Here is a 121896-nt window from a genome sequence, read left to right on the forward strand (position 1 = left end):
TTCCATAATGACAGCAATATCCCTGCCTCCCGTGCAGCCCAGGAAGGTGCCAAGCACCATTAACGTGCTGGTACACATTGCTATTGCATAATCAGCTGGATCTTCCTGGGGGAAAATGAGCTGAATTATTATATTCCTTTTGCTGGAATAGCAGGGACCAATGGGGATTTCCACGAGAGAGAGATGGTTATAAAAGGAAAATCCATATGACACTGTCAGGAACAGCCTTGAAAAACTGCTGTTGTCTGGCAAACGCCAAAAAGGAGCCTGTATCTCTATCTGACACACATTCTTGGGGCTGTGAAAGCAAAGGGGCTCCTTTTCTTCAGTCCTCCCATGCTCCATACGCTGCTGCTCTCACAGGCTGAGTAGGTCTGTTCATTTCTTCACTCCAGGACTGAACCGACTGTAAAGGTTGCAGAAGGGTTTCTTCGACAGCACTTGAGCTGAACTGAGTTGACATGTGCCCCATGTATCTGTTCCTCAACCTTGGATTCTAAAGGAAAGCCTGGGCAGCCTTGGGACCACATCTAGAGAGGCTGAGCACAGCCCCCAGACTCCTAGTGAGATCCCAGCACAATGCTCTGCCCCTTGGACATCCCCAGTGGTGATGTGATGTGGTGTGTGGCATGTGGCTGTCACATACCAAAGGAAAGGACTGGAATAAGTGTCTGTCCAATTATCTCAGAGTGATTTTGGACAAGTAACTGGGTTAAGAACTGAATTAATTATTCTGTTTTGGCAAGGAAGACGCAACACATGAAGCCTCATTACTGATGCATTGCCACGGAAATGTGTGGCAGGAGGGAGGAAATCTCACCTGCAGTATTTCCAACATTATTCCCTCCTTTCTGCCCGAAATTAAAAGCCAATGACTGGAAATGCAGCCGAGAAAGGCTTTAACTTCCAGCCTTTAAGTGTTGAAAACTGACACACCTGATGATGGATAGCAAAACATCTCTTTAATTTCATTACAGTTGCCAGCAATAACAGCCTTTGTTGGCTCTGATTTCTGGGCTGGCTCTCCCGAATCAGGGGCAGGCAATTCCCCATGCCCTCCTCCAGAGATTCATTCCTCTGGGTACAGCCCTACTCCAATATTCCTCTGTACTCCTGCACTCCCTCTTCGCTCATCTGCAAGACTTCCCTGACTTGGGAGCACTAACCCCCACGCAGGTTGCAGGAATGTTCCAGGCGACTCTGTTTATTATTAATAAGTTTCTATACGTGTGTAAAAGTCCCTGCAGCTCCCTGCAAAACGAACCTCCAGAGGCAGATTTTGTACTGCTTCCCTTGGCTGCCTTTCCCCTCCCTGCAGAGCACAACAGAAATGGGTTTCCAGCAGCACGTAGAGGCCGACGAGCCAAGAGGGGTCAGATCAGCGCTTAGGGCCGTTCTTTGCTTGTGACCAGAGGTGTTTTCTAAGTGATGGCTGAGCAGTGCTTTGGAAGTGTTACGTGGATTAATTCCCACCCACCGCAGCTCATTTATAGCCTGAAGAATGGTTTTCTCGCCTCAGATTTGTTTTTGGGAGATGGATGTTGGTTAGGACATCATCCAAGTCAATCCAACACTCACATTTAGTAAGAGCATTCCGTCTTTGCCAAATGCTTGTTGAAGAACCCTGCAATGTTTTGTAAGGGTGATTCATAGAGTCATAGAATTGTGGAATGGTTTGGGTTGGAAGGAACCTTAAAGACCATCTTGTTCCAACCCCCCTGCCATGGGCCAGGACACCTTTCACTATCCCAGGCTGCTCCAAGCCCTGTCCAATCTGGCCTTGAACACTTCCAGGGATGGGGTGTCAACAACTTCTGTGGGCAACCTGTGCCAGGGCCTCACCACCCTCACAGGGAAGAATTTCTTCCTCATATCCAATTTAAATCTACCCTCTTTCAGCTTAAAACCCTTAATGATTCTCTCCATCTTACAGAGAGGAGACAGTGAAATACAGAAACGGGCAGACCGAGTGCAGAGCTGGAACCAGTGCTGAAATCACGGCTCCCAGCACAGTGCCTTTCCTGGTGATTCATCTAGGAAATGGGAGGACGAGAAGGTTTTTAGCTGAATCTTCTTTCTTCCTTTCCTGGGGAAACAACAGCCTTCCCAGTTTACCACCAAAGCTTTCATTTTTTATTATTTTTCAGCTCAGCCAGGCTGGATGGATTGTCCTCCAGTGTAAGCACCAGCACTGCCTGTGACGCTGTGCTGTCAGGCAGCTTTGATCTACAGCACAGAGTTACCCAGGGTTCTTCCTTGCAGTAACTGAGTGAAGAGCTCTTAGTTTCCTCTCCCATAAAGAAATTTTCCCCAGGTTCTGGTGTGCACACATCCAGATGGCCATCAAAGTGCAGGGGACACAAGCTCTGCCCCGTGCTCCCGAAATCCACAGCTCCTGCACTTGACTGGCACTGAGGATGTAAAATCCCAGTGGGGTGTGGACAGGCAGGTTTTACACTCTCACATGTTGAAAGAGGAGAGGATGGTTAATACAGTGGTTGCCTGGACAATGTCAGGTGGTTCACACGCAGACATACCCCTTCCTTCTCACATATGGCCCATCAAAGGAAATCCTATTGGCCTCCTCGTTATTTATCATTACTGTCACTTGCTCTCCCTTGTCAGAGCCTGGTGACTGTTCCCAGTATTTGCCACCCCCCCAGACTTCAAGGAATGCTATAAGGCCCTGCTGTCTCTTTGCAGAGATGCAGTCCCAGAGCTGTGGGCAATTGGCCAGATTAATTCCTGATTACAGTGTAGAATATATGGCCAGTGATTTCTCAAATCCCACAATCAGCTGTTTTAGGCAGCCATAAAATATAATACTGCTCATATAATGACTAAAATCCATCTACAACACCAGGAGGATTTAGTTCCTTCTCCTGAGTTTGAGTCTCCATTCCTCTGACCTTCCTCACAGATATTTTCTTCACACTCCTTTGAGCTGAAATCCCCCTTTTTGTAACCAGAGGACCCACATGCAGCATTCAGGATGAAAACTTCCAAGCTCTCCATAAACATGTTGGAAACACTCTCCTGATTTTGAAAGCCAGGGTAAATCTCTCTTTTTTTCTGGCACATTTTTTCATCGTCTCTTGCTGACTTTGTCACACTTCGTGGACATGCTTAGATGAGGAATTAATTGGTTGAGGCAGAATTGCCTGGGAAAAGTCAAGTGAGAAATGCCTTTCATAGAACATCAAGCTGGACCCAGTATTCAAAATCACGGGAGAAGTGCTGTCACAGGACATATTTGCATAGTAAGCCAAAGTTTAAAAAGTGAGGAGGATGAGCACTTGGGTGAACTGGTCTATACTGGCGAGTTCTGATGGTGGGAAATCCCTGCCAGAACCCGAAATGTCAATGCTACGGCCACCTCTGCAACCCACTCTGTGCTGCTGGCCCCCTCAGAGTCCTGAAGGAGTTAAAGCCCTTAAATCTCCCTTGGTGCCTTCTCCTAGGGGCTGCCTCTGGCAGGTAGACCTGCTCCCAAAGGATTATATCCCATATCTTTCCCCCCTGCTCCAAGCAGTGCCCTGACCCAGCAGCTCCACAGCGCAGGAGCTGTTATTGCCCTGAGCAGCCCATGGTCCTCTCACAGGAGGGACAGTCTCCCCCAAATTGTGGCCATCTGAAGCCCCCCTCAGCACCCTGGCACTGCCCACTCCCTATCCCCACCCCAGCCATCTGGCTGGGTGGCACCTTGCCCACTCACAGCCACGGTGCCAGTGTCCCCAGACCCTGCTGCCAGCCCGTTTTATGTCAGGTTTATATCAGGGGTCCCTTTGCTCAGTCACCAAAATCTGATCCAGCCCAGCTCCACGGGGTTTGCATTCCCCCGTGAGAACAATGCCAGTGGCAAGAGAGGCTTTCCGAGGTCTCTCCTTCCCTCTCAGCCCTTCTCTCAGCACGAAGGATTCTCACGCAGAGGAGGAAACGTATGCGTGGTTTTCCAAGGAAGCAGAGATATGTGGCACTTTTGGACACCTCCCTCACCAGAGACTTTTCCTATCCTTTTATTCCTGTCTGTGATGTAGAGCAAAACCGCCCTGCAAGCCTGGGTTATTTTTAGAAGGCTGCACAGCCAGAGACACATGTCACTAGCCAAAGTAAGAGGACACCAAATGGTCCTGACCTTTCTCTCCAAGGCCCCATGTCGGGCCCATGCATTGAGCAGAGTGGAGGGTGGAAGGAGGGAAGGAAGGAGTCTGTGTATGTTTTCTTGGCCGACTGCCCTTGCCTGGGGCTTGAGTTTATATGAAGGAGATGAGGATACCACACAGGGATGAAGGTTTGTTGACCATCACAGGGTTCAGAAGCTCAACTGACAAGGTCAAGGGCTTGAAAACACTTTCGAAAACCTCCCCAGCAGATCTCTTGGAAATGCTTCTCTTCATCTCACCCAGGTGCAAACCTGCACATGCACAGTGGCTCTACCTCTGTGATTTTTTTTCTGTGTTCTTATGACACCCCAGTGCTGCAGCAGGAGCTCCAATGTGGCTCTGCATGCATCTGAGCAAGTATTAAAAAAAAAAAAAATAGCAAAATAGCGAGTGGTTGATCCCTGCTTGCAGATAGGAGCCCTGAAAGGCAGAGAAAAGGCATCACAGATTTGCTTTGCCTTTCACAGATTTGCTTTGCCTTGTGCAGACCTTGGATGTCCTTCCCTTTATTTAAATCCATTCTCACTGTGTCAAGGGGCCAATGTTTGTTTCATCACTGTTTGAAGTCACCACTCCTGAAGTCTCACCCTCTGTGACCAGCTCTGCCTGGAGAACGTCCTGGATGCTGTTTGTGGGGTGGTGGTTCAGCAACTGGGGTGGTTCTGCCCCATCAGCCCCCCCTTCCTCACTCCCTCCCATTTCTACCCCTCTAGGGGCAACTGCACAAGGCTGGGAGCCACAGCCAGGGGGGTGGACCCAGACCTAAACTATCCAGGTCATAGAATCACAGCATATCCTGAGCTGGAAGGGATCCACAGGGATCATCCAGTCCAACTCCTGGCCTTGCACAGGACCATCCCCAAGAATCCCACCATGTGCCTGTGAGTGTTGTACAAACACTTCTTGAGCTCTGTCAGGCTTGGTGCCCTAACTAATTCCCTGGGGAGCCTGTTCCAGTGCCCGACCACCCTCTGGGTGAAGACCCTTTGCCTAACATCCAACCTAAACCTCCCCTGATACAGCTCCATGCCATTCCCTCAGGTCCTATTACTGGTCAGCAGAGAGAAGAAATCAGTGCCTACCCCTCCACTTCCCCTTGTGAGGAAGCTGTGGCTGCTTTTCCAATGGATTTAGGAAACAAACCGCCTGCCATTCTCTTTCCTTCAGATTCACAGCTGCACAGTGGCAGAGTTCCAGTTAAAGTGATGCTCCCTGGGCACGGAGCAAGGTCATGCGGTGCCACACAAACATAAGAAAGGGAAACTCTGGCTCCTACAAACTTGCAAGATCATTTGAAGACGGGAGCAAGCAACAGGGTGACGAGATACCTGCTGTACCTTTTTCCCTGGCTTTATAACCTCTTCACCCATCCACACCAGAGAACACAAAGACCACGGGAGCAGCAAAGGACTCAGAGGCAATTTGCCTTTTGGATAATTAATATCAACATCCCTCTCTCAGCCCTGGTCCTGGCTTGGATGTGAGAGCCACACCAAGGAAGCCTTTAGAGTGCCTGGAGCTGCTGCAGACAATGGGAAGGCGGGATCCCTGGGAGGGCAGCAGGAGGAGAGGAGGAGTTGCCGCTCCACAACCTATCAGTTCTTCAGAGCATAAGGACGCCTTTGTTTGCTTCTCCTTCAGCCTCCTGTTACCCAGAGGGGGAGAGGCAGGAGACGGCACAAACCTGGGATTTTCAAACATTTTCTGAGTCAGATGCAGTGGGAGGGGAGGAGGAAAGCATTCCCACAGCCTGCCAGGCTGGAACAAACAGGCTGGAGAGTGTGCAGCACTTGGCTTGGCCCAGAGCAGACATCTCAACCTGATAAACACAAGTGGCCGTGCAAACCCTTAGGGATTTGGGGGTCTGCTTGGTTATCTCCCACAAGATCCATCGGGCAGCACCTTGCCTGGAGGCAGCATCACCCACAGCCTCGTGTTAGTGCAGAACAGTGATGGGGGCTGGAGGTTTTCCTGCTCACAGCCAGAGATGTGCAAACCAGTCGTATTCCTGCTGACCCAGGCACAGCCTGCCCCAAACCACCCCAACCTCAGGGTGTCTCCCTGTTGTGCTGTCCCTTCCCCAGCTCCAGCCTGTGTCGAGGCTGGAGCACGCGGAAAAGTTTTCCAGACCCTGGGTCTGCTCTGAAAAGTAGCATCCCCAGTAAGTTTACTCAGAGGTTTGTCGATCTGGGGATTTTTTTTCTCCCCAGGTTGTTTCAGACAGCAGTTTTAAATTACAGCAAGTGTCTCCCCCCAACCTCTTCCTTTTCCTCCTGTGCAGTTGTTGTATGGGACTGGAGTTACCTGAATGTTGGGATTTCATCCAAATGTCAGGAGGAAGAAGGCAAAAATGCCATTAATTATCTCCAATTGCTTTTATTTATCAGGAATAAAGGAGCAACTGAAAGCTAAACAGACCTGTGGGCAAGTATGTTCAAAGGGGCTGCTATCATTTAATGGGTGAAGTGATAAGGAGCTTTAGCATGAGGTTGAATTTAAGGTGAAGCTGGCAGAGAGCTCCAGGACTCTTTTCCCAGGTCAGAAGGAAAAGCTGAAGACAACTGAGCTACTTTGGCTAAACTCCATCAAATATTGCAATGACTGTTTTTAACTTGCAGGCAGCTTGAAGGCAGAAAAGCAGCTCCAAACCTGAAGGAAAGGATCTCGTGCCTGAAATCTTGCCTGATTTTTTCCAACTATATCATCTAGTCTAATAAAAGACAATAACTCCTCCTCCCAACCTTGTCTTGCTCAGAGCCTGAAAACACCAGAGCTTCAACAATGCTCCTGTAACAAAGGGAATGAGTCATTCATCAAAGCATGCATTTGAAAAAAAAATCTGCATATTCATTTATTCTGGTATTTAGCTAAAAAGATCTGGATTACCTGTACAAAATTATATTAAAAAAAATAAATTAAAAATGTAAAAAAAAACAAAAACCCAACCCATGACTTCTTGAAATTCAAAGTCTGGGTGAAAAGGACTAAAAGATATATTTGGGCATGAATAACATAATTTTCCAGCCATAAGCAGAATAGTGGAAACAAAGGACCTGCTGAAGGATTACAGCTAGAGCAAGCTCTGGGGAAATCATTTCAACAGACAGATGGATGTAAGGACACCCAAATGTCAGGAAATGGCACCCGAAAACCGACAGTATCCAGATTTCCTGAGCATGCCGGGCAATGAGGAACCTGCTGCAATTTCATACCACAAATACGGATCATCTGCATGTAAAAAAAAAAGAAAGCCAAGTGTCTTGAGACATTTTGTGGAGTGACAGAGACGTGCTGACCACAAGGTGGGCATGCTGTCAGCTGCAGAAGTTTAGCAACACTCCAAAACCCCTTTTAAAAATGGTTTTAGTAGACATGGCCTCTATTCTGCAAGGAAAGCAGAATCTGTGGCTTCAAAGACATTTCCCTGGATCTTCATGAAGCTTTTTTTTTTAAAGTGGGATCCGTGCTGATTTGTACCTCGACACTGTGGGGATGCTCCCAGGACAAGCAGAGCCTGGAATTGCAGCAGTGCAGAAAGTTCCTACTCTGGGATAAGGCTGCTGCTGCTTGAACAAGGTGTCTTTGCCCCAGCACCTGAAGAATAGTGGGGGTTTGGTAGCTTCAGTGAATCTTAATTGCACCCGTCCAAAAGCAGTGACCTCAGCTCTGCTAACCATAAAACACCGCTTGCTGCTTGGGCTTAATGGTGTGTGGCCTGCCAAGGAATCCTTTCTCTCCCTTTCAGAGACAATCTGTGGGAATTTATTGGCTTTTTAAAGCTGTCTGATCCTTCACTGAAGGAAACTAATGGAATATCAATGACACCAGGTATTTGTCACAAGTATCATTTATGGAGGAAATATGGGTCTGGCTCAGGAGGGCTCTCCTGCACACGGTTAACCGATTCCACGCTCAGGTCCAGGCAGCAGCTGGGATCAAACCCAGGCTTCTCTGCAGCTGCAGGCTTATCAGCCACTACCAAACAGAGAAAAGCAAAAAGCATTCCTAATTCAGTTAACTAATTCAATTTAAAACCCCAATGAGGACAAGGCAGCTTGAATTTTCATGGGAGGTTGAATTTAGGACAACACCTTCGCAGCAGGAAGGAAGAGTCTTTGGTTGATTTTAAGCACCTTTTCAAAATAACAGGCAAAAAAAAAGTAATTTTAAAAAGATAAAAATAATACTTTTCCCCTTTTTTATTGGCATCTCCAATTTTTTTCAGCTCTCACTTTTCACTCAACTACACCCTGTTTGGCGAAAGGTCTGCTCTTTCTTTGTCTTTTTATTCTGACAGGTTGAGTCACCTAAGAGAAAATGCTGTCTCAGAAGTGCTGTGATAGATTTGAGGCTTCAGGTTTTAAGAGAAAAAAAAAGCTTTATACACACACCATGTCTTTATGGGGTCATCTAACCCCTGTGGAGGACTTGAGCCTGCTGTGTCAAGGTCTCACCCCACAGGGCAGCATCAGTGATCAGGTCCCCAGTGCTGAGATGTGCAAACATCCAACACTCAAACTCTGGGCTTTCGGGCACAAATCTGCTTTCAGGTTTTCTCACCAGCCTTAAATCCAGCCTGGGTTCTCAAAAGCATGCCCTGTGATGAGTCTTTCTGCGACATAGGGGAAAAACTGCTCTTAAAAACGTGAAATGTGCCAGAAAGGAATAAGCAACATGGCTCATTCCTCAAATTTTTTGGAGCGGGGTTTAAATAACAGAAGGTATGGTGGCAAAGGGAAAAAAAGGGCCACTTTTGTACTCAAAGACTGCAGAAATGTTTAAGTACCCGAAGCTTCGTGTTAAATTAGTGCAAAACATGGTGATTTGCTGCAGGGTTTGAATTTCAGCTACTGCAAACCTCTCTCAGGGGAGAAGTGAAAGGGAAAGCGCAGGTCCTGAGTCTGAAAATAGTGAATAAATTAAGCCCGGGATCCTTTAACCCCAGGAGTGTGTCAGGAGAAGCCTCCATAGGAAGGCAGCGGGAATTTCCCGCAGAGCTTTGACAGCACAATTAACAGCGGGGCTTGATCGGGCAGGGAACGGGAGCGGGAGCGAACGTAGCCGGGGGGGAGATTATTTGTTGGCTCATGTGCCACTGAGCTGCAAAAGCCTCTGGCACTTATATTCTCTTAGACCTCACTTAAACCATGGTGCTCTGTCCCCCGAATTCAACGCCCGGGTTGGTGCATCTCTGCCACCGCTCACATCCATCCCCCAGCCCACGGGGAACTGCTCCTCCCGGTGAGCTCCCGGTGCTTGTCCGGTGCTGTGGTGGGAGCAGGGATGGCCCGACATCTCCGACTCCCTTAATTCCTCCGTTCCTTTAAAAGTTCCCAGAAATGAGCCATAGACCCCAAATTACGGCAAAAAGAGGGTTCAAAATGTAATTTACTTTTTTTTCTGGGGTCAAATGCTGTGACTGGGGATTTTACGGAGTGATCCCTAGATCCAAGCCCAGCAGTGCTGCAGGTTCACATGTGAGCTGTCACCGGGTCTGCCTGCAGTACGTGCTGGCAGCTCCTGGAACAGAGAGCAAGAGAGAGGGAGGGAGAGAGCGAGCAGGAGGGAGACGTGCTGCAGATACTTGCACATTAGAACATCACATGAACATGTTTAGTATTTTTCCAGAGGAAAATATCATCCAAGAGGCATAATTATATCTTAGGTTCCCCTTTTTTTTCTTTTTTTTCTTTTTTTTTTTCAGGGCTTTTTAAGCAGTTGTTTTGCTTCATTCTTCTCCTTTTTCTATTTTCGAAATACAGCGTTTGCAGAAACAGGAGGAGGAGGACAGTTAACACAAGAGAGAAGCCACGGGTGCTTGAGAGGGAGAGAGATTGCTGCTGTTTCTTGTCATTCCTGGAAGTGTTCAAGGCAAGGTTGGATGGGGATCTGAGAAACCTGGTCTAGTGGAAAGTGTCACTGCACATGGCAGGGGGGGTTTGAACTGGATGGTCTTTAAGGTCCCTTCCAACCCAAACTGTTCTAGGATTCTATAATTCAAAAGCAGATAAATTTAGGCCTTATTCTGCAAACTGAGACCCCCATGGTAACTCACAAAGGGGCTCTTGCTTGATGATCTGTCAAAACACGACCTTGGGAAGAGAGAACCTCTCTGCATTCCCACCATCCCAACGTGTCCACAGCTCAAAATTTCCCCGGGAACATCCACAAGAAGTTGATTATAGCAACTCAGAGAAATCCATCCTGACTGGTGAGATGTTCACCCACGGTCACCATCAGTGATGTTCACCCTCTTCCCAGCCACCACTCAGAATCATTTTGTCCTGCTCCACTGGCTCAGGGCCACAGCTGGATGGCAGCAGCCCATCCATCTGATGCCAGATGAGCTGGGAACACAGCGTGTTTTCACAAACAGAAGTGCCCAAAGGCATCTAAGATACCACACTCAATCCTTCTAGGCTGCCACCACAGTAACAGGGGGCTTCCCAAAAATAATCAACAATAGGATTATGAGCCACTCACTTGTCACACTGCAATTAGCAGCTACTCAACATTTTGGCCCATAAATTAAATACCCAGCAGGTACTGGTAGTGGGGGTTTAAAGGGGAGTTTTGCATGATGCACCTTGTCCTTGGTCACCTGTGGGGATCTGTGGCATGTGGAGGAGAGATTCCCTTCCCAATGTCAGGATGCTTTCTTTCCTGAAGCATGAGATCTCATTATAGCAGAGAACCATGAAAGCTATTATAGGTCATGAAGTCGTTGAGGTAGAAAAACCACTATTTACTGTTTGAGATCCTAGCTCTAGTCATTGCCTCCTGTGGCACAGACACCTTCCAAGCAGGGATTTCTCACTGTTTATTCTCCAGGCATGGAGGGGGTGATGTTTTCAGCGATGTTTTTGTTGCTCATCTGACAGTGTTAACCTCTTCAGTGAGGACATGCACCCATCTACCAATCCTAGAGGGATGTCATTGACTGAAATTAGCTTTGAACTTCAGGATTTGTCAAACTGCAATTTTACTAAATACTCTAGTGGTGACAAAGTGACAGTCCCAACATAGCTAATGCCGTGACCCACTGGCTTCAAAGCAGTGTGAGCAGAGCCCTTGGTCCCTTCATCTCCTCAGGATTTGCATCTACTGAGATATATGTCATAATCATTTTTTATTTTTTTAGCAGGATACTTCTTTTTTACATTTGCTGAGAATTTTAAGCTGAGCCTGGATCACATTTTCAAAATTTCTTCCATATTTACAAGGCTTGGAAGCCCTTTTTTATGTCTGCACTTACTTCACCAAGCGTCAGAGTCAGCACCAAGTTTGGGGATGGGGAACACAAGGACCAGGTGTTTCAGGTCTCACAATAAAATCAGGTGAGACAGCAGCACAAATAAGCTGCAGGGCTGCAGAAAGGACAGGCAGAAAGGTCTTCTCATGCTGTTCTGTAGAGGAGAAGGAGCCCAGTGAGTGCAGTGCTTTGGGGCCCCAACCTAGCTGGACCGAGGGCTGAAAGGGCACGATGCCAGTTGGTCCAGAAAATATTTAGTAGAATCAGATCTCCCGGTCCTTCCTGTACAGACACCTTGTGCCATCACACAGGACGGTGCTCAGAGCTTGGAGAAGCCACCAGAAGAAAATCCCACTGATCTTAGCTCATAAGGTGTTTAGTCCTACTCCTAAATCCACACGCCAGTGTCAGGCACTGTAAATTGCTGGAAGATCCCAGCCCAGATGCCCAGCAAAGAGATGCTGTTTCCTTGTACGACGACAGCCATTCTCAGAGTGTCACCACTGGGACGTGACACCACTGAAGCACACCTGGCTGATGAGCATTTGTGCTGAATTAAACCCCCACTGCCTTCCTGTTTTCTCTACAAATGTCCCATTAGGACCTAAGCCAACAGTCGCAGTCAAGAACGCAAAGACAATTATGCACTGGAATTTAAACAAACCATTAATTACCAAGATACTCTGGCAGATGATGGCTCCAACAATGCTTATTACAAGAACCTTCATCGAGTTATCTGCTCTTTCATGTAAGCAGAGGTAACGATCTCCACTGAGATGAGAAAAATAATTAAAAACCATATAATAAGATGTTTTATTAATGACACGCACGTCTCCATCGCTCTAAGGAAATTGGGCAATCCATTCCTACACCACAGCTCTCCATCAAGGGTTTATATTTACCATCACTTTAATAGGGACTTGCTAAAGTGCTCTCTCATTCCCTTGGGTTGGCTTGAAGGAGGAGGGGACAGAGGAAGGTTTTATTTATTAACGGCACCCATTGAGGACCAGTCCTGTGGCACAATGCAGGGTAAAAGAGGAATAGAAAAAAGCCTTGCAAAGAGAGTCCCTGCTTAGCTCATAAGTCTGTTTTAAAAGAAGGGCTTCAGCAATGTAATGACAAAATGCAAAGTACTTGAAAAAATTTTCTGTAGGAAAAATACTTCCTCCAAAAAAAAAAAAAAACAACCCAGGTTGGTTTCCCTCTACAACTCTAGGTCTGACCTCAGCTGAGCTGGTATCAAAGGTTTTCAGTGGGAGCAAGAGCAGATCCAACAGGGAATTTGCAAGGTTTGGTGAACCTGTGTTCAGTGACAGGCCTGCGCAGCACAGCCCTGGGACATGAGACTTATTTTCACTGCCCTTCATAGAAAGCACGAGGTTGACACGTCTGAAAACTGAGGTCCTGTCTCGATCTCTGACCAAACCCTCCACAAGACAAGCTTTTCTGGCCTGCTCTGTCAGCTCGCCTCGGTGCTGCCTCAAGGACAGGAGCACACAGGAGCATCCTCTCCTCCCGCCCTCAGGCTGGTATGGAAGGTGGAGCCACTGAGGACATGACTCACCAAGGTGCTGAGCACCTTCCCTCTTCCCACTGAGCTCTAATTTACTTAATCACCACATATTAAAGCCTGTCTAATTAAGGACAGGCGTTAGATCTGATGGGGACTCGGTTCCTGTGCTGTTCACACACTCTCTGGCTGGGCAAGCCCAATGTCCCTCACCTCGTTTCAGGTTTTAAAACGGAAATCTTTTCTTCCTTTCCCAACAGAAGTTCAAAGTGTGCATTTCACCTAAAAGAAGAGGGTATAAATTAACCTATACAAAGTACTTTAGGTACCAGAAATATTTTAGAGGAAACTTTTTCTCTGCCACAGGTGTTTACACCCATGGGCTGGGTTCCAGCAGGGATTCAGAAGCTTATGAGTGGACTGAAAAAAGAACTAAGTATTGGCATGAGGGATACAGAAGTAAGCTCACTTGTCACAGGTTCCAGCATGACCATAGCTCTGCATGGAGACCAGAGGGGACCAGGAGCCTTCTCTGTAAGGACTGCATTGCTCTGCTAAGCTAAGCTTTCCTGCAGGCACAGCCCCAAGTGATGTGGCACTGAAATCAGTCCTGCCTCTTCCACATATTGCTGCGCAGCCTTGAGTAAGTCACTTAACCTCCCTCAGATGCACACTGTACAGCTAAGAAGGTATGGATACTCCCTTTCTGACATCCTTTGGATGATGGGATTGCCAGGTGTGGACACATTTCTGACATTTGAATAAATAATAACAGCAATATTTGGTTTCTCTAAGGCACTTAGCACAAGCAGATCTTGAAGTGTTTTCTGAAAGATGTAAAATTTTATTATTCTTGATTGGTAAAAAGAGCCTTAACCCTGGTAGGAGTGTCTAGAGATGACCACAGCACCTTTCATTCATATTGTCTTTGAAATTCTGTCAGTAACTGAAGTGCCTCATAGGATCTGTGGTTCCTGAATCTCATTTATCAGTGCACATTCACAGCTCCCTGACCTCCAGGAGAGCTGTGTGCCTGCTTAGTTTACAAACAGGCTTCAGAAGGCATTTGCTGGGCTGGCTCACTGGAGAATCTCAAGTTTCACTTCCCAAAATCATGAAGCACTTGTTTAACAGTTGTTCAGTTGGACGGTGCCACGAAGTTATTTAACCCCGCCAAGGTTTCACTACGAGAAAAGACAAAAAAGACAAAGTAGTTAAGGACTAGTGTGATCAGGGCCTTTTTTTTTTGAATTATTATTATTGAAACGTGATTAATTCCAACAGAAGAAGCCTAAGACTGGGATAAACCAGGGGGTGTGCAGCACACTGAGCATCACAGCTGCCCACCCTGTCACTGTCATCGCACGGCCAACACGGCATTGAAGATGTGCAAAGGGTCTCCTGTTGTCATAGGTCACAACACGATGTGCCAAGGGCTTCCCACGGGTCTCACAGCTCCCTTCCAGCACAGGTTGGGTTTGTAGGAGGCAGAGCAACCAGCAGTGTCAGCTCTCTAGAGAGAGAGAGAAGAGACTCCTGCAAGGTCAGGCTGGGAAACAGGGTGCTGAGAGCACCGTCTGTGCTGCCAACACAGAGACGCCGAGGGAGAGAGAAGTGGTCTGTCAGCTGGGAAGAACACGAGCCCAAGGCCAAAAGCAGGGATATCTGCCCAAGAGGATGCAGGAACTCTCCCCCTCAGCAGACCCTGGAGGCTCACAGCCCCCAGCAGCTGGCGATTCGGGCGATGCACACACCCAGTACCAGCAGTGTCCTGAGCCCTCTGCAGGGAGCTGCACACAGAGGTGGCCACGGTGGCAGCAGGGACATTTGTTCCTCCCCAAAGGCCATCATCCTACATGTGCTACAGAGAGGCCCCAGACCTGTGGGTGCCTCATTGGGATGCCAGGTCATGCTAAACCCACATCCTTTCGAAGTAGGGAAGGGAACAGCAGGAAGTACATGTCTGCATGTGACCTGGGTGACACGAGGCTGCAGGCACAAATTACACACTTTACAAGTGACATTTGCTGTCATGGGGAGAGGTTGGAGTGAGGCTGCTTAAAATTCAACTGAACTCTGCCCGGAAAGAGAATTGCAAGTGCTCTTCTGTTCTTTTTCACTCCCCAGGGTAACACTACGGTGTTTCTAGGAAAGAAGTCCCCCTCCTGCTCCCAGATTTGGCAGTGGGTTTTGCCCCAGGGGTGGGATTCAGTGAGTAGTGGTGCCTTAGAACTCTTTTCTGGGGTGTAGTTCAAGTCTTTCTCTTGTTTCCAGCATCGAGAGACCTCTCTATCACTCATCCTCAAGTCCTACTGACCTCAGGTATCCCATATGACTACCTTTTAGCATCTCTCTGGTGGGATATGAGGCCAAGATCATGACCAGTGAGGTTAGTCATGGTGTCTGGACCTACTCTGAAGGAGATGAGGCCACCTGCTAGCCACACAATTACCTCTGGCCCTCCCTCTTCTGAACTCTTCCATCACCTATTCTAAGCCATTGAGCAGTTTCAACTGGGCAGACAGAGAAGACTCATTGTCCTACTCCAAAATCTGGGATAGAATAACACATTCTGAAGAAAGTAGTCAGAATGCTTCAAGAAAGGCATCTATTCAAGCAGTTGTCAAAATTCAGAGTTGCTTCTACCAGGAGACCTTGTTGTAGGATCAAGATATCTACAGTGCAATTCCGTCCACTGAGAAATCCTTTTCTATTTTTGTCTAGAAATGGTGAAAAAGAACTGAACTTTTTTTTCTGAATTCACAGCTCCAATCCATTTTCCAGATAACTCAAGACATGAAAGCCAAATGAATTATTGCTCTCCTCTCTGTTTCCTCAGAAAATGCTAACAGCATTCCCGTGACTACATCCATTGGATATTCTCTCTCCAGTTTTCTGGTCTTTCTGACTCTCTTTGTACACACACACTTTGATACACAGTTAAACTCTCCCATTCAGGAGTGGCTTGCACATCACTTTGCTGTGATTTGTTGTAGATGGCTGTGCCACGATGGTGTTATTAAGTCAGTTATCTCATAACACAAAATTACTTAATAATTTGCTCCATTTGTCCTCATTGACGGAAACAATGTGCTCAACCATGTGTTATCTCAGTTCTTAAGGATTTGAAGCAATCCGTCAAGGCCTTGAGCAGCTCCAGCTCTTTCTTTTATCAATGGGAAGATCAGGATATGTGACTCACTGCAGTGCTGAAGGATCCTTCAATTTACTGAAGAGAAGCAGGACATAAACTGAGCCAGGCAAATTCAGATGAGACTATTACCAGTCACAGGGAAAAATCTATCAGAGGAATTGGTGGACTGCCTATCTCCTGAAGATGCAATTCTTCTGATTAATGTCTGCATCTACAGGGAAAAGCCAACACTCGTTACTATCTTGCTGTGCTCCTTTTAGACCCTGTAGAGATCTAGTTTGTGTGGCCAGGAGAACCAAAGGGTAATTCTTGTCTTCCCAGAGGACACATCCAAAACTGGTCAGATGAATCATGCCTCTGGAGTGCACCTTTCCTACCACCTATGGTAAAGGGAGCTGGGAGTGGCCATGTTAGATATAACTATATTATAAATGTTGGTTAGGAGAGATGAACTCAAATTTTGGTGGTCAGCTCAGTTTCCAAACTCAGTGCCCAGTGCTCTTTGGATGTGTTGGGTATCTGCACACATATGTGCTGGCAGACATGATAAAAGTCCCATGGAGACCTTCATCTCTCCGGAATTTGATGTTATCCAGACTTGAGCCTCCTTTAAGTCCTTTGTTATGTCTGCCACTGCAGATGCCACAGGTATCCATGGTATATATGCTGGTCTGGGATAGGCTGGGGCACCTCACAAATTAGAAGATGACAATGCTTAGAAAACTGAGTCTCTCCTAATGCAGCCAACAGAGTTGTTCTTCTGGCCAAATGAATCCCTCCCTGAGGTCCCTTGACTGGATTGACAGGCACCCTTTGCTCATGTGGACACCACTCTGCAGACACTGGAATTCTCTGAGCTGAACTCTACCCTTCATATCATGCAGGGAGCTCAACTCCGTTGTCAACACATCTCTATCCCACACTTCTTGAGGATCCTGGGGGTATCTCGCCCAGCTTTCAGCAGCTGGTCCGAGAGGGAGGGAGCCTGTAGGCCTGCATCATTTCCTGCCAGATTTGTGGGGATGCCTCACACTCTCACAGCATCTCAGAAAAACCCACCCGCTACACCTCCATTTAGGCAACTGAACAGTGCCCTGTATGTTTCCCAGGAACAGATGCCTTGCTCAAGAATGCATTGCTGGACACATTGCAGGAATATGGGGGAGGATTTTTGTGGACTGTGTATAAAACTGCTCAGACTCAAAGAGTTTGTTTCTGGCCATAAAGTTTCTAAACGCTCCTTACCTATCGTCCAGTATGTTTGCTTTGCTCAGTTCATTGGTGTAGGCAAGACACTTTCCCGTGCTTTATCACAGGATCTAAAAGGGTGAATGATTTGTATGAATTATCAGTGTTTATTCTATCAATGGGAACACTCCGTGAAGTTAAAATATAGTCAAACAAGATGCACTAGGACAGAAAACCACAAGCTGCATTTCATGCATGGCCATAAACAAGCTCAGCTTATCAGAAAAACAGGTAAAAATGTGTCAGGGGCCAGAGCAAGCTCTTGATTACACAGCACTGAGCCCACAGCCAACGTGACTACTGGCCTCTTTTCTAAGGAGCAAGTTATAATACATGTTGGCATGTGTGAAACAAGGAATTTGAGGCCCTCATTAAGAAAGAAAAGAAACGGAAAACCATGAAAAGGAAAGTAGCCTTACTAGTATTTCCAGTGTTGAATCATTGGCATTCAGGGCTGTGGCCAGGTTAGGGCGAGATGACATCTAATTTGGGTGCCCAACACTGACAAATCCAACCAGGGAAAACTGCTAACCCTCTTCCCCTGGAAGCAGAGGGGGAGCAGGGTTAGAGCTCTGCTGCTGCAAGGGATTCCTTTTCTCCACCCTCCCCAGGAAATCCATTCCCCTTTCAAGCTCCCCACTTCACCCTGGTCAGATCCCAGCACTCTGCTCCCAGCCTCACAGCCTGCCTTCACCCCATAAAGGCTGCCCTTAAGATGTTCAACCCTTCCTTTCCCAGCAGAGAGAGAAAATCCTGGTTGTTTGGAAACCAATGACAATATTCTCAGAGAGTGCAGGGAAAGTAGAAGAGGGATTCAGCATTTTCACCATCTTCCTGTGTATGAGCCCTCACTGGTGCAGACTGGGAGCAAACTCTGGCCTCTCCCACCAGCAGTGCTTTCCCTATAAAAATAGGAGTTTCCAACAGAACAAGTTTTCCCTAAATGTTCCTGGCAGGCATTTCACCTCTCTGTGGGCAAACCTGCTACTGGTCCCTCCACCATAACCACAGCAAACGAGGTCTGGAGAACAAAACTCGAGATGACAGGGAGAGTCTCAAATAAAAAGGAAGGAAGGAACAACAAAACCCACAGCAGATGCATAATCAAGTGAACCAAAAAGCTTGTCCATGCTACCAACCACTGTGACAAATCTGCCTGTCTGGGATGCAAGAGCAGAGAAAGTGGCTCAGCAAACCATGCAGGGGCTGGAATTCAGCACCCTACAATGAGTCACTGGGGCCAGGACTTGAATTTGTGCTGTCTGGGAGTGGAGAGGACAATCCAGTGCTGCCTGAAGTGCTGTGTTCTCTGGGGAGATTCCTGTCACCTGGCTGGTCCAGCACTAGAGGGTAACAGTGAGTCAGTCGGGCTGCTGGGCCACATGGCTGGGACAGGTCTTGCTGGTGGAGATGGAGTGCTGGAAGTGGTGATCCCAGGGAGATCAGAGCAGGCAAGAGCAAATGAAGGGGCAGGTTGCACTCCCCTTGCTGGCCTTGCTATAGGGCTCTTGTGGGGCTGGGTTGCAGCAAGGACAGAGCAGTGGGTGTGCTGGGGGTGTCCCTGTGCCCTGATGGGAGAAGAAATGAGGTGGCATCGGAAATAGGTCACTGAGCATTGAGGGGGCACAGGGCTGTGGGGTGGGAGCCCAGGGAAGGGGATAAGGAGCCTGGTGGAAGGTGCTTTCTGCTCCATACAGGATGATTTTGAGCAAAGAGCCAACTCCCTGCTTTGGTTCTGGGTACAGAGCAGGAGGTGCATTCACAGAACTCCACGTGTTACTCTCAAAGCCCGGGTTGCTCGTCTTTAGCAGCCAAACTACACACTTTTGAACACATAATGCAACAGAAGCCCGGAGTAAAGTGTAAACCCACAGCTTGCTGCTGCTTCAGTTCAGCACCTCATCTTCTGCACACGGACAAGCAGAGCCCTGGCAGCCACCTGAGCTGCCCGTGATGGCAGGAGCCAGACCTGTGCCCGTGTCAGTTGGCATCGAGCCCGAGACCTGATGTGCATGCAGAGCACAGAGCAGAGCAGCTCTTCTTACACAGTGCCTGTATTCCCAGAGGGGCTGTGCCCAGTCACACGTCACCCGGTAAAGTTGTAGTGAATTATTTTTCTCTTAGAGCTCCAATATTGTTTGAATCTTTAATCACAATTGTAAAGCCTGGGAGAAGGTTCTCTAGCAATTGAAGTTGGGTATCTAGTGGCTAGAAAGCAAGAGCAGGTAGGACTCCTGGGTCCCATTTTCAAATCTCCCACTGACTCTTTAAGTGACCTTGAAGAAGTCAATTAATTTCTGTCATTTTCCAGACAGGTAAAAATGAGGAAATAATTCTTCCCTAGTTCGCTGGGGGATTGTGAGTGTTAATTGTTTGCAGGGTACTTTTCTCTCCCCAGATGGGAAGTAAAGGACTTTTTTTCGATAGCATGGCTGGAGGAAGGCTGAAGCTTGGCATGGAAAGCCACAAACACTTCAGGACCGAGGCTGCAGTGCTCAGAGGGCACATCTGTCTTTGCTGCAAGGGGCCAAAATTGCTTGATCCTGTATCTCATGTCCTGTACATACGGATAGAAACCTTCCAGCAGCACTCTACACCTGGGGGTCCAGTTCTCCCCACAGCTGACTCAAGGCCACCCTGCCCCAACCTTTCATCAGATCTGGAGGCTGATGTGTCCTTGCAGTTGTGTTGTGGAGACAGAGGCAATGAGCAGGAACCAGCTGCCTCCATCCAGAGCCACTCACACACGTCCATCTCACATCCCCCCAGGCTCCCAGCTTTGGCACGTTTGCTGATCCTCACCAGCAACGTGCTGATACCTCATGAACGGGGATGCATCACCAGCTGGCAGCCTCTCAGAATCCAGCCACAGCTATGAAGTCCCATCTGGGCTATCAGCTGTTTCATGGAGCCTACCAAAAAATCCTTTAGGGACTTAGCTTTGTTCTGAAAGTGGATATTCTCACAAGTAGAATGAGGCGATCCTTTTTCTGGGGTGCTCTGTTGAGGTCAGCTGTGTCAGGCCACGCCAGACTGCCCTGGTGGGCAAACGATTCCTGTAGGGACGGATCTCCGAGTTTATAAAAGTGTGTAAGTTTGTTTTTGCCTTGAAGGGAAGCTTGCCAGTGCCCTGCCTGCAGAGCTGATCACTGCACAGGTTTCCCTGGGCAGAAGAGAGGACGAGGAGCTGCCACCTGGGAAGCCCAACCAAATTAACCTACTTACCAGGCTGCTCTCCTCTCTGCTCTAGGAGAGTGGCTGTTTGTTTGCTCTAGGCCATTTCTGTGCAAGCAGTAACCAGAGATGAGCAAAACTCAGAAAATTTCTGCTCCCATGGGAAATTTCAGGTCGGTCTGCATCCCAAATCAGGCGAGTTCAGCAAAATGAAATTCTGGTTGAACTCACTTGAAGCAGTTGGTTTCTCCCTGGTGAAAAAGTAGAATCTGGAGAAAGAAGAGGGGGAGGGAAACGAGGGAGATTTTCTTTTACTTACAGTAAACTTCCTTTTATGAGAAATTTTATTTTTCACTTGTTCCAGTCCCAAACTGCTCCAGAACTAATGCCAGGAATTCCCTCATCTATTTATACTGTTTTGCTGTCTGGGTCTTATTGTACCTGGCATTTGCTGTGACATATGACCGTGTTGCAAATAATATCAGGAACATTTACCTTGTGGAAGTATCATGGAGGGAAGGTTTCCAAGGGCCTTTTGTCAACCTGCTGCCACCACCCTGCAGGAACCCCCAAACTCTGCCAGCAAGGGTCCGAAGCCCTGTGGCTTTTTGAATGCTGCAGCTGCAACAGCGTGGGCGTATTTTGGGGGGGATAAATGCTCTTTCTGGTGAAAAAAAAAGCAGCAACATTGTGAATTTATGTCAGTTTTGCCAAGTGAATTCATTTAGAATTAAAAAACATAAGTTGCTTGAGACGGATTTCACTATGAAATGTCTCTTTGTTCAGCGATTTCCTCTCACTGTGTTTTTCTTCTTAACATGAAAAATGCTTAAAAGTGAACTGAAATGTTTTCTCCGGGATGGAGAGAAACTTTTTCATTACATCAGGAACAATACAGACATGTGTAATTATCCTTCAGCATCACCAGTAAAACAAAACATCTCTTACTCACTTCCTCGTAATCGAAAGCGTCGGGGGACACCCTGTTAAAACTGAAGCCGTTTGCAACTGGCTTGAATCCAAACAAATAACTCTTAACTGAAACTCTTGTTTTTACACAAGGAGCCACGAAAACATTACCATAATGAAGATCTGTCAGAGCTTACTTTGGGGGACAACAGCCAAGCAGTGGTTCTGTATCTGAGCTCATCAACACCACTGCAATTGCAAGGAAAACCAGCCCCGTGGATTGCTGTTTCCTTGGTATTAAGTTAATGTCAGTGTGAGACAGACCAGATCCGGGATGAAGTTCGGCTGATTGCATGTAAATGTCTAAATTTGAGTTCCCTTTGCAGTCACAGGAATCTAGTTATGACAGCCTGTGGTGTCTGGGGAACAACTCACTGAAAGAGGTGTCAAAAACAGTTTGGCTAAACCACACCTCAAAAATACTTATGTCACTGCTGCAAAAACAGCCCAGCTCTGATGGAGACACTGAGGGTGTAGATGTGCAGGAAGGAATGCAGGTGCCTAGATACAGTAGTTATATCATACAGATGCCCTGGTGTATCTCACCTGGCTTCTAGCTGCCACTCTAGAAGGACTCAGGTCTTGTACAGGTCCCATCTCCTACCTGCCAGCCTCATGGTCCTGCTAACACGGGGCATCTAAAGCAGTACCTGATCACTGATTCATTCCCCTGAAGTCACACGAGGTGAAAGTCATTCCTAGAGTCCTCAGGTTGGCAGGACCTGGAAATACACGGTTTGGAAGCACTACTGATGGACCTGTATTTCCAAAGATTGATCATGTAGCAGCAACCTGCAGCATGACAGCCCTGCCCAGAATTTCGGGAGGTTGCCCAGATGAGTAAGTCAGACTCTTGTTACCTTACATAAGGCACATGGCAGAGGAGAAATTGCTGTGGAGACTGCATGGTGCTTTCCTGGAAAGCCCCTGCATTAACTTCCAACCTTGTGCCACCTTCTGTATAATCACTTCCATGATTTTCCTGCTGACAAGTCACACCTCTTGCTTTGGGGTGGGCAGGGCTATGCCAGACTGCGCCCGCTCTTTGCAGAGGCAGAGCTTGTTGCATCACTGTAGGAAGCAGGAGATTTACACCAGTGGGATTGCACAATCACCCCAGATAAGAGGAATATAACATGTCAGCAGAGCCCATGTCTTTATCACTGTAGGAAAGACACATAGGAACACTCAGATCTCTGTGGTGTTGAGAGAAAAAAACATCCTTCCCACAGTTTGTCTGAACATGAGCAGTGCAGAGTGGGCAGCACTATTTGACCAACACCCCAGTGCTGTTTATCTGTGATTAGACCAGAGCTGGCGCTGCTTTAAATCACACATTTCCCTTTCCCTGTCACTTATAATCAATGGAGATATTTTATGTTTATATAGCATCACGGTGTGTTATAAGGCGTGATCTGGATGCAGCCCTCCTGTTCTGCAAGTACATTGGCTCATGAGGACATCATAGAATCAGGGTGGTTTGCATTGGAAGGAACCTCAAAGATCATCTAGTTCCAGTCCCCTGCCATGGGCAGGGACATATTCCACTAGATCAGGTTACTCCAAGCCTTGTCCAACCTGGTCTTGGACACTTCCAGGGATGGGGCATCCACAGCTTCTCTGGGCAACCTGTGCCAGGGCCCCACCACGCTCACAGGGAACAATTTCTTCCTAATATCCAATCTAAACCTGCCCTCTTTCAGTTTAAAGACATTCCCCCTTGTCCTATTACTCCATGTCCATGTCAAAACTCCCTCTCCAGCTCTGTTGTACCCCTTTAGGTACTGGGAAAGGTCCTTAGGTACTGGGGAAGCCCATCTGGGCTTTCTGCCCTGGCAGCTTCTATGCTCATGGGCATTCTGGTCAATGGTGTCCAAAGCAGTAATGGAAAGAAGAACAACCATCCTGTTCATATTCCCCTGTTACAAAATACTTCCTAGAGGATGGTTGGAAAGGCAGGAATGCCCCAGGGCAAGAAAACTGTGAAAGCATGACTTCTGCAAAGGGCCATGTGTGCAGATCTTTTAGGGACCAAATTCACATCCCATCTTCGAAAGAAGGCAAATCCATCTCCAGAGGTGACTGACTGAAGGGAAAATAGACTGAACAAAGGCTTGATTTTAAAATCCTGAGGCCCATTGAAAACTAGACTGTGAATCTGAGTCTCTCTAATCAAATCTGGATGTCTCAGATGTAGATGTATATCTCTGAGCTGATTTGTTAGACCCCAGCAGAGTCCATGAAGGCAACCAGGGTCTTTAGGGTACATCTTGAAAATGTCTACTTTAGGATGAGGTACATTGCTGGACAGTAAAGGGGGTCCAGGATGACAACACAGAAATAAATATCCACATTGCAGATGTCTGAGCTTAAGAGAGATGAATCTTACCTTGTAGCAGCACCTGTGAGCCCAAAACAGAGAAGAGGATTTAAACAGATGACAAGAGTCCTTCTTTCATCTTGGTCAACACCTTTGTGTTCTCTGTCCTGTACCTTTCAGAGCAATGGAGGAGAGGTGGCAAACAGCACTGGGCTCTTCATTGCTTTGGATCCAGGTGACAAGGCAGTGAAACAAGACTTGCCAGAAAATCCTCTAAAAGTAGCCAAAAGGTTGCTTAGTTTAATTACCAAGGCCAGAAGGGGGTATGGAAATCAGCCAGGGCAGAACCAGGGATTCAAACCCAGAAATAACAAACTTGATATTTAGTCCACTGAAATAAACAGATTGGGCTGGATATGGGATGAGAAATAGTAACCTTTAAACCATTTTAATGTTTCTTTGGAGATTATAATGAGAATTATGGAATTACAGGATGAGATGAAAGTTTCTTATTTAGCAAATTAAAGAGAGGTTCTAAGGCTTTCCTGGAACTTCATGCAGCTTCAAAACACAGTAGTCCAAAACCGAGCATCACCCAGACTAACCACAACCTTGGTCAGAAGAACAGATCTAAGAGTACTCTCTCTGAGCACCGAGTCACAATTGGTGGGAATCTTTCCATTGACTTCTCTGGCTTCTGGACACGTGTGGAGCTTTTTCCCCTTAGACGCAGATGACCTTAGACCCCTGCCTACAGCTGCTAATAGAGGCAGTGTTTGCCTGTCTGCATTCCAGAGCTAATGCACATTCCAGCCCATGTGGAGGACTTTGCCTCACCTCCGATGCACGAGGTCACTTCACCTTTGATCCCCTGCGTTGGTGTAAGGCTATCTGAGGAGGAGGGCTGTGGAATGACTCAGCAGCTCCTGCCTGCTCTGTTTCTCCCTTTAAGCGGATTTTTTGCTCCAGTGGAGCTGTTCTCAGAGTGGCTGAAGCTCACATGCCCAATCCTGAAGGCAGCGAGAGCGCAATTATCCAGCAGGTGTAAAGCCAAGTAATGCCAGTTCGGCACAGCCTGGGCATGAGTCAGGCAGGGGGATGTGTGGAATCATTGCTGGCATTGCCACGGGAGAGGAGCATCATATAACAACAAACTGTCACATGTCAGCAGGGCATCCACCTCCGCCTGCTTCGCCTCAGCGGGAGAACGGGACTGTGATTTGGGAGGTTTGGTAGAAGTTTGACGAGTCCTATTCGTGCTGTTAAACACCAGCAGTGACTGATACTCCTGAGCTCGTGAGGCACGTACCAGAAATTTAAGATGGTCAAAAGCCACAAGATAAGTGACCAGTGGAATGACAAATGAGGGGAGGGTTTAGATGTAGCACATAGACCAGGTGTGTCAACTACTTCTTAGCTTCCCAGTGCCCCTTGTGGGAAGGGGTCTGTCCACCTGTTTTAGAATCATGGAATGGTTTGGGTTGGGAGGGGCCTTAAAGGTCATCTAATTCCAACCCCCCTGCCATGGACAGGGACACCTTCCACTATCCCAGGTTGCTCCAAGCCCCATCCAACCTGGCCACGAACACTTCGGGGATGAGGCATCCTCAGCTTCTCTGGGCAACCTGTGCCAGGGCCTCACCACCCTCCTACTGAAGAATTTCTTTGTAACATATTATATATATATATCTTTCTTGTTTCAGTTTAAAACATGTAAGAGTCAACATGAACCTTGACAGCCCTAGGTGGGCCGTGACAAAGACTTCAGTAGTCTTGCCTAGAGTCCTGCCTAGTTTCCCTTCACTCCGTATCCCTGGCACTCCCACAATCACTACCACTAGTAAAGTCCCACCAATCACTGGCCAACATACCACCACATGACACAGCTCAGTTCACACTCCTTTACGAAGACTTGGCTCTGGAGACACCACAAGTACCCCCAACACACCTGCTGCATTAGTTCTTCCTGACTTTCAGCCATCATTAATGTACACTAATTAGTACTGTTGGGAACCCTTGATAAAAGCATGGACAAACACTAAGAAACTACTTAATGCCCAAAAGCATAAAACATCTTGGCTTCAGCTAGTTTATGCTGTATCTCAATATCCAACTTACAGCACAGGGCACAAAAACAGCTTCCAAAAACATTATCACTTTGTTCTAATGGGCTAAATTCAGCCCTGAGGGGCTGTAGGAATTAATGGAGTTTGGCCCAACATGTGGTTAATGAGGATGGTCTATTTGAAGCCCATAAGGTACCACATTTCTGCCACTACAGATTGGCTGGGAATAATTCACCTCTTCAGAGACATTGTACTCACTTCCAGTCCTGGCTATGTTTGCTCTAAATACAGGCAGCAAAAATAGACATCAAAACCAAAAACATTTCTTTCAGACTCCAAATGCCTCTGGCTCTGATTTTGATCTCGCATGCAGTAGAAGCTCAAGTGAGTGGAGAGGTTTATTTCTCATTTGTGCCAGTAAAAATGAACTAGGCCCATTATGTTTAACACTGCTTTGGGATGCAGAACATTTAAGACAGTATTTAAATACTTAAAAATCATTAACCTTGATTAAACAAGGCTAACCTGTACTCCTGATCTCTTCCTATGGATAATCTCTTCTCATCTTTCGATGAAGTTTCTAACTTTCCTGCCCATACAGCCAAATCCACCTCCCCAGAAGTCCTCAGAAACTTCAGAATCAAACTCATCCAGCATCAGATTTGTAGCTCTGCATGACCTTGTCCTCATCTCTACAAAGCCTGTACACCCATGCTCACCTATCCAGACTAGTATGTGTTTACCTGTAAGAAGAGGTGCATAAGGATGTTTTCTTGGAGTCTGCACTGCTGCTCATCCCTTTTGCATCTTAGTCTTTGCCCCCAGTTTGAACTTGACCTTTATGTCTTTGCTGCTGTTTGTTTTGAAACAGGGCACAGCCACAGAGGCTCAAAATATACCTTCAATTCTTGTATCCAAACTCTCCATCGTGCCTTGTTATTTTCCACAAACACTAAAAAAAGCAGAATGCTCCGGAAAGTACTAAACTGCAATTCAAGTGGTGTCAGATCTTCCAAACGGTCTTGTCATTTCCAATGTGGATGATTGGTGTAAGAGATCTCTCATCTTCCCTCTCCCTCTCACAGCTTATCTGGGCTACTCATAGCTGGAGAGGTAACTGAGGAAGGATCTCCCCCAGAATGCCTGAATTCAGCTTCAAAAGTTTCAGCTACACCTCTTTGGGTGGACTAAATTGTGCCAGGGAGCATTTTATGGTCCAGAAGCCAACTACCACCATCTGGCTGTGTCCATACTATCAAAGTCCTTCGGCCTCCAGAAAAGAGTGGCTTCGTCCAAACTGCTTATGGGAAAAGATCCCCCACCCATGTGAACTTCCCAACAGTGACTGGAGACTGTTTGGGACAGCGCTGGGTGGCCTGGGCCACAAACTGTGCCACGGATCATTTAAACAACAGAAGGCAAATTCCAGAGGCTCAACACTGTTTCACTATTGTAGATGTATCCCTTAAAACCTTCCCATCATCACCAAAAAGAAAGGACTGGATTAATTTTTTTTTCTGGCTACTTGCTTTCAGCTTATGAGTTGTTCGCCTTCTCCTGGAAAGAAATCAGAATGTTCCCTGCTGATAAAAGCTGTGCTGAGGTAGAGCACGTCCACCTTTTCCCTTTGGGATAACCTCGTGATTTCATTCCTATGGCTCATAAACTTAACTCCTCTAACTTGTTGACTTCCAGCAAGACAGACAAAGGTGAGATTTGGGATTGTATGTATGGGCTCCTCTAGACCACAGCTGTGCAGAGGAGGTCTTTCCAAGGAGGCTGAGGAACTCAGTGCCCAGCTCCCTGGTCTTCACTGGTACAGACAGTACCTCCCATCAGCACCACTCCACGTTCCAGCAGAGACGAAGGGGAGGATAACCAAGTTATCATGTTTGGTCTTTTCCCACCTCCAAACACAGTCCATTAATTACTTGGATCACAAGAAATAAAGAGCGAATTTGAGATTCTCATCTACTTAGTCATCTGTTAACTTCTGATAAAACTGAGCTTTGTCTTCTTATCTCTCCTTGCCAAACAAAGAGGCCAAGGCCAGCCAAGTGAACCTCATCTTTCACACTACCCGCCTGATCCAATCAGTCACGTATTGTAGTTGATCATTACATTCTCTAGATAACTACTTGCCCTTTATTCTACAATGTAAAAAATGTTTGGTGCACTAACCAGCTAATGGGAAAGAGGAGAAAAGACAAAGTTCCACTGATATCACATCTTTGTTATCAGTTTCATTGGTGTAAAACTGGCAGCAATTTAGCAATTTGTTTGGTCCATAATCAGTTGGAATAACTTGTCTCTCTGGAATGAAAACAATCTTTATCCTCAATATACACCCATTATACACCGTTATACACATATTCTCCAGGGTTCATTGTAATACAAAAGTTTCCCAGTGAACAAACTTTACCATCTTGTTTTTTATCATTATGATTTCTGAATCCTCAAGATATGAAGCTAGCCTTCCTTCAGAGGGTTCTGACCCCACTTACTCCATTGCACAATTCAGGTTAATCCAGTCCTTACTCCTGGATGCTCTATGTTTCTTGGGAACAATCTGTCAAATACAAATGTTATCAGGTCAGTTTTTCTGGCCAATGTATCTGTTTGTTATCTATCAGGCCTCTCATTTAGAAGATATTGGGATTTTCTTGGGAACAGGCTGACATCTCTAGCCTACACTCTTTGGAGTCACAATTCCTAAGTGATCGCCAAATCTAAGGGAAAATGGAAATTTTGAAAATTTTGAAAATTGGCTTCAGAAACTTCACCATCGATTCTGAAAATCTCAGCTTCGGACTGATGCTCCCCTGCTGGAAAGGCCTGAGTTCATTTTGTAGTGGTGTTAAAATTTTGCTCTCATTTCTAAGAGTGCAATGCTGGAAGCAGAGTTAGTTAATCCCTTCAACCATTTCCTTTGGCTAAGGGTAGATTACACACATATAACAAAATACAACCTTCCTCCCACCTACCCCAGAGCTTTGCACCACGTGTATTTACAGCAAGCAATCACCCTGTAAGACAGGAAGGCAACTCCAGAGACTGAATGGTTGGCAAAGAACTGGTTAGTTAAAAGGGTGGTTGATGTTCTGAGATACTGAGTGGTTAACAACATGTCAAGTGGCTGGTTGAGAGGATGCTCATATTTACTCAGAGGTCAATTATTCACTCATAAATTTATTGGTTTAATTTCCTTGTAGTCTATTTCCCCTATTACATATTCATAATCATCTTCTCATAAGTTTTTCTCCTACAGCTACTAATTATTCTCTATGTTCACCACACACCTTTTGTGCCATATAGATGGGAATATTAATTTCCGTAGAGCAGAGACTTTTTTTTTAATTAAAGCAATGTGCTTTAGAAATAAATGCAACAACCATCAATTAAATTCAGCAAATAAGGAAAAGTCATTAAATAAGAATGCCAATCAAGATGCTGAAGCTCAAATTCAAATGACATCAATCATTCTTCTGTTGTTCCAAAACGCTGACTTAATCAATGCAAAGTCCACAGGGAACCAGTGAGGGAACCATTCACACACATTACTTTTTGTTTCTCTGGAAGATGAAGCTCTGTACCTGGGGCAATCAAACAGCACCTCAGCCACTCTGGGAAAAGGTGTGCAAAAGGTGTGTTCCATGCCACTGGCTTCTGAGAAATCAACAGAGGAGGTGTCTCAGACTCTGCATGGTGTCTTCACTCCTTCGCGTGAGCAAGAGCAGGTACAACAAATGGAAGCACTTGAAATATTTCATTGAAAATAAGGGTTATCAAATTCTCTGGGTACTCAAAACTATTTGTTTCTGAGGGAGACAGTCAAGTGTCATTCCTTTTTCAATGAGGATCTTCCAAGATGCACAAGCCTTTAAGGTCTGCAAGGGAGTGTTTCTGCATCAACACTTCCCTATTTTGTTCAATCAAAGCAGCAGAGAAGGAAGGACATGGTCACCAAGAAACGAGAACTAGATTAAGAAAAATCCCCTAGTGGACTTTATGAAATTCAGTAATTTGGATCTTGGCTTCGAGGGAATGGGGTAAGAAACTTGCAACTCTGGAACTGGATATCATCAAGTATTTATTTCATACAGCTACATGTTGCAGTTCATGCTGTAGTTACACATAACAACAAAAAAATCCCCATATAATGAGCTCCTTGCCGATTGTGTTTGGCCCTGAGCAAGAAAAACTTCTGCAGTAGAGCAGCCCCTTGGTCCAGAGGTTGGATTGTGTCCTAGAGCCATCTGATAGATCTGTTTTCCAGAACCGTGGCCAGATGCACACAACTCCCATTAAAGTAATTGATTGCCCTGTGAGCTTCATACTTCAATATCCCGGGATCTATAGATCACAGCACAATGCACTACATTGTAATATATGGCAAATTGCATTGAAGTCAGTTGGCACTGGCTAAGTAAGGACCAAAGAGAAGATGGATATTAGAGTCCAGGAAGAGGCACGAGGGATATGTTAGAAGGCAGTAGCCAGCTGTGCAGAGTTTAACCTGCCTATGATATTTCTGTGAGGGCTGCAAGCAGAAAATCCCATCCCATTATCTCCAGAGGAGGAAGAAGGATCGTGAAGAGAGAAGGGTGAATTATTAAAGGCTAGGCCAAGTATGACTGAGAGCTTATTAAAAAGGGAGGAGGATGGGTAAGCGGAGAAACAGCTTGCTAGGCTGGTTCTATTAAAATCTAAGGCCAGATCCTCTGTGTAAATTAGCATAGCTCCATTGGCTCGGGTCGACTGGTTGACTTCTCTGGCTTTATGGCAGTTTACCAGCTGACATTTTAGCCCATTAACTTGAAGCATTGCATGTTTTCCTGGGAGCATGGTCTTTGTTCTGTCCCCCACTCTTTTTTTTTTTTTTTCCTGCCAGAACTGACAAAATTCTTCAGCTGAAACATCCGAGGAACGACATCTCATCAAAGATGGACGTTTCCATGGAAATATCTGTTTCGGATGAAATTTTTTTGAGTCTTTCTCGGATAAAATATAAATAACTGGTTGGACAAGTTTTCAATAAATCAAAAAAGAAACTTCGCTGGAGAAGCTGTAATGTTGTTTGGGTTGCATTTTCCCTCTGTTTCCTCTAATAAAGAACATACAATGCCTGAAGAAATGACAAAAATGAAAATTTGCGGAAAACTTCCAAGAGGAGACAAAACTTTGTATCGAGTTATTCCCCCACAGATGTCCACATCTATACCCCTGAGGGCAGAAAGAGATGATGAAGAGCTGATGGCAGTGAATGTAAGTCAGAGGAGGGAGAGGGAGAGATAAGCACTCCTGGTTTCTCTCTGGTTGAGGGCCTTTACTTTTTTCTCCCTCTTTTCCCTGCTCCTCCCTTCCCACTCCTTGCAGCTTGTGCCTGAGACCGTAATCTGGTGGGAAAAAATCCCAGAGCAAGCTGTGCCTCCCCTGCACCAGACATTGCTGATAGAAAGATCCTGTGACATGGATCTAGAGGGTTTTTTCTTCCTCATTTTGAACCTTGATTTACCCACACAAAAGGACCGACATATGGGGAAACACATTCCAGGGGTGAAACTGCTGCAGCTGTTTCCCAAAATATGATCCCAAGGAAGAAGAACCGGTTATGGAAGATTATGCCCTGAAAAAAATTATTTAAAAAAATGAATATGTAAAATAAAATGCAGAGTTCTGTTCAAAGACAAGGAGGAGTCTGACCGCAATGGCAGCTGGTAACTACATCCCTGAGAGTCTCACTGGGAGTCTCATCCCAAGAATATTAGAGGAGTAGGAGGGCATTGAGGATCCTGGACATATCCTAACACCTCCACATCTGCTAGTAGTCCCATGCCCCAAAATAGCACTGGGCAACCACTCCTGGGGGTCTTACCTGGTGTATGCAATGGCAGCCAAGGCTGTGCTTTACAATTCCAAGATATTATTGAAGATAAAAGACTCAGTTGAGTATTTCTAGAGTTTTACCTTCCATTAACTACACAGAAAGCTCTCTGTTAATGAAATCATAGAGTCACAGATTCATATGAGTTTGAGTTGGAAAGGATCTTAAAGATCAACTAATTCCAACTCCCTGCCATGGGTAGGGACACCTTCTACTAGTCCAGGTTGCTCCAAGCCCCATCCAACTTGGCCTTGGACACTTCCAGGGTTGGGGCAGCCACAGCTTCTCTGGGCAACCTGTGCTAGTGCTTCACCAGCCTCACAAGGAAGCATTTCTTCCTAATATCTAATCGAAGCCTGCCCTGTTTCAGTTTAAAACCACTTCCCCTCACTCCATCACTATCTGCCCATGTAAAAAAAGTTCCAGCAACCAATCCCTTCTTCTGGGCATGCAGGACCAGCTTCCTTGGTGCAGTTCAGAATAGCAAAAAAATTAAGAAGCCTCCCACGAATGGGGAAGGGAGTTTGAGCTACCAGCTGCTTTGAACATTTGTAGAGGAATACTTGGGGACTGGGCTGCAAATACACCACCATATTCCACTTTCCAGGAGCCTGAAGTATGTTTGGGAATATACAGGAGAGACCTGCTGCTGGTGTTAAACACCAACCAGAGCAGGGCCTATTCCAACACAGGGATGAATAATGTCATGTCATTTTATTGCTGTGCATGAGGTCCCATAAAGAATATGTCACTTGACTTAATTTTCCCACATAAAGAATAAAAGATATGTTTAAATCATTGCTTAGCTTTAGGCAGCTCTTAGCTGCTGACCAGTGTGAAAATCCCATCTGGAAAAGACATGCAGACTGGTCATCACTGCCAAGGTGGTTTTCTACAGCAAGTGCTAATGCAGAATGAGACAAGAACTACTTATTTTGGTGCAGGCAAACTACAGATTTTCCATGAGCCTGTTAGTTGAGGTCAGCCAGATTAAAAAAAAAAAAAAATTAGTTTGTTAAACTATAAACGCAATTAAAATCAAAGAGGGCGCACTGGGAGTGGGTGTTATTCAGTGTGTATAAGGGGATGCCAGAATCTGGCTCTGAATAGTTTTGATTAACAAACCTGGGCCTGAATTGCTGGAGAACTGTTCATTTCGTTAAGCCATTATTCATGGCCTGTGACTGGTCATAAGTAATGTTCTGCATCCTGATGAGAGGATTGAAGCTTACGCTGGCATGATGAATGCCTGACAGCAGATAATGAATAGTGTACTTCCCTCACAATTCACAAATGCTCCAGGGTTTCTGAATTGTAAACTACCAGGCCAAACTCACTGAACAAGTACATTGAAATAACATTCCCAAAAGCAGCAGGATTTCAGCTCTTTCTCTTTGGGTTAGAGTTTAATTTCCTTAAATCAAAGCAGTACAGGTCAAGCAGGTGTCCTAGAGCTGCTTGTTGGTTTTGTCTCAGGCCCAGCCACTCTGCAAATACAACCCAACCCCTCAGCCACAAATCCCTCCTTAGGGACAGAGCTGGGGGTTCCCCACCAGGTCAAAACCCAGCTCTCCCAAAAAGTACTATTTCTCCATGACTCCACCATTTCCACTTGTAGCTGGAGCTGTATAAATACTTACAAGTATAAATACTTGCAAATAGCAACCCACACAGTCACATAAATAGCAGCCAATGGAAGCCCAAGTCATTCATTTATTAGTATATTGGCCAACGGACTGTCTTAATTATTTAACTATTCTGGTAAAAGCTAATGCATAAAGAACTTAAATGGTGCGTGGATCTTGCAGAGGGCCCTCAGCCAAGAGAAAATTCAGGCAGTTCAAAGTCTCCCCTGCATGCAAATGGGATGGAGTACGCTCCTGCTGCTCAGAGCTGGGGGATGACTGGCCAGGGGCAAAGCATTGCAAACGATGCTTGGACCAAGACACTGCCGTACAGTTTTCCAGCTTTATCACAGCCTCTAAATACCAGTTTGGCTTGTACCCAGTCATATACACGTCCCCTAGTGAACACAATGCCAGTATGCAAGGCAAATGTTTCATTTACCGACCCAAGGGAAAGTGAAATGTATAATAGCTGTGCAGTGAACCTCGGAGAAAACCACCTGAGAACATCGAGATGCAGGTACTGCAGCTGAGCATCTGACAGACAATCACGTGCAAGAACACTTCCCCCGTGGCAGACAAGGAAAAAATCACTGGGCTCCAGATATTTGTGCTTCATAGTCTGATCTCTCAACCAAGCTGAAGAAGCAATTAATTGAATTAACACGGCATCCCAGCCTCCGGAGCACTCCCCACTCTGCGGCTGTGGGAAGTCTGTTGCTGTGGCAGGCCTGCCCACACGTCTCCAGATAACAGTGCTGCAGCTATTTCTTCCTCTTGCAGCCCAGTCTGTGACAGCCATGGCACTCATTAAGTTGGTGGCTTGGGACAGGCTTTAAGTTGGGAATGGCTCAAGTGAGAGTCTCAGTTCAGCAGTATCCTGCTGGGATGGCATCTCCGAAAATAAACAAGTGGAAGTTTCCCACCGACCCGGCATCGGGTGTGTTTCCACACTTGGCACCTTTTTAACAAACTGTTGCACTGTGGTTCCATGAGGGGAAAGCACATGATCTGTGAGTCCTTTGAGTCTGAGCTCCCACATCCCACTGATCCACCCGGGGCTTCTGCTTCTGATAGGTGGGGGATAGGACCGGGAATTATGGACTTCGCCTGTCTTCTAGGAGTAGTACACAACTTATCACATCATATTCCTTCTTGTGTCTTTATTGGGTTGATTTTCAAGATCTTAAAGGATAGCTTCAACCTCAGACTGGGGAGGGAGTAGACTGGGTAGACCCAACTCTGCCAGAAATTGCCCGTGTAATTGCAGTTGAATTATTCTTTCTATGTTTCGGTTTTCCACAGGAAATTGTATTTCCTTTTACACTTAGAACTGTAGATCTTTATGCTGTGGGTCACTTCCCACTACTTTTTGTGCAGAATCCAGCGCAATGGGACTAATTTTGACAAGATTATTGAACTATCTTGATCTCATTATCAAATATTTTTATTAAGCTTAATTTCATCCTGATTGTCCTATATAAGGGTTTCTTGCTGATGCTTAGACCCTTCTGTTACTTGTAGATCTTTATCAGAGAACATTTTTCATGGATTCAATTCCTTTTACTGGAATATAAATTCTACAGTGAAAACTGAAGGATATTACTCCAAACTATTTGTGGGTGGCCAGAGTTGGGGAACCAACAGTTGGGGAACCAACAAGAACCACTCAGGTGTCTACTGGGCTCCCTCTCATTACACAGGCAGCAGAAGGGACAACTGGAGAAGAGAACAATACTATTCCCAAGCGCAGCCACATAAGTCCTTTAAATCATCCTTGCTTTTCCGACATCTAAGGCTCCTCTTCCCAGCAAACATCACCAAGCTTCTTCGCAGCTCTCCGGCAACCAGGTGCTGAAGACCACCCCATGTTTGAAATTCTCAGGGGAAAGCCACTAGGACTGAAATGCAGAGAGCTGTTAGGAGCTTTTCTTTAAGGATTTCCTAATCCCTACCCTTTCTTTGCTCCATTTTCCTTTCCTCTGCTTTACCACTCCCTTCTCCCTCATAGTTTGCACACAGAACTCACACATGCCTAAGGCTTCCTTTTGTAAATCTGTCCTGTTTCCCTCACTCAGACCTCCCCACTTTGACTCTAATTTCTTTACTCCCAGCCCCATGGACCATCCCACCACAAGAGAAATGCTCTTTCACATTCCTGACGCTCTCCTGTTCCACCAGCAGCCGCAAGAACGAAATTTCAATCTCACGGTCCAAGTGGAAGCACCATAGCTCCAAAGGCTTCAAAGGGAGCTTGTGGCTTCTATGCCAGCATTTTTTGTGGTAGTCCCTCACTGCTAGTTAGGTCTGGTATCAGCCTTAACCAACCATGCCACTTCACTTTCCAAAGCCAGCCCGTAATTAAAAGAAGGCCAATAGACTCTCAGTGATGATGCAATGATGTGTTCTCAGGTGCTCTCCTAGGCACGAGGCCAAAAGCCAAGTTACCATTTATGCAATTTGAAATGAAAGGCATAAAATTAGGCACTGACTAGAATTTCTCATTGCAATTCTTAACCGTTTTGACTTTGCTTTTCCAACAGTCAGCAGGTTTTTCTTCTGAGAAGTCCTTTCAAAAAATAAATTAGATGGCTACTTACCATGACTATCAGTTGACTCAGATGACAGGACATTGCACTTACAAGACCTTTCGTGTTCCTCACTCCTCCTTTTCTATTTCCCAATTAGGCCAGATTCTACTGCCTTTATTCATACTATTGCATTATTTCATAGCTCACACCAGTTGATTTCAGTAGTGACTCCCAGGATAAATTACAGTTTCCATGTGCCAAGATGACCTGAAGTCCTTGCCGAGGGCTGTTTCAGGCCTTTGTCATGACTTTCTTATCCTGTTTCATCCTCCACAAAGCCAGGACTTTCTCACAGCTCGTCACCTGGTTCCCCCAGAATGGGTAGACAAATACCTTCCCGTGTTTACTGTGCTTAATGGGAGACCATTAACTGCGTCACTAACGCGGCGTGTATCGACCATCGCTCTTATGAACTCAGCAACCCCACCACGTACCTATCAGTAAAAAGGTATTTGTTGTCCTGCTTTATATGTGACAGTGGTTGTGTGGGCCAACGCCTCACTGAAACAGGCATTGTGTTAACATTTCCCATATTTGGGGGATAAAACACACGCTTTCAAGAACGGGTACCAACAACTGAAATGAGAATTCTGAACGTTTATAAGCATTTAAAAGTATGAACCTCTAAGAGTCATGAGAACATCATGTGCTTATCCTATTTCCCTTCAATGAAAGTCCAGCCAATCACCTCTGAGTGCTGTGAAATCCTCACTGGAGCTGGTGCACAAGGTAGAGCTTAGTTATGGAGCCCCTTGTAAATCAGTGGGAATCTTTGTAAATATAAATCACAGAGCAAAATCAATTGTTTACTAATCATTGCTCAGGAAGAATATCAAGAGCACAAAGTCAAATTCCCAAAAAATAGGGAATGCCAGTGTTAAGATGATCATGACCTAGTCTGGAAAGGACAAGTTGCTACACTCGATGCTGCGTAGCCTCAGGGGAATGTGCAGTAACTGGTTACCCCAGTGCCCTATAAAATCTACTCCCAGGCTTTCCACATTTGATATTAATAGGAGTTATAAACAGGCACAGAACCATAACACGAGATTAGTTGTTGTTATATCTGTTTCAGAGATAAACTATCTGACAACCAGTGAAACTGAAATGGAAATCAAGCCTCTAGAGCCGCATTGGCAGGAACACTGCAGCGGGATACTGGAGAACAGAGTGCTCACAATGGGTAACCAGATAAGGGCAGAGCCAAGTTCTATCCTATTCCACTGCTGTCCTCAAGTGAAGCAGCAGAACAATCAAAAGTGAAGTCCTGCTACTGTTGTCATGTCTCCGCTGTGGTCCCTTGAGGACACAGAATTCCCACCTCTCACCTCTTACCAACAGCAAAAAGCTGTGGAATCATAGGATCATTTGGGTTGGAAGGGATCCTTCAAGGTCACCTAATCCAACCACCCTGCCACGGGCAGGGACATCTTCAACGAGATAAGGTTGCTCAGAGCCACACCCTGCCTGTCCTTGAATGTTTCCAGGGATGGGGCATCCATCATCATGGTTAGGCTTCCACCACCTTTCCACAGAACAGATACAGTCTAAGGCTGCAGACAAACAAGCAATTGCACTTCTTGAAGTTGCTGTTGCCTCCTAAATTGTTGTTTCTGGCCCTGTGGTGTTGCTTTTGGAGTTGGAAAGATTCAGAGTAGGCCCTGATCAGGTTTAGGACAAATTATTTAGGCTAAAGAATTTACCTGGTTGTCTGCAGTCAGCTGGTCTTGACTGAGTGGGAGCTTCGTTACAAATGTCTCTGCTGGCTGAATTCTAGTGGCAGCTCCTCTCCAGCTCTAAGATGTTGATGAGCACCTTGGGGCAGCAGGAGACTTTAAACTTGATCAGATGAAGCAGAAGATGCAACGAGTACATGAATGGGAGACTTTGCCAACCTTTGAAAAGGCTGGAACACGATTTGGTTGCTTGCTAAAAAGAGGGCAGGCTGTCTTGCAAAGGTGGAGCATTTGCAATTGGGAAGGACTGGATATCTCACTTGTAGGTCACCAGGTGATGAGCTCTCAGAGCCTTCTACCTGTGGGTCACCAGCTGAATTCAGCCCAGCACCAAAATTATGTCCAGGAATTTTAATTATACGTTTGCTTCACATTGGGTTGAATGCTTTTCAGGCATTATTTCTCATGTGTGTGTCTGATATCTGGCACAATCAGGCCTTATCTTAGTTGGCTTCCTTAATCAAAGTTTCTGGATTAGTAGTCTACCGGAATTTGGGGTTGAACATAAATTGTTAACGTTAGTAAAAATCACATTCAGTTTTTTTCAGTACTACTTTAAGCCAAGCTAAGGATCCACATTTTCTATCATATGCACGGTAAAAAGTCAAGGAGAATAAAATCCCCACATTTACCCATAATTTGCAATGCTATTTTTTCCCCAAAAGCCTTTATCGCGGAGCAAGAAGGAAGAGAATTTCTGTTACAGTATTTGAAAGCAGGTTTCATGAATGTTTCTCAGTCTGACAGTAATACTGGTTCCTCCCAAACAACTCAGCCTGAAACAGACAACTCATAATGTTAAAGTTCAGGACAGTTACAGTTGACTGGAAAAGGGACTCAGAATGGAAATTGTTGTGCAACTGCTACGTTATGACTTGCTGCCGGATCTGAAGACAATATTAAAAGTAGCCATTTTCTTCTGATTGATCTTGTACTCTCTTATCCTTCTGCAGAATGACAATGGTAACCTCTAAACGATAGCATTGCTTGGAGTTTTCTCATTTCTTTTTGCACAGAAATAAACACGTTGTATTCAAAGGCACAAAATTCTTGGAATTCACAGCACTTGGTGAAACCGAAGGTGATCAAACAAGCACTGGCTTAATAAATTCTGATATGCACATATATTCCAACAGGGAATACTCTGTGTTTTACTTTGGTGAAAGCAGAGTCCCGGCACACTTAATGCTCTACTGTTTTCTCATCCAAATCTCTTCTGCCATATCAAATAGGTCACTGTGTGGAAATCACAGCCATGTTTTAAGTAGATTGTGTTAACTTTATGAATGCGTCATAAAATGGGAACTCCATAACTCCGTATTGACACTGTTTTACTGTTGCAATTTACCATTCTAATGGCACTATTTAGGAAACAATGACTGAACTGCAATGAGATAATTAAGGAATAATCTCCATTACTTCAAAGTATACAAAGCAGTAAACAGCTGCCAAAAGTGATTAATAGCTGAGGTGAAGTTAAGACATCTAATCAATCTAATAAACCATTTATTGCAAGAATATAGCAGCTTACACTAAATGTGAGACATTTATCTTATTGATACAAACTGCAGTATTTGCCTTTCTTTAGGATGTAATATCACGAGACCTTGATTATTCTTCCATTAAAGTCAAGGATAAAACTCCCATTGTGATCCCAGGGTCAAGCCTTCACTGAGCTGATACCAATGAAAATAAATGCTTCCTTTTAATGTAGAACAGTTCTGCTAAAACATTTTTTTTCCCCCCTATTATAAAACATCCTGTGGCATTGAAAGGGGGATATGTTTTACTGGCAAGGACAAATGTCAGGAGTCATGATGAAAACCTGGATCTTCTTCTAAGATGGTACTGTAATTCCCTGCAAAGTATTGTTTTGTCTGTGCCTCCACCTCGGATCTGTGACAGGGAGATGAAACCATTCCTTGTTCCACAGGATTATTCGGGATTTAGTTCATGTAGCATACAAAGAAACACAGATAGAAGATACTGTACACACTTCACAGTGTTCCTAAAGTAAAACCAGAAAGGATACATGGATTGTAACAGCTATCTCATAACTGGCACAGGAATGGGAGTAGTGGGGGTGGAGAGGTTGAACCCATGCTCAGGGGAAGGGACCTGTTTCCAATGTTACAGCAGTGCTGCCAGTACAGCTGAGCTTCCTCAATTTCCATTTGGCTTCCCAATGCCCTGCAAGAGTGTGGACTTTCTACAGCTCCAAGTGTGTCATCAGTATCTTGCTTTTCTGCTCTCCACTTTAGTCTGGAGGGGTGAGGGAGCTGCATTGCAGCAGCAAAGGGACAAGCACAGGCAGAGACAGCCCCTTCTGGCACATTCTCCCACCCTACTTCCCCCCCAGACAGCAGTTCCCCCTCTAATCTGAAGTAAGCACCCAATTCCTTCATCAGCTGAACATACACAGTGAGCTGTTTGACTGGAATTTTATAAGATGAGTTGCAGAAACAATCTTACCAACATTAAAATCATACATACCACATTGGCTCAAGGTGAACATCGCATTTGTCAAGCCTTGCAAAACGTGCTTTTCATCAGACAAGACGTTTCTATCTCCTCATCCCTGCATAGAAAAGAGGCACTGGAGCACATGTTCTCCCACCACATGTTATAATTGTTCTTCCCCTGAGAAGAACTGGAAGATGTTCTTAGTGCTGGATGACTCTTGAACTTGCTCTGAAGCAATTCCTTTGTCTTAGTGCTAGCAGGAAGCTCCTTTGGTTTTCCCCAAATATAAATATTGATACAGAAACTCATACCAAATAATAACAGAGGTATGAATTTATTGTTTCAGCAAAAGCTCCCATGCAAATTAACCCTCGGATAATTAAAGATGCCTGCAGTGCCTGGGCGGGTAAAAGATCAAGCACTTGCTGGATTACAACATAAGCAGTGCTGTGATAAAGCTGCATAATAACTCAGGAGCAGGAGCTCCCAGCCTTCTCAGGTAGCAGGGCTAATTCCATCAGCCAACATGTACCAACTCCTGTTCATCTGTGCCCGATCCAACCTGCAAGGGACGGTTTGGAGCAGCAAGACTCTTGTCTGGAGGAGCCAAAGCCAAACAGCAGGTTGAAACTTGTACAACTGGATGCAATGCAAGCAGTGGCATCGCACTCGCTCCCTGTGCAAGTGTTTGTCATAGGAGTAGAACGGGCAAACCTAAAATACAAGTCCCAGAAACCTGCAATACTGGTATCTCTGCCTGTACTGAAGTTTAGGGAGTGTTAGTTTTGGAGAGGGAAAGCGCAGGTAGATTTTGAATCACTTTTTCTACACTGAAAAAAAACCACATCAATTTGAAGACTCACAGCAAAATGTTTAAATGTGTTAACTGTGGGAATGTAACAAGGCCCCAGAGATTTAAGTCATTTTCCCCAGGAACTGGCTGTGGCACTGCTGCTGAGCAGAAATTCCTCAAGGCTGGGCCTGTAGTCTTCCTTCACGGTAAAGCACTGCAACAAGAACAGCTGCTTAAATTGCTGGGATTAAACAAAGTGGTCATTTCTGCAACCCCGTTTGGCAGCTGAAATGAATCACAGAATCCCAGAATGGCCTGGGTTGGAAGGGACCTTAAAGACCAGCTAGTTCCAACTTCCCTGCTATGGGCAGGGACATCTTCCACTAGACAAGGCTCCTCCAAGCCCCATCCAACCTGGCCTTGAACACTTCCAGGGATGGAGAGCCAATGCCATGGGTTTGCTACTGTTAAGTAAAACTGTTCTGACATACATTTATGAGGGTTTTTTTAAATGCACGTGGGCAGTAGCTTTCCCTTTTTTAGGGCAAAAAGAAGATAGTCGTAACCAACATTACTAAAATTCATGTTGCCTGGGTCTGTGCCAGTAACGGAAGGATTTTCCCCATTTAGGTTATTAAATTTAAAATTACATTTGTCCTTTTCGTAGCAAGGTTGCAATAGAGGTTTGTATATGCATTAGAATTCATTTTTTCTAGGAGCAAAAGGAGGTTGCAATTCCTTATTTATGTTAAATATGCCACCATGTTTTCTCAAAGGTTTTCTCTTGGTTTTACACTATGACAGGCCCACAAAAGAGCCATTATTTGGAGTGGGCTCTGGGTTATGGCAGGTACTGAGGAGGGTGGGAGCAGGGCAGGCACACCACAGTTTATCTCCTCATGGACCAGCAAACAGCAGTGCTGGGAATTCCTAGAGAGCCAGACATGCCTTTTAGGAAAAAGACAGAGAGTACTTGCTCCGGGAGAAGCAGCCAAGCCTGTACCTTCTCAGTACCAGAGAGACATGGAATTCCTGGAACGAGTTCAGTGGAGGCTACAAAATTAAGGGACTGGAGTATCTCTTGTACAAGGAAAGGCTGAGGGAGCTGGGCCTGTTCAGCCTTGAGAAGAGATGGCTGAGAGGAGACATCATCAATATCTATCAGTATCTGCAAGGAATGTGTCAGAGAATGGACCAGGCCCTGCTTGGTGGTGCCCAGCAGTAGGACAAGAAGCAATAGGCAGACACTGATGCACAGGAAATTCCACCAGAACATGAGGAAGAACTTCTTTACTGTGCTGTGACCGCGCACTGGAACAGACTGTCCAGAGAGGTTGTGGAGTCTCCCTTACCGGAGACATTCCAGAACCATCTGGACACAATCCTGTGTCGTGTACTCTGGGATGACGCTGCTTGAGGAGTGAGGTTGGTCCAAGCGACCCTCTGTGTCCCTTCCAACCTGACCCATTCTGTGATTTGAGCTACACGCTTGCCTCTGAAAAACAAACTTCATGGCCACCTGTAAAAAACCACCTCACTCCCCACGTCTCCTAAGCAGATGATTTGTACCTGGTCCCGACGGGTACAGTATAAACATGTTAACATTTATTAACATCAAATAAACGTGAACATTTGTTAATATTTATTAACAAAAATATTAACATTTGGGTCCGGAGAAGGGCAACGGAGCTGGGGACGGGTCTGGAGCACCAGGAGCTGCTGAGGGAGCTGGGGGGGCTCAGCCTGGAGAAGAGGAGGCTCAGGGGAGACCTTGTTGCTCTCTACAGCTCCCTGAGAGGAGGTTGTAGCCAGGTGGGGGTCGGTCTCTTCTCCCCGGTAAAAAGTGACAGGATGAGAGGAAGCGGTCTCAGAGAAGGTTTAGCTTGGACATTTGGAAGAATTTCTTCCCCGAAAGGGTGACTGGACATCGGAACGGGCTGCCCAGCGAGGCGGTGGAGTCCCATCCCTGGAAGGCGTTTAAGGAAAGCCCGGACGTGGCACTGAGTTGACACGGTGGCGCTGAGCCCCAGGTCGCACCCGACGGTCCCGCAGCTCTTCCCCAGCCAAAACAACCCCGCGATTCCCCGATTTATCTTTTCCCGCGCACCCTCGGGCGGGAAATGGCGGCCGGGCCGAGCCGAGCCCAGCCCGGCCCACCCCGCGCCCTCACGGCCCCAAGCACCGCCCGCCCCCCGGGCACTCCCCTCCCCTTTGTACCGCCGTGTCCCCTCCCCCGGGCCCGCCCCGTTGTTTACCGCGCTCCGCGGGCGCTGCCGCTCCCGCCCCTCGCTCGGGACCCGGCGCGGGGCGGGCCGGGCGCGCTCACGGGGCTCCGGGCGCGGCGGCGGCGAAGGAGGAGGAGGAGGAGGCGGCGGCGGGTTGTGGCGCAGCGCGGGAGCGGCTCGGCCCCTTTCCCCTCCCTTCCTCCCCTCGCGCCGCGCTTCCCTCCTCGCCCGCCACCGGGAGAACGGGGGGAGGAGGAGGAGGAAGAGGAGGAGGAGGAGGAGGGGGCGGCCCGGCGAGCGGCGGGAGGAAGGGGGGCGCGGGGATGAGATAAGCGCGGGGGCGGGCGGCAGGGGGGGGTGATGTAGGGGCGGCTCAGGTGGATGCGGGGGGCGGCGTGAGGCCGCGGGGGGAGGCGCGGAGCGGAGCGCAGGGACGGGGGCTCTTCCCCCGCCTCGGGAGGCGGCGGCGGAGGGGGCTCGGAGGGGAGGGGGGGTGGGGTGGGGAAGCGCTCGGAGGGGCTTCCCGGAAGGGTGAATTGGGATTAATCCCGGTATTGGTTTTTTTTTTTATTATTATTTTTCTTTTTTAAGGGGGGGGTTGCGCTGCTTCCCCCCCCTCGCCGCCGCGGAGAATTGGCGCCGGGAGGAGGAGGAGGCGGCGGTGGCAGCGCGGTGCTCCCCCCTTCACCCCCACCCCCTTGGCTTCGCTCCTGGAGGAGTTAGTTGGGGTGGTTGTTGTTTTTTTTTTTTTTTTTTTTCCCTGCCTTTTTTTTTTTTTTTTTCCGTTTTTTTTTTTTTTTTTTTTTTTTTTTTTTGTTTAATTTTTATTTTTTAAATACAAACCCGCGTATTGATTTTTTTTTTTTTTTTGAAAAACAAAAAAAACCAACAAACAAACCAACCAACCCGCCCCCCCCTCCCGCCCCGTTCCCCACTCCCGCCCCGCACACACGCCTGCCTCTGGGAGGGAAATAGCCAGGTGGAATCTCACTCTGTTTCCATGGACAACCCGTCCATTATCACCCAGGTGACTAACCCCAAAGAGGAGGAGATCCTGTCCTGCACTCAGGATAAAGGTGAGCTACCTTCTCTCTTTTCTCTATGATTATTCCCCCCCCCCGCCCTCCGCTTAAAATCGCATTCTTCAGTGACCGTATAATCCTCTCCAGGCTACTGGGAATAGAGGAGGGCTTGTTGGGTTTGGGTTGGTTTTTTGCTTGTGGGGTGAAGGTATTTGCATGAATGTCTCTGAATTTGCTTACTGGATACAGCCGAGAACTTGTTAGAGTGTTTAAATGCCAAGTTTAATCGGTCATTTAAATAAAATGCTCTTGTTCCTCGAGGTTGGGGGAGGTAACTTTGTACGGTGGTCACTGTGCCGTTAGTGCCCCGTTTCAGGGGAGGGGTACCTGTGCTGGGTGTGTTGGAACGCTTTGAAATCTCAGCTGTTAAGATTTTAAATTTTTTTTCCCCTCCTTTTTTTTTTTTTTTAAAGCAAAATAAAAAATTCCAGGTTTCTTTCTGCTTTCCTGTGTTCTTTCCTGCCTCACATTTCAGAATGTGTGGCTTTCAGGTTTGTTGGAGGATATTTGTGCTTCTCAGGAGGAGATACGCGCTACTTTTAAAAGCGGCTCTGTTTGCTCGGTAGATAAATAGTTGTTGCCTGTGTAAGGCATCGTGCCTGGATTGTGTTTTGCTCCTAAATGAGATGAATCCAGCCTGGCCGAAGGAGGTGCTTCCGTCAAAAGTCTGGGTGTTGATGAAGTGCCCTTAACCTTGTTTCTTTTTGGAAGCTCGGAGCGGTCTTGGGGCTTTAAGTGGTTGTGTCCTTGCGTCTGGTGGTGGGCAAGGTACGGGGTGAGCAGCAGGGTTCAAGTTCTGGGGAGCTGTGTGTGGATTTGGGAAGTTACTTGGATGTCAAGTTTATGCTTTGTTGCAGGCAGTCCTGGTAAATAGGGGAGAAAGGACAGAAATTAGAAATAGTGTCCATGTTCCCTGGTAGGTACGGTAAAACCTTCGAGTGGTCTTCTAAAAATGGTAGATTGATATACCTTGCCCTAAAATGGATGGATTTCGTGTCCAAAAAGCTTCCATTTTTGTGTGGCTCGTCTTGTAAATAGGGAGGGGTCCCATATTGTTGAAGTTGCTCTGTTACCTTTGACTGAGAGGCCGTACCTGAAATATCTCTCTTCTCACTTCACCGGTGCTACCTGCAGAAGTGTGAAGGTATATTTATTAAAAAAAAAAAAAAAAAAAGCCACGAGGTTGGGGGTTGTTTGAACAAAAAATTATTTATTTGTTCAGCATAGGAGTGTTCATGGAACTCTCTTTAATTCCTGTCACTTGTGAGGTGATACTTCCACCACGAGGCCTGGTTTGTCTCAAGGGATTTGTCGTGTTTTCCTCTGTTTTGGCAATGTGGAGCGTGAGGTATCTACAGTAAGGTGCTCTGCTCTGCCTAAGACTTGGTTTGGGGTGGATGTGCGGGATACTTTGCTCGGATGTTGTCGTGGTCTTAATGGCCTGTGTTGTTGTAAGTAGTGGAAGGGCTTCATTAGTATCAGTAGCAGCTGCTTGAAGTTTGAGTGTAAAAAAAGCCAGTTGAGACAAGTAGGGGAAGATTTGACAGCTCAAAATAAGAGTAAGCATCCACATCAAACAAGTGGCTTCAGAGTCCTTGGTAGAGCGAGCAAAAATATGCATCTAACTTGCATAACTCTGCAGTAACTTGCATAATGTGCATTGTGTTCTTGCTATTGGTTTGTCTTTGGCAGAAAATGGTATTCATTGCAGAGTAGGGGCTTTTCAGGCTGTGCGTTAGCAAGGCTGGGTGGGGGGAGAGGGGAAGGAGGGGGAAGCTGGAGTTGGGAGACAAGGGAACTCCAGCGTCATCTTCATGCAGGAGGTGAATTACCTTTTTTTCTGGTTTTGGGGTGGTTTTTTTTTATTGTGGTTAAAGTGCGTGCACTGGTTTGACGATGTGCTCTGTGGTGAGACTGTCAGATCACTCCAGAGCAACTTTTGCAGGAAGAGAACAGCGGGTCTGTCCGTGCTGGGCTCTGGAAGGAGCGCGCTGCTTGCTCCAACCTCTTCCACTACAGGTTTTCCCAGTGCTCGAGGTACGGAGCTGGTGAAAACCCGTTGCTCTACCTGCCTTCCTGGCGTGGTTACAGATCACGTCACCCAGTTTTCCGTCGGATTTCTTCACACTTCTAGCAAAGCCTTTAGGTCCGTAGAGCTGCGAGAGCGCCCGGAGCAGAGATGGGAATACTGATAAGGTTCCTAACAAGAGACCGGTGTTGAGAGAGTCCTCCCTGCTAATTCCGAGTGAACTAAATGTACTGGTACAAAATGGCTAACAAATATGTTGAGGCATCATGAATTAACTCTTTGTTTAACGAAATCAAGGATCACCTGAGCCTAAAGTCTGAAATACAGCAGCTCTGTGCTGTGTGAGCCAGGGCTGTCCAGTTTAATGAAAACCTGTTTTTTCCTCCGACTTTAGTGTTTGGCTGCAGAAATAAATTCCAGGGTACTAAGTGGCATGTGGTGGCTTTGGGGAATCAGTGTTTTCTTAGGGTTTTTGAGACCTTCTGTTGCTGTTTCTTGAGGGGAAAAAATGAATTTATTTTCCTGTTGTTGAACTGGAGAGAAGCAGTTTTACAGTAGCTGAGCAGCTGCTAAATAATGCATGTGTCTACCTTCAAGGTTTTGATTTTTCTCCCAAGATTTTTTTGAAGCTTTTGATCAGATGTGAGTCCAGCATTTAGCCTGATTTATTTTTTAAAAATGCATTTATGTTTTAAAAGGAGGTCGATGTGCAGTACAGGCTTATGCCAAATTTCTCCTGTGCAAGGGAGCACCGTTGGCAAGAAACAGAGCTGGTTCTCTGGTCCTGGGGCAGTTCTGTTTTTAGGTAAATAACAAGCTTTATGAATAAAAATGCCCAAGTATTTTCTTGCTAGCCCAGATGTATTAAAAAGTAGCTCTTGAGATAAGTGAAGCTGTGACACCTTGTTAAAGGGGAACATTCTAAGATGGATTTGTTAATGTTTATTTTTTACCAAATTGCAGCAAATTTTTGAAGGTGGAAAAAAACAGATCTTGGTATGTGAACCATTCCCTAATATGTTGCCACACGGTGGTGCACTGGATTTAGTTGTCTGTCAAAATGAAAGCTGAGCATGGAAGGTTTGCTACAACCATATTTTTTTATTATTATTATTGTAATGTTCTCAAATGCCTGTGGTGTTCGTGCTGCTGGAGGATTTTGGTCCCTTCCTATGTTGTCAAATTAGTTCTGGGAAACAGAAACTTGGGTTCTCCCAACTAGCAGAGATTTGTAGGTGCTTGAAAATATTTTGAACACTGAATCCGTAGAGAATTTAATTCCCTGTTAGTTGTTTAAGTAACAAAAATAGTAGTTGTGATCATCTGGCACTTCTGGGAATTGGAAACATAACCAAGACTTGTAATTTGAAATTAAAATGGAGACATAAATACGTGAAAGGGGGTTTGTTATAAGAGAGATAAGTGTGAGCAACTAAGAAAAAATATAAATAAAAGCTACAAAGGAAAAATGAAAATCTGATGGTTTTCTATGTAATTAATTCTACAGATAAAATCAACTGTTTATTTTCTAAAGGAAAGCATTAATTCTTATTATTAGTTGAACAGAGACCTGTAATGCAAGATCTATATGGTTAAATGTATAGAAAACAGAGCAGTGCTGACAGGCCCTTGCATTGAGTGTAACATTGAGAGCGTGGTCACGGATGGGCAACAGACATCCAGCCCAAAGAAGGGAATTTCCCTTTTTTTGCCTAAATGCTTTAATTTGATCCTCATAAATGATGCAGATTCTTGGCTGTTTCCATGTGCCAAGTTAAATAGTGGTGTAATACTAGTCCAGTCCTTCAGGTACCTCCTTCAGGCTGTGGTGGTTTGTTTTCTTTCTTCAGGGAAAATTTTTCCTGACTTCTGTAAAAATTGTCAGCTGGGCATCTATTTTCAGTTGTTTAGAGTTTAAACTGAATGCTTTAGTGTCCCTAGAAATGTGTATTTTCTTATGCAATAAATTATATGAAAGAGGTTCACAGCGGAACCTAAACCATTGTAATTTTTTTTAATCACAGTGAGTCCCCGAGGATGTTTCCACAAACAAACTTTTTTGCCTTCTTTTCTTTCAAATAAAATTGGAATAACCACCAGCGAGACCAATATTCATTATGATTTTAAAGAAGAAGTTCTGAAGATCTCAATTTAGAAGCCAAAATAAGTGTCTTTAATCGTGTCTTCAATAAAAAAAAAAACATTTTGAAAATAGCTGAAAATATTTTGAATGTACTTTTTTTGCCATTACATCACCAGGATTCAGAGCACTCAAACATTTGAACATATGTTAATGATCCTGAGACATTGTCTCAACAGATTTTTATAATATTAACTTCAGAATTTTAGTGTTAAAGTAGCAATTTAGGGAGGGGGAAAAAAAAAAGTTGTGGAAACCACTCGGGCACTGCAGTGGAATGTGAATTACTCGCAGAGGGTAAAATTTTAAATCATTAACTAATGGCATAGCTGTTATATGAAACCAGAGTGACCATACAGTAGGTTTTATGTTCCAAGGAGACTGTAGTAACCTGTAGTAACCCAAGATTTGATTTAAGGTCGCATTTAACAGGCTGAAGTGCCCTGGCAGTAACAGGAATGATAATTTTCATGAATATTGAATTTTCGGTCGGTGTCTTTAAGCTGCGGCGCGATCATTTCTTCGTGGTGCCTCCTCAATTCATGCTGGTTTCAGTGCAGTGATTTAACTGATGTGTTCCAAAGTTTAAGTGCCTTTAAGAAAAAAAAAAACAAAAACACAAAACCCAAAGTTGACCTACATTTTGTTAATTCAGTATTCAGAAATGCAAATAGCATTTTCTGACATAATCAGTAAAATGCGGCGTGATCGATGCTACGCTTCAGCTTTCGGAGTTTAAGCTGAACATTACAAATAAGCCTCGGGATAACAGGTCCATGTTTGTTTCTTTAAAGGGACATTAAACTAAAATGCTGAGAAAGCAAAAGCCAAGAGAAATGAGACTCGCTTGCCAGTGTTGGTGAAGGACGTTCCCATTGGCCTGATAGAGAGGCTTAACTGTGGGAAGCTTATTTTTCCATCATGGAACACTGAATTTATGAGTTTTACTGTCTTGTAAAAGTCATCATTCCAACATGAATATGATGCAAATTAGATCTAGCCTGCAATTTTTATGTGTGTTGAATCTTAAATGTTCTCTCTCTAAGCAAGTGCGCTTTGGTTTTCTGCTAAATTTTGAGTTGGAAGAGTTGTTGGCAATTACCACCATGGCTGGGGTTCAGTGTTACATTTTCAATTAAGTTCTGAGTTTCAGGCGATCCTGGATATGGAAACAGGAACTTGAGGAGTGAATTTGCCCAGTACTCAAACCCAGCCAACGCAGAATTTTGGATGGATTACGTTGAATTGTATTTGAAGTGTTTCTGTCCACAAGAGTTAACACTTTCTTTAAAAAAAAAAAAAATTAGGAAAAGCAAAGACAGGTCTAATTACCTACATTCTTCCCTAGGTTTTGCCCACTGTGTGAATCAGAAAGGGAAAATGTGGCTCATCCCTCTTTCCCCTCCCTGCCTGGGGGATACATCTTGCTGGGAGAGCAGCTAGGAATGTGGATCTATGGGACCAGGGAGGAGGGGAGAGCTGCCAAAGTGCTCCAGCCTATCTGGAGGACAGAGCAGAGGGTATGAAGTCCTGGCTCTCGGGGGCTGTGGAGCCCAGACAGAGGCTGGTAGTGGAAATGGGTATAGTTTTAGTGTCTACAAGAGGCTCCCAAACTGCCCTGACCCCCTCCATCCTCCTGGGCACTGGGTGCTCCCATGATGAAGTCAGAGGGTCTCTGCCCACCCAGTTGGGTTGTGTGTGTTCCCTTGTCCCCTTTCAAAAGCGTATCCAGAAAGGGGAAGGAATCTTCCAAGCTGAAATAAGACAACAGCTGATCATTCTTCTATCAGCCAAGCCTATTTAGAGGTTTAAAGACCACATCTGGATTGCTGGTAAGGATTGTGAACCATCTGATTCTTCTCAGCAGTGGAAACCTGGCTGGAAAATCTCACAAAAACTTTCAGCAGCATCTCTGAAGTCTTCGTGTGTCTGTTCTAATGAATGATACTGATGTAAGCTGTATTTTTGGTGCTCATCTCAAGCAGGATGACATCTTCTCGTTGGATTTAAATTCTTTGCTGAACTTGCAGAGCTCCAGGAAGGCACAGAGGGAAATTTGCCTCCTGTGCTTTAGTGTCATCAGAGATGCTTTTAAGAGTTTCATGTTGGAAATGTTAATCTTCTGTAAATTCTGCTTTTGCTGGAATTTGATGGGAGCTCGCTTTATTTTTACTTGGGGAGGTTAAGGCATAAAATGGGCATAGATGTGACAAATATGGAAGCCATAAGTGGCATCTAAATAGATCAGAGTAAAAATACATTCCACGTGGTCTACTGTGGTATAATTTTGGCCCTCTTTTTGTATTTCTAGAATGTTTGCTGTAAGACAAAAAAAAAATCCAAGTGAGTCCTATACAGTCCAGTCCTTTCAGTACCAGCTGCTACTGTGAAAAATAGATATTAGCAGTAAAAATATCAATTTTAGCCAAAGGAGCTGAGAAAGTTCTGTGAGTGGTGTTGGGCCTACATAAAGATTGTAGGCTTTATTCAGTCTGTTATCAAAATGATCACTTGCATCAAAGTGCCACTTCTTGTTTTCTTTGTACAAGATAATAAAGTATGATTTGTAAAAAGAAGAACCCAATTACTAGAAGTGATTGGCTGCACTAGAGACTAGAATTCTATTATCTAGAAAATTTATTGCGAGTTAAATCTGAATAAATGTATGGTAGACTGGGATTCTGGGGATGTCAGGGGCTTTTTAAATGAGATTTTTTTCCTTATTTATTTTTGCAAGAAACTATTACTCTCCTCTGAATGCTTATGAATGTATTTAAAGCTTGACAAATGGGCAAGAAAGATACTGCAGAACCTGTTTTGTGCAGAGGAGCAGCCCCAAATGATGGATGCCTCATCTGTCAAAATCTACTGTGCATGTAACTCTTCAAAATGTTTCTAAAATTCCAGGACCAGTTTGGACAAAACAAGTGTTTTATGAACCCCAACCTGCAGTTACAGTTTGTATAATGATGATATTGTTTAACATCATCTTGTAACTGGTCAGCTGTTTCCTGCCACTGTTGCAAACCTTATTTTCTTGGTAGCAAGCGAAGTATTGATTTTTATTCACTGCTATGCTCTCCCCCACCCCCGCAGCTCTCTGCTTCCTGAGTTGTATTCCAGGATTCCCAGCGGAATTGGCAGTAAAACTAATCTTGCTGTTTCCCAGTTTGCTGTAATCAGCAGTAAAATTTGAAACTTTCTTGTTTATTTGATGATCTGCAAAGCTTGGTCATCCCCTTGGTCATCACCTCCTCTCTTGGCCTCTGGGAGTCAGAGGGAGGAAGAGGGAGAGGTGCCTCTCCAGGTCTTGGGGATGAACTCCTAATCTCAGAGAACACTTTGGGGTGGATGGCTGAGTTTCCACCTTCATAGCTGTCAGAAAGAGATTCTGCCACAACGTTGCTGTTACAATGGACACGTGGAGGAGAATCCAGGTGTTTCTTTGAAGTAACATTGGTAAAAGAATTTTTTTTTAAAGGCAGGAATTTTGCACAGAGTCGTTCTGAGCGCGTTTAACAATTTGCAGACAGTGCTGCCTCATTTCTGTCCACAAAAGCTGTTTCGTATTTTCATGCCTGAGTGTTTACATACTTGCATTGGTTACCCATGAATGCACATACATGTGGTTACCGGGGATCTAATTACAGGAAAGCTTTTGTAGAATCGTGGAACAGTCTGGGTTGGAAGGGACCTTAAAGATCATCTGGTTCCAACCCCCTGCCATGAGCAGGGACACTTTCCACTAGACCAGGTTGCTCAGAGTTCCATCCAGCCTGACCTTGAACATTTCCAGGGATGAGGCAGCCAAAACTTCTCTGGACAACTTGTTCCAATGCCTGATCACCCTCACAGGGAAGAATTTCTTCCTGATATCCAGTCTAAACTTACTCTCAGTTTGAAGCTGTTCCCTCTTGTCCCATCACTTCCCGCCTTTGTCCAAAGTCCCTCTGCAGCTGTCTTGTAGACCTTTAGGCACTGGAAGGGGCTGTAAGGTCTCCTGGAGCCTTCTCTTCTCCAGCTGAACACCCCCAACTCTCCCAGCCAGTCTCCACAGCAGAGGGACTCCAGCCCTCTCAGCATCTTCGTGGCCACCTCTGGATTCGCTCCAGTAGGTCCACTTTGGAAAAGTTCAAAATGCTGGGCATGGGTTTTGAAGTTTTGCAGCCTGAGATTTGCTTGAACTGTGAGGTTGGCAATTTTTTCCTAGTGATGATTAGACGGATAGAAGCATTCTGCAGAGGATTAGTCAATAGTGGCGTGTTCCTAGAAGATATTTAATTGTTTATACTTGCTTCAGCCAAGCACAAAGAAAGGTCTAATATTTACCATCTGGAGAGAAAGGAGCAATTATAAAGTATCTCACTAAACTTTCACAAAAGCTTAGAAATTTAACAAAATAGATGTGTGGGACTTCTCAACTAAAATTGGTCAAAGATATACATTAACAATTTGAGGAATGCAAAGCATTTCAGGAAAAGCGGTTCAAGCATATATTTTACAGGGATTTTTGGAGTGAAACTTTGACCTTTTGGATTTTTTTAAATTCTCTCTCTTGCTGTGTTTTGCTTTTCTTGCCTTTTTACGTTCTGATGAGAGGTTCTGGAGCAGCAGCTGCTCTTTGTGGTGTGTTTTTGTTGAAGTTCAAGGGGCTCAGAGGTATTTGGAACTGGTGGCTGTGTCCGGGGATAATTCTGGTGTGTCAGTGCTGGGTTAGTGGTTGGACTCGATCTTAGAGGTCTTTTCCAACCTTTGTGAGTCTGTGAGAAGCTGTAGTGGATGTTTGGGGGTGAGGTGGTGCAGTGATGAGGAACCCAGGACCGTAACTGCATGGACAGATTGTCTCCTGGCAAGTTGGCCAAGACGGTGTAGGAGCTGTCTTACAAAGAAAGATATTCTATGTGTTTCTTAACTCCCTATTGAAATTTAGGAAGATAAAGGTCTTTATCACTTCCAGTGATTGTTGTGCTGTATTTAAAGGGAGGAGATGCACAAAAAATAACCAGTAAAATAGAGTAAGTTTGGCAGGGCTCTTCCCACAGTACAGCGTGGCTTCAGAGGGAAAGGCAAAGTATCCCACTTGGGATAAAGGAAGTGTTTGCTCCTGCATCATACAGGTGACCTGCATAATCCTTGAAGAAATGGTTTCCAAAACAGTTTATCTGGGAATGCCTAAACAGGGTTAACTGGCAGCAGTTTGCATTTGTTACAACTAAAGTAATTTTATGAAGGTACTGAGAAATAATATTATGAAGGTACCAATTGTGTTTCAGCGTGTGAATTGTGTGTCATCAATCAGAGAATTAATCACAGGATGGTTTGGGTTGGAAGAGACCTTAAAGATCATGCAGTTCAACACCCGTGCCATGGGCAGGGACACCTTCCACTAGACCAGGTCATTCAAAAACCTCATCCAGGCTGCACTTGAAAACTACCAGGGATGGGGCAGTAGAAGAAGGAAGGGGAAGATTCCTTTACATAGTGACCAACTGAACGTGTCAGGTGTCTGTGCTTAAATTGATCCTGAACTCTCACCCACAGTTTTTCTGTGGTAGGTTATGGGTGCTGGAAGCTGCTTCCCTTTGCCAAGTCATTTGTTGGCCAGCTGCCAATTCTCATTACTTTTTATGATACGAAGCTGATTTTGTTGAGAATCAGTAAGTTGCAAGTGATTTGAGAGCTTTGGAAGTGGAGAGGGGGAAGGTTATGTTAGTTGGGGAATTATAAAAAAAGGAAAAGAATACTGAATGCAATCTGCAGTGCAATTCATTTGCTAATTACACATTGACATAAATTGGAAAGTCCCAGAAGGAGGGGGTTTGCAGCATAACTGGAAAACAATTTGCATCTGTGTAGAGGTCTGTGCTTATCCACAGAGGAATGAGATTTTAACTGGATTTGTTTAATCGGGTTTATCATGAGTACATAGTTGTGGGATTCCTTTTTCCTCACATTTCAAAATCTCCTGTCTTTCTGGAAGATTCCCTCTTGTGTTGAGATTAAATATGTCAAGGAAGGATGTATAGTTAAGTTTAATGGAGACTGAAAGTGAAACCTAAAAAAACCTCAGGAAATGTCCTTCTGAATTTTAGAGTGGATTGAATACTTGAATGTTTCTGGCTCCGGATTACCTTGATAAAACTGACAGCTTAATGCAAACTGTGCCCTGAAATTCAAATGCCTTTTTTCCTGCCCGATAAGAAATCTGAAACACTCCAGCAAATTCATTCTCTCTCTGTTGGAAAAGTTACTAAAAACTAGTTGTTCAGAGTAATTCCATGCTAACTAGTATTACTACAGAGAACATTTACTGTTAGTATTATGACAGTTTGGTCTGTTTTTTTCGCTACAAGTCCTTCAGCCTTGTTGGTGCCCATCATGTTACCCTACAGTTGCCTCCACTTCTCCTTGGGTAAACATATCATGATGGGAAAAAGGACAAAAATCTGAACAAAACTAGAAATCAAACCTGACAGTTTTGAAATAGGAATCCGTGCAGGTCTCATTCCTGTATTTCTTGTGCTGTTGCTGCTGCACATCATTATAAATTACCTGTTTAGCATCATTCTGGCAGCAAGTGAGGTCTGAGAGCAGGATGGCTTTAAAAATGCCACCACCTCAGCTGTTGTGGCAGTGATGGATTCTTTTCAATACCTTTCAGTCAATCAGTTGTTTATCTTAAACATGAGAACTAAATGCTATTAGTATCTGATGTTATAAAACTGTAATAATATTAAAAGGAGAAAAATGAGCTTTCAGACAAAGTCTGCCCCAAGAAACAACCTCAGTAGATTCCTAAGGACCAGGTGTCCCTGGATCCTTCAGGTGCTCTTCCTGTCGGATGCAGAGTCCCACTCAGTAACTACAAAAGTGGGATCAGAAGGAGGTTTGGCTTTATAATTTCTGTTCAAAGTATTCTTTCAGGAAAAGTCCTAAATGGAAAGGATGAAACTGTGCTATTCACGTTGCACCATGGAATATGTTGGATTAAGTGCAAAATTTAACATTGACCTTGTGCTGTTGTGGTTCTGTTCAAATGCAGTTTCCACAGAGGGTTCTGATCCTTCCCCTCGTGACCCAAAAGTATTTGTTTCACCACACGCTGTTCAAATAACACCTGCAATCTTCTTAAATTGTAAATCTAAAAATATTGATTGGAGCTCTGCGACATAAAAAATAATTCCCTGTGCTCCTAAGTCCAAGAAAAAACCAAACCCCAACACACTCAAAAATGAAATCAAGCGAAGCAAAGCAAACAAAAAAAATTCTCAGTAGCATTAACAGGGATATAAGCTGTGAATGTGCAACTGATAATGGAAATCTCAAAGGTGACCTCGTGGTGGTGACCAGGAGGACACAGCAGTGCAGTTTCTAGCAAGGTAACCTGGCACTCCGACTGTACAAATCACACTGGTGGACAAGGGTGTGTGTTTGTGTGAGTTGTGTTTGTACTAAAACGTAGAAGTAATCCTGGTTTTGTTTTGGAAATGTCTTCCATGGCCACTAAAGACACATGAGAGTAAAATTAAGTCTGCTCTGACTCATCGCAGAATAATCTGAGGTAGTCCTAAATTCAGCATGTTAAGGTTAATATCTGTTTAGTTTAGGCTTTTTTTATCCTTATGCTGTGGATGGGGGGGATGCTGGAATTCACTTGATATCATTTTAGAAATCCACAAGTAAAAATTCATTATTTTTCAACAGGCAGTAATGCACATAGTACTTACCTAACCAAAAAACACTTGATTTTTTTTTCCCTTTGCTAATGGTGCAAGGTTGAAATAAAATGGTTCTACTGGCCACATTAAATACTTGTTAAGAGTCAAGTGGGAAAACAAAAATTTATGGTAGGGTTTTTTAACTGTTTTCCAGTAATTGTCAGCCCAATACATGCTGCTCTTAAAAAAAAACCCAAAAAAACCAAAAAAAAACCCAAAAAAAACCAAACAAACAAACAAACAAAAAAAAACAAACTGCAATTTTTATTGTGAAGATGATTTCTTAAGTACCACTGTAGGTGGTCTTTGTATTAAAGCCTTCAGTAACAAATGGCTTTATCTTCTCTTCTGCTAATAAGGTCAGTAAAGGTTTCTCCCTTGGATAATAATAACGACACAGTTTTGAAGGCGTAAGAATCCCAAGTGAAAACAGGTTCACAGTTTTCACCTTTTTAATATCTGCTCAGGTGATGGGCAGCTGGCTCTGCTACAGAGTATTTTACAGGAGTAAACAGGCCTTCTTGCTTTAATTAAGAGTGTATATGTAGAGGAACTGTGATTGTCTGGGAAGCTGTATCCTGTATTTTCAGTTAAATAGCTGATAAAATGCTGCGGTTGTGGAAATGACTACCAAGTCCAGTAGACAGATGCCTTTGAAAACAGTGTTGGTTTTATTTTCTATTTAGTCATCAAAAGCAATCAAACATTTAGTGAAGTTTGATGGTCTTGTGCTGTAATGAAATAAGCCCTGAATTTTTCCTAAGGTGGTAAAGTAGCTGTTTGGACCCAGTATCCAGAAATACATTTAAAAATTTTTTTTTTCAAGTTTACTAAGCAACAAAACACATGTAAATTGTTTTCTTTGCAAAGTCTGGGTGGATTCACTTCTCTAGAATCAGTTGTCTTGCATGTTGAATAATAGCAGAAGTGTACTGAGAAGAGAATTGAGTATGAACATGTTAAATTCATGACTTGTGTGCTAGTGAAAGGCAGCAGCAAGTATTTACTAGAGAACTAACTTCTTAATTCTTCTAGAAAAAATTAAAACATTTCAGCTGGACGGAGAGCTCAAATGTTTAACCTGAAGATACTTCCATGGCAGTGTTTGGGTAAAACTGACCACTAACACCCTTCCCTCTGGAAAACATCCCATCTATTTATATCACTTCCCAGAGGCTAAATGCAGCCCTTGGAACAGTCACAGGAAATAATACCAGTGTGCTTCTAAACCATGACCTGCCTTTTGGTCCAAGTGGCCAAATAAGCCACTTTTCTTGATTACTGGGAGGACCACGTATCATTATTCCTGCCCTGTGTGGAGCCTGGAGGTGCCACATGTCCCACTGTCCATCACTAACTCCCCTCTCCACTGGCTGGTTGGTTTGTTTTGGGGGTTTTTTCCCTGTGTTTATTCACGAACACCACTGTGTATCCATTTCAGCCTTTTGGTCCTTTTTGAGGGAAAGCTGAGCCAGATGTTCTGTTGTCCCTCAGCTGTGGATGCAGGGCTGGAAGAGGCAGTGTCCTGCTCATCTCTGATCCTCTCAGTGTGACAATACTGTCTCCTAAACAAGGCTTTCTGCCTCCATTAGTGTTTTCAGTTCAGTCATTTGCCTTTCTTGGAGGAGCCCTAAGTACTTAAATACCTGGTAGGACTCTTTCAGTCAAGTAGTTGACTTGACTGATAAGTCAAGTACTGTTGCCAACAGTGCTGGAAATTCTTTCATGTGTGAGAAGAGGAAATGTTGCTGTGTCTTACCAGGTGGTCAGCACGGGAGACTTTTCCACGTGGCTTTGTCGTGTGTGCAGGTAAATAAAGCGGGTTTGTTTTAATAACTGGGGGAGGCAACACAGGCACTTGTAGGATGCAGTCGATCCCGCTGCTGTAGGTGTCTGCTTTAGGATGACAGGAGTTGTGTTGTGGAGACTCCTGTTAACAGTAAAGGAAGCCTGCACAGGTTTTCACTGACTTCTGTGCTTGCCTCTGTGCAAAGACGAGTGAAATGGAGTTCAGACTCCTAGTTTGACAGCTTTGTCATCAGCTCCTCACGCTGTATGTGCCGCACTGGTGTTTGGCTGCGTTGCAACGTAACCAGAGATATGGACTTGCAGAGTCCCACCGTTTATCTTTAGCTCCTCTTCAGAGGAGGAGAAGGAGAAGAAGAGGGAAAGCTTGGCAAGAGAAATTCAGTGGTTGGTGGTGGTGTTCTGCTGCTCTAAGTTTAGCAGCGTTGGGGGTGGTTGTTAAAACGGGCTTTCGGAGTTTGAAACCCTCCCGTTGGGAGCAGCGTTAGGTAATGCTGGAAGCCCATCAGCGCTGCCAAAGCCCAAACACCTGGCTGAATTTAATCAGTAATCCAGTAAAAATGGAAGAGGTTCGAAAGCTCCCCCTGTTGCAGGCAAGAGTCCCGTGGTTTGCTCAGGGACAGACTCGAGGCAGCGCATTTAAATTGCCGTGTGGGGAAGGTTCATGTCACAGCGAAGTCCTGTCGCTCTACTCCATAGAGGCAAACCTGATCTCAGCATCAGCAGGGGCTTGTTGTTTTGCCACTGCAGAGAAACTTCTTGTGTCTGCTACGCAGCCAGGAGAACAATATAGAGGGTTATGGAAAGGCTGCATTATCCCGGGGGCCTTTCGGACGGTTTTTACAGTTTCTATAGGATGTTAGCAAATCCCCCACTGCAGAAAGCTGCAGCTGAATTTGATAAAATATCACCTCTTCTGATTCCTTCTCTGATGGAGTTCGTCAGATGCCTTCCTGAGTGAGTACAACCAACATTTTCATATGTTTATCCTTCAGCATGGCCACGGAATCTGTTTTAATTGACCTTTTTCTGAATTAAATAAATACATTTGCAAGATCAGGATCCTTTATGTAATTATTTATGAAAAGTGTTTGTAAGAAACTTTTCAATTCCTGTTCTTCTGATTTCTGCTGCAGCAAAGGGAAATTAATACTCAATTCTGGAAAGGGAGGGCAGTTCATTTGGGATGATCACTAATACTGGCTGTAGAAGGAGATGGGGTGCTGTTGTGGAATGAGGGGTAGAGATCACATGTACATGAGGGATTTTAATGGATTCTGGCTAAGAGAAAGAAAGAAGTCCAAAGGCTGCATCCCATTAGAAGAATTGCTGTACTTCTAACATATTCAGGAAGAATTAATTTGCTGCACTTGCAACAAAATGAAATTTTCAGAGCTGTTTAGAACAAAGACTTTATTTTTTTATGTGATGAATTTCATTTGACTTACACTTGCAGTGATTTGGGTCTTGACTTCAGACTGCTCTTATCAGTGGAGGGAAAGATGTTGAGAAGATGGAAAAGCCTTGGCAGAGCTGTTCCAGGGCTTCTGTCTTCCTCGTACCCATCTTTCTCCTTTTGTGAACTCAAAGCTGTGATATTTTGGAACCTTGTCTCATCCCTCAGGTATGCCTGGCTTGGCACCTGTACAGGGCTGTGTTTGTGTGAGCTTAAGCTCTGGTTCAAGGGGAGGCACTAACACAGGTACTTGCTTCATGTTTTGGGTTGGAAGGGTATTGAATTTACAGCCAACTTTAAGCTCCTGTCCTGAAATTCTCCCTTAGGATCAGATTTAAATCATTCTGCAAGCTCAGCTCTATGCTCAGTGGTGTGATTTTAATGGGGCTGGTCCGTGACACTAAGGATAAAATTTAGGTGGCTGCTGGAGCTTGACAGGATAAGATTCATGATGAAAGTTTGCAATTTAGGAAATATTTACAGGGCATTTAGCAGTTGGTGAAACACTAACACTGTTCAGCCTTTTGCTGTGATCAAGATTAGCAAGGTGATATTTTATTTCCACTGGCAGACTGTGGTGTTGCCTGCTCTACCTCTGCTGTTAATGGCCCAGGAAGTAATTTAAGGGAATGAGGATGCCTAAATAGTAAGGATCTGGAAAAAGAAGATAGGTCAATATTTCTGCAGTAAATAGAAAACTGAGAAAAAAGGTAGTTAACAGAAAACTGGAGGGGGAAGATGGATGAAAGCTTTTAAGGAATTCAGTGTGATGTAAATGTCAGGGTTTTTAAAAAAAAAATCACCTTTCAGGTGTCAGACAAGCCCATTTTAGCATTTTTTTATTTGGCAGTGTAGGTTTTCAAGATAAAAATACTAAGGCTTAATTTTCTACTGCAGAAAAAGAATTCTTTTAGAAAGGCTTATTGTTCATACAAGACTGGCAGACTAATGTTAGGAAGAGATTTTTTTTGTTTTGTTTTTAAAGTAGTATTTTCTTTGAACCCATTAGTGGTATTTTAGCCCTTGTGTCTAATTCTTTAAATAACTGAGAGTTAGTTTGTCCTCCTGTATACATATATAAAAACTATAGGTAAATACCTGCTGCTCACCTTTGGGTTTGTTACTGTGAGAGGAGGTTCCAGGCTCATGGCAATGCATAGAAATTGAGGTTGGAAGGGATTTCTGCAGGTCCTGCCCAAAGCAGGGCTGAGGATGCTCTGAGCATTCCCTAGTCAAGTTTTGAGTATCTCCAAGGATGGAGATTTCACAGACTGTCTAGTGTTTGAGCACAGTTAATTTAGGAGGCATTTATCCTGCTGCAACTTGGGTCCGTTTCCTCTTCTACTGTTCCTTCGTATGTACCTCCAAGAATCTCACTCTGTGTTCTCTGTTACCTCCTCCGTAGCTCTTTCTGCCTTAAATGTTAACATAGATGTGCAAATTTATAATAAAATGCTTGTTTGTCCAGCGTTTCCCACTTCCTCAGGCAGTTCTCAGTTCACTTAAGTATAATTTGTCTGCAAAGATCCTTCTCTTCCATTATGTTTGTAGCGATTTTCAGTTTAAAGCCAGTGTTTCATTCTCTTCTTGCACTTGCCTTGGCTGTGTTTTTCCTGAAGACAGGAAGATGCTGTAGCTGTAGGTTCTTCCTTACACAATAATACAGTTTTGTCATGCTCTCATATACTCTTCTGAGACGTTTTTTGGTTTAGCACAATCACCTGTTGAAGACACTTATCCTGTTGTGCATGCACAGCTTTTAAAATTTTCTAGAATAAACAAAAGTCCCACTTAAAACCAAGTCATACTGAGTGTCAAAACCCGCTCAGAATCCTAACTCACTTCATTTTAAAGGGATGCTCTTCTTTTCCAGCACTCCTGTAGGATTTAATGTGCTGGTTCTTGAGACACTGTACCCAAGTTACTGAGTGTTTCAGTAAATCCATGCTGTTCAACCACAGGCTTTGTTTTTTTTATTTGCCCAATGACATCCAGAAAACTGATTTGTATAAGGATAAAGGCAAAATTCAGGCTGGCAAACATCAGTGCTTTTATGCCCACATGTTCTGTGTCTGAGCTACAGTTAACACCCCATGCACACCCTTTTATCTGGGTTAATTTTCTCACAGGGTCGAAGATGGGAACCTATGGTCAGTGGCAGAGAGTTCTGCCAGCAGTAGCAGATTGTGTAATTGTGGGTTTGTGTCTTGGATGTGTTGTGGTGGGGACTGTTGTGTGTTAGGGTGATACTTTGAGTATAAAATCATAGAATGGTTTGGGCTGGAAGGGACCTTTAAGGTCATCCAGTTCTAACCTCTGCCATGGGCAGGGACACCTTCCACTAGACCAAGCCCCGTCCAACCTGTTCTTGAACACTTCCAGGGATGGGGCAGTAGAAGAAGGAAGGGGAAGATTTCCCCTTCATGGCTTTTTTTATCCACTTTGAGGCCATCCTACAGAGTACCTGGTGATGTGCAGCAATGGTTATAGACAAACTGTTTTTTCTGTATATGTATTTATGTGATGGTAATAGTGGTACCAACTCACCTTTTCAAAGATGGAAAGGGAAATCATGAGATGTTGTTCATGATATTATTATTATTATTAAATTCAGTGTGGTTTCCACTCCTTGACAAACATGTTCCTGACTATGTAGTGCACTCACAACTTAAATAGTTTGCTGTTTCTATAGGTGTATATTCACACTCAATTTGGAAGTTAACTGAAGTTTGTCTGGATTTAAAATTTAGATGAGATTCTTTACCTCTAAAATTCAGCTTCCTCTGTTTTAAAATTCAGAGGTTGTTAATATCCTGCAGCAATTTTGCAGGGCAGTTTGATGTATTTTCTGTAAAACACACAGAAACCGAGCCTTTATAGTCTCAGTGAGTAGCGTTTGTATTTCTTAATTTTTTTTTTAGCTGTTGTGGATAGGTTGATCTTTACCTGCTGCCTGAGTTTACCTTTCCCAGGACATGTAGGACAACAGTATTTTATGTACTGCTTTTCAACCTAACTTCTTATTTTAGCACAGTCCCTGCAGAGGTGAAACAACTTAATGCTTCATACAACCTGCTGTTCACACAGCCTCAGGAAGAATGTATATGCTTCATTATTATTATGTTAGCATTTAATCAGAATACCATGAACATTAATTTTCAGTGCAGAAGATCCAGAAAAATTACAGGGTAGATACTCCTGTAGAAAATCTGTACCTCATTTAAAAAATCCCTGTGAATCCTGTCTTCAAAGAAATAAAATATATCTAAAATTCCCTTTGTATCTCCCAGTAAAATTCTGAAGCATCCTTTTTTTAGCTTCAGCTTTACATTTTGCAGTGCCCTTTGTTTTATTGCCATAACACCAACTAGTCCATGAGAAGCCAACTCTAAACTGTGTCGTGATGGCAGGTTGCTTATATTCTGTTAATTCTCTCAAACAAAACAATTTGTGTTAATTACTGCTTCGGTTTCTCACATTATTTGGGCAAACAGCTCCATTACACTGAATAGCACATTTTCTGATTGTTTGTTTGTTTGGTGAAAGTATTAGTGTTTCCCTTCAGTGTTTTGCTTTAAGATTAACGTGTCATTAAGCTGCATAATAAGACAGTCTCTTTATTCTCACGCAGTGAAATGGCAGGGGAAGGCAGGGCGTCATTTTGCAGTTTATTCAAGAGAAGTTAAAAAAATAAATAAATAAAAGTCTCTGAAAGTGGATTAGTCAGTGACTTGGCTCTCTCTGTCATGGGATAGCAAGACCCAAACTGAAGCATTTACAGCAAAACACATGTTCATGGAGGTGGATTATTTTGCCAAATGCTGCAAAACACAGAGTGTCGGTTCCAAATTAGCCCATGTAACTACTTTTTGCATAATTTGGGGAAAAGTCATCTCTTGTTTATCAGCAGGATATCTGGTATATTTTATAAAATCTTGTGCTCTCTGTCTCTGGTGTGGATTAATAGAGGTCTCTTTAATAACTACAGTTTGGGAGATTAGCAGTTAAAAGACTCTTTGCCTTTGGAGGCAAGAAGTTAATCTTTGACAGCGCGTTTCTGACATGTTACTGGAAATCACTCTGTGCGCCCGCTCTGCTGCTATTTTCAGCATTTGTTGTGGGGCTCTTTTCAGCAAAACTGCTGTCAATGAGAGCCCTGTGGAAGCAAAAACAGCAGCTAATCCATGTCTGTTGTATCCATGGAGTTAAGTGCTTAGCTGAAGTGGAACAAAGAATTGCATATAAAAACAAATTTCTTTCTGATGTGATGCTGCACCTCGAATCCGGTGTTGAATTTTGGGCCCCTTGCTACAGGAAAGACATTGAGGTGCTGGAGTGTGTCCAGAGAAGGGAATGGAGCTGGGGAAGGGTCTGGAGCACAAGTATGATGAGGATTAGCTGGGGGGGGGTCTCAGCCTGGAGAAAAAGAGGCTCAGGGGAGACCTTATCGCTCTCTACAACTGCCTGAGAGGAGGGTGTAGCTGGGAGTTGGTCTCTTCTCCCAGGTAGTAACATGTCATAGGGCAAGAGGAAATGGCCTCAAGTTGCGCCAGTGAAAGTCTAGACTGGACATTTTGGAAAAATTTCTTCACCAGAGGGGTTGTCAGGCTCTGGAACGGGCTGCCCAGGGCAGTGGCGGAGTCACCATCCCTGGAAGTGTTTAAAAGACATGTAGATTTGGCATCTGGGGACATGGTTTAGTGGTGACCTTGGCAGTGCTGGGTTAATGGCCAGATTCAGTTGTCTTGGAGGTCTTTTCCAACCTAAAGGATTCTGTGGTTCTGTGATTCTGTGACATGACAAGCTGCTTCAGCCTCCTCTCTGTTTCCTCAGGTGTGTTTGGCTCCCTTTCTGGATATGAGTTTAAACAGGAGCTGTGTTAGGTGGAAGAGAGGTTGTGTGGTTTCAGTTTGTCTTTGGTTTTTTCTTTACACTCCATAGGCTTTGACTTTAAAATGTGGTTCCACGTGGAACAGATCAGGGTGGTTTCTCTTCTGGCCTTTCATCAGGGGTGTATTCTCTTTAATTACTGTGTTGGCTAGTAGCAAAAAATGTAGGACACTGGGTTATCCACTAGCAGTGTTCCAAAGGAGATTTAGGGTAAAAGCATTTGGAAATCCCATACGCTGAAGTATTTCGGAAGAATTGCTTCAGAAGTTCTTGAAACCATATGGGGATCTCTCAGCATGGAGACCTGGGGGACAGTCCTGGTAGTGCTACATCCTGCTCTGCCACTGAGAATTGGTGGCTTCTTATTTCCCAAAACAAATACGTTTGAAGTGTGGTCGATATCTGTTTTTACGTTGCCCTGCATATCAAGCTGTGCTTTTAACGTGCACCTGCTTTTTATTTAAACAAGGTCACAGCCCTATTGCTTAAAAAAAGGGATCATCAGACCACCTCTGCAAGTTTATTGAGTCTGACCTTTTACTACTATCTTCATAAGTCTCACTGGCTTTCCTTTTCCGCCTCTCCATTCTCTTTTTGACTTCATGACCCACCTGTAGAGACAAATTTGCCAAACAGACTGTTAATTGTTGTGGTTGCTTTTGCTGGAGTCTGTAATAAGACATCTCATGATGGAAATGTGGTTGTTCACGTTGAAAACCTGATAGATGAACATGTCACCGACGACATGAAACATGACAAATGTGCCTGCAGTCATTTCATTCATCACTACAAATGGGATTCTCTTCATCTGCCTGGCGTGGATGTACATGCAGAACAGATTGAAGCATTCCTGTGTCAAATGATAGTGTAGATTGAGTGGGGTGGTAGAAACATTTGTTGTTACAAGAGATTGTTGTAAGTTTGGGGATCTCCTCTGCTGTGTGGTGACAGTGGCTATTTCTTGAAACATGATGGGAACCTGCTGATGTCCCTCTGAGTTGTCAGCATCCCTGGTCTTGAATATTGTGTTTCCTCCTTTATTTGCACTCCTTGAATTCTGCAGATCTTAAGTCTTTAATGTTACGAATATTTGAATGTGCCCAATGCTGTTCAGAAATAGTGCGTTTAAAAAACCAAATCAACCTGGAACAAGCACATCATAATTTTTATCTGTTCTTCTAAGGATGTTTAATACTGATTAAAATGTTGGTGGTCAGTTTATATCCTCCCTATAAGGAAAACTTTAAGGAAATCCATAAGCATTATACTGACCACTGTGCCTGTGGACCTGTGTTTTTTACCACACTGTCTTCAAAGATTAATTTAGAAACAAAAAAAAAAAAATGTCACAAAATTTGGGTTTTGTTGTTGTTTCTAATCCTCTCTCACAGGCATTTGAGTTCAGAATTCATTTAGAAAAATGCTTAAAAGAAACAAGCAAAGAAAAACCCTAAAAAAAAACCCCTACCAAACAAAAATAGTCTTATTTGGTGTGGTTAGTCACAAAGGGGAAGCCTTGGTCTCTGTGGCAGCTTTCTTAAAAGGAGCTGGGCAGCTTTGCAGTTTGGGCAGAACAGGCTGTAGGCAGGCCCATGTTTGATCAGAGGGGAAACATGCCCTGTCAAGAGGTGCTTTTATGGGGACCTGAGTAGAATTATAGATCACTTTTGTGTGTTGCTGCCTCTCTGGCAATTCTTAAACTCTGAAAATACAGCCTGAAATTGGCTTGGTAAGAAAGTAAGATTCAGCCCTTAAGGATTAATATACCCCTCTCAAAATGACTTTCATATTTCATCTAGACATGAAGATTTGTTACAATACTTACGTTTTTAAATATCTAGGATGAGTTGTGCGTTTGTGAAAAAGGATCAGTGCAAGCCACATGTGGCAGATGTGGTAAAAGCTGTGGTTGTGATAGGAGGGGATCTGCAAAGGGCAGGAAAATGCAGGGTCTGTCACAGGAAGGGATTTCAGTGTGGGCACCCATGACAGATGACAGTTTTAATCATAGAATGGTTTGGGTTGGAAGGGACCTTTAAAGATCATCTTGTTCCAGCCCCCTGCCATGACCAAGGGCATCTTCTGCTAGACCAGATTGCTCCAAGCCCCATCCAGTCTGACCTTGAACACTTCCAGGGATGGGGTGGGCAACCTGTGCTGGGGCCTCTCCACCCTCCCAGTAAAGAGTTTCTTCTTTATATCTATTCTAACCCTGCCTTCTTTTCAGTTTAAAGCCATTCCCACTTTTCCTTTCACTCTATGCCCTTGTCCAAAGTCCCTCTCCAGCTCTTCTGGAGCCTCTTTAGGCACTGGAAGGGGCTCTCAGGTCTCCCTGGAGCCTTCACTTCTCCAGGCTGAAAACCCAAACTCTCCCGGCCTGACTCCAGAGCAGAAGTGTTCAGCCCTTGGAGCATCTTTGTGGCCTCCTCTGGACTGGCACCAGGAGGTCCAGGTCTGTCTTACATTGTGGCTGATGTTTGAGCCACAGGAGAACTCTGGGGTTGCTGGAAGGCGCAGGAAGAGACAGTCTGTGGTCTGTGTTCATACTTCATGTGTGTGGTGTAGGGTGGACTAAGATGTACTTGGCAAGAAGAGGAACCTTGAGCATGTCGATAACACTTCCATTTGCTGTTTAAAGGCTGCTTCCCTGGGCTGTGGTACATCACAGCAGTGTACCTTAGTGCTGTCCTCGCTCGGTGGAGTGTCACCTTCAGGATTGAAGGGTCTCTGTGGCGTAGTAATGAACACTTGAACTTCATTCGTGGGGTTGCCAAGAAAGAAGGACTGAGATGAAATGTTAGACTGTAAAATGGTAGCACCAGGAAGGTGCTGCAGTGGGCGAGTGTCCTGAAAACAACGTGTCTCTCAGCAGAATGGGCTAAAGTGAGCACTGCTGGTGGTACCAGTACAGTCCCCGTTACACTGGGGAGTTTTTCTTGGACAGTTTTATAAACTCTTGCTGTACTTTCACTCAGGTACCTGCAGTCAGCGTGTTCCTTGTGTTGTGTGAGTGCTGGAGTGATTCAAACCACAGAAGATGCTGGTGAAGTGGGTTTTTTTCAACTAAACACTTGGGGAAGGGGTGCAGCGGGGGCACATCCTCCTCGTGTTCCAACAGACTTTGATGCAGGAAGAGCAGCTGAGAGAGATCCCTGGAGGCACCAAGGGCACAAAAGCAGAAGGTGGCTCAGAAAAGGGTGACTGAAATGGTGACACTTACCAGAAGGTTCAAGGGGGAAAAGAGAGAAAGAGCAGAAACATTAAAATCAGTGAGCTACAGGGTGACAAACTTCAGTCATCTGTGAGAAGCTGGCAGCGTGACTCAATTCTTTCAGATGCAAACCTGAAAGAAAAAGAGGATTTAAGATGAAGTAGCAGTTTAACAGAATTTTTTATTATGGAGATGGCACAGGCTGTCCCAGTTCAAATGAAGGATAGAAAATATAGTAACTTACTAAGTTGATAACTTTTTCCAGCATAAGAAGGAAGGAAGGAAGCCTGCAAAACATCTGCCCTAGTTTCCAATAGGGATGATTTGAGCAGGGATAAATATAAAGAATATTTTTGCTTCCCTGATATTTTTGGACGTTGTTTTTAAATTATTTTTGATTATTTTTTTTATGTTCTCCGACTTGTACTTGCCAGAACATGCACCTGGCAGTGGCTGTGGGGAAGGCAAAGAATTGGTGAGTATTTGTAGTAGTGAAAGGAAAACAAGGGATTTGGTCTGGTGCTCAACAGGAAAGGGAAGTCACCAACTTCTGACACTAAAATATTGTATTAAAATGGGGGAAGGGAAGCTTGTATCAGTCTCTGGCTAAGATTTTAATTGGGAGCAGATGGCAAATTAAATCATTGGGTGCCTTGTGGCTGGTGTGAAACTGTGCAACTTCAGAACTGTGAGCTGTTACCTTTGACACCTTGTGAAGAGTAAATATGCTTCTAAAAAAACCATAAGAATTAAAATAATGCCTAGGCTGCCTTATTTATAATTTCTAATTTCAGTTTTCAGAAAAGAATGCAGAAACTTGAGAAATACTGCAAGAAACCAAGGAAGCCAATAACACCCAGCAGATTTTTTCTCTTCAAAAATAAACCGTGTCACAGAAACTGAACTTATTTCTGTAACTTGATAATAGGGGAAAGAAAAATTAGTAGATTACCACACATTGAAATAAAGCTTTTAAGAATAAACTAGAAAAATGGGGTCTGCATATAAGCTGCTGTAAAATGGGTGCAGAAATCTTTGCATAACGTGTCAGTAGTCCAGGGCCTTCACAGGGATGTGGCAGGTGGGGACAGTGCCCTGGTGTGCTCAGATCTGTCACTGGTCACTGATGACCTGCGTGATGCAATGGAGAAGACATTTGCAGAATCTGCAGGTACTGAAATAGGAGCCACACTGGGTGTTTCCACTAAAAATAGAAAGGGCCTGGGTGAGCTAAATGTATATCCTGTGTTTTTCATGTTACTTGATCAGACTCTTTCAAGATTTTGTGGAATAAACCGCTGCGAAAACAGAAGAAAAGACAAGTGGTTGTGTTACTAGACCTTAGAAAATCCTGAGGTATTTGTAGTAGTGAGATCTGACACGTAGCAGTAAAAAAAAAAAAGGAGATATATGTCTGTTTACACATTCCAACGTGACAGCTGATTTGTAAGAACGGTGAAGTCGTCCTGCTGTACCCTGTTTTGGAAAGATGACTTCTGAGCTGCTGTGTAAAGCTTTGAGTGCTGGACTGGGAGTTGAGAGCTTTGCAAGGAGCAGGGAGAAAGCAATGAGAGTAGAAAAGCTGACCTGCAGTGAAGGGCTGAAGACATTGAGAACTTTTTTTAATTCTGTGGAGAGGAATCCTGACTTTTATTTATTTCTATATCTGCCCCTAGTTCCTGTGACTGATGTGACAACTGCATGTCAGCAGTTAAATTGCCAGCAGAACCCACAGTAGTGCTGACAGTGGCGCACAGGTTTTCATATAGAAAAGGTGTGTTGGTGTGGTTAATTCTGTTATTAGTCCATGTATAGTCACTTTTCCTTTCTTCCCACCTCTTCTTGCTATTACATTATTAACCATTATATGCAGTTGAACATGAAATAAAGGATGAATGTTTAAAAGCATCAGGTTCATTCATACCACTGGAAGCACCTTGAATCAGCAGGTGAAGCACGCTGAAATAAATAAATTCAGCTGGAACTTAAAGCTCTTCTTCCCTCCCTTTTCAGAAGGCACCTCTTCTCTTTGCTGTATCAGATGCTTTTAGCAGAATACCTCGAGGGACTGATGGCAGGAAGGGTGCTCTAAGGCATCCTTGATTTGTGGTGCCATTTGCACATCCCATGGTACTTCCATGAGTAGCTGCCATTGCTCAGCCAACCACAGGCATTAGGAGATACATCAGCTCCTTAGGATGAGGCTCTGGATACAACAGTCAGTGCTTAAGTCAGCGGTGGTTTGGTGCTGTGCTGTCTACATCTTAAATATTGTGGCATTATTTAGAGTAAATCCAGTAAGAGGTGTAGTGGAGTTGGCTGCTGATCAGAGTCAGCAGTTGAAGGAATGGTGAGTCTGGGATCTGGGCACTCCTGCCCTTCCCAGAGTGCCATGTATGCCTGTAAGCAAATTGCAGGATGTCTCTATGTGTGCTGTAGGAGTTTTACCTACGGTCAGTAATTGAGGAAGTTGCCAAAATAATTGGAAAGGATGACAGGAAGGGTTTTTTTACTCTATTTTAGGCCGTGAGGTTCAGGAAGAAGGAATTGAGGAAGCTGCTGGGAGGGGACACACATATAACATTACAAAACATGTCTCAAGATACAGAAATCTGATGCTTGCTTGGTTGGGTGTTTTCCCCCTGGAATATACTGGGGTGGTCCTGGCAGTGTTGTTGTGGTCAAGAGAGAGGAAAAGGAGATATTCACCCTCTTAGGGTAAGAAGGAAAGAAGCTGTTCTGAGGATGGAAAGGGCTGCTGGTGGAGTCCAGACCTGGCGTGGAGCGAACAGGCAGAGCAGTAGATGGGGTAGATGCTTTACTGCAGAGAAACTTCACAGGTTTTAGACTAAAAGAAGAGAAATGAGAGTTGTAGACGACTCCTTCCTTGTTTTACCCACTGGATCTGCTGCACTGGGTTCCCAGGCTGCTGTGGTCGAGCTTTTTGCTTGCAACCACATCTTCCTCCCCATCCTCCTACAGGTTCTATCACTGCTCCCACTTCCCCAACCCTGCACACAAGCCAGTGAAAGTGCTGGAGTGCAGCTCATCTGGCTCACATGAAATACCTGACGTGTAACACCAAAACACGATTGAAGATCCTGGGACTTCGGTGGTTTTCTGGCTGTAGTGGTGTTGCAAGGTTTGTTTGGACCTTCAGATTTGGATTATCTGCTCTCCTCTGTGATGAATAACGTTTAGTGTGTTTGTTCAGCTGCGGGAATTTGTTAATCTTTCCTTCAGTTTTCTCCCAGGAAAAAAAAAAAAAAAAGAGAAATAATCTCACCGTGGAGAAGTTTAGCAAAGATTGGATTGCGAGAGCTTTCCGTGCTTGCTTTTTGCTTTTTTTTTTCTGGGAGAGTACATTTGTAGTGGTAGCTGGAAGAGCAGAGAACTGAATGTGCAGGATTAAGCTTGAGGCCCCGGCTTCCTGTATAAGGGGAGAGGAGCTCACAGAGCCGAGGCGGCGGCCAAGAGGAAAAGGGTAATGGACAAACATAGGCTGTGTGGATCTCTGTGCTGCCTGCCAGCTGCTGCTGGATGGACTTCCTGCTCTGGGACACGGGGGACATTTGGGGCAGTCACTGTCACTGCAAAGCCGAGTGCAGGAGCTGGGTGAGGGCAGCTTTAGCAGCTCCTCATGGGTTTAGAAGGCAGCAGGGGTTTATTTCTGAGAGGGTTTAGATGCAAGAGCTCCTCATCAGTTTTGTAGTTAAGAATAAAGCAGATATTGAGAAGTAGGAAAATGCAACTTCTTGGAAAAAAAGCAACACGAGGATTTCACTGCTTTTTAGTGGAAGAACCACAAGTTGCTTCGTCCTTTTTTCATGGACACTGTAAAGCCAAGCGACTTGACAGTGCTGATTCCAAGCTTTGCCGGGACCTCACTGCCCTTGGAAAGCTGGATTAGAAATGTGTTTGTGACAGGGTTTACAGCTCACTTCCATGACCTGTGATCTGGGAACAGATCAACAATGTTTGCTAGATAGTTCCCTGCAGACCAGGCATGAGAGAGTTTCTGATTCCCATGTCTTGCCTTTCTGTAGGGAACGTGAAGAGCCCGCTAAAAGTCCAAGCTGTGGTAAAGTCCTTGAATGCTTAATCATAGCGTAATGATAATTTTAAAAGGATTTGTAATAAATGAGATAAAGAAGAAAAGTTTGTCTGTCTTTCTGTGATAATGAGCAGAGTATCCCAAATCATGTGGAATGTGATACATTAAAGAGAAATTAGAAGTTACCTTGAAAGGATAATTGGGCTGATGTTGGTTGAAACCTGTAGTTGCAGCCATACAGTTGAGTCCACAGAATTTCTTCCAGTCATCTTAATAAAAATTAATGTTTTGCCCTTTCTTCCTTTCCCGTTTGGCTCATCTTTCCACCAAAGGCAATGCATGGAAATTGTAGAATCATTTAGGTTGGAAAAAACCCTTTAAGATGATCGAGCCCAGCCATCAGTCCCTCTCTGTGCTGAGGCCGCATTAGTGACCCAGCCCTGAGCAGCAAAGGCAGAGTTTGTGTTGGTTGTATTTGTCCTTCATCCTGCAGATTGTAGTGTGCTCCTTTCTCAAAGGACACCTTGTCCAGTTCCTTCAGTGTCATGAACTTGCTGGTGGCTTCCTGGAAAAGATGCTGGGAGCCTCCAGGGAGTTGAACTCGGCGATCCCGCCTTGTAGCGCAGCCTCGCCAGACGCGAACACTTAAAAATGCTCCTCTTGTAGCAGCATGATTGGACTCTTGCTTTCTGATTTCTGAAACATCTGGGTTCACATTCAGCAGTTTGTTTATTTTTACACAAGCCCGAGAAGGATTCGGAAGCCTGAGGCCGTGGTGGAGCCATCAGCCCACGGAGCAGAGGCTTGAACAAGTGGCACGAGATCGATGCGGCTGCTGTTCTTAGAAGGACTCTTCTCTTCCTAGAAGTTTTCATCCTTTTACCAGGCGCTTATTTTCTCCTGCCTCTCCTCCCTTACATAATTTTTGCTGCTGTGTAAATGGTTTTTCTTGTGGATTTCGGTTTCCTGCTCGAAATCAGGATTCTCCCGTCTCCTCCGTGTAAACAAACTGGTTTTTCGTGAATGGCTGAAAAAAAAAATCTGTTCCACTTGATATTCTAACACAGAGTTATGGAACAAAATGCATTACAGTCCTTGTTGTGGATACGGTAAGGGATTATCTTTTTTTAATGACAGTTATAAAGCTACACAGAATTGTTTTAGAATTGGTCTGATAAATGGGGAAATATTTTGTTGCAGCTTAATTACGGAGAACAGGAGCTTATGGTTTACCCGTGTTTAAATATGTACATGAATCTTTTCAAAGTAATAGGGCAAATATAGTACTGTTTCTGGAGGCTTAAAAAGAAGATTTGTTCTCTAATATTAAATTTTTAATGTATTATTCATGAGGAAAGCCAAGCTAAAAGCGTTTTTTTCTCCCCTCAGTGGAAATGAGCTTGAAGAATACATTATCTGTATAGAAAAAAAGAGCATAAAGGCCTCTAACTCTTGCTAATACTGGAGTGGTGCATGCAAGTACTGTTAGAATTTCCTCAGGGAAAAGAAAACAGAATTTGGTTGAAAATAAGCTGATAGAATCATTGAATAATTCGTACAACATTACTGCAATTCAATTCCTAAAAAAAAAAATAAAATAAAATAAAAATGAGGGTAATTCCAGTCAGAATGTGCTTTTTAGAATGACGGAGTGACTGTTTATTGAAGTTGCTTTAAACTCCATGTTTAACAATTATTACCTCTCTGGTTTGGATACAGGGCTGGAAAGCACATTTTTCTTACTTGTACCACTTTCAAGCTGGCTTTTCCAGATGTGTGCATTTGCACCCCAGGTGTTCATGCAGATCTGTGTGTACTTTTGGTTTATTAAGGCAGGCAGATGTGTGTGAGCTTTGGAATTTGGAGAAGCCTTTAAACCTATTTAGCATTATGTAATACAATCCGTTTTTTCAACGTGGAATATCTTATACCTGATACAAACTGATGTTTATAATTATGTTTTCTGCTGTAGTATCACTATAAACAAGAAATAGAAGCCAAGTGACATCATTTTTAGTGATCTTTTTCCTTGGTGCTTTCCCGTTCCTAGATCATGCTTGGTTTAGTTGCCTGAAATGACTCAAGGAAAAAAAATAGCAAGTTGCATGTTTAGAAAAGAACTCTCCAGATTTGCCTGTTCCATTGCCTGTTACTAGAACCTTATGCAATGATTAGGTTATTAATTGGAAAAATATCTGGAATTAGTAATGTCCAAACACCACAATTATATCTTATGGAAGGCATAACTTAATTGTTACTTAAATGCTAAGACCTCACCTATCAGGATTTCCTAGATATGGTTAATGTCATTTCCAGACATTGGATAAAACAGGAATTTTTGCTACCTGTGATAAGGGAGTAAAGTTAGGATGTGACAAGCTAAATACTCCTCTAGAGCTTACTATTAAATTATATGAGCACCTCTCAATTTTTAATATATATATTCAGCCCCAGGCTCCTAGTGAAAGGCTGTGTGCCTTACTTGAAAATAAAAATGAAGAAAGAAATGTTCTGCAGGTGTTTTTTATCTTGGGTTTAAAAAGTTTTTCTTATAGACAAGGAACCGTGGCACAAAACTTACGAAGCTGCTTATCCAAAAAAAAAATGGGAGATTTGGAATGGAGGAGAAAAGTGGATCTAGCTCTCCTTGGACTTGAACTGGTTGTTCTCACGAGTGGGGTTGACCTTTCCATGTGTGCTTTGCAGTACATACATCCCATTAAGAAGTACAATGCAGTGTTGTCTTTCGTCACTTGATCCAGAGTTTGGGAAACCTCAGTTCTGTGTCCCCAGCTGTCACTGGGAACTGTCACTGGGAGCAGTCAGAACCTTCTGGGTCTAGCTGGATTTTTGTGTTCTTTCCTTTTGATGGGAGCATCCAAAACTTGTGGTTCCAGGAGAAACTGCGTGTTTCTTCCGTATTCACTTCCAGCCGTAATCCTTAATGTTTGGTATGAAATTCCCAATGACATGAAGGACCAGCTGACAGAGGGGTTTGCATCATAGGCAGGATGTCTCAGATTGGTAGAACTCGCAAATTTTTAATGTTGTCTGTGAACACACTTATCTTTGGGATTGAATACAAGGCGTAAAATGGTGGTGGGAAATTTAAAACCTGTGACCAGAGAGCAGGTACAAACATTCCAGGAGTGTTGTAATGACCTCGTGTTGTGTGCAGGTGGGGGTGAAGCGTGTTTGAACGTGTGGCTTGTGAAAGGTATTTGGAAATTGTGCTCATCCTTCTCTTAAAGGAAGGGGTGAAACAGCCTCTTCAGTGCTTGGGCTCACCTGTACATGTGCACCAGCTGATTCAGTAAGGCCTTTGAACAGTTGAATTTTCTCCAGTGAGAAAGAAAAACCCCAAGTTTTGTGAATACCGTGTTTAAGTACTCTATGGCCAAGGCATCCTCTGGATGAGAAAACTTTCCACTTTCACCTCTGGGCAAAAGGAGGAAGGAAGAGTGTCAAAAAAAAAACAGCCTGCTGTGAAAGCCCATCCAGAAGCTTTGCCCTGTTTATGTAAGCTCTTTCCCTTGGGAATTGTGCTGTGGTCTTTCAGCTGCTACACAAAGTATTTCGGACAAATAATCTTCCACGAAACGTTCAGTCATCAGAATTTTCTGTACAGTGGCATTTTTTTTGCAGCCTATTATGGACAACTCACAGGATTCCCCAAGAATCCTGAACGCTGGGAGCACACCTGGGAGGTGCAGGAAGCTGCGTTTGGTGACCAGTGTGTTCCCAATCCAGCCTTGTTATGGAATCTCACGCTGTTCCTGTGTTTTGTTTTTCTTAGGCACAGCATTTTCCATTTGTATTTTGGATATGCAGATTAGTGGTGTGGAGCGGTTAGGAAATAGCAGCGTTGGGTAGAGGAGCAGAAGGATTAAATGAAGGGGTTGTTTTGCAGCATTTTTAGGATAAGCAACTTTGTTGGATTGTTTCTGGTCTTGGCCAACTCCACGGACTTACAGGAAAGACTAAAGTGGCGCTGTGGGGGATGGTGATCTTTCCCCTAACTGTAAATGTTTGCTGTAAAAACAGCTGAGCTGTTCACCAGGGGCTCCCAGTGGAGAGGAGGAAAAAAAAAATTGGCATTTTTAGGGTGGGTTCTAGTGTGAGCAAATCAGATGAATTGTGCCCTACAAGTGCTTATCAGCTTGGCTGTGTGAGCACTGCTGTGGTCAGCTGGGCTGAGGGCCGAGCTACCAGGAGGTTAAGGAGAACATCCACAGAAACTACTTTGGAGCTATAATGATGTAATTAGAACAAAAAAAATAATAGTTTTGTCCAGTGTTGAGACCCGTTACCACCCAGAGACTTCCCACCACCAGCTGGCTGGGTGTTGGCAGGAGATTTTTGGCAGTGCATGTCTTAAACACACTGGACCTTACTTTGTTTATTTTTCAGGGCTGGAATTCCTTGCTGGAGTGGGGACTGTGGGAGGGGACCAGTGCCTTTGTTTATGCTCACATGTCACTGGAGTAGAGTTCTCCAGCAGAAAGGAGAATGTCTCTGTAGTGTTGCAAGAGTTAGATCCAGAATTTTACTCTTGATCTTTGTGAAATTTTGTTCTGGGAAAATCCTGTTTGGTCGTGGGATTTCATAGAATCACAGAATGGTTTGGGTTGGGACCTTAAAGATCGTCTCGTTCCAACCCCCTACCGTGGGCAGGGACACCTTCCACTAGACCAAACTGCTCCAAACCCTGTCCAACCTGGCCTTGAACAATTCCAGGGATGTGGCATTGTGGAAGTATTGCCCAGCTTCTCTGGGCGGCCTGTTCCAGTGTCTCTCTTGGGATGTTTTCCTCCGTTCCCAAGAAAAATAAGATCTCCTAAGACAGGCGCTAATGAAGCCAATAATGCAGCTATTTGTCCTCATTTTGGTTATGGAGGAGCGGGAGGGGTGCCAGGTATTTATCTTGTTTTGCAGCAGGCGTGCCAGTGCATACAGAGCTTTCCTGCTGGAGCTCTGTGCAGCTTTGGGAGATCAATTCAAATGCAGAGCCTGTTTAGATTTTAGTAATTCACTGAATGTGCTGGGGCTGGGCAGAAGGAGCCAAATGGGCAGGGAGAGGCTCTGCCCAAACTGATAGCGCTCAGCCAAAAGCCTTTAAAATTGCTTGTGCCGTATAGTACAGGGCACAATACTTATTATTCGGGCCAAAAAGGGGTTTTTAAAGTTATCAGGGTAAACAACACACCCGGCTGTGCAGGTGTGACCGTGTCAGGCACCGCTTTGCTCAGTGCAGGTTTGCCGCACGCAGCTGGGGGTCCCGGGGGCACACGGGAGGGTTTTCAGTTAGAAATTGTTGTTGCTGTGCCCCTCTTCCCTTCAGTTTGGGTTACCAGGGGGTGGTTGTGTGAACACCTGCTGGCAGAGTCAGTGCAGCCACCTGAACTGGAGAGGGGCAAAGGCTGAGTGGGTGACAGCAGCACAGGGAGCGTGAAGTGGCTGAAGAGGAGCAGTGCTGAGTCCTGCAGGCTCTGTAAGCTGAGAGCTTGTTATTTGTGACGAGAGGAGAAGGGGCACATCCTCAAGATGGCTTTTTAAGTGCTTGGGTAGGTACAGACTTAATGTGAGTTCACATTTGTGGGTCCTTGTGCCTGGGATTTCCCATCTAAGCGTAAGTGCAGTAAATGTACTGGATCCATCATGTGGTCTGGGCTCCTCTGTGAGCTCATCAGCAGAACTGGGACCTCTGCTATTACAAGTGCTGGTAATAGGAGAAGGCTCCTACCTCCCGAAGAGATGAAGAGTAAGTGCTCTGCAAGACCTGGCTTTCTTTAGTTCTGAGAACAACAGGCACTGTAAGATCTCATGCCCCATCCCTGGAAGTGTCCAAGGCCAGGTTGGACGGGGCTTGGAGCAACCTGGGATAGTGGAAGGTGTCCCTGCCCATGGCAGGGGGGTTGGAACTGGATGATCCTTAAGGTATCTTCCAACCCAAGCCATTCTGTGATTCCACAATCTATTTAATGTAAATGGTGGAAGTCTGGCTCTTTTATCCCAAGGAGGAGAAGGATGCGAAACAGTGGGGATAGTATTGCATCACTGCACTCTAAATACACTGCTCACCCCTGCCACTGCATCAGTGGTGAAGGAAAAGAGCTTTATTGGGTTTTTGTTGTTGTTGTTGTTGTTGTTGGTTATTTTGGGTTTGTTTTTTGGGCAGTGACCAGCTGATCTGAAATATTCTGCATAAACAGCTTTGGTAGGTACGTTTGCTGAGAGAGGCTGGGACTTGAGCAAGTTGCAAAATTAGAATGATTTCTGTTGCCTCAGGCCTGGGTTCTCCCTTAAAATTAACACAAAGGCACATTCCGAAGAAGTAAGCTGGGGAAGAGTTTTAATTTTGTTGATGGGCTCAGGTGCTATTTTTACTTTTTATTAGACTACCTTTGGTAAGGTCAGTGCATGGCCTTTGTGTGGGAATAACAGGAGTGGGAGTTGTAGAACATATCCACATAATTACATATATCAGTTTTGCCCCAGTAAACAACAAAAAGTTACTGTACTGTTTTTGTTGGGTTTTTTTCCTGATGCAATTAAGGAAACAGTTTATTTTTAACTTTTCCAAACTCGTAGAGCTGAAGACACTGGTTATTTAACGTAATTATTAGTTACCATACAGCACTCAGTCTTTCCCATGAGTTCTCTGTAAAACAGCAGGTGGGTTGCTTTCAGCACTACAGGACTGTTAGAAGTTAGAGCATGGGCATTAAATCCTGTGCATTCCTTTAGTACAAAGTTTAGGATATTTCAAATAGGTCAAAAGTACTTGACGTCCTGGGTATTTGGAGAAGCAATTAAACGTGTCTGCAGCTGTTCCAACCTGCAGCTGAATTGTCAGCTTGGTCGAGGCATCTAAGTACTTGTTTAAGGCACCAAAGTGCTTTTTTTAAAAATCCCCTCCTGATAATAAAATAAAATAAATTAATCTTTCTTATTAGCTGAATTTCTCAACAGGCAATAAACTGTGTCTTTGTTCTAGAAAGGAATTGCTGGAAGTTCATCAAGTTTTCGATGCCTTTTTTTTTTTTTTTTTTTTTTTTCAAAACTGTAGTCACTTTATCATACAAAGCTTGCAGTTTCCTGTATCTTTTGTTTCATTCCTAATCTAGTTTTAGCTTTCTAAATATCAAATTTCCAGGTGGGAATGTGCTACTTTCAATGGTCTGGGAATGCTGAATGGGTAAAATTATCTTGAGTCCAAAGTACAAGGTCAGAAGAGCTTGGATTGAATATTTTCCAGCTTATTTCTTGGGATCAGTTGAAAATACAGTTAATATTAAAAAAACCCCGGAGTTTAAAAGCCAAGGAGAGAGAGGGCTCATGCAGCACCAGTGAGATATTTTAGCAAATTATTAATGAGACTTTACAATGTGCTTCTGTGGGGTTTTTTCCTCACTTCTTTACTTAGTGTGTAACAATAGATGCTCTGTTACAGCTTCAAATTTTTGTCAGAGATACCTGGCAGAGCTTCTGTTCTGCAGGTGACACTTCCACTGAACTGAAAACCCGCAGTGGTTGATACTGTAATTACTTTAGATTTAAAATAGTTACAGAATATATGTAGGTTTTACCGAAAACTTAAGCTGGAGAGAATTTTGATCAATTTAACTGGTGAGGGCGGATGCAACAGCTTGAAGAAAGCAAGCAGCAAACAAAATTACATTTTTTTCCTCTCTGCAATAGGCACTTGTGTTACATGTCCATAAATACTGCAAGTATTAAAAAAAAATGAATTTATGAAGGGTAGTCCAAGACTGGGTAAAATCCACTCCATGGAAGCTAAAGCTGGAGAAGAAATTACTTCGGCAACAATTTCTCCAAGTCAGATTGTGTCCCAGCAGATACTCCAGTGTAACCTGGACTGCTCCTTGAGAAATCCCTGCAACCAAAGATGCAATAAATAAGTTTATAATCAAAATCTGATGTTTTTATTTTGCTCTGGATTCAAGTAACCTGCTAAGTGATACTTGCTGCATATGGTGCCTGTAAATGGATTTTAAGAGCGTTTTAGTTGTTACTAACAGCTGTTACTTTTAAATTCTAATAGTGACTGAAGCATAGATAATACAGTGATTCAGATAAAGTTTCCTCTTCCAAATGAGTGGGATTCCTCTTTATTCCTTTGTCTCTGGGTTTCATAATGTAGAGAAACTTGGGGAGGGGCGGGGAGGAATGGAGAAAAACAGTAATCATACCAAATAACTAAAGCTCTGGTAAAGTCAATGTCTTTTTAAAGTTAAGCCACCTCTATTTTTCTTCCAAAGAAAGAAGGTACCTGTTTCATAGTTAGTCGTGCACGTTCTATACTCCATTAAGACAAAATCTTTTCCAGAAATTTTACGATTTAAATGGCTTTGGTTCTGTAAACACCATTGTTTTACATGGGTACTTTCACACAGGGTGAAGTTTTTGGGATCTGCAGTGAATATCCACAAAATAGCAGTGGGTTTGGAGAAATAAGTGGGGATTGGAAGTAGGCATCAAAGGAGCTGCAGAGAAAAAGGTGTCCTAGTTTGTTTTTTGCTATTAGGGATGTATTCTTTTGGGGAGCAAACTTTGGATGAGTGATTTCCCTGGCAGGAATTAGAACTGTAGCCTGTCCCAAAATATCCCCAGAGAGTGAATGAAAAATTCATGAGGCGAAATGGAGAAACAAAACTTCTCCTTGCAAAGGAGCACCCTTTAACACATTTTTGCAACGTGAATTTGTTAGAGAAGAGCTGTTCCTAGGAAAGAGAGGAGAAGGCTTGCAAAAATAGACTAATTCTTTGGATTTGATGCCTTACTGAAGTATTTGCTGCAGAAAGTACCGTAGAGAATGTTGCTGTCTCTATGGGAACATCTTAGGGCTATATTTAGGAAAATTAAATTAAGCTTATTCTCCTCAGATGATCAGGGCTTTGCTAAGGCTTTAATTGGAGGTGTGGTGGTTTTTGGTGGTGGGGGGGAAGAGGTGAGAGGAATTTCTTCTACCTTTGGGTTTGGTGAACCACTTGTCTTACACTTTTCAAGTCAAAAAAAAAAGAGAACTAAAACTGTCACCTGTGTTTGAGTCAACCTGTGTGTGGCAGGAGGCTGGAAAAAGATCAGCTTAATTTCACAGCTTCAGGTTGTGAATTTGGCCATTGGGAGGAAAGAAAACCCTATTAAAACCCTTATAGACATGTGATTATTAAACTGAACAAACTAGATAAGGAAATGAGCTGCTTATAGGTCTAGTGTCCAGCAATATCCTTCAGGTTTGGATCTCTCTTTGTCTTGAAAAATTAACGGATTGGGTAAAAACTGTGCAGCAGGTGAGGAACTTGGTGTTTTACACACTGTGTGGTGCCTGTGGGGCACAGAAAAAGAGGCTTTTACAGCTTTTTCATAGTGATTTCGTGGCATGACTTCTTGAGGAAGATGCGGCCTTGGGCTGCAGAGCCCCTGTGTGTGTCAGTCTGTCTGTCCATTCATACCATGGGTGATAAGAAAACACACTCTCCCAAAAGACTTTTCTTTAACTTTATCACTCTCTTTTGTTCAATCAGCATTGGTTCAAAGGCTTTTTTTCTAATGTTATTATTAAACCAGCTTTGAATTAAATTAGTGAGTGTGAGGGGACAAACATCCGAGTGCTCGGGCCGTGCGATGGCTCCAAGTGCCGCCTGTTGCCTTTCCTGTGTTGGAGCTGCTCGGGGTTGAGCAAGTTGTTCTTTTCTGCCTTTCCCACCGTGTCCCACGTCAGCACAACCCGAGGCAGAGCCGAGCGGATACTGTACATATTTCTGCTCTGTAAACACACGCTTGTTTACATTTGCTTCCCTGCCATTCCGACTCGGATCCTCTCCTGCTGCCAGAGGGGATCAGCCGTGACTAACAAACGCGGAGATCCGGCCATTTTGACCCCGTGTGCTGCTCCTGTTTCCATTTGTTTGTTTCTCCTTCGCCTTCCCTCCCGAGTATTTAACAAATTATTATTAAATATCTTCCAGAAATTTTTTTTTTTAAAGAGGCCAGACTTGGAGCAATTCGAAAGAGTCGGGATAGGCAAACGTCTGATCTGGTTGCTGTGTGTTGCTTTGTGGTTGAAGACAAAACTTAGGTGCTGAGTAAAACAGAAATAAAGCAACCTCCTTGTTTGCAAATAGGTGTTTTCTGCAGTGCAGAAATCAGTTCTAATTGACTCCTACAGGTTGATCGTAAGCTGCTACTAATATTTGGCACAGTTTCCTTCAAGCAAACCCTCTGCCACGCTTGCAGCACCCCGTGGAACCTCAGCACTGCGAATTTTGCAGCTTTAGGCTCCCAGGTCTTTGCTGATCCAGCTTCACCAAACCGTGACGTTACACCAACATTGCAAATACATGGAATTCTTTCTATCAGCAGAAAAGGCCGGGTTGGATTCACAGGCCACATCTGCTGGTGAACTTTGTGCAGTCTATTTTTTTCCCCCCCCCCCCCCTCTCTTTTACTAGAAGAAAGGTTTGTTTGTTGGCGGCTGCTCGGGGCGGGACAGGAATGTAATGCATGCACAGACTGCGCAGTATTTCCTGTTCAACTGCCGCTCCAAACCCCGGCGCTGGGAAAATCTCCAGATCCAGCAGCTCAGCCTTTGCTCAGACAACCAAGAAATGCTGCGAGCTCTTCAGGGTTTTTTTACAGAAAATATAATTTTTAAAGTGGATCTTAATGTTGTGCTACTGCCGTAAATGTATCAGTCTGTGGATGTTGGTTCTGTAATATTTGTAGATGCGGACTGAGGCAAAGCATTAAGCTTCCTGAAGCACTGTAGGGACAAGGGAGATGGCTCCATAATGTCACTGCAAGAAGTTATGTTTATTTTGTATCACAATACATCTCCATAGCATTGCCTGCATACTTCAGTTAGCCTGGTTTACCACCCCATTGCAAACCATGGTAATCTTGTGGCCTGGAGCTACTTTTTCGTTATTTGTTGTATTTTATTTTGCTCTTAAACTAGTTTGAAGCATCGCTTTTGCACTGTGTGAGTTCCACTACAGAAGTAGAATATTTTGGTTCAGCAAAGGCGGAAAAAAAGCTTGGAGTTTGATCACTTCTGCCAGGGAGCACCAAACTCCAGTGCTGTGACCTGACCTTGTGTGTAGTGTGAAAGTGAGATGAGGGGAGTTATTTCTTATATTTTTTTTACCTTTTTTTTTTTCCCCGCAGTAGTCCTGGTCCTATGTACATGTTTCAGACTGATGGTCTGCTGATGGAAGGGTGGGGCATGGCTAGTTATTTTATTTACTTTTTGTTTTTAATTTCCTTATTTTTTTTAAGCAGATGTATATTTTGAGAATTTATATCCATAGGCTCCTCTGGAACCCAGTGCTGTGGCTCTTCTTCTTCCGAAAAAAAGCAAATAGTAGGAAAAGATTTGACTGTGAACTGCATATTGTAGTTCTCAAACCATGACACATATATATGCATATATGTGTGCATATATGCACATTAAAAAATGTTACCTGTCCTTGCAGCACCTTTTTTAGTGTGTTCAGCAGCTTCTTAGCCCTCTGTAAAAAGGCAGAGTGTGCACGGGGTCAGCCTTGAAGACCAGGGCACATCCATCCTGGATGCTCTCCCATGGGAGGGACCAGGTGGATAAATGTGAGGGCAGGACAGATACTGAACATGGCTTGGATTCTTCTCTAGCTCCAAGGAGAAAGCAAGGCTGGATGGGCACATTCAGCTCCTCTTTAAACACTGTCCAGCTGTTTATGTAGAAGGCAAAGGCACAGCAGCTCCCTGGCTCGTGTTGCTTGGAGGAGTTACTGGAGGTGGACATCTCCCAGCTTCTCCTTTGTATTCTCATCCATCTTCTGTCCCAGTGGCAAGCAATACAAGCACAAAAATGAAAGCGCTGTGTGTTAATTAGTTCCTTCCTGGATCACGGGAGACCTGCTTATGAGTCCTTTGGAGAGATACAGATCTACATGTGCTGCTCCTTGAAATTGGAAGTGGTCTCAGTGCAGCCCCTGTCAGCTTGTCAGGCACTTGAGCAGGACAGGAGGTGGGGAAGATCTGCGCTGCTTAATTTGAACTTGAGGGTATTTCACTCAGAACATGGTTCAGCAGGTTAATTGGGTTGTTAAAACAGTATTTAACTTCCCAGCTTCATTAAGAAATGTGGATGCCCCTGAAGCAGCGGATCTGCCTTCAGTACTCGGGCTGAATAAATGCAAGAGTTGGGCTCTGACAGATGCATTTCTCTTAACATGGTCTTTCCCAGTAGCAACCCTCCTGACTTTTGGAATACTGCAAGAGGTGTTTAAATCATGGCTTATATGAGAAGCTGACACACGTGAAGGTTACACCATCATATATACGTGTCAAACCAAACCACAGTGTGCAGACTGAAGTGTAGCAACAGCTTTAAGGTTTTGGAATTTGCCTTCAGATCTGTCAGGTTTTTGTGCTGTTTTGAGCCTTTTCATGGTTTCTTATCCCTCCTTGTCAGTTAAGAGGCTTCTGTGTACAGTTGCTGGTTTTAACATTTACTGGCTACGTTTCATGAAGCCTCACAGTCTGAACAGAGACAGCAGCGCTGAGTTCCCAGTCGTGTCTTAAAAAAGTGACTTTAGAGTTTCACTGCTTTTGATCCTTAAAATATGAGCATCCAATAACCAGTGGCAGGTATTTAATCCACCCATATTTGAGGACTGTAATAAATAATTTATGTAGGGCAAAAGAAGGGTTTTTTAGCTTTAGGCTGCTGCAACAGAAATGTTTTCGAAGCGTTGTTTGTTTAGGCAGAAGTGTTTTTTATTTTGCACATCTTTAGCTGTCTTGAGTTAACATCCATCCTGATGAGTTTTGTCCTTTTGTCCTAGGTACTGTGTGAAATTGTGTTTTTATAGGACTTTTGGAGGCATGGAAAGCAAACTGTAGTGTTCTGATACCCACTAGGTAACTTCAGTTTGAATGGGATAAGCTGTTCTTGTGTAACAATTTCATCTTAGCGCAAAGGCGCAGTTTCTGAGCTTGTTTTCCAAAACATCATGGCATGGGTTAATGAGGGTAATGTTCCATTTTTCCTAAAATTCCCTAAAATAAATCATATTGACATTTTTTGAGATTCAAGTGCAGTGACCTAAAGAAATTATCTCAGAGATAAAAGCAAGTTACTTGCTTATTTTTCCTCCGTATCCTTACCTGTCTTACATATTTAAGCTTTTTTTCTTGCCTGTAACTATGTGATCAGCTCCATCCAGAGCAAACTACTAATGCAGTGCCTGTGAAAGTGGTTGGTGGAGAGGGAGAGTTAAATGGTTTGGAAAGATTTTTATTTCACTAAACTAGTCTGAGATCCCTCCCTTCAAAGTAATAATTTCAGTGGAAAAACCAAAACCTTACATTTATTTAATTATTCTGTTGGAGGGAAAAAGGTTGCCAGCTTCAGTTGAAATTAAGATAATTCTGGGATATATCATGCTGAATTTAAGCAGAGCAACTTGCCTGGGCTGTACATGTTTGCAGGTTAAACCAGTTGTGGGTGGTTGTTTCAGGTATGTGACAGGGCTGTCGTTTGTGTATTTTCTGCAAAGTTTACGAGGGAGGTTGAACCTTTCAATAATAAACCGCAGGTGGCATTTAAAACCAAAGTTACATGGGCATCACATGCACATTTGGCACCAAGTATTGTAAAACAATTTTTATCCTGGCCAGTACATCACAAAAAGAAGAGCTGTATAAGCGAGTTAATGGTTTTTCTACTTAACTGTTTCTGTCTTGAGGCGTGTAGGATATAAAATTTTACTTCTGTAACAAGATCAGATACGGCCTCTTAAGAAGTTTGAGAAATTAGGCATTTCTAATCATGTATAGATTTCAAAACTGCTTCCTTTGAAGAAAGGCTTTGTTTAATATCACTTGATTCTGACTGGGGTCTTTCCATCCTGTGCTATAAACAAACTTCTTAGCAGAGAGCTCGTCCTACCCAGATGTTCGTTTTATTGCATTTAGCGAGTTCATCGGTAAGCGGAAAATCTCTTCATTACCCAGCTTATATTATTTGGGAGAACTGGATATTGCATTCATTTAATTAGGGAAAAACCCAGCGGTAATTAGCTCACTCATGGCTGCAGAGGGATGGACTGGAGCCTTCCAGTTATCCCGTGGTGGCTTCCTGCGGCAGCGAGGGGTTGGTTGTACGAGGCTGCACAACTACCTGGTGTAGAAATTTCACACCCCTACAGCAAAATGTGATGGGAGAAGCCCCGAACCCAAACTTTTTTAGAATTCGGTGCATGAGGGAAAATCTTTTCCTTTGCTGTGTGGCTTGTGCTGCTGCTGGAACTGTCCTGGTGGGAGAGGAGCAGCACAACCCTTGTGCCTCCCAAGGATGCTCTGTGTGAAGGGAGGTTGGAGGAGATGCTGTAGATGACTTCTGGTGTTAATTTCTATTATAGCATTTGCCTGTAACATTTGGGCTTTGTTGTGGGGTGGTTTTCTTCCTGTTCTCTTTGTCCAGCCACCCAGTATGGTTCCATACTTCCATCTAAGCTTACGTGGTACAGTAGTTTATTTTAAAACTTACCTTTATCTTTCCTTGAGCCCCTCCCCAGGCTTAGTGGGTTTATTAGGACTTGCCAGAAGACCTTGATAAGCACAGTTCTGTGGACCAGCTTTGGATTCCAGAAGATTCCAGGCAATTCAGGAATTAACATACCCACAAGCAGTGGGTGGGTAGCACATGGGTTATGATCAGTGAGTCTTGTCCTTAGAAATGGCATCTGGAAATTATAGGTGAGACCCTATACTTCTAAATTAGGGGAAATCTGTACCAGAGGGACTTCCCTTCTGAACAGGAAGAGCTGTGCTCTTTTTTCTGACTCTGGCTACAGGTAACCTTTTCCAAATTCAGATAATTTGACAAAGTGCTCCACTGAAGGCTCTTGCAGACCTCCATGAGATCCCTGGGGCAGCAGTTACACAGGGATCTGTGCAGTCTGCTCTTCAGTGTGGCCTTAAACCATATGGAAAAGGAAATAAGGTGACAAAATTTGTAAGGGAAAGGCTTGAGTGTTTGTCTGTGCATTTTTGTAGATGTGTGTGCATATATGTGCACCTGTGAAGAGTTGTAGGAAGGCAGCTTGATTCTGAATGACTGGCCTTTAAAATAGCAGATGGAATTAAGTGTAGATATATGTGACATTTTCTGCATGGGAAGAGATAAGAATTCTTGATTTACATTTGCAGTAATGCCTGAAATATCTACTAATGAAGAGATTTTGGTATTATAATCAGATCTGAAAAATCACATTATCCCAGCGCTCACTTGTTGTAAAACTCAAATAAGATATTAGGAAAGATTAGGAAAGTAAGAGAACAAAGTATTGTGTGGGTGTATAAATTCATGGTGCTCTCCTTTCATCCTCGATATTGTGTGTGTTCTAGTTCCTCCTGCTCAAAAATGTGAATTAGAGACTGTAGAAACATGGAGGGTCAGAGTTATGAAGCAGCTGAACTCTTGGCAGAGCTGTGGACTTTCCTGCCATGGGATGCTTTGGGCACTAAAAGTCAGTGTAGGTTCAAAATGTGATGGGACAAAGCCATGAAAGTGGAATTTGCTGAGAACTGCTCCAGAAACTGAAGTTGCAACTTCCAAAAGATGGACGGGGGGGAAGGGAGAAAATGTCCCCTAAATTCCATGTGCTGGATGCCACTCACACTTGGGAGTTTAGCTAATTCAGTTTACCCTTCCAGTGTCATTACTACCTGGTCTTATCTATAAGCTTTTAAGGAATGCCAGGTTTTGTCCTCTGAAGTTTTGCCTTTTTAAAAATTTACTGGCATCCAGAATGCGCAAATTTATGGTAGTGATTCAATATTAATGCTTCTTTTCACCTTTGTAGTTGTTATATTTGCGCTGTCGCTGCTTTAAGAAAAGCAAATCCAGCAAACAGCACGGGGATTGCAGGTGGTTCAGTGTAACTAAGGAAGGGGAAGATATTTTCCATGATGCACAACACTGTCATAGTTGCTAAAAATGAAATATGGTGCAAATTTTTTCTACTTCTGATAATACCCCTGTATTTATACAGCACGGCACGTAAGTCCACTTGAGATCTTCAGTTCCTTACTGCATCCAAAATTATCATTTATTAAATCACAGTAAAGCCTCTATAATACATTATTTTTAAAGAATATCCCTTTAAAATAACATCTGAATTAGTGGAAAGACCTATTTAAAACACCACTGTGTTATGAATGGCAAAATTGTCAAGACTAAAACCAACATGAAGGATTATTTTTCCTAGAACAAATATTTCAGTAAGTGAAAGGGAGTGGCCAGATTTCAAATGTATGATTTGATCCAAGTGTTCTTAGAAGGTTTGGACCAATCAGTATTTCTCTTGTCTGAGATTTTTGAATGTTTATTTAGACAATTTGCTGTTTACTGCCTCTTTCTGTGGTAAGTAGAGAAGATACAATTTAGTTCTGAAAGGATCGTGGTGTTCACATTGATCTGCTGCAAGTTAAAAGTTTAAACACGCTGCTGGGATTCATACCTGCATTCAAATGGCATTATTTGCCCTCATATTCTTAAATAGAGACTGGAAACAATATAAAAGTTATGAGGAAGGTTTCCGTGGCAGTAGCTGTAGGGAACAGGACAGACAGTATTGTCCTTCCCATTCTAATTTCAGCATATTTCAATTTTTAATGTCGGAAAGGAGTTCTCCTTGCCTGGATTATATTGCAACAAACTTGCTTGTGCTTACAATACCAGTTTTCTTGCTGTTTTAAAAAAGTCCTTCCCAGCTGCCCAGGCATCCTTTGGGGATTTCTGAACTCATGTTGCTGCAAACAGAATGTGACAATCTGAGAATGAGTCTTTTACTGTAACTTGTACCAGCAGTGGCCAGAGTTGTGTGTGTGTTTTCTGTTTGACTGGAGTATTGATAAGCAGTGTTAGACTGGTTTCAGTTTACAAATGCCTTTTAAAGTAATGAAACACCTTCCTTAAGCTCATGGACATGCACAAATCTGTGCACAATTCTGACTTTATTCTCTTATCTGAGCGCTTTTTAAATGGTGCGAGTTTTTATAGACTTTTAGTTTTTGATACCGGTACACTTTCCTCTTAATAGCAGTTAGTAACTGAACCTGAGCATTGCTCACTGCAGAATCCTAAAATAGTTTGGGTTGGAAGGGATATTAAAGACAATTCAGTTCCAATCCCCTGCCATGGGCAGGGACACCTTCCACTATCCCGGGTTGCTCCAAACCCTGTCCAACCTGGCCTTGGACACTTCCAGGGATGGGGCAGCCACAGCTTCTCTGGGCAACCTGTGCCAGGGCCTCACCACCCTCACAGTGAAGAATTTCTTCCTAATATCTAATCTAAATCTCTCATTTTTCAATTTAAAATGGTTCCCCCTTGTCCTATCGCTCTCTGTGTAAAAAGTTGCTCTCCCTTTTTTTTGTAAGCCCCCTTTATATACTGAAAGGCCACAAATACAGACTGTATGGAGATCAGAAAATCATTGTTGGACCTGTTGGACACCTCGCAGGTGCTTTTAGAGGTGGAAGTCTGGATGTCTAACTTATGCTGGGCCTACAAAATCAGAAGATTTAGTTTCTCTTTTCAGAGAGTACTTGAAAGGTCATTCAGAATCTGTTCTATGTGGCTTTCTTGTCAGAGCACTCGTGTGAACCTGCACACCTTCAGAGCATGATGGAATCCATCCCTCAGGTCTTCCAGGGAGATCAGTTCCATTCCACACACAGCTCCTTCTTCCAGTGAAATTTTCTTTGTGTATTAATAATTGTGTTATTTGTGTTGATATATTTGTACATTCCGGTAGATGTGGCAGTCCTCTAATAATCTGAGAGGGGAGGAAAGATGGAGAATTGTATATTGATGTGTGTGATGGGACTCACTGAGAATTCCACTCACCCTACTTTGGGATGGGGGAGTGTTTGGTTTTCTACCCAGCACAGGAAACAAATACTTCTAGGTAGGTAATACCTAGAAGTATAACAACAGATCATTAAAATATTTGGTGGTCAAATGAAATATTACTTAAAATACTCTAAAACTTTTTTTAAACTCTTCTGTATTACTCCATTTTATTTTAATGTGCATTCAAGATTTAATTCTCAGGAATTTGAATCTGAGGGGAATCCCCAGATGTCCTACGTGCATTTCTTTCCTCCAAACTGCTTTTTATCTACAGTTTTCAGTCTTTAAAAATGCTACACTTGCTTTCAGTGATCTGTATGTAATTTTTTACCAAGCTAGTATTTTTTTTCAATCCTAGTGGACCAATAAACAAGTTGAAAAGCAAGGCCAGGGCTCCTGTTTATTTAGTAACACCCTCTGCAGCCTTGTTCCTGCAGCCAGTGGTGCAGCTCCCAGCACTGCCTCTGTGTTGTGTCTTTTTGTCCTCCAGCAGTGCTGTCAAACAGTAACAGAGGAAACTCAGAAACATCTCAGAGCTTTTCCTGACCCTTGCAGAGGTTTTAAATGTTCCACACATGATGCTGTGTTTGGATGGAAACTATGCCCGGGCATCAGCAGGCGTTTAGTGGTTTTCTTTTGGTTTAGATATTCTGCTTCCTCAGTCCAGAGACACATTTTAGCAGCAAGTTATTGTGTGTATTTACATTATTTGCTTTGGATATTACTTGGAAAACTCCCAGTGTACTGTCTCAGTATGACTGTAGTGGGCTGACATCACCATATGAGTCTAACAAGGGAAAAATGTGTTGATTTGGAAGTGGGTCTCAGCATGATGGAGAATCTCTGTAGGATTATCTTGCTGAAGACTTCTGAGTATAATAACTATACGTCTTAAATGCACTTGTTGTGGTCTGGAAAACCAGGTCTGTATACATGAATTTATTTTTCTGCTGTGTGTGTTTTTTTTTCTCTAGTGTCCCAATGTAATATCAGCTTGAAGAAGCAGAGGAGTCGAAGTATCTTTAGCACCTTATTCTGCTGCTTTCGTGACTACAATGTCGAACCACCATCTACCAATAGCACCAGTGCTCTGCCTCCTTTGGTGGAGGAGAATGGAGGACTTCAGAAGGTCAGGATTTTATCTTATTTTGCTGTCATACGGCTCTTTTGTAACCAAGGTTTAACTCTGCTCCCAAAGGTTTGTCCTAACCTGAGGGAAACCTGTTACGATTTAGAGAAAAAAATTACTGTCTCGATAGTGAATTGCTAATGTTTTCTATTCAGCTGCAGTTTAAAAGCACTATTTCCGTAGACAGTGTTGGCAGTATTAATTTTATAAGCAAACAACATTTAAAACCTGACTTAAGACACTACAAGAAAGTAGACTTCTCATAAAATTTCAGCTGCTGAGTTGTCTCTGGCTTTGGTTCCCTTTCCTGATTACAGGAAGGTTAAAATGTGTCCACTGGAGCGTAGTGGAACCTTTTAAATATCACTTAGAAAGGGTTTTAGTGACAAAAAACCAAATCGACAAGAGGGAGAACCATTATTTGGACCTTTTTCCCTAAGCAGTTCACTTCTGTTTAATACATGCTGAATCCAGAATTATCAGCTTTTGGCCATTTTTCCGTATTATTAAGCTTTGTTTACCTAATAAATCAACTGATAGAAATTTTAGCACTTCAAAGCATTTTGTGTGACAGCAAAATGTTACTTTGATTGAATTCTAGTAATTAATTACATTGCTTTGCCATATTCATAGAATCACATAATGATTCTATATGTTCTTTTTAATTCTGATAACACTGAGAGCGTTTGTCTTATGAACTGAAGAATTTCAGTTCAATATGGCAAACACAGGAGTGCCATCTTTCCCATACAGTTTTCCAGGACTTTGAAATTGGAGATATAGGTGTATCCATGGTGGGGAATAATAGCAGAAATGGAGATCACAGAAATACCCTCCTGCTTTTCACCTAATTTTTCATGTCTGATGCAGCGGATTCCTTACCCACCTTTGTCCAGTCCATTTTATCCTGGCTTGGATTTTGCTGGTTATGTTTGAATTCTGAAAAGCTCAGGAGAAAGAGCAGAGGAACTGCTTGGTGAAAGCAGATTAAAGTGATGGAGACTGAGAGTACGTGTGGAGGTGAAGTCTGAACTGGAGCAGTTCATGCTGAAACTGCTCAAGCAGAGGTGAAGTGCCCTAAGAATTCTGCCAAGAGGAGGAATTGTACATGTATTTTTAGACTTACTCTGCTAGCCAAGGTACATTCTGACTGAAATGAGGGAAATCCAGCCTGGATGTGCTGAAGGGAAAGCTGAGTAGTGTGTAGCATGTGCACACACATTCATCTGAGAAACAAAAGGAGTGGGAAACTAATAAAATTTCCCTTTCCACTGTGCTGGGGAATGGAAAGTAGGCTGAAGTGAGACTACTGGCAAAACTACAGCTGAGAGAGAATGGGAGTTCATTAGAAAGAAAAACATAAAACAAAGTTTATTTTTGCTACAGAAAACATGAGTAAAAATGGTCTGGAGTCGGTAGTTTCCAGATTGTATTTTCTAAAACACTTAATTATTTTCTAAATAAATCTTAGGCCTCGAGTGAGTGATTGGCTCGTGTTCACACAAGTTTCCATCTCTACTCTTCTGCCTCAGTGTAGCAGTTTTGGAGCTGTGCAACACTTGTACACAAGACCAAGACACAAATCACAGCATTCGTAGAATTAGCAGATTAAAACTTGAGTGAAAAACTTCAAGGAGTATGTGGAAGAGAAGCATTCATAGAATTACCAGGGTTAAAACTTAAGAGAGTTAAAAAATTGAAGGAACATGTTGAAGAGAGTTCAAACTTTTGTTGAAGAAATACTCAAACCTGTGTAGAAGAAATCAAATACAGCTGAACTTTTAGGTGGTTCTTCAGTGTAAAATAAGTCTGTGACATGGCTATTTTAAATGCAGTATTAAAGACTAATAAGCTTTGTCTATGTTTTTATGTGCTGTTTTTATTGAGTACTAACACAGTGTAAATAAGAAATTCTTTAAAGAAAGAAAAAGAGCGTTGAAGACTTGGGTATGTTTGAATATTGTTACCCTGTCAGGGTGGTGCTTTTTGCCAGGAGAGCTGTTTTAGAACTGTGCAGGCTGCTTGAATTCGATGGAGTTACACTGAGCATCTTGTCTGGATTCAGAAATTATAAGTAATGGGGGAAAGTACATGCAACAGTGGGCTTTGGATTCTAAATTGGTGAAATTAAGTGTCCAGGAATGACCAAATTACCTGTTTCAGGAAAAAAAATAAAGGTTGACAACACATGCTTAAACCCCTCTGCTGTTAAATCAAAGGTCTTTTTTGCATTATTCTTATTGCCAGGTTAGAATTCTGTTGAACTGCTGCTCAAATGATCACTTACTTATATCTGCTATCTGATTTGTATGTTTTATAAATTAATTACCACATCACAGTTCACCCCTGGCCATGGCCCAGTCAGCTCATGTGTTGTGACCCTTTCCTTCAAAAATGGACAAAGAACATTGCTCAAGAAACAGTTACCACTAGAAACTCATATAAAATGGCTTGGATGTACTTTCCTTCTGTCTTTACTGTTCAGTGGAGTTGTTACATGAAAACTGGTGATAAAGACTTCAGAGGAAGGGAAGGAGTGGGGAGGACAACTGCTGGTTTCAGAGGAATTCAGTGTTTGTTCTGTGTTGCTTCTGGCATATTCTTGAACCTGAAGTTGATGTGACAAGCTGACTCCCTTCTAATCAGGAATCTTGATTCTTTAAATGCTGACCTGTTCAAAAGGAAGGAAAGCAGGGGAGAGTATTCTATAAAGTAATTGCAAACACAGTTGTGAAATTTTGTTCAGAGTAATTGCATTGTGTGATTTTATTATTATTATTATTATTATTATTATTATTATTATTATTATTATTATTATTTGGCTGTACTAGAAAAAATGAAATCAGTGCTTCAGATTAATCAGTGCTTCATGATGTGACTTGATGATGCTTGACATGTCAAGTGTCATGTCACTTCTTCATAGGATTGGAAGAAACCCCAAATTAAGCATGGTTTTGAATAAACAATTTTTTTCAGCACTGACTTCTGTTCTGCTAGGGGGAAAAAAAAGCCCAAAAACTTCTTTGAAGTATTGAGTTCACTTTTAAACCTTCTCCTCACAGAGCAGCTGCTTGTCCAAGTGTGACTCTAATACTGGTAATGAATGGTCCATTCTGTCTCTAAAGTTTCAATACAACATTTTTTTCAACAATAACTTGTATTTACTGAAACTGTGGTATATTTGTTTTTCTTAAAATGCAGCAGCTATTTAGCACAGCACGAAGATGTATTGTGGAGATGTAATGTCTGTGACAGTGGGTATATCAGCCTGCCTGCAGCTTGGATGCTGAGCCAGATGTGTCACTGGGAGCACACAATGTTCAGCCTCATGAAACCCTTGGTAATTTTTTCCTGCCTCCTCAGCAGCAGGCAGCTCCCCAACACCTTCCAGCCACATTTTTTTGTTTAGAGGCCAGAGTGTTGGAAGAGGGGAATTGTTTTTTGTTTTCTTCTGAATAAATTCAAGTCTTAATTCCTATTCTTCTGTTGGCAACTTGACTCAATTTGTGCGTTTTCTGGGCGTGCTTCTGGATGTAAGTTTTTTTCCTTCTGGGGTAAGTCTGTTATCTGAGTTTTGAGGTGTTTGCAGATAACAGATTTCATTCACTCAGGCTTCAAGGAGTGGGATCCAGATAGAGAGAGGTGAAAACAGCTAGATGCAAAATAGCTTTTTGTTCCCTCTGCTCTCAGCCCTGGTGGGTGAGGCAGCTCTGACAAGTCTATCGGCACTTTGCCATTTCACTCACAACCCACTTCCACTGGAGTCATCCTTGCTTTTGTTTCACAGTGAGATCCAAATCAGGCAGATGGCTCGTGTTAACGAGATGAAGTATGAATGAGGGAAGTTTTTTTTATACTTGTTGGAGTAGAGGAGAAGGTCTTGATCCACACTCAACAGGGAAGAAGACAGAATTAGGAGGAGGTTTATTCTGGGGGCAGCAGCTGCCCCTGCTGCTTTCCCAGTAACTGCATTCCCACCTCACCCATCCTAACGACTACAAAAGTCAGAGTTCCTTCTCCCTACTGCTTTTTGCTGCACCATCATCTTCCAAGGTGATGCTGGAAAGCTGTTTTGATGACCTATGGTCATGTCTCCAACACTGTTCTCTGCTTCAAGAATCTGTTTTTAACACAGTACAGGAAAAAGGATCTTCTCTATCCCACATGAATATGGTCCAGCAAAATGAGAAAAAGAGCTTGTAGGGAGCACGTTCTTGAGGGCAAAGTAGTATCTCCTTCATTGAGGAGACCTTGAGGAGCAGCACGAGCTCTCTTTGAGGAGGAGACCATCAGTGACGTGCTTTCTGAACAGATGTGGAAGCCAGTCTCACTCTCCAGTGTGGAAGAAGATAACTGAGATTAATGTAAATCCTAGTACTTTTTCTCCTGCTTAACCTTTGCTGATCTGAGCAAGAAAGTTCCTGATGTTTGGTTCTGTTGGCCAACATCAACATGTGGTATGGAAGATCTGTTTAGAAAACAAACCCCCCTCTACATAGCTGTGCTTGGTTCCTCTCTCACTAGTCACTCAGTCTGACCTTCTTTGCCTCCCAAAAAGTCCTCTGTGTTAAAAGACAAAGCTTGATATTGAAAGTCAATGAAAGAGTCCAATAGCAACTATATTACTGTTTTTAAAGAACCTGTCGTGGTCTAGGATACGTTTTGTGTTAAAGAAATGGATATGATGAAGCTGATCAAAATAACAGATTTTTCTCTAAAATAAAACAGCTCCTTATCTTTGAATACAGACTGTTCTCAAAAAAAAAAGGCAAAATAATGTGACCTGTCACTTGGTGCTCATTGGTCCCACACAGGACCACAGACAGCATTAATGAACGACATGGTGCTGGAAATGTTGTGTCTCTAAACCAAAATTACACAGCTAAGGGAAAAGATAGGATTTATCATTTCATCTGTATATAGTGTGCCGTGAAAAAGAAACAACCCTGATTTCAATGGTTGGACAAATCAGTCCCTGGGTTATTTTAGCGATACAATAGGGAAATTTTGGCATTCTAGGAACAGCTTTGTCCTGTTCCCAACACGAGGAGCTCGTGGAAAGCCTTCAACAAATGCAGTCCATCTGTCATGTATTTCAAACGATACCGGTATGACCTATTCCCCTTCCTGTTCCAAAGCATTAGGAAATGATGCAGGACACTTTTAAGAAGTTTCCCATAGCAGGCTTGTTTTTAAAAAACATTTGCCTGTTGGTGAGCACTCGCAATTTCCCAGCAGACTCGTGCAATTATCTTTCTGCTTGTTTTTTGCTGTTCTCATCTTTACCTTTTTGATGTTTGCAGAGGTTCTTTTAGAGTTCCTCTTAGGAAATTTACTTACTTTTTTATTATTTATTTATTTATTTATTTATTTATCTATCTATTTATTTATTTATTTATTTATTTAAGAAATTCTGTGAGAAAAATAAAGCAAACAGTAATGCAAGTCCTGTAGCAGCTTCAGTTCTGGATTCCCATGGAAGTCAGTTCTGCTAACAGAACATCAACGTACTGAATTATAATCTTTTTCTTTTCTTATTGCTGTTGCCCTGAGGGAAACTTGGATTCTTGCCAGTTTATGTGTGTGTTTTTCTAGAAATCATTGGTACTTTTTACTAGTGCAAAGGTTTTGATAGTTCGTGGTAGTTGCTGCTCTCTAGTTGCTTCTTCAGCTTCTCAGGATTTTGGTCGAACTTCAGTAAAAATTTCTGATGTTTTAGCACTAAAAAAAGAGGACTTTAATATTGAATTACTTCTGTTTGTCAGAGATGTGTCAACACTGTAGTAAGACATCAAAACAAGTAAGCACAAGACTTCTTCAGCTGGAAGAGGCCATGCTAATGTTGAAAACAGCTCTTTCAGTAATTGCTCTGCTGGAAGTCAGAGCCTCTGTTTTTGTCCAAGTATTCAAGAATTAAATCACCTACCTAAGAAATATCTATGCTAGAAGGATCAGCTTCCTTTTTTTTTTTTTTTTTGTACTGTGGCTACCAAAAAGCAAATACTTGTCCCCATTTTCCACAATCCCTTACGTATTTGGGTCATTGACCCTGTGACCAGCCTTTCTCCATTTTGGGGCTGTCCTTGTCTCTGTATATCAGGACCCAGGAAGGGAAGAAGAAGTCAATCTGGCCAAGACTTTCTTGCCTTCTCCCAAGTACATAACAAAAAGCGAGGCCATGGGAAGAGCTCTGATACTGTTGCCTCTTTCTGGGTGAAGAAAGTGAGATTTCTTGGGTTAGTTTTTATATTGCCTGGGCAAAAATGCTGTTTTTTCTGAGTCGGTTGTCTCAAGTGAAGTTCAGTTCAAGGAGTGGGTTTCTGCCCTGCTACCAAGGTCTGGCTCAGCCTCTTGCTGCTGCAGTGAAAACTGACAAATATACCCATTAGTAGATCTTAAAGCTGAAAAAGTTACAGTAAATACAGGTACTTTCTAATTGCCATCTCTTATTAATCATAGCATGGGTTTTACCAGTCCAGTCTCCTAAAAATCATAAATACCAGTGTACTAACAGATCATTCCAGCAACTAAAATGCAAGACCTTGTTTTTATTTTTTTTACCCTGGTTTCTTGAATACTTTGAACTTTTGGTTTAAAATGTTTGAGTGCTACATTTACTGCTCCAGACCTTTGTTCTACCCTTTAAAAGCCATTACCCTTACAGTGATTTTTTTTTTTTTCTTTTTCCCCAGGGTGACCAGATGCAGGTCATGCCTATACCAAGTGTATGTATTTTTATCCCTTTTTCTTTTAATAATTTTCATAACTTTTGCTTTGTTTCATCTTATGTTGCAGTCTAACAGGTCTGTTTTGTGTTGCATGTTAACAAAAGGATTTTATGTTCTGTCTGTGATGTTGTATACTCAGAGATGAATTGAACTGCATGTGTTCCACAGGGACTAAAAGAAGAGTTTGGGTTTTATGTGGATTTCATCTGAATTTTTACCATTTTGGAAATGCTTGAAGTGCTCTAAAAGTTGAAGTTACTTATTTTAATAGAGGCAAAAGGTGACTCATCACCACTATGTGAGACACAGTTACAAAAACCTTTTCCTCTCATTTTTCCCAGTATTCCAGTTGAAAGGAAGAGTTAGAAACTGTGAAACTTATTTGAAACAAGTCACTTCAGGAAAACTGACTAAAGCTGCATTACTGCCCTTGTTTGAGATGATGCTCTTGGTATCAGCCGCTGTTTTATGGGCCTTAGTATTTCTGTTTATTTTGCCTGGATTAAACTTGGAATGCTGTTTGGCATCTGAATTATTTCTCAAGGCTAAATAAAAGGAAGGGAAAAAAAGAAGTTCTTCAAACTGAAGCTTTTAGTTTAATTAGTTTTCACCTTTTTTGGTCAAAAAGCTGCTCTTTTTTGCTTTTTTTTTCCAATGAGGATGAAGGCTTAGGCTTTGTAAATCTGAAAATACTTTTTTGTTTTTAGCTCCTTTGCTGTTTATAATACTTTATTATGCAGAGTTTTCCAGAAAATAGCAGTGCTGATGTGCGGAGTTACTGACCCAGCCCTCTTGTTTGAGATATTTGGTAGCCTTTAAAGACCTGGATACTCCCCAAGATGCCATTTTTTTTCTTCTTTCCCTTCCTTCCCATGTAGCCCAACATTACAAAACCCCCTGTAAGAACCCTGTCCGTGCTGCAGAGCAGAAGTGTCAGGAGCTCACTGTGTCTGTGCACATCTTCCCTCTCTCACCAGTTTTTCTTGGATTTAGGAACTGTTGGGAATTACTTTTTGTTTCTTACCTGATATTTGTAATATGGCTCATGCATAGATTTGTGTGTCTGAATACACACGCATGTACACGCATGGAATTTATCTGTATGCAAGTCTAGAAATAGAAAAGTTTGGATGGATGAAAATACAGATTCCTGAATTACTTTTCTTTTTACATACCTGCCAAATTCAGTTAGGTGACTGTTGTTGCTCTGCTGGTAGTTATTTGAACACGAAACATGTTCTGGCTGTGCTCTGACCTGGAATAAAATCTTTGCTAAGAGTGAGCGTAGGTATTAACAGAAAAAGAATTCAAAGAGAACAAAATTTTGAAATTATAAATGAGTACAGCTCTGACAGGTACAGCAGTGAAATGAGATGCTTTGTTAGGACATTGTCTTTGCAGTGTTAAAGCAGTGCTCTGTTAGATTTGGGTACTGGTAGGGAAATGAATGATTCAAGAAGGGATTTCTTTTTTTTCCTCCTTTTTTTTTTTTTTTTTTTTAAGCTCAACTGTAATTTTGCCAACCTATATTCCCAGCACTTTAATAAGGCAGTAAAATTAACTTATCTCTGCAGTCATGACGTAGAGTTCTCAGCGAGCAGGTGACTTTAAAACACACTAATTCCCCTTCCCTGGTGCCATCTGATGCTCCTTCCAGCAGGACATTGGGAGTGTTGTCAAGCAACCATCGCCCGCGGGCAGTTGTGTGACATTTACTCTCCAGTATCACAGTGCTCCTGGCTGTCAGACAGGGCCCAGCCAGCATTAGTATGTCATCATCTAAATAAAGGCACAAGTGAGCTGCACGTGGAGAAAGTGGTAGAAAAGAAAATGCAGCATTATGTTAGGAAAAAAACCACCTAAAATTAGTGTTTCTCTGGCAGTCTTCCAAGGGCTATTTGTCCAGTGGGTCCCTCTGAGACAAATCTGAACTGTGTGTTTGAGACCCATTAAGGCAGAAGTTCTTGATGCTCTGCTACATAGGGGTGAGAACTGGGCTGTTTGAACTGTGTGGCTCATACAAACCAGGAGGAAAATCTTCTAAACACAGAGTGAGCTTGGTCACAATTAAGTGGACATTTACTTTTTACGAGGCTCGTTGCAAATGTCATCACTTCAAGTGCTTAGAGAACCCCTTAGTGACTCTGAAAAGTGCTCTGTCCACTCCCCCACTCAATAAACTTTCAAGTGGAAACCTCCAGTCAAAATAGGAGGATTTTTGGAGCTTTATAATGCCTGTATAAAACCTGGCTGTCTGCTGAGATCACCTGTTTGAAAACTTCCATTGCTTTATGTGCGTTTTGTGTTGCTTTTCGATGCATTTGTACGTGCAATGCTGAAAGAGATCTTCTGCTAAGCAGATTTGTCCTGTATTAATTGCAATTAATTTAAAGTTAATTGAGTTAATATGGATTTTTTGCTTGGTTATTGATAGAGGTAATTGCTGAGGAAGAAAGATTCCAGCTTTAGATTAGATTCTTCAGAAAATAGAACCAGCATTACTTTGGGGGTTTTTAAAATATGAACTTCATCCTGTTTGTATCTCATATAATTATACAATGGTTTGGTTTGGAAGGGACTTTAAAGGTGATCTAGTTCCAACCCCTAAATCAAAGTAGACCCATAGCAGCTTTGTTGTTTTTAATTCTTTTGAACAAAGAGGTAGATGGAAATATGAAGCCACACTCGTGCAACATCCTGAATAGTTGTTCAGTATAAAATACCACTGGTAAGGATTGGTACCAGAATTATCCCTCAGAATCCCTGCAGAAGTTAAATCTTATCACTGGGATTTTCACTTGTCCTCACGTACATTTAGACAACTCCTTGTTATAACTTATAGAAGAAATTTTGGGAACTGCCTGTTCCATAACAGGAACTGGCATCTCCTGGCAGCTGTGTTCTAAGTAGAAATCATTTATCTTCTGTAAGAGTATTTCTCTGTGTAATTGCTGGGAGAAGCTGTTAACTCTGTGGAGGGCAACCCAGAGTGTGAGTTGAAGGGAACACGAACAGTGAATTAGTGTGCTGCACTTAGGCTCGACAACATTGCCAGTGTAGGAAACAAAAAAGGGCTTATTAATTCTGATACTTGTCTCTGTGGGAAATATGGGCCTACAGGGAAGAAAGTTGATGATTGTTTTATACAGTAAATTTCTGAAAGATTTGTGTTGACCAGCTGTTTATGCTTCAACCAAAAGTCCTGTTCTCTTGCCACCACCACCCCCTTTTTTTTTTTTTTTTTCTTAGGGAATATACTATTTCCACGGGACTGAAGCAGTGCAGCAGTCGTTTCACTACAAGGTCTGTTGAGCTGATCAGCCATGAGACCTGGCTGGAATGCATAAATCCCAAACAGTGACTAGTTTAACTTGTATACAATTTATGTCTTGTTGGAATTGAAGACCAAGCTAGGACTTAACAGTACTGAGAGACCACGTGTTATTTTTCTGCTGAGTTCTGTGGAAGTCTGCAGCCTTTCAGAGAGTATTGCATAGTAAATATGAGTTGCTGTTAGCCACTATTAAATATTCTTAATCATCTTAGATGTCTTTAAAGCTACTATGTGGGGGAAAAAAAAAGAAATTATAAAAGATCCATAACTATTAACTATGGTGGAAATCTGGTAATTAGAACTCTTCTCGGATATGTCTCTGTTAATGAAGAAATTAAAATACAGTGTTGAGTAATGCTTGTTTCTGCCTCAAAGCTTTGCTACTCTTGGCATGTGGAAATTGCTTTAGATCAGAAAGCTTGAACAGCAAAACAAATGGACTGATACTTTACAAACAAATCCTTTAAGTTCCTAAAGCCTCAAAAATGTCGTCCGTGCTCCAGAGTCCTACACCAGCTATTTAGCAGCCTCACAACTTGTAGTGACTTCAGCTCCAGAATAGTTTCCTTATCCCTGTTAGATTATCAGGGGTGCAGATGTGTTTTCACAATTGAGGGCAATGGAGACACAGGTTGTGAAATGGAAACACATTTCTTTTGAACTTCAAATGTGTGAACTTAGGGAAGCTGGATCAGATCAAACCCAAGATGCCAAAGCTTGTAGGAGGCTTGGTGTTTCCCCAGGAAAAACCTTGAGGGTTAGTCTTGTTAGGTAAAGTTAGGTCAATAACTGCACATTATTTCTTAATGCAATACTGAAAAGGGAGAGAAACTCTTATCACTGCTTTTGAGAAAGCAGAGGGTGCAGGTGATTGAAGAAGATGGGCGTGGATTGTCTCAGATGCAGTCAAGGAATTCAGGTTATCACATTTTGTAGTCAGTCCCTGATAGATGTCCATCCTTTTCTTGATGACAGGCATAACAGTTTCCAGATAAAAAAACTAAAGATATCTTTGATAAGACAGGGCTCCTATTTTTCATAGCATAATTTTATATGGAAGAATATTCCCATATATTTTTCATAGCTATAGGTATTTTCAGTTTGATAAAGAATTCATATAGCAGAAGGAATTTCTGGCTTTGAACTGCTGGTGCAGATTAATGTAGTCAAAAATTTGAACTAGATACAGTTCTAAGAGTACAAAAATGAACTGAACTATTATTTAAAAAGAAAAAAATATGCTTAAGGTTTCTTGGGATGTTCCTCCCTTTTTTTGCATCTTCAAAGACAAGAAATCACTATCAAAACACAGGTTCTGAAGATTATTGTCTTTAAATGGGTTGGATTTTTCTTTCAGTAACCTTTTGGTCTGTTCAGGTTGCAAATTTGGATCCTCCTTGCTGTGAAAAATTGAGGTGGGGTGCTAAATACCTTTTAGGCTTTGAAGTCAAGGAGTGAGAAACTAAAATTCTTTAGGTCTGGCCCTAGTTGCCAACAAGCAGAGCTTGAGCTGAAGCAGTTGTGGGACTGTCTATATAACCTAGAAAGGGTGTCCTATAAATTTGAGCCTGGTTGGGTGACTGTGATGGATTGGGTCCATTACAGGCATTAGGCAGAAGTTGTTTTTTCTTGAAGGTTGTTGTTAGATTTGTGCTGAGAGAAAATGTGTTGAGACAAGTGGCTTGTACACAAGGCAGCTTCCAGTTTGGTAGCTGAAGGAACTGTTGTCGTCGTTAATTGTAAGGAACTTAATCAATTGCAGTGAGCACTCCTAAAAATGCCCCAAGAACGTCTGTTTTAGCTAAAGACACTTATTTAAGTCCAGAATCTCATTTGTTAGGTGCTTCCTCTAAACAAGAACTTATTAGGCATCATTGGCCAGTGTCTGTCAGCTTAAGGTCTGAATTCAGTCAGTGGTTGATGATCTGTCCTGGCAGCCAGAGGGTGTGTGGAGGTGTCTGACTCAACCTGTGTGTCACCTGCACAGGGGTGGCCTCAGATCCCTGCCAGCACCTCTCCAAAGGGCTGCTGAAAGGAACAAAACCACGATAGATGCATCCTTACACTGCATGAACAGATAAAAAGGTAGCAAAAGAATGAAGTTAGAGTTCTGTACCCAATTTTAAATTAATTTAATTTCCTCTCAGTCTTGAGCTTCTCCCTGTTGACACTTTTCCATAAAACTAATCCTTTCCCTTCATCAAAAAAAAACCCTCTTTGAGAGGCAGCAGTGTTTCAGCTCCAAATGGAAGCTTTCTCTCCCACTTCTGTTATTTCAGGAAGTATCCAGTGCTAAAATCTAAAGTAACCATAATTTTATTGCTAACTGGGGTGTTAAAGTGGGAAATGAGCAATCCAAAGAATATGAGATTGTCTGCATTGCTTTCAGAAAAATTGTCAATTCAAGGAATTGGTACCATTTTTCAGAAAGGGCAGCATGCTGTACAAGAGCCTAGTTTAGGTTCTTTACTGCAGTTTTAATGCCTTGCCTGGGAGCATAATCCACATGAAATTTGGTCAGTGCCCTCACAAGTGGTGCAAATGAAAGTGAAGACATGTCCCAGAAGATAAAAATTAATAATGCTGTCTCCCTTCAGGATGGATTCCTCCACTTTAGCACCTTTCCTGGCAAAGAGAAATAACGATTTGTGTAAATGTCCCTCAGCCTGATATGGCTGGAAATGGCATTGTTGGGAATAGGATAACAACAGCAACCAAAACCAGGCATTAGGAGAAGGGGTCACTACGAAAAGATGTTTTTGTATCAAATGTCTTATTTCTCCCTGGGTTTTCTTAGCCAGTGATGATGTTTTACCACTTTCATTTCCAGTGCTTTGGAGGTCATTCCAAACAAACCTCTCGTTTAAAAAATAATATTAAAAAAGTCTGTATTGGTATTGCAATTGCATGAACCATTAATTTCCATATGTGTACTTGAGATGATCCCAGAAAGGCATTGAATTTCAAGTCATGTATTCCAGCTCCCAGTAATTGCTAGAATAGTAATGTTGACAGAAGAGTGCCCCTTGGATAGAGGTTTTACTTTTTTTTGTTGTCTTCCTCTTGTCTTTGTGTTTTTAGCCACCAGCTAAATACCTCCTGCCAGAACTGACAGCATCAGACTATGGGAAGAAGTGTGTGGTCATTGATTTAGATGAAACTTTAGTGCACAGTTCATTTAAGGTAAGTAAATTCAAAAGTGATCTCTTGCAGCTTTAATCTGTCAGTGAATGCTGCAGGAACTGTTAAACCTCTTAACACTTGAACTCGTCTTACAGGCTCTCCCAGGATGCCTGGGAGTTCTCGTTGCTGCTTCTATGGTTATTCATCCTAATTTAGCTGTAAGGGGAGGGACACACATATTTTTTTTTATGTTTTGACTCTGAGACAGTCACATTGGCTGCAACAAGGCCTGGAGTAGGTATTGACTTCATGGCTTTAAGTATTTCAGCAAGAACCTGTATTTTAACAGATAAAAAATGTGTTGCTATGGAAATATGGGTTTGATATATAGTTCTCAGAGCAAGAAAGCAAATACCATTTAGTTGTTGCTATTGAATCAGTCACCTTTGAGAAGCAACTTTTATAACCCCTCAGATTTCAGCAGGTGGTGGAAGTAGAGGTATTTTTCGATTGTTTAAGTAGTGCTGAAATTGGGAGGCTTCAGGAATAATCCGTTGGCTCAGAGTACTGACAGCATTTCTGATTAGCAAACCTAATACATGATAAAGCATCTGCTGGTTTTATACATTGATTGGAGAATTTATGAGTATTAATAGTTACCTTACTACTGGCAAACTAAAATTACTACCTTCATGTTCTTCTAGTTGTTGCACTCCATTTTTCACTGCTGGCTTAAACACCACTTTTTAATCCTTCACTAGTTAGTTGCCAGCATTTAAAATGCAAACTGTAATTCATGCTGTGGTTAGAATTTGGCAACAGGCTGTCTTTGTTGGCTTAAAGAAAACCTTATATGGAGATATTAGAACAAATACTCCTCTGCCTCAAACTGAAATTAAGATTTTTCTCTGACTTTATTGTGCCTGATGGTATATAACAGTTTATGGTGTGGTGCACAGGAACCCCTCAACCTCAGTGCCAGATTTGTCTTCTGTACCCAGACTGAGCTTGCACTGGGGAGTTTTTCAGGGAGATGAGAAACACGGCTGGATTGGGAAGGGAGGAAGCATGCCATCCCATTTTACCAAAAATCAAAAGTAGGGAGGGAAAGCTGAATTTAAAAATCTAAATTTATATAATAATAATAATGAAGTTTTAGGCTTAGTGTTATCTGAAAGGTAGAAATACAGGTTTGCTTTCTGAATGCTGTGGGTAACATTCAAATTATATTTAATGGGCATTTAAATGATATTAAATAGATATTTAAAAAATTAAACTATTATTCTACTTAATGATGAGCACTGAATAATTTTTTGTGTTAGGAAAAGAAAACTGTTCCATTTTTGTGTGAGGTCAGTAGTGTTAGGCAGATGTTGGAGTTTCTGCAGTAGTAGTCTTATGGTTACAAAGGTGTGTTATCTTAATATTTATATCTTAATATAAAACCCTGTGAGGGGGGTGTGTAAGAGAAAACCAAGTGTTGGAGGAAATGGCTTTAATTGTTCAGTGGCTGGCACTGTCCAGTGGTGCTGTTTGGGTTTTGTTTCAGAAAGGGAAATACTTCAACTGAATCAAGACCATTAATTATCATCAAAAATAATATGTTCCAGCAGAACAGGGGTTTGAACCCTTCTGTGCACCCTGCTCTACCTGGATAATCGAGTTACTTCTGCAATTTCTTTTAGTTTGTGGGGTTTTGGGGGTATTTTTGGTGGTTTTTTTTTCATTAAAACATGTCTGCTCTAACCAAGCAGGTCTCCACTTAAAAGCTGGAAAAGCATACATAAATTTGTGATTTTTAGTACAAAAAAGGGTTTATAACAGAATTCGTAATTCTGTTATGAAATGGGCTTCATATTTCAAATGCAGATTACATGTTTTTTTTAACACAACCAGAGAGGCAGAATATTTAAAGTGCTCTTTTATGAAAGCAGCAACATCTGAAGGAGGGTAATTCTCATCTGTTTTATGCCCCTGCATATTTGTGAAGCTTTAAGGAGGTACTAGTCTTTCATGTTAGGTGCATATTAAAGGAATAAAGTTTGGGGTTCCTTGGCAAGAGTAAAAAAGGAATAGATAGACAGGATAGTTATCATTCCCATCATAGAAACAATAATAGAAGCAAAAGTAATAAATTTTTAAATCAAGGAGATGTAAACACGGTTTTGTGTAAAATGTATTAAACCACATGCAAGTCTGGAATGCAGTCGTATTCAAAACTGGCTGTGAAACACTCTCAGAACATTTAAAATGCTGACTTTTTATTAAAACAGAAGCAGTTCTAACTGAAGATTTTCAGTGGAAATACGTTGTCTCCTTTCAGGCTCTGTCTCTGTGGTTCCCGCTGGAGGCACGTACGTGCTTCACGTGCACAACCCCAGAAACCTTCATCCAGCAAATTGTTGGGAGACTTTCCTCCTCTCTCCCCACCATGAGAAAGCACAGAACCCCAGTCCATACTCCCTTTCCTTATCACTTGTGCCAACAAGAAAACAACATAGTACCTGAAATTTAAGTGGAGGAAGCAAATATGTAGTTAAGAGTGGTTTGGTCAGTGTTGCAAAGTCTAAGGGTGAGCTTTTATTTGTTAGGAAAAAAATGGAAGTTGTTTAAACAGAATGTGCTTTTCTCTGACATCTGGTTGATGTAGCTACTGTTAGGATTAAATTTTGTAAAAGCTGTAGTTTTATCAGTGGATTTCAAAACCTCAGTAGCTTGCAGTGACCTCTTCTTTTTCTGCTGCTGCAGAGTATTTCTCTTGCTTAAGGGAGTCATGCATATATAAATTCTTCAAGTGTGTGCAAGCCTCTTCAAAGTCTGCAGGGAGCTGGCACCCACTGGAAAACTGGTGGCTGAGGCTTATTGACAGTTCATTTGGGTTTCTTTTTAAGGTGAAGCTTCAGAACATTTTTGTGTACTTTTTCTGTGGCTGTTGGACATGCTGCCCCTCTATCTGAGGGGCTCCATTTAGGGAACAGATGGAAGCCTCCCCTCTGTCTTTTCCCGAAGCAGAAAGGGGAAATTGCTCAGTGTCAGCTAAAAAAAAAAAATCTGGATTGAATTGTGTGTATTTGAGGAAATCTTCAGGTTATACTCACACAGGGATCATCGGCAGGGTAGAGTTTTCCAGCATCATCTGCTCCAGCGTCTGGTTGCCAATACTGGTTGGTCAGGATGAGTAGATTCCATGCAGCCTCTCCTTTGCCCTCTGACCCAGCACTTCCAGGTGTCAGATCAAACCATCTTCCTCATTACTTTGCTCCTGAGAGAGGGTGTTGCCCTCCATAGAAATTCCTGCGGTCATTTTGCTCTCCTCGTAGGAAGGTTTGGTCATAGTGCAGTGAGAATCTTGTTTCTCCAGGGAATGGGATCAAAGTGATGCTGTCAGGTTCATGCTGCAGGATTCTCTTTTCCCACCATTTTTCACAGAGCACCTGTTGAGGCTCACCAGTTTGTGATCTGCTCTTTACCTCGGCTGCTTCTCTGCTTTCTTGGCACCCCCTTGCCCCCCTGAGTAGGTCTGAAGTCTGTTTCTAGTCTCACAGATTCTTCAGGGGCGTCTTCTTGGTGGTTCCTGAGATCAGTCTGATCCAGAAAACCAGGTGGGAAGGTCTGTACAAGTGTAGTAGAGCTGAGTGAAGACGTTTTCCAGCCTTAGCTTAGTAACACCAGTTACCAGACTGCTCCCAGCCCTCGTTCTAGGCTCTTATCCATGGAGCATATTGTCTGTTAATCAGTCATGTTAAAATTGTATTTGGCAGCTCTGTCTCAGCCATTTCCAAGCTGCAGATGATGGAATGAGTTACAAGCTTCAGCCAGGCATGTTTACATGGCTACTTTTTTATCATGGACATAAAGCATGAGCTGTACCCAAGGCTTCTGCCAAGCTGGGTGTCCATTTGAACTAGTAAACATTGTTAGCAGCGTGTTCCCAACTACCACTGCTGTCTAGCCAAGATTAGATTATGTACTCTTAAGCTGCCTACAAGGCCACTTTCCTGCTTTCCAAAGCAGTTTTACTTGACCAGCAATTTTTCTCAGTAAGTCTTAAGAAATAAGTTGTGATCGACAGGCTAGAAAAGTGGATTCAAGGACTTGGGCAGAGTGTGTCTGCTCTTCCCTTTGGAATTAAAATGCAATTTTACATGATTAAATTGATTGCTATTGGTTCTTGAAGTGTGGCATCTTGAGAATCAGTTAGCTATACAACTTGAGTCTCGTTGTATTCGGATATAACCATTAGGTATTACTGTTACCACTGTCTTTACTTTTAATTAATTACTGCTTGATGACCCAGAATAGAATATGTGAAGCACATAGCTGATTTTCTTGATTATCAAGTATCCACACAGACTTGATGGAAGAGTTTAGCCAAATAGATGTTTTCCTGGTAAACAGACTCAGTGGTAGAGGGGATTATTCAGGCAGTGAAGTGTATTACGTTGTATGAAGCTCCATATAATATGAGAAAAGAGGGAATTGCAGCATCCAAGAATACAACTGTGAGGCTTCTGACTTGTGTGTGTGAAGAGCACACACAGAGTGAATTTGTACAGTCAGTAATGCTTATTAACTTGTTCCTGAGAAGTAGGTGCTCTTTCCTTTTACAGCTCTGAAATTCTCCCTCCAATGATCGAGTTTTTAATGTTGGTTGTTTCCTTGTCATTCTTTCCAGCCAATTAGCAATGCTGATTTCATCGTTCCTGTCGAAATCGATGGAACCATACATCAGGTAAGTGCTGTTGTTCCTTCAGCATCGTGTCCTGAGTGTCCCAGAGTGTTCTCTTCCTGCATTTGCTGCTTTGCATTCAGTAACGTTTGCAAAACAACAGAAGCTGTGTATTCTGGAATGTACCATCCAGAAAGGCATCCCTCTTTGATCAGGTAGAAGCTCTGTCTCAGGACTTCAATACTTGATTCTTTGTCCATTTTAAAACATTTTCAAACAGCAAATGATCTAAGAATGGGATTTCAAACATGACTAGAACTCAGAAAAAGCTACTTGAATACTGCATTTCTCATTCCTTCCAAGGCAAACAGGACATAAGTTGGCTTTAACGTCTTTTGGTAGCTCATATGGACCAAACTTTACAAAGGTAGTAAGGAAGAACAGACATTCCTCAGGTTTTTGTGGCAGTCTGTGTTTAATTCCTGTCCCCTTTTATTCCTGTAAGTAATAAAAGTTCCTCTGATAGGAGGTTTTTTTTATATACTTCAGCATATTTTAAAAGGTCTGGACAAAATTGCGAGGAGACTAATTTTTATGTCTTACTCTTTAAGAACTTCACTTATGGCTCTGAGAAATGGTTTTCAGTAAATGCAAAACACCCATAATTTGAAAATCAATCCCCTTCATGTATTTTAGCTTGGTCTTTAATCAGGAGTCTTTTCTGAAACCCCCGAATGAGAGAAATTACAGTGTGATAAATTTTCCTCTTCAGACAGACATTGAAGTTCTTGCTGGAGATGAGTTAAACAGGTTAATTTGAAGTTGAGCCTTTCTGATACATGAGCCTTGCAAATTGTTTGAAGCATCTTCTCTGCCGGGTGTTGTAGGTTACAGATAATGCAGTCATTGAGTTGCAAATCTTCCCTGGATGTGATTTAATGGAGATTTTTAAGAACTGTAATTGTTGAAATGTTGGGGGGTTTTATATGTATTATTTTTACTCGGACAGAGAGTTTTTTATTTTAATCTTGGACTAATTGATAGATCGTAAAGTTCATAGTTTCATTTAATTTCCTCTTATGAAAACTACCCATGTAATTGTCACTCTTAAAATAATTACTAAATATCAGTCAGTGGACAGAAACGGGCTTTAAAGTAATAGCTGCTTTGACAGTTTTTACACTGTGCCTGTTTCATGTAGAAAAACTCAATATCTAGGTTACTTACACCTGTAACGTTCAGCAGAGCTGATGCTTAAAACACTAAGTGATGTTTTGGGAGATTTGTGATACTGTCAATCCTGATTTGATGTGGGCTTTAGTTGTGTTTGGTGCTGTAAAACAGACATTTTCTCTCCTAAAACTTTGTAGAATGCTTTTGAAAGTGAATTTTTGAGTGGCTTAGAATTCTCATCACTTAGCTTGTCAAGGTGATATATTTACATTTTGAAACAGATCTCAATAAAAGACTATCTGGGCTTTACAGTCAAGCACTTCAAAAGCCAGTTGCTTTTCCATTCCCTGCTGCAAACTCTCAGATTCTTCACCAAACGTGATGCAGTTTGGCACTTGAGGTGACTGCATGTGGGGGCAAAGAGAAAACAGCAACAAAAACAACCCCCAAACAAACAAAAACCCCACAACTGGCCAGAGGGAGTGGATTTGTGCATCTCCTTCTCCTTGACAGAGAAGATCAAGTGAAATGAGTCTCTGACTGTGCTTTGCTGGAGACTTCCTGCATAATTTTCAAGGAAATTGCTTAATCCCTTTTGTATTTCCAGTTTTTAATCTCTTAAAACATCCAGTTCTTAATCTCTGAAATAGGTAAATACCTCAGTCACATTTGGGTGGTCAAAATGAAGTTAATTGTAAGGAATTTGTGGTTCTTGAAATAAAGGTAATTTACGTGGCACACAGAATAAGCAAAGTCTGTGTTTGTAACATCTCTGTAGGCAAAGTAATGTTCTGTCATTCAGTAATCTTTTTTTTTCTTTTTACACTGTGACAAACTAAAGGGCAAAAAGGGATATTCTGGCTGAGTCTGTGCATTAACACAGGCTGTGGAGCTTTGACAACCTGTTCCCGCCTCAAACCTGTAATTCTTCAGTCACTTAGAGCATAAACATGAGCAATATTTGTTATTTCTCAGAATTTGTCATCTGGGTAATGCTCGTCCATTTTCTTAAGCAGTTCATACACTCAAAGATTAATCATTGACCTTGGGAAATACTTCCACCTGTGTAAAACACCACGGGACATGTGAGATGTTGTGGAACCATCCTGTCCACAGTGCATATCCCTACCTGCTTTACCAGTAAGCCTGGTACCTTATCAGGCACGAGATGGTCTGACAGATTTATTGTCGTCATTGAACTCTGCCTTAGAGACAAAACCCCAAGGAAAACAAACAGGGAAACGACCATTTCAGAAGTGCCCATTCAGGGAGAAATTTGAAATAATGTGAGATTGGTGGGGTCTCGTGCACCAAAAAACACGAGTTGTGGCAAATTCAGTTGCTGTGCACTTGGAAGAGTTTTGAGATTTGCATACCCAACAAGTTTTTTCATGGTAAATGCTGTATTTTTTGCTGTTCAACAGAGGTATTCAAAAAAAATACTGTCTTTAGTTTGGGGAGTTTGTTTTCCCTTACATAATTTGTAATCCAAAGGTCAGAGAAACTCTTTTTTTTTTATATAGGGATGATAATTCATCATCTTAAAGGGTGCTCGGGTAAACGAGCTTCCCAGATTAAAAAACAGCTTTTCTGAACACCCCTTTTCCCTCTCCCATCTTTCTTACTCTGGCCTGAATTACCTTATCTTTGGGAAGGATTTGTCATTTGATTTTAGAAGGAAATAAATCACGTGTGGAAGCACCTCCCTTTCTTTCTGTTGTGGGCCTTTAGATGCCTGCAGAGACTGTGCCCATCTGAGGGCAGCTGGAATTCCAGGAGAAGAATCCCACGCTTTGTGTTGGGAATGATGGCACGGACACAGCAGGGCAGTTCTGATGTGGGCTGACCCTCTCTGGCCAGTTCTCTCATTTCACTCTGGTTCTCTGGATAAAAGGAAACCAGAGCTGGTCTCCCACTCTACCAAATAATAAGGAATAAACTGTGGGAAGTTCAGTGAAATGTGCTGCAACTGAGAGGAGGCTTATTGAGGGTGGAAGTAGTGGCTGGGGAAAGATGTTCAACCTTGATGTAACTTCTGCCTTTGGAGCTGCTTCCCACTGAACAAGTGCAGAGTGACCAAAACCCCCAGATCAGGAACTGCATGTTAAATGTAGCTTTAATCCCCAGTAAGGGAAGATTTTTAAGGTATAGTTGTCCTTTTGTCTTTTATCCAAATGGCTTGCAGTGCCTTTGTGCCTTGCTGTCAGTGTCAAAGTGTAAAAGGAGGCAGCCAGGAGGAGTTTGATTTGGTGTTACTTGGAATTTCATTCTTAAATTTAATTTGTTGAGTAAAACTAGGCTTTAGTGTTCGTTTTTTTTAATTTCAGTTAACAATTGCTTGTTTTAGTTGTTGAAAGCTAAAGAAACCTTTGGCCTGCGTACTTTGAGTGTAATATACAAAATGTTTTTTAATAGTGTGTGGGGAAAACGCTGTTTGAATAATAAACTTCCTTTCTGTAAAGCACAAAATCCATGGATTTCCTTATGGAAGGCTGTGGCCTGGTTCAAGTAATCCAGGATAGGCTGTATCCATTCTAACTGGCCTATTCTTGGTTACTTGCACTGGGAGACAACCACAACTGTGTGACCCAGCACGAGGAGGCTCGAGGACGTGTGTTATTTTCTGCTCAGAAGATGCACCAGCCCACGGAACGGGAGATCACGGGAGTTGGAGTTGTCCTGGGCAGATTTTTTGGTCGTTACTTGGTAGATTTTGTTATTGTAAAGCAGGTTTTGGAAGGCAATTCTTTGTGTCCCATTTGATTGATCAAAATGGAGCTGGGTTTCTCCTCTGGTTTCACAAATACTGAGTCTCTCTGGGTTAAGACTGCTTTGAGGTATAGAAAATTTATGTGGAAATACAAAATGCTTGGGAACAATTAAAGATAATTACTTGTGTTCTGCCATTAGCAGCTGTAAGAATCCTGTGAAAACCTGCCTACTGCCTGATTTGTGCTTAACATATTGAGAGTAGGGTTCATTTTAAATAATAAAAACAAGACAGTATTCCTCCAAATTCTTGCTGTGATAAGGAAGAAATTAGTTAACACACAATACACAAAAAAATTGGAGGGATATATTTTTTTTAATGCCCTAAAGACAGTATATAAATCTCAGAAAAATACCAGGAGCCAGTTAGTCTAGAGACTTAAACTGAAGCCATCAGGCAACAGAAGAAAAAGCCAAGCCACAAATAACCAGGCAGCATTGAGATTCAAGTCCAGCCACTAACAAAGTAAAGGGGGAAAAAATTCCAAATGAGGAGGAAGAGGAGAAAAGAGCTGCACTGTCAGCTGAAGAAAGCTTTTTATGTGAAGTAAACCAAAGAGATTTTGTAGCCCAGGATACCAGTACACTCGGAGTTGCTTCCAGGGGCTAAGTAGGACTTCCCAAAGAAAACTTGAAGGAGAATAACTATCCAAAGTATTAAGATATGTTGTTCTGCCAAAGAAAAAAAAATTCAGTGTTGTTAAAAAAAAAAGGGGGAGGAGGAGGAATTAAGGCCTTTTACAGAGGGAAATAATTAAAGAGAAAGTTTATTGAGACTTCATCCTAAGAGATGACATTTATTATTGATCAGGCATTTAACATGGGAAGCAAATCTGTTGGCCAGATCCCAGCAGGGAAGATTTAAGGCAAAAGAGCAAGAAACTCAAGTAGTGGAGGTTGTGGGTGCCCTTTGGTGGAGCAGGAGATCTGAACTGCAGAAGGGGGACAGCACAACTTAAAATGCTGTGTATTTACAGCTAAACACTGGGGAGGTGCAGCATTAGGAGACCTGCAAATAGCCAGAAGAGCACTTCCTGCAAGGACTTGCCTGCAAATACAGCACAAGCCTGTGGTTTGGGAGCTCTTGGGCTGCAGCTCCAGGGTTGATTTACTGTGTGCTCTCCTTATGGAGGAGGTGGGTTATGTTGCAAGCAGCAAAGTTCATATCCTTGGCAGGGAGTTTGTAATTACATTCCAAGTGGAAATACTTCGCCAGCACGGGCATAGATAGGGATGGAGAGCAAAGAGGAGTCTTCTTTTGCTGTGGCTGAAAACACTAGGCTTTAGAAGGGAAATGAATGTTAAATTCCAGCACTAACTATCTACTTAAGACTCTGGGGTGTCCATTTTGTGCCCTCAAAAATATAATTTAAGGCTAAAGAATTAAAATCTTCATTATTAAGGAGTAACTTGGATCCTGCTATCTTTCTTCTTACAACTGGGAAGTTGGATAGTCTCTGGGTGCCCAAAAGCAGGGGGACTGCAGCTGTCTTTTTATCTGTGTCTTTAACAAATTCAGAGATAGAATTTAGAGAGGAAATACTACAGAACAACTTTGTTTAGTAAGAATTAATGAAAAATTAATTGCATTGTTATAGGGGAGGAAACTACTTGGTTTATGCCTGGTGGAATACAGGAAACATTGCTGTAATTATCTGGAAAGAGTGGTGTTGAAGTACATCTGTTAACTGTCTTTAATTCATAAAATGTCACAGTTATTTGAGGGGTGAGGTGCTGCTGTCATTGTTTAAAAAAATGTATATGGGTTATAAATTGTTATCTGTATCAAACTTCGAATGTAATGTTTATGAGGCCAGAAATAGTTTAGATAAATTTCATAGGAATAACTTAAAGAAGGTCAGGGCTTCCTGGTATGATCTGTATGCTACAATAAAGTAGAAGAGTAACTAACATTTCTGATTTAGTCATTGAGGTGCAGCTCCATCATATATGTTGTTAATAAAACTTTGCTTTCAGACTGAGGTTTTCGGTTTCCAATTACACACTTTTTTTCTTTTGCTGGAGGCTTTAATTGTTACACTTCAATTCAAGCTGCTGTTTCTGTATTTTTCTCCTTCAGGCCTTTTCTCTGGGTATCTCCATTCTTTTACCTCTTATTAATATGAAGCTAGTAAAACACATAAAATTAATCTAGTTTTACATGTCAAGGAAGGAAATTCCTGAAATTTCAGTCAGTTCTATGCCAGACTTTTCCACTTGAAATTTCCAGTATTGAGGATTATTTGCCAAACAAAGAAGATAAAATGCTGCCAGTGTTTTCTCTCAAACTTCTAATCTAACTGCAAACAAGATAGATAAATATTTTTTAAGCAGACTCCCCTCTTCAACTTCCCAGTATGTTGTAAGCTACTTCCAAGCTTTCTGAGCAGCAGTTATCTTATCTTGGTATTTTCTCTGAATGCAAAATCATCTTGCTTGCTCTGGAAAGAGAGGCAGGGAGGCCCTAATATCTGTTAATCAGGTTGTTGACAGTATAGGCAGCCAAGCTGCCTGTGTGGATGTCAGTGCAAAAAGGCAGTACAGCATTGCTGAGAGGATCTCTCTCAAGAGGAGAGAGATCCTGAGTATTTGCCATCTTTAGGGCAAGCTCCTCGTAGAAGATGCTGCAGACTTTGTTTTGAAAACAGCATTTTTAGACATTCTGCGTGGTGCTGGGAAGGCTTTCGGTGAACAAAGCTCCCTGCAGAGCTGGATGACTGATAACTCTCCATGGTGAGATATGGTACTTAGCACCTGGAATTTAAAAAAATGAGAGAATTAGCCACAGAGAGAAAACAGCTCCCTGTTGTGCAGTTCCTGTCGTCACAGAGTTTTCATCGAATTTATTCCCTCTCTAAAGCTCTTCAGCACCAAAGGCACCAGCACCAAAATGGTTTTTTGGTTGAGAGACACGAATCCTCGTTCCTTGAGAAGGCCTCCTGTCTCTCTTTGCCTTTAATGAGATTTTTGCAGAAGCATCACTCCAGATGATGCACAGTGTTTGCAATGGCATAATCAGCATGGGGCTTGGCAGCCTGTGCGTGCCAATCTCTCATTATTGGATCTCTACTTTTATCTTGTGCACTTCTTTTTTTATTTTCAGCATCTCATTTGAACTGCTTCCCTGTTAACTTTTTTGGTTTTTCAAGTGTTAGGATTGCAGGAGTGGTTTGGTTTGGTTGGGTTTTTTTTTTTTTTAATTTTCCTTGAGCACCATCTGACCTAAATGTCATTATCATTCCAGGTTTATGTTTTGAAACGACCACATGTGGATGAGTTTCTTCAGAGGATGGGAGAGCTCTTTGAATGTGTACTCTTCACAGCCAGTCTAGCCAAGGTTTGTTCCTCTCCTCATCTCATTAACCTTTTCAGTGCTGGTCAGTGGACTTTTTGGTTGGGTTTTCTATGGATAATGATTTCCACAGTTTGGTACTATCTTAATTTTTCCCCTTCTTTTCTGCTTCTTTGTCTGACAGTGTGTACTTTGTCTGCTAGTGTGTGGGTAAGTGTTTCCATGGTAACACCATCACATATGGGCTCGTCTCATAATGTAGCCTCCATGCATTGCTCATGATGCCAATATGAAAGGCTCACAAGTTACCATGGTTATAGTGAGAAATTAGAACAAATAGCGTGCGAGTAAAGCAGCACATTAAAGCTGGGCACGAAATAAAACACACTGAATTAAACGCCATCCGCACGATCAACCAGTGACTCAGAAATTTGCTGAAAATTGGGAACACGTCTTTTTTTTTGTTTTGTTTTGTTTTTTTTTTTTTTTTGTTCTGTCAAGGTGCAATTGCAAATCTGGAGTTGGAAAATGAGACGTTTTTTTGCAAAGCCTGAAACGTCAGCAGGAATATTTTGTGCCCTCTGGTCTGCAGTAGCGGTAGTAGTTCGTAGGTAGTTTTGTGGTAGATGTTACAGTAGTGGACTGATCTTAAAATTCTTCACCTTCAGTGTACTGTATTTGTGGTGTCTTGTTTTGTAAAGTTATATTGGTTATTTCTAAATAATGCTCTAGCATGGCAAGCTTTTAGTGCAACCTAGTGATGGTAGAAGGGGGCAGGACCCTGATCTGTAATGCCTTCCTACCAGAGGATTCTACCCTGAATTCTCTTTACCCTGTTCTGTTCAGTTGTGTTGTAAAAATCCTAAATACTGCAACAATTTCGTACTGAAGTAAGGTGTCTGTTAATTTTTCATAGTCAGAAGATGATTGATTTCAACATCAGTTTTTTTTTCTCAGTTTAAAATACAGAAAAAAAATATAGCAAAATGGTAACTCCTAGCCTGCAATAATAAGTTACAACTACCTCTTTCAAGTGTGTGGTTATTCATGTTTTGGTTTATTTGGATACTTTTTCTTGGTCAGTTTATATCAATTGTTGGATTCTAAGCTGTGCCTCACCTCAAGTATCATCTTATGTATAAAATGAGAATTTCTCTAGTATTGTGGTATTTTTCCTAATAACATCTTTGTCTGATCCTCTGTGGCCCATTTATGCAATTTGGTAACCTTAAGAGTCTTACTGACCCAGTCACTCCAAGGGCATCACTTGGAAAAGCCACATCAGGCTCAGATGTGTTCCTTACAGTTTATATTTAGAGGCACATGGAAACAAATCAGCTGTGGAAATGCTTCCTATAGATTTTCTGTTAGCACTGGCTGGTTTTACAGTAATGTTAGTTGAGATCTCTGGATCCATCAACCTCTGGAAAACTCTTACAGTAACTGTAAGTTGGCCCTAAGAATAAAACCTAATCAATAAATCACAGAAAACATCAGAGTTGCAAGTTAGCCTTCTGCAGAAAGATAATTGTCCTACTTTTGCATTATCTCTTTATTAATCACTTCAGGTTTGCGGGCAAGTAAGTTAATTAACGAGGAGCAGGGAAGAAAACGGAGAAAGGGCATTTTGTCTGAAATTATTTCATGTCCCTCCTTCGCCTGGCTCTGTGAACCAGCCTTATCTGTATGCTGCTAACTCCATGTTTCTGACTTCTATTTTTAAGTATGCAGACCCAGTGGCCGACTTACTGGATCGCTGGGGTGTGTTCAGGGCAAGGCTCTTTAGAGAATCCTGTGTTTTCCACCGAGGAAATTATGTGAAGGATCTGAGTCGACTGGGACGTGAGCTGAGTAAAGTTATTATAGTAGATAATTCTCCTGCATCTTACATCTTCCATCCTGAAAATGCAGTAAGTATTCAAAGTACTCGAGCTTGACTTCATCTTTCTGTTCCTTGCCCAGACCTTCTGATTCAGAAAATAACCTTTCAGAGCCCTGCCTTGTATTAGTTTCTGTATTTTCTTAGGCTGCAGGTAGCTTCTGGGATTCGCTGCCAAGTGGTGAAGGACTTGGGCAAACTGGTCTTGACAGCGTGTCATAGCCATGGCTGCTCATGTGCTTTCAGCTTTAGCTTGTGGCATGAAGTCCAACAGTTCTGAGAAATACCAGGTGGTGTGGAAACCTGAGGAACTAACTTAGCTCTAAAAACCAAAGCTGCCCTGCAGCACAGCTTTTGTTCTTTGCAATGGTGATTACAGACAGAATGGTGTGCTTGAACAACTTCTTGTACTCCCATCTTTTTTCATTGTGGGAATGAAAATATTTATTAGGCAAGAGAGTGGAATGTTCTACTGGTTGCTGTCTGAAATCTGTGTTTGCGGGTAAGGGAAAGAAAAAAAGTCAGGATCGTGTTGTGTTGTTATGGTTCTCCTTCAAGTGTTTTCGTGATAACTCCCTTCATAATTAGAAATGTTAGCCAACAAATTCATCAGGTTTTAGGAACAAGGATAAAAGACAGGCAGCAGTAGTACTTCAGGGGAGAGTAATGATGAGCAGTGTGCGTTGTCACTGTGTGTTTGGTGGCTCCAGGAGCTGGGATGGAATGGTCTGGCACTTGCTCCCTCCATTGCTACAGATGCTCACAGCTGCTTTGTAGCTGCCAGGATAGAAGCTGGAACTCCCTTACATCTACTGACTTTTAAACAACCAGGCTGTGCAGTGCCTTCTTTGATGTTTTTAGCCTGTCGTCTTTGTGAATTGTTAAAATTAGTGTAGGAAAATTTTCATCAGGACCACTGTTTTCCATGGTCCTGCCTCTCTGGAATAGCATTTTTTTTTTTTTAACATGAGCTGTTTATCTTGCAGCAGGCAGCTTTTAAGTTCAGATCCTAAAACTGTGATGCCTCAAGTGATGTGGTGAAAACATTTCTCTAGTTGGTGCCACACGTGGTTTAAAGTTGCCATTTATAATAACCAGGAGCTGAAGCTCTAAATTTATGTTCATGATTAAAATCAAAAACCTGATCCAGATCATAGTTTGGTATCTCGGAAATCAGTGCCAAGAAAATAATGAGCTGTAGAAATTTGGGAGATGAAGTTAAGGGCCTCGTCAGAGTGGTTTAGTCATGTATAGAAAAGTGCTGCTAGCGAACTGATACTCGAGTCTCTGCAGAAACCAGAGCTTGTAACAAGATCCAAGATAGTCTTTAAAAGACCTCAGTGCACTTCCATAGTGAAGATACACATCCAGCCCACATATTTAAGAAGGGTTATTACATGCATTATTTTCTGAACCTGTTCTCGAGGTCTAATATTTTAATCTGAGCTCTGTTCTTTACTCGCTGTTAAATGTTTCCTCCAAACCCCTCGCCAGAAGGGGTTGTTGCTGCATTCCTCTGTCTGGTGACTCACACTGATAATTCTTAGAGGGGAAAAAAAAAAAAAAAGACTTGCCTGTAAATAAACTGTCAGTGCAGCTTTGTAACCTGTGTCTCCCTTCCAGTCTGTTCTGGAATGTTAAGGAGGCAGAGCGAGTCGAGCTGCCCAGCGTGGGGTCACGTAGGTGACCTAGACATGCAGGTGAAGGTCAGCTGTCCTGCAGTTGGCTTTGGGGTTGGGGTTGGGTGCTAGAAATACATGGGCTTGAACCCGGTGCTCCACCTGAATGCTAATGATTAGCAGTTTGCCTTATTGGGATGATGAGTGTTACAGGGCACCCACACAGGCAAAACTCACGTGTCCTTCACATCGTGAAGCCCTCTCAGTGTTTGTTGGTTGCTTTGTTTCAGGTGCCTGTGCAGTCCTGGTTTGATGACATGACAGACACAGAGCTGCTAGATCTTATTCCTTTCTTTGAAGGACTAAGCAAAGAGGAAGAAGTTTACAGTATGCTTCATAAACTCTGCAACAGGTAGCCCTTAACTTTGACTGACTTCTGCTACTAGATTGCAGTAGAGCCTGTCTCCATCTTTTTCAGCTCTTTCAAATGTAAGCTTTGGGGAGGTCACCCCTGTCAGAAGTGCTACTCTTGATCTTCCTGTTACATTGGACACGAAGGACAATCATGAGTGATGCTCTTAAGCCTTCAGAAGCCTGACTCCTAAGGTCATGTGTTCAGACTACTTTTTTAAAGGAAAAAAAAAAAAAAAGAAGCTATTTTAAGTGGGACTCTTTTAATTAATTTCATAAATGGACATCTTTTACTGGATCAGCTTTTCTTAAAACATGCCAAAAAAAAAAGAAGCTTGTATTTCAGCAGTTGAATTTCTCTCCCTTTCTTCCCCTCCCACTATGCAGACAATTTTACCCCCCTGCTTAGAGCAGTTGACCTGACTCTGAATTTTTTCTTACAGAATGAAGTGCCTTTTTGAATGTTATTTTAAGATAAAAAAATTCATTTTTGTATAAGACGTATTTCCAGACATCTTTTAGTCTTGTATTGTCTAAATGCTTTAAAAGGAAAAAGGAAAAAAATTTTATAGAGCACTGTAATATATAACAAAGGAAAAAGTTGAAACCAAGATGCTGGGTTCCTGTCTCCACAGTTGACATTAAGTTGCATTACACTTTGGCACGCTCGGAAGGTTTCGGGCGTTTCGTGGGAGGGGTGAATTGGGTTCATTACATGGTTGTTTCACCGATGATGATCTTGGGCACAGTTTGGAACATATCTGCAGTTGTTTTGAGTTGTCAGGGAATGATGGAATTGAGAAAACAAGGTGGCTGATAGACCTTAAAGCACCTTCTCTTGCGGACAGATGAAATTCTGTTGTCTCTGCTTACGCACAACTGCCATGCCTCTCGATTTTCGGAAAACCATTATCTTGGGAGAACGGGGAGGAGGAGATCTATTTATTAGTTTAAGATTCTTTTCTTAAAACAGCCCGTCTGGGTAAGCTGGATCTGTGTTGAGCTGTTTGGAGTACTTTTTTCTTTTAATTGCTGCTACTGTATACTCACCAAATGGAGTTGACCATCGGCTGTTATACTGTTTTTGCCACTGTGCCTGTGCTATGAAACATTTTCTGTAAGCTGCAGACTTGGGCAATAAATAAAATGCAGGCTTCATAACCCACCCCCATGGATTAATCCAATGGTATCTGAAATACCAGAGAACTCAGTTAAAGGTGACCTGTAAAGGGTATTTTTTTTAATTTTTTTTTTTTTTCAATTGGGGTGAAGCCCTCTCCTTTTGTTGGTATATAAAAATGCAAAAAAGCATTTTGCTCACATCTCTGATTTGTATTTCTTTTTTCCCCCAAGCTGTGAGGTACAGATTGGGAGCTGTATCGAGCTTTGCTAGAAGGGCACAAGTTACTAGCCTAGACTAAAATGGCTCCTCTGGCTTTGGAGTTGAGTTAGACTCATCTCTGAGTCTGAGAACCTGCTTAGCATCTTCTGCAGTGTCAGAGGTGCTTTTTCAGTTGAATAACTTTTAAACATTTTAAGCCTTTGAAGAAAAGGCACACCTTTTCTTTCTTACTTTTTCTCCCCCCTTTCCAGCGTCACCTTTTAATTATCCTCCACCCCAGAAATCTGCAAACATAAAAAAGTGCAGCTGTGTTTGGCTGTCATCAGAGAAGACTAAATGGACTATTCGGTGCTTCTAATTAGCCTCGTGCTAAATTCTGAATTGCAGATCCCCTTTGCCTTTTCTGTTTCTCTCGAAAAGTCTTGAAGATTTGAGGGGGGAAGAAAAAAAAAAAAAAGACAAAAAACAACTTTTTTGCAATGGACTTGGCTTGTGATCCTCGTCTAAAATCATTGGTGAAGCAGCTTAACAACGTTCATAGAAGGGCAGGCAGTGAGTAGGTTGTAGGTACAGTATAAAAGTGAGCAGCTGTGCTCCAGCTGTGGCTGCACCCAGGGGTGTTGGAGGCAGTCCCGTCACACTCTGTGTGAGTCTGTAATGGCATCACCGTTTTGTTTCTTACCAGCTGGCATTACCTTAGTACTGTACAATTCTGTGCCACAACGAAAGACAAAACCGTCAAATCCAAAATTTAAAAAAAAAAAAAAAAACAAAAAAAAAATCAAGAAAAAAAAAGCCTACTTTGTTTAAAAAAAAAAAAACGGGGGTAAAAAAAAAAAAGAGAGAGACGTATGGATTCTGGTTAGTCCATTAACGTTCCCTTTCGGTTTAAGATTGTTTAATTTTGTATTTGACTTCAGAGGAACGAAAAACCCGT

At 42.8% G+C, this 121896-nt stretch overlaps 1 protein-coding gene across 3 annotated transcripts; it reads left to right on the forward strand.

Moving 5' to 3' along the window:
• Positions 1–44065: 44065 nt before the first annotated feature.
• CTDSPL (CTD small phosphatase like) lies at positions 44066–121392 on the forward strand. Of its 3 annotated transcripts, XM_027733441.2 has the most exons (9): positions 44066–44252; positions 90466–90620; positions 97313–97345; positions 100598–100651; positions 103764–103865; positions 108481–108537; positions 115661–115753; positions 117433–117618; positions 119497–121392. In XM_027733441.2, exons 1-9 carry the CDS (start codon positions 44177–44179, stop codon positions 119620–119622), a joined length of 882 nt encoding a protein of 293 aa, XP_027589242.2. In that variant the 5' UTR covers positions 44066–44176; the 3' UTR covers positions 119623–121392. The 3 variants fall into 3 exon arrangements, with proteins under 3 accessions (XP_027589242.2, XP_027589246.1, XP_027589247.1); XM_027733445.2 differs by lacking the exon at positions 100598–100651 and having other exon boundaries at positions 44067–44252; XM_027733446.2 differs by lacking the exons at positions 97313–97345; positions 100598–100651 and having other exon boundaries at positions 44068–44252.
• The last annotated feature ends 504 nt before the right edge of the window (positions 121393–121896 follow it).

This window comes from Pipra filicauda, unplaced genomic scaffold (genome assembly GCF_003945595.2).
Source record: "Pipra filicauda isolate LSUMZ 115617 unplaced genomic scaffold, ASM394559v2 scaffold1_size10287979_pilon, whole genome shotgun sequence".
NCBI classification, from domain to species: domain Eukaryota; kingdom Metazoa; phylum Chordata; class Aves; order Passeriformes; family Pipridae; genus Pipra; species Pipra filicauda.

What these genes read in the sequence shown, in the direction of transcription:
- CTDSPL (XM_027733441.2), top strand. Translation starts at nt 44,177, where the DNA reads ATGGACAACCCGTCCATTATCACCCAGGTGACTAACCCCAAAGAGGAG. An exon ending in AGGTCATGCCTATACCAAGT is followed by an intron (nt 97,346 to 100,597) that starts GTATGTATTTTT and finishes TTTTTTTCTTAG; the next exon opens with GGAATATACTATTTCCACGG. An exon ending in AGCAGTCGTTTCACTACAAG is followed by an intron (nt 100,652 to 103,763) that starts GTCTGTTGAGCT and finishes TTGTGTTTTTAG; the next exon opens with CCACCAGCTAAATACCTCCT.